The sequence below is a fragment of the Falco cherrug genome, chromosome 2 (genome assembly GCF_023634085.1).
Source record: "Falco cherrug isolate bFalChe1 chromosome 2, bFalChe1.pri, whole genome shotgun sequence".
Taxonomy (NCBI): Eukaryota; Metazoa; Chordata; class Aves; order Falconiformes; family Falconidae; genus Falco; species Falco cherrug.
In genome coordinates, this window is record NC_073698.1 from 90,115,252 (window position 1) to 90,238,538 (window position 123,287).

General features: G+C 40.5%; 1 protein-coding gene across 1 annotated transcript; it reads right to left on the bottom strand.

Annotated features, from left to right (window-relative positions):
* Positions 1–3,135: 3,135 nt before the first annotated feature.
* Positions 3,136–118,350, bottom strand: PHEX (phosphate regulating endopeptidase X-linked). The gene is made up of 22 exons (XM_005443058.3): positions 117,554–118,350; positions 113,324–113,392; positions 110,649–110,810; positions 92,369–92,455; positions 91,148–91,374; positions 87,881–87,949; positions 83,353–83,469; positions 77,547–77,630; positions 77,064–77,209; positions 70,420–70,513; positions 64,925–65,053; positions 61,300–61,401; positions 42,420–42,497; positions 40,699–40,802; positions 33,161–33,219; positions 21,612–21,666; positions 18,349–18,416; positions 16,372–16,502; positions 13,310–13,375; positions 13,086–13,190; positions 11,170–11,246; positions 3,136–7,543 (listed from the first exon to the last, which is right to left on the bottom strand). Exons 1-22 carry the CDS (start codon positions 117,663–117,665, stop codon positions 7,441–7,443), a joined length of 2,244 nt encoding a protein of 747 aa, XP_005443115.1. The 5' UTR covers positions 117,666–118,350; the 3' UTR covers positions 3,136–7,440.
* Between the last annotated feature and the right edge of the window lie 4,937 nt (positions 118,351–123,287).

The following is a 123,287-nucleotide window of genomic DNA, read 5'->3' on the forward strand; positions in this document are numbered from 1 at the left end:
AGCGCTCGCTGCCTTCTTGCCGAGCAGCTTTTCCTGCCTGTGGTGGATCATCCACCTCCTCCCTGGCCACCCCGCATCTGGGCAGCACTGTCCCTGCCATGGGCACTGCCAGGTGTCCCTGTCACTCTAGTAGTATGAAATTTTTCTTTCTCATCATGGAGACAAAAATGCCTCAGTGGTATAAATAAGCCTACACTTCGTTTGACAGGACATTTCATGTTTACTTTAATAGTTAATAGAGCCTTATCTGGGAAAGTCAAGTTGAAAAAAACACTTCTCAATTCTGAAATAAAGTAACTCTTAGTGTTTAAAAAGATGATAATGCAGTACCTGCTAGATAACGAGTAAACATTATCAGCCCTATGCAAATGACAGAGGACAGGGCAGCTTTTGAAAATCCCAAAGGCTAGACATTTTTTCTGGCTAGAAGAAAACATGTGCCTAAAATAGTTTTAAAACAGTAAAGTCTATGTGTAGTTATCCAGATGCAGTGAAATGCTGACCCCACAGATGTTAATCACCCAATGAAGTCAGTGAGGTCAGAGTTTTACCCTGAGACTCTATTTTTTAAAAATAATTCATATTTCTGACATTTTTATATACACTTACATAGCACAGACTTACAGACTTCCTGTGTTGTGGCCATGTGCGTGTGTGTGTGTATATAGCAGTACTTGTCCTAATGCTTTGTAAAATCTTTAATGATTTACAATACTCAAGATTTTCTAATTTCTCTTTATCGCCCTATTCAGAGGCCACTACATATGTTCATATGTTTGCGCTCCTCTCCCCAGTGCAAACCACTGAAGTCCCGGTCTAGCAGAATGCCATAAAAGCATATGCATTAAGAGTGTGATAAAGAGCAGCCCAATTCCACAAAACATGTGGGTGCTTTTAAGACGCAGTGGTGCTGCATTGTTTTGCAGCACGGACCTAGAAAGGCAACAGTTTTTTCCTTCAAAATGCCATGATATGGAGATTGGTAGATTCGTATAGCTGTTATGTGTACTTGGGCAAAAAGAATAAAACAGATGCATAAAACTAGAAGTCAGTGGCAGAATTGCAGATGCATCCTTCTTGGGAGTTCTGGACACCCTAGAATAGGCAGATAGCCCTCCAGCCCCCTGGCCGATGGGGTGAGCTCCTAGCAGGCACAGTGCTGGGACCCCCACAGAGGGCTGAGCTATAACACCCACACACTTTCCAGAGAGTTACAGAGGCAGATGGGTCTCATGCACTCAGGTTTTTCTTCTAGCAGAAATGCTTTAGCAAGTTTGTAAACCATTCTCCTGGCCCAGTTTGGCAACTGCATCTTCTACAAGACCATTTTTAAAAATGTATATCATGGCATATATTCATATATTTGTGTTTTCCTAATTGTTGTATTTAAGAAGCTAATTTTTTTCCTGATTTTACCCAAATACTTTCATAGTGTTGAAGTAAGAATACGTAACATCATTTTATTTTTCAGATTCCTGTCCTGAAATCTCTGCTACTCACATTTCAGAAGGGGAGTATGTAATGTCCATATAAAACAACCAACGCTGCCATTGCTCACAGCAGCACTGGCATGTTAAACAAACTTTGTGGTAGAAGAAGTTTTAAAATCCCTTTTGAAGCCTTTCCCCAAGCTTTGTTAAACAAGTCACTTTTTCACCAGTTTGATATGGATGTTGTAAAATTTCCAGAGACATTTTTAAAAATCTGTATCTAAGTTGACACCTGCAGTTAATGTATGCATCTGTGTACGTGTCTAACCTCGTACATTAAGCTGTTTCAGCTGTGGTGCTTATGGATGATTAAAATTATATCATTATATCTCTTTCTTTGATCACAAATTAGTGTAACACATTATCTTGATTCTCAGTAACGTCCAACTTTGATGTTATATTTAATAAAACATAATGCTGTGTTGGAGAATCCCTTGGGAATCTTTAATTTCTTTTCTTTTTTTAATATATATTACATTTTAAATGGGATTAAATCTCCTGATTAGCGAAGCAGGCTCTTGCTGTAGCAGATAAACCCTGAATTCCTCAGGGCGATCTATAGCCATTGTTAAAGTAGCTTTCCAATATGTGGGCAAGCTCAGCAAACCCCATGAGAGTTAAGCAAAGTATTTCCCTTGTGCTGAGGCTGGTTTCATGCTCCAGCCCCAACCTTTGCTTTGTTCATTCATCTTCCTCCACACAAACATTTGCTTTTACCCATAGAACTGTTGGTAAGGCTGTACTGTAAAGTAGGTGACAGAACTGGTGCAGGCTTTCAGAGACAAGCTCTCCCTGCCACCCCAAACCCAAAAGCTGTGTGGAGAGTTGCCTGCACAAAGCTATGGGCTTGGAGAGGCTGTGTCACTGCAGAGCATCATTCAAAAGGTGCAGCGAGGCCAGCTTCAGCCATCATCCCTACCAGGTACAGTTGCTTCTTGCTGCTCATGGGCTTTGTGCTGCCCTGAGCTGGGCCAGCACCACTGCTTATGGACACCCAAGCAGTGCCGGGAAACTGGTCAGAGCCCAAGAAATAGGGCACTTTGCCCAGAATTGCCAAGCTGCTAATGTATAAGGCTTTGGCATGGTCCCTGTGCTTGAGCAGCCCTTGAGCAAATGCTTGGTCAGGCTTGTGCAGTACGTGGTGAGGAACAGCAGCAAGCTAAGCTACCTGCAGTCACAGCACAGCTGGGAAGGCAGCAAAACTGCTCCTTGGTGCTGGCTGGGAAAAGATGTCACTGAGTTGCAGTTCAAACCTGGGCGTGGGGCTAGGGTTATCCTGTTAAAAATACTTCTGAAAAATGCTTGGAAGGAATTGAAAAGCAGGTGAGGCTACGAAGGCTGGGCAGAGACAGGAACGGACTGGGGCAAGAGGAGAAGAGCAAGGCTGATGGGCAGGTGGATCTTATCTCACCCCTGATGTGCTCCAGCAGCTTCTGGCTGGGACAGATCTGCTGCCTCCCCTCCTGCAATTTCTCCAGCATACAGTCTCATCCACAGCAGCTCATCCTATCTTCATTTTAATTGCCTCCAGCAGGTTAGTGGGGGCAAGTGAAGCTTAATAAACTCTGGCTGAGAGAGGAGGTCCTTCTTAGCCTGCCTAGCAATGAAAGTAGCCTTGAGAACGTGGGGCCATGTCATTATGCTCTTTATTACATTGGATAAAAACTATATATTACAGAAGTAACATAGTACAGTTGGGCAGTGACAGGCCAAGCAGCTTTTGCCATATTGCAAGCATAGGAAAATTCTTTATCACTTTGGCTTTTATTGGCTAACACAATTGTCTTTAAAAGTGTCATTCACATATGATGCAGGAAGAAAAATTAAAAAGTACAATAAACTGACTTGCAAAATAAAAATCCAGATTAAAAAGACATAAACATAAAAGACCTTTTAACTCACTATAGTTCTGCCTCTTGAGTTGTCAGGCTTTTAATGTTTCTTTGGAGACAGATAGATAGATAGATATAAAAAATAAAACATTGCTGTGAGATACACTTCTAAGCCTGTAATTAGCTGAATAATACTCAATGAAAAGTTATACATAAACCCACCTGATTTTTTTATAAATAATCCAAACATTTAGTGTCATGGTAACATTCCTACCTAAAGAGCGCTGAAGTCTCCCTGCACAGGCACAAGCAGAGCTTTATAATACAGCTGGGGTTTTTGGTCCTTCAGCATCCAGACCCAGCTTGGGTATCGTTTATGTACCTAAGCAGTTTACAGAAGTGAATAGCACAGCTGCCTTTTCAGAGAGCTACTCGTGTGTAAAGCTAACTCTTTCACAATGCAATCAGCAGAAATACTCACAGTGTATAAGGTGGTGTTTTAGTGTTTGCAGGGTTAGTCCAGAAAAAGAAGGAATAGAACAGAACAGAATGGAATAGAAATAGGAACAGGAACAGAAATAGGAATAGGAACAGGAATAGGAGTAGGAACAGGAATAGGAATAGGAAAAGGAACAGGAACAAGAATAGGAACAGTCACAGGAATAGGAACAGGAATAGGAATAGGAATAGGAATAGGAATAGGAATAGGAATAGGAATAGGAATAGGAATAGGAATAGGAATAGGAATAGGAATAGGAATAGGATAGAAAGTTTGCATATTTTCAGAACCCAAAGAAGGGGACATGGGACAGGAGTAGAGGTTGTTTCTTTATGTCTACACAGTAGAAAAATATCTCTTCAAATTTACACAGCTAAAAATGTTTCCTTCATACGTGATCCTTCCACTCTAGATCACTGGAAGAGAAGATTACTGAGCCAACAAGAAGAAACGTTTCACAATATTACTGGCAATTAAAAAAAACCAAAAAACAACAAAATGAAAAAAATCTGAAAGCTCTGAGAGAAGAATATATATGATGAAGAATCTGTTTGCATAGATGTAATAAGTGAGCTTGATAGCAACACAGCAAGGCATTGCTAGCACAGTCCCAGATAGCACAAGGTGAAAACAAAGCAAGGCCAGGGAGTCTGGCAAAACACAGGCAATGGGGAAAGCCCTCACAAACCATCATTAGCTTATGGCTATCTTTGGTGACCAAGATTTAATAATGAATTTAAGTACCTTCTGCTTTGGTTTCCAACTGGTACCTAAATAGCTGGCTCCAAAGTGAACTGTAAATTGCATTACCAACTGTTTGGTTTGACGTAAAAAGTGAGCAAGTGAGGCAGGCTGGGATCCTCACATGGGCATATGCAAGCCCTAAGCCCTACACTGAAAACCTGAGTCAGCAGCAAGGATTCTCCAAACTGTGATACTATCGATGAATGTGCCAGTCAGCAGCAAGGGCTTCTGGCTTTCCTGGCAGTGTATAGGTCCCCTCTCAACTGCTAAAATCAAGGTACAAAATCTGGTCATACAGTCTCTTCCTCCCTCCTGGTGCACTGCCCCCAAGCCCTCCAGCTTCCTACTATCCTCCCAGACCAGGACCTGGCCCCCTGACTGCTGCAGGATATGTCCTAGAAAAGACGAAACAGATTTGCAGCAGTTCCTCTGCTGTTTGGAATATGCACACCACAGTTCAAAAATCCCTGGTATTAAACTTGAAAGACCTGAGCCTAGCAAGGAGCAGTAAGAGTGACATTTAAGGCAGCAAGCACCAGGCATTTTAGAAGAAATTGCTATCCAGTACAAAGAAACAACCCCATAAACCACAGAATGACAGAATCTGTCCCACTGGAAAACAGCCATGAGAGACGAGCCCTTGCAAATGCATCTCTGATCTCAGAGAAAAAATTAGAAAACTTAAAGCTGACTCTTGAGAAACCAGCTTTGCATTGTCCAGTAATTTATAAAGTTTAGTTTAGATAAGTGTTTGAGTTGATGACCTGACTTTTCTGAGGACAACGACCATACTGGTACTACCTTTAACAGGCCCTGAACTTTGTGCTGTTGATCCAAAGCAGCCAACATCATCATGTCAGTGGTCGTATGAGCACAGGAATTAATTCAGCTCAGTACTCAATGTACTAGGGAACTTTCCGCTTAGTAGGCAAACGGTATCACTTTGCTCAAGACCCACACCTATTTGTTTGAGGAAAGTGTCTATGAAAATACTGCCATCACAGTTTATGTGAAAAGTATCTCCATGAAAAAAATGTAGTAGTTGCAATCCAAATGACAAACTGCAATCCACAGAACTCAGGAATAGAGCTGGCTTGAAGGAAGCAAAAATGCTTTTCCTCTTAAGAAAACTTTTACTTTTTCAGGGAAAATTTGACGAAAGAATGTCCTGGTCCCAAAAAATAGTATTTTCTTTCTAAGAAGTGGAACAGTGCCTTGAATTCAGGAGGGTCTGCTTCCTTCCCTCTGGAAGGTAGCTTGAGGGCCTGTCTCCTTCCATAAATTATGTTTCCATGATGTTCCCCTTCTTTACAAAGAAACATAAGATACTAACCCCATTTGCAAAAACTTGGCTTCAGTTGAACCTTCCTCCACCTTGACTGTTGGACAATATTTCACCAATCCTTGTAAAAAAAGTTTATCTTACTTACATTTCTATACTGGTAAAATAAAATTTAAGCAAATAGAAGAATTTATATATTTGTGTGTGTGTGTATATATATATGAAAGTATTATACACACAGAGACATATATAGATTTGCAGTAATTAAATCAGTGTAAAGAAACTCTCCACTTGAAACAAATGAATGCACAAGGTATAAATAAATACCAGTTAAATACATATCTTTCTTTTTGGGAAGAAAGGGTTGTTTTGTTCCCCCTGCCCCCAGTAATAGTTATGTGTTAAAGTTTTTCTGCTGCAATAAAATGTGGGGGTTTATGAATATTGTCAGAAATAAAATTAAAAAACTCAACTGTCCTGCATGTATACTGTATTTAAACGTACTCTACTCCTGCATTACTCTTTTTATCCAGACAAGTCAAATGGTACCGGAACTCTGTTTTTCAGTCCCACATTCTTCTTTCCTTAAAATCACAAATCACTCTGCCCTGTCCAGAACATGAGGGCCAACATGCACACTACTTACATTCCTCTGTTAATCCCAGACACTAAGAAATCTCTAAATTAAAAAATGGTATAGTATTTGAGGCTTTAAAATAAATGTAGATGAAGCAAAAGGCAAAGATCAACTCTTAGGAAAATAAACTGCCCACACTGTGAACAGGAATAAGTACTGTAATATTTCTGAGTTTCATGGTGCTGGGAATTCCCTCTGCAAGCCTCTGCTTTCACCATACATTGATTTTTATCATAAGCTGTTCTAAAATTAGAAGAGGCCACGATCTGACAAGTATCCTTTCTGTTCAGTCGTAGCAGATGGAAACCATGAGGTGCTTTCTCAGCTTGAAACTGTTCCAAAATTTAAGGCACTAATCTGACATATTAAACCGAATTTTTATAAAGTCTTGTGTCTTTACATCATGCAACATCATTTATAGCATGCTGGGCAGTGATAGTTTAAGTTATGAAATGCTGTATCACAAAGCAGATCAGGCCTGGTTTTGTAGCAGGTCTCATGAATTTCTTCATCCAGAAAGGATAAATTTTGTGTGGGAGAATTCTGCGTAGCACCCCTGCAGAGCAATAGATTAAAACCAGATTTTAGCTTTTACCTCTTACTCAACTATAAATCAGGAACTAGGATTGATAATGGCAGCTGTCCATCAACAGCAATGCAACTGCAGATGAGCATTAGTAGTTTTATGACTAAAAGGAGTTCCTTTTTTCAATTATTATTATTATTATTATTATTATTAAAGAATACCTATCCTCTTCTATTTTAAGTGTTTCTAGGCTCTGAATAGAGAGTGATTAGATCCATGTAGGTCATCAGCATGGATAAGGAAGATGCATTTGAAGTAACAGCTCTCTAGATTGCAGAACTTTATTCTGAAACTCTATCCCGTGGGCTTGAGCTCAGGTGCAGCATTTCACCTTGCAGATCCCTCTTGACAGAAGACCTGGAAGGGATGTCTACCACAGTCGGCAGGATTCTGCCCCTCGGTTCATCGTTGTATTTGCTGGGCAATTGAAAGCTTTACGGAACTCTTCAAAGTTGCTCATGGCACCGATAACTCTGCAAAGAGAAAAGTGACTGACATGCACATTGTCTTCTGTTAAACACTACAGACCCATAAGTGTTTCAGTGTGTTCACCTCAGGTTGAATTTTCAGGCTTTCCATGTCATTTTTCCACAAATAAAACCAAAAAGCTCAGGAGAAGCACTTCCAGTTAAAGTTAATGTGAAGACAATCTTGTTTCATTTGGTGCTTTAAGAAGCATTTAACTTTGCTAGAAACTCAACAGAAAACGATTGCATTTTGTGGATACCATGTGATTTAGAATGATTCTCTAATCTGACCCTTGGCAGCAAAGGTGGAAGATCAGCCGTAGCCTTGCACAGTGGAATCCTCCCAGCACCTGCCAAACAGCTGCAGGCCAGCAGGCAGGCAGAGGTAAGCACACACTGTGGTTGTGCTGGAAATGGTTTGATTTGGCTCATGCCAGCCAAATACTTGCAACAGCACCCTCTGCCCACCCCCCACCCTCACCCCCACCCCATCCCACCCCCCACAAATGCTGGCTCCCTGGGACTTTCCAGCCTGAAGCCCTGGGGGACAAGCACAGACACTCTTCTTGGCCAGCTCAGCCTTACACCTGTGAGCATCTCAACTCCTCTGATATTTTGGAAATACATTTTCTGAGGCTTCTGCCCTGACCAGTTCCCAAGCTCTCTCTTGCTTCCATCACAGGTGGTGTGATACTGACAGAATAGCACATCCCTGCCTCACACGAGCTAGGCAATGTGTCTGCATCGCCGACTGGCACTTTCAGGCATAGTGGAAGAGCTTACTCTTTGTTTGCAGCCATCCTTGGCTCTTGCTTCCATGTCTGTATTATTTCATGCTGTTAGAAATTATTATTTTACCATTGCTAGATTGGGGTTGTGGTGTTTGCAGATTTTTTCTATGCTTTTAAGCATCTTGGAATTTACTAACCTGAAATTTGCAATGGTATTAAAGTAAACAGCATCCTGAGTTAAAAGCAGAAAAGTATCTACTGAGATATTAATTGTATGCCTTTTCACCCTCTTTGTTATGCAGTGGGAAGTCATTTTTCTCCACTGCAGACAATCAGCTTCTCAGCATAGCTCAGCATGGTAGAAAAGATTCTTATTACATTGATTAGACTTTCTGTGAGTAAGAAAATTTGCAGTCAGCTGCTGCAAAAATGTATAAAGGTCAGTTTTGTAGGGAGAATTACAAAATTAGGTTAGCTTTCAAATAAGATATACAGCTTTACTGTAAAAACGTTGCAAATACGTATTCAGGGACTGGAACAGTAACAGCTGGTCATGCAGAACTGCTGCTGAAGGTGGTGGGAGTTCTGCCTGCCATGTGAGGGATTTCACTCGGAAACCAGCATTCAAAAATAGCACTGACAATTAAGATCTGGAAATCTGTCAATTAAAAATAAATAAAACTGGAATCTAGCCAGTGAAATATCTTTATGTGTCTATGCATGTGACTTTTCTACCCATGGTTTGATATCACCACACGTTAACTGTGGAATCAGAGTGGGCTGTCTGGATTTCAACCCATTGAACTACAGTAGAGATGTCTTCCCCTGAACGGGTCACCCTGGGCTCCACTGGCAGTCAATAGAAAGATGCACTTGCAGAGTCTAAGTAATGTAAATGTATTACTTGCAGAAGGATGGGGTTTATATATATATATATAGACACAAACACTTTAAAAATGCCTATTCTTTTTTTGACTGTGAAAAGAAACTGGGGTGACTAGCTTAGATGCACACACCTATGCTCAGGATATGTGTTGCTCATTTCTACCATCTTTTAAGTTACTTTTTGTAATTACTTTTAAAAGGGCTGTTTGGGCTTTTTGGATAGCAAGAGCTGTCAATGTTGAAACTAGCTGTACTGCTGTTATAATGGTCTTGGGACATAAATGAAGCAAAGCTGGGGGAAATAGATAATTTAATTTGTTAGCCCAGTCAATAGAATTTGCAGGAAAAGATAAGCACCACAGTTTCTCTTCAGATCTGAAACAGAAGCGTGTTTTGGGTATCTCACATAAAAACTATGAAAAAGTGTTGTCTGTATTTTTCAGGCCCCAAATTCATCTAATCTTCTCTGGAATTTTCTTTCTTAGCCCTATTCCTTCATGACTTATCCTCTATCCCCAGGCTTTCCTGTATATTTTGCAATTTGCATCACCTCATGGGAATGTAGCTACTTAATGATTCTGAACATATAAATATACATATAGGTAAATAAATCTGAGGACTTTAAAAGACAAGAGATGGTTATTTTACCAAAATCTTAACAAGGTTAAGGAATTATAAAAGAATATCACACTGTAGGGCGAAGATCAGTCTGATACTCCTGTCCTCATTGTCATGATCTATTTTCAATGGTTAAAAGGCATGCAGATTTGCATACTGCACTACTTTTACCATGGCTAGCTGGCGTAACAGGTATTGCAAAGGTCTGGGAGTACAGGTTTCAATGCAGAGTACAGAGGTCTACCAAGACCAAGCATACACACCTGCAATGCTAGCTTATACTAAATTTATGTCATCCCGTTTCCAGTTCCATTATTTCTTAACCTGTTCTGATTATAAGTAGGCCAGGGTGTGTTATGCATGCCATGTTTGTATCTTCAGCTTTGGCATGGCTGAATATGTCAGAGTACCTGGAAGCAACCTCAGAGATCCCCTGTGAAGACAGTGTTGCTATTTTTACTTTACCAAGAGACAAGTGAGGCAAAGTGGGCTCATATCACCTAAACTTAGCCGCAGATAAGATGGGATCCCAACTCCCTCTTTAGTCAACAGAAAGTGGTAGGAATCTCCAGAAGGCAACTAATCCAGTGAATCAGCTTGTGGAGTCAACATCCTTCCGCAAATACTGAGGTAATGTAGCACTTGACTGAGGACAAACACAATTCTTAACATGAATCTCAACAGAAACAACCGCTCTTGGTCACAAAACCTCTGTGGAGAAGCAGAGAAAAAATCTCTGGCTTCCTTGTTCAAATGTAGTCCTTAAACCTTCCCCCTCTTCCAGCCTCTCCTTCTTGGGGCTCATGGGTGCCTGTGGACAGGGGAGCCTGGGGGAGGCCTTTTGAGCAAAGACACAGACACCCTGTTATGGCTGGACTCCCCCAGCTGCTTCAAGGAAAGTGTCTCTTGAAGTTCAGCTGAAGAGTTTAATCTTGAACTGAACTTACAGGGCATGTTTTGCTTTGCATTATCAATATAATTCAAGATATTAACGTTAAAGACTTTAATGAACTCAGGCAAATTAAATCAAGGACTCTCCTAATATTCACTGGTTTCTAAACTAGAATTGCATAGGGGGAAAAAAAAAAAAAAAGTGATAGATGAGACATTTTAGATACCCAGGCCATGATTACAGGACATCACAGGTATCAGAATATGTTCTGGGTCAACTGCTTTTGGAGATAAATGCAAGCCTTTCATTTTTACAGAAGAGTATTTGTAATAGCAAAAGATCAGCTGAAAAAAACCCCCACCACATTTCAATTTCAGTCTAAAGCAAGAGCATAGTCCAATTTTGTGTTCATTCTTAAACGCCTCTTAACATGCTAAATTTCTGCACTTGTATGCTGCAGTGATTGATTCCATATGTGTGCTGAGTAAATACACTATTTGCACTACCTGAATTGAGGAGGGCTGTGAGCTCCAACATATATTTGTTCTCTCGCAGATTCTGGTCTAAAGGAGTTGCATCTTACCTGATAAAAGACAAAAAGCAGAAACAGGCATGTTATCTGGGATCTCTTTGTAAGTAAAGCAGAATGTAATGTCACTGTTAAGATGCCTATTACTTACTATATGCACAAAATGGCAAGACACAAACTCCTGTTCTGTTTCACCTTTGCTAACTTGCAGTTTTCTGTTGGTATATTCCCTTGGTTTTCAAATCCCTTTTTGAAAAGGTATATTCCCTTGGTATATTCCCTTGGTTTTCAAATTAGTGGATACAGCCTCCACCCATCGTTACTCTCCACCCACTCATTCCCATCATCTAATCATAACCACTTTACTAGTTCTTTTTTTTGAAGTTCTCTATAATGTTAACTTGCTTTTCAGCTTGTGCTGCAGCACCTCATGCCTTAATAGTTACCAAGCATATTTCTTGGTCTCAAAGCTATGTAATGTGTGTAAAAAGTACCCGTAATGATGTTTATTATCTCTAGAATTGCAGCTGTATTACCTGATGTATTTGTTCCATGATGGAATGTCAGTTTATTTTAAAATTATACATTTTTCAAGTTTCCATCAGTGGTCCCCAATTCATTATTCCTGATATGATAACCTGACCCAATTGTAACTGACCACAAAACAGGGTAGAGAGAATATTTGCATAGCTAAATAGTCCCTCTTTTGTTGTACTCATTGCATGAAAAATCCCCTTTAAGCAGCCCCTACCTTACTTACACAGCCCTGTGCTGAATGTTTCCTATCAACAAAATCCTTTAAGTCAGACTGCCTATAGGATATGTGGACTTCAGTGCAATTTTGTCTGGCTGAAGACAGCCCCGGCAGTTTGGATGGGTCTGTTGAGTGTCTTGAGCTCTGTGAAAGCAGGCTGAGCTCAAGGGTACCTGGGATACACTGCTCTCACTGTGAATGTGCCTCCCCTCAGAGGAGGAGACACTGGACATAAGATTTCTGCAGTGGTCCTGTAAGATCCTCAGATATTCCCTATGGCTTCAAAGTTTTCTTGGAGAAAAACTGACACGGTGTGAAACTCAACTCAGCATAAACAACCAAAGCTGAGTCTTGTCATTGGTCAATATTGTCAAACTGAAATGGTCACAGGCCCATATACTGCTACACTGACTCTCAGCAGAGAAATTATTTTCAGCCAGTGTTGGTTGCATTGATTGCACTGGATATGCTGTTTCTTCAGTTTTAGATGATTCATTCCTTCAACTGCTGGGCAAACTTTTATAGCCCAGTTTTTATCTTTCATATACAGTGACTTTGTCCCAACTCTCTTAACCAAATAATTTCTGATTCTCTCCCTTATTCTACATGTTTTTCTAAAAAACTCACATCCCCTATCAAAGTTTTGCTACAGCATATTTAGTGTACAGCAAAGAAAGATGGCAAAAAATAAACTAAGTTTTTCTTCACTGCTGCTTAGTTTCCTCGAACAACATGCTCAGTAATGAATGCTGGTACATTTGCAATAGGAGTCTGTGGTGGAAACAGTCAGAAATTGCTGTGTATTGCAAGCGCCAGAAATCTGGGAAGCTAAAATGGAAGAGGCTAAGGAGTCATTATGTGCAAGAAGACTCCTGTAGTGGAGGGAAGCAGGAAGAGGAAAGAAAGCTGCTGACAACACTGTGCAAAACCAGGAATAACTTCAGCAGTTCTGGCACCATGAATAGATGAGGACAAAGAGAAAAAGAGAAAAGAAATAATGGTCCTGGGAGAAGTCTGCTTATACCCTGAAAAGTCTGGGTTTGGCTGGTGTGGACTGTTGAAACAAAGCAGTCTCATCTCTGCACTGTACGTTGTACTGGTTAATAGATGGGGACTTGAAACACATTTGTACTACTCACATGGGCATAACTCAGAAAGAAAAGCTGGTTGTGTGTGAACTTGAGCCCTGGCAGTAAAGGCTCCTCTTCTCCTCCTCTCTTTTCTGTAATCCATCTCCTGTATGCCTGATAAGAAAGAGATACAAAGTGCCTTGCAGCAACATGAAGCCTAACCACAGCCTTTTCTTTTTTCTTTTTTTTTTTTTTTAATAATACTATGTTTCAGATATTTTTCATTTACTTACCCTGAAAGCCTCTCGCAAACCTCCATTATCTGCAATGTTTTCTGCCAAAGTCCGCTTGCCTTTCACCTGGCAGAATGAAAGAACATCAGTCATTTGACCTGTTCCTGAACTGCCTTCTTGATCAACTTCAAGAAACAGGGGAAAAAAATAAAACAAGATGAGAACAACCTCAGCCAATTTCAACCATCATACCTCTGGTTAAGAAAACTGGGTTTCAATGTGAAAACTGTCAGTAAACAATTTTCCATGATGAGTTATCCTGGTTCTGGTCCTAGATCTCTGTAGCACAAAATGTAGTAGATAAAATGCACCCAAGAATCCAGTTCCTGATCTTTGATCTGAGCATCAATAATTTTCCCCTGAAGACTTTTTTATCTGGTTACATGTGAGATCCAGTAGCACCTTCTTAGACTTTCATCTAAGAGGTTATATTTGTTTCTCTGCTTAATATACTACTGGGATGCTGCAATAACCTTTAAGTCATAATATAAACCAGTGCAATTAAAAATAACTGTCAGAGACAGAATTGAAATTGATAGTATATTCAGTGCTCTAAAAATATCTGCAAAGGAGATTCACACTGCTTTTCCCCTGTATTGATTACAAGAGCAAGAGCAACGAGAATATATTGTGAGAAGCAGTGCTATCTAAACTTTGCAAAAAAGCCAGTCTCCTGGTATTACCAAGTGCAGTATCATTGTGAAGAAATCCTCATTTCTGCAAGGGGAGCATTATCTCTGATCACTCAGCCTACTAAGGTCTTAGTGTTACCAAACTGTATTTGTATTAAGCAGTTTTACTCTCTACTATGCCTCGAATAAGCAAGGTAATGGAGCACAGTTTTGGTCAGAGCTCTGAAGGTCAGTGTTGGCCTGCAGATCTTCTGACAATGGGCTCTCCCATGCCACAGGGATGAGTACAGGGGCGCTGGCGTCAGGACTCACCTTAGTTTCAGGATGGTAAAAGAAGGCAAAATGGGGGAAAAGAGGTAAAAGGACCTAGGGGATACTCAGGTATGTGTGCACAGCCCCACCACTCAGTGCAGATGAGTACCCAGACTGGACTCCAGGCATCTTCCTTGATGCCTGGAGTCCAATGTTACACTCAAGGGTGTAATAAAGGGGAAATAGGAGCAGCAGAGGAAAGAGCATCCCTTTCCTCAGAGGGCTGGAGAGGGAGATGGGAGACAGGCTTTTAGCAGAAAAGGTACTGGGACACCAGGGAACATGCATACAAACCAGCTGCCTTTTTTCTGGCCTGCCTACTCATACATTTTACTTGCAGTGGGCTTGTGAAGAGGTCTGATTTAGAGCATAAATGAGAGTAACCTAGCAGTGGCACTTGGATCATAGGTCATTTTAATAAGTGGCAGAAGTCTTTCCGCTGATCTTGGGCAGCTCTGGGTCAGGTAGCTGAGACTGCTCTACGCAGACAGTTTGTGACAGGTCTCAGGGGACTGTGATAAGCCCTTTATTTGATCAGATGACTTATGTGATTGCTGCACTCTGAAGCCATTTCTATATCCACTTTTTCTTTCATTACACTTCTTTTCTGGAGACATTTTTATTGTAAACTGGATGAGAAAGAAGAAGAGCAAATAGGTTTCTCGATCCATGAAAAATATTCATACAGACATAAAAAATCTGCAGAATATTGATGTAAATGACAGGCAAAAAAAAAAAAAAAGGTCTTTGCATGCATAGCTCTTCACACATAAGCTATAAAATATGGCAGAAAATGCGAATATTCTCCTTCTATCATCTAAAAAGTGCTTTAGGCTATCCCACAGAAATAGGAGGGAAAAGCCATGTGGATAAGGCTGTGGGTAACAGGATCTGTCTAGTAAATCCATTCACGGACTTCAAAGGCAGTAGCTACACTGGAGGGGAAATTCAGATCTACCCATGTCAAGAGACACCATAGAAGGTAAAGCAGGTGGCCAAGCCAATGGCAGGAGCATGGGAAGGGCTCAGTCACATCCTTGGGGAAGGTTTTAATGACCTTCTTTATGTGGCATTTTTGTATTGACATTTTATGTCCTAGAGATATTCAGGAATGAGCCTGAGCATTTTTATTTGTAAATTACCTTATATGAAGTACTTCATGCGTTGTTGGACTTCAGACTGGACTACAATATGGCTTTGTTATCTCTGAGACTAACACAAACAGCCTGGGGAAAGTGTTAAAATTATTCCTAAGCATTCAGTGTGACCTCTTTATTCTTAAAAAGCAAGAATGTAATTGTATTTTTTATTCTAAAATTTAAGTAGAGGTGGTAGAATTGAGTAGGAGGTAAGGTATGTGTTTTATCCTGAAAATTAAGATTAAATTCACGTCCCAGCCAGCATTACTGGAATTTTAGCTACTGATTTCTGAAGATATGGTATTTGCCCTATATTTCCTTCATTTTGGACACTTATATAATGTGCACATTTTCAGGGAAGCCCATAACTGATAGACAATGAAAGAGAAATCACTCACTTGCACTTTTTTCTCAATCCTTTTCTATGAGCTACTGCTATCATACTCCCTTCATTTGAGATAAAATTGGGTCTGCATGCACACATGGAAGAAATAGCAAGAGTTGAATCTGAAATGAAGTAGGGTTTATGCATCCATTTTATAGTTGTAATAAATGGCAGGCGGAATTGCTAAAGGAATCTATAAAACATGCTATTATAGTCTTCTTTTTAAAACGAGTGACTGCTCAGTTTTCATTACGGACCTCATCTTCAGAAGACATTTAACACGCTGCTCGCAGTAATTAGACCAGCCCTGCTGAGTGGCTTCATCCTCTTCCTCTGATTCCAAAACAATGTGATGGGGAGAAGTGGTTTAACCCTGTCACCAGGGTGTGGGTATTTGGCATTTGACTGGACTGATCAAACCTGACAGACAATTTTAATCACAATTATTCACTTCAGAAAATGTTTTTTTTTTTTGTAAGAAATGAAGCTGGTAGCCTAATATCCCAACATGATGGGATTTATGAAAAGAAAACTTAAAAAAACCCCTGGAACTCCTAATGCACCACTGTTTTCAGTCACTGGTGTTTCACATACATGTAAGCCAGCTCTTTTCCAGTAGTAATTGCTGTATTGATTAATCATGCATTTTGTTTTCTCTTTAAATTTTTCTTCAGAGTCAGTAGTCCACCAAGGGTCTAAATTTCCATTTTTGTCATATTTCCGACCTTAAAAAAGAAAGAAAACAAACATTTTTTTAGGAGAAAACCCCATATTTTCCCAGTTTTGTTATCACCTGCACAGAAATGAGAAGTGAATTTACTCATGCAAATGTTGTACAAAATGGATAAGATCAGTGAGCAAAATCTTGACCCCATTCATGTCAGTGGTGAAAAGCTGGCATTCCGTTTATTGTCATAATTTCCATTTTCAGAAAAAAATAGTCATGTCTTATGAGTTCTAAAATACATTTTACTATTCCATAGTGTAAGAGACATATGTGCTTTCTTCTAAGTACAATTGCAAGTATTTTTCATCCTCAGAACATATGTCTTTGATTCTGCAAATCTGATGGTAACTAATTTATTATTAATTAATTATACACTTGACCAGGAAAAAAAATCCATTTCCTGGAAACTTCTGAGTTTACTTTGGAGTAAAACCAGAACATTGAATGTTATTCATGGAAACAAGGAGAATACATACATCCCATACCTCAAGCTGACAGCGACAGCAATGGCTCATAGAAGATTCTGCCTCAGGTCCTTGCTCCATCTCATTTGTAGGAGAGTACCTAATCTCCATCATGCCTCCAGCCAGTCAGACACAAGACATGTTAGGACACTTTTTGGGAGCAGGTTTATCTGCCTATGTGGATGCAGCCTTGCTCTGTGATTTGATTCTTCATTATGACTGCAGGAAAGACAAGTAAGAAGCAACCAGCGGACATGATACCAAGTACCAAAAATATTTTCTTTCATCTTTTTATTTCTTTTTTTTTTTCCTGTGTGTCATCCTCTTCAAGATGAAAAATTACCTAGAGACTTATTTATTTCTATATTTGGAAGGTAAGAGCCTGGGCAAGAGGTAGTGGTCTCCCAAGGGAATCAAATCTTATGTTCCTGTCTGACTGGCTGGAGACATGATAGAGATATGACATTCTCCTACAAATGAGTTGGGAGATACTGAAGAACCATTCCATTCTGGAGTGTTTGCTGACACAAAATGTTGCAGAGCACTGCCAACAGGATTTTCCTTTATTTTTTAAAAGGAACTCAAAGTAATGCAACATTAAGCAACCTAACCTTTGTTAGGCAGTGAGCTAGAAGTTTGCTTTTCCTTAAACTCCCTGTATTTTCAGTGGAAAGAGGTTTCTCTAGACAGTGAGTCAGAGCAGGATGTCAGTCAGACACTCAGAATTGCTCCCTGGAGAAGGAGGTTTGTGTTCCTCTCTCTCTTCACCCCCCTCCCTCTCTTAGAAGCCCAATTTTAAAAAAAACATTTTCCTGAGATACTGAAGTTAGATGGTGGTAATGCTCCACTCCACCCAGTTTTTTAGGACAGTTGGTTTGACATATCCACACCATTTCTTCTGTTTTTTTCTCTCTCTCTCTTTCTTTTTCTTTTTTAAATATTTTGCAATACATTTTCTGTTCCACTTTTGTTCCAGTGCTGTATTTTAACATCTAGAAGTAATTGTCTTTTGAAAAAAGTCAAAACCGAAATGAAAAGTTTTCTTGGAAATCATTTTTATCAATGAGAACTTATCCCTCTGCCCTTCTCACTCCCCCAGCCAGGGCTTTCTGAAGCTATTGCTGATTTAGTTTCCATTCAAAATAAACAGAAAATGTCAAACTTGCGGCATTCCTTACCAAAGAAACTCTTGTTCAGACAAGCAACATTATATGTAGATAAATTCATAAAAACAAATGTATAATTTGTTATTTATTTATTTAGCAATTCTGCATTGCTAAAACCCCCCAAATTAAAAATGCTACAGCATATACAAGTCAGCTTTCTAATCTGTCTGCTCTGTAAAAAAGGCCCTCACCTTATCAACATACAGACACTCACCATTGCTATCAAATCCATGAGTAAACTCGTGGCCAACAATTACCCCTATGGCACCATAGCTTAATGACCTGTAACACAACAAAGCAGTTTCCTCAGAAAGTGTCCACATGCATGAATGTGAAAGAATAGAAGACTTCAGGAAAGATCATTATTTACTTAAGCTGGGGGAGAATGGATGTAAAAATCATACCTGCACAATTTTGACTTAAAGTTTTTGAAAGCCTGAATGTTCACCTCTTACTTGTTTAAAAGCAACCTTTCATAAAAGAACTTTAAAAAGCATTGTGATGATTCACTCTTCTAACCAAATCCCTTACTAGCATCATATGAGGTCCAAAACATCTCCTTCAGCTGCCTGCACTGTGTATAGTCTAACTGAGAATGAGACAAAGTTATAGGTGAAATGATTCTCTTAGCATCGTCATGAAAAAAGGATAGATGAAAGGCTGCAATGGGCTTCTGTAATGCCATCTCCAGTCATTCTTTGCTGGCATGCAAGAAACAGACTTGCAAATGACTGACTTATATTAAAGAGATTTCCCTTCAGTTTTAAAAAGAGAGGTTATACAATTTCCATGCACCTGCCCAGGAACAGGACACGATCTGCAGTCAGATCTAATGCACTGGAGAAACAGAATAGAAAGAAATATTTTGTATTCCTACTGACAATTATGTTTTCCTGGTTCTATCCAAATAAACATGCATCTGGGAGAAATAGGGATGAAAGAAGGAAAGGTTCAGGGCTTTTTTATATCAAATGCAGTGGATATTGCAGGGGAAGTGATCTACTGAATGCATCTTTCATTTGTTAAGTTGTACTTTGTGATTTTAATTATTTCAGTTATTGAGATGCTATACTTCAAAGTGGCTTATATTATTTCCAACACATTCTATTGATACAGGAGAAAGGCAGAGAGTTTTGCAGTTAACATGTTATTACTGGACATAATGATCCATAGCACACTAATTGCTCATCTCAGTCATGCCCAAAAAGTATTTATATCGTTTAATTCCCCCTGCTCCCATGACAATTCTTCACTTTGTTTTTTTTCTTTCCTGAAAGGTAATTTGCATGTGATAAAATCTTCCCTACTGTTTTTTTTCCCACAAGTACTATTACAAACCTTCACTAAAAATGCTAGTTAAAATTATACATTTCAGAAATGGAAATATCACCCTTTTGTGTGACAAATTTGTAATCTTGTGTAGCACACTGATAATTACCCATACTAAATGTACTATATTAGACTTGTTTTCCATATCTGAAGTAAAGAAGTTACACAGGATTTTTTTTTGCAGCTGGAGAAGTATAAAAATAATGACACAAAACATGTAAGGAGGTCAAGAAGAACCAATAAGCCCTATTACTAAATACATCTTTTTTTTCCTCTAAGCTTCTCAGTTACCACAAGTGTCAGGGACAAAGAACAGGCTGGTGCCTGGGCACTCCTAGGGCATTTCCCAGCTCCAAAAGATGGGATGAAGTTTGGCATGAATGTTGGCCTTTGTTTCTGTGAACCCCCTCAAGCATTTTGCCCAGCTCAACAACATTTTTGCCAGAAATGCTCCCAGCTCTGTTCATGCTCTTCACTTCTGGGGCACAGCTGGACAGAGATGCAGGGGATTAGATACAGCCCAAGAGGTACTAACTATATTAAAGTGGAACTTTCTGGGACTGGAGACACTCAAAGCACTGTAGGGAAGCTACCAACTCAAGAAGTTTGAAGTCTCCATTTCAATATATCTGGCAACTGAAGACTCATAACTATGAATAATGGCATTTGAATGGTATTTTATTTCATGTACTGAGATGTAATGTGGTAACTTAGCTTCCCTTTATGCAAATACATGCAACTGTTTTATAGTGGTTATGCTGGAACTGGACACTAAAATGCCTCTAAATGTTAAAAATTTGCTAAATCGGTTTTCTAGCAAATGCTGATGACTTTTTGATGATTCTCCTGTTCAGCTGCCATGTACTGCTTCTTTTAAGCAGACAGAAAACAGATCCAGAATATTTCAAGGACAAAAGCAATCTATTGTCTGACATAAACCAGCTACATTTGTTTACTAAATTTCATTTTGATATGTACTGAAGCAAAACCAATTTAAGCTAAGGTAACCTTTAAAGAAGAGAAACGAGCAAAGTATAATTCTTTGAAAGAACCACAATTCTATTGCTACGGCAGAAGGTCAGGGTACAAAGAAATCTCTTCAGAAAGGAAAGCTGGAAGCAGGTCTGCAATAACCACAGCAGAAAGTTCCTTCACCTTAACAAGAAAGGACTTTCTTCTATCTCCAATTACCACTTAGAAAGTCACCTGGCTCATAAGAATTCTCTCTGAATGCAGATTCATTTGTTCCTAAATTGAATGTGTCTCTCTACATATATTGCCAAATTTTCTGTTTACAAGGACATGTCTAGATTGGAAGATGGCAAACCTAAAATGTTTGAAAACTTTGCTTCTTTTTAATAAAGATTTATTACAGATATGTTTCACCAGTAACTAGATTTACATAACTACAAAAGAACTTTCAGAAACTTCCATCAGAAACTTTTCACGATCTTATCCTGCCCTAAAATAGAAAGTTATTGAACTGCACAAAAGCAGCGATTTTTCAAAATTAAATATATGTGACCTATAATTACCCTTCCCCAACTACAGAAGCACATAGGCCTGCTCAGGCAATCACTTGCGCACATGGAGATATTCTCACGCACCTCAACAGGCACAGATGAAGGCCCACTGTTAATCTTAAATATTAGCAGAGAGTGAACAATAAACTGATAATAAATGGCTTCTCAGGGTATTCACTTCTGTTCAGGAGGTGTTAGCTACCTGATTTACAATTCCTTTTAATACCTGCCATGTGCACACTGCTGCATCTGCATGCTGTAGCATTGAAACACTTCCACTCAGGTGCACTTAATTAGCAAATCCTGTGAGAAATCAGTCACCAGTTTAAGACAACAGCAACACATACAGCTCCCAAGGGTAAGAAAAGTAGTTGCACAAAGCAGCAGTTTTCAAAGTGTTTTTTTCAGCAGTGAAAGCAGGACACAGTGGGGAAGAACATACAACCCAAGAGACAAGCTTTCCCTACAGAAGGACAACACAGTATTCCTGTGCACTACCTGTTGGTCATCTTCAGCAGCGTAGCCGCCTTCTCCATGTCCTATTCTTCATTTATATGTATTTCCAGTACCTTTCCCTGCTATTCCTCATTTCCAGGTGTATGAGATTCTGTACTGCAGTACTTACCTAGGATACTCTGTTCCCCAAAAGAAAGGCTTCTGCAGTTCTCCTGCTGGGAATCCTGCAACAGCAAAACCAGTAATAGTGAGGTCCCTAGTTCACTACAGCTGTATAACAGTCACAAGGCCCAAGGTTTTGGATTTTATGACCTTTTTTGTTTTGTTACAGAAGGTTTTGCTAGAGGAGCTTTCCCTCAGATGGCAGTTTCAGAATGCAGTAGAGAGGATCTTTGAGAAGAGGCAGAGATCCTCCCTCCTTCCGGACCACAATGGCAACAAGATGCTGCACTGCAAGAACTTTATTTTCTTCCATGGCTACGCACATGTCTGTGTGTGTAAGTGCACACGTTCCTGTGAAAAAAACACCTAGTGTTTCCTGTGAAGAAAACTATTGGATTGCCCTCAGATGTGTTGGCAGACCAACAGACAATATATATGTAAAATGAAACAAGAATTCAGAAAGTGTTAGCTTCATGATGCTTCAGTGCAGCAAGAGACATATGAAAGTGATAAAATGTAAACCTAATTCTATATAGTCTATGAAAATCAAAGGCAAATGAACATACTTAGGCACTTTGGTAATGGAGAGCTATAGACCATTAAGGGTGTAGAGTCAGTCGCTACAGGAATTACCTGGCTGCTTCTGGTAGTTGCCAAAAACCTGTCCATGGAGACACTCTAAGTGAGTGATGATCTACTGATGTTACATACAGGAATCAAAATTGTTGCATAAACTGAATGTCACAGGTCTGTTTCTAATGCCTGGGAGACGTTTCAGTGCCACCATTCTGAAGACAGTGTAGCTGAACATGGTAGCAGTTTAACAGCCAAAAAAACTGCTAAACAAAACAGACATCTGCAGTCAACGTTTTTGTATTCTGGTGAAAAGTGTCATCCTTACAAACCCAAATGTGGAATTTTCAGTCTTGTGTCAGGAACTCCCATCCATAAAGCATAGGCATACACCCACTTCGAAGGTCACCCCACATGGACATCACCTCGTCAAAGAAGAACCAGTTTCCTCAGGTGATTCGCTTGCTTTCCCAGGAACCTCTGCTTCAGCTTATGGGTCTCTTTTCAAGAAATCACCTGGCCACTCAGGTCAAAACTAAAATCACATTTGCTTGATTCGAACCCTATTCAGTTTTTGTTGATAAACAGGACATGGATTTCTTCCTATCTGAGGTAAACTGTCAGGCAAGATTTTTGTCCTTTCCTTACAAAGTATATAAAGACAGTATGCTGTGTGTCATTCATGTCAAATGATGTGACAAGTGGCATGTCTTCCTGGCCTACCCATGTGGTTTTTTTCTTCTGCTCCTCCCTGGCCGCCTGGAATACCTATTTGCAATTACCTTACAAAAAATGTGGTTTTCAAATTTATTTTCAAAGTGTTTTTTTCTTACTCCTCCAGATGCTGTTTTGTTTTGAGCATATTATCATTTGCTTTTCCAATGCTACAAAACACAATTGTAGCAATGTCAAGGACAAAGTCTTCCTGATCTAACTCTCTTTGCCTCCCAGCCCACACAGAAGAGAATTTACCATGTATGCTTTTAAACATCTCACAGCAATGGTACACTCACGCAACCTGACGAAAATTGCTTGTTAGTGCACTAAGTTAAGAGCTGGTGTTAAGAGCTGAAAATCTAATCTGAACTACATAGCCTGGTTCCTTCCAAATACTGAACCTCAGTAAAGATCTTTGGACATGCCAAAGAAACCATTTATTGAAGGAATCATTAGGGTCTGCTAACCCCAAATGATCCTCTCCCTCCAACAGCAGATGAGTGGAACTATGGCCAAAATGAATAAATGAGCCCAAACTGAAGATGGTATGGACAAGGTAGCACAGTCATCCCAAAAATCATGTTTAGGGTCACACAATCCTGTGTGCCTTTCACCTGTCACTGCTATCAAGCTGCAATTATTTTGCCCAGTGTAGACTTGCGTAGTGAATTTGCACTTGTCTGTGTGCCAGGTGGAGGTAATATACATTATTTACAGTAAACTAGGTGCAAAACTTTACTCAGGCTCATCCATCTAAGAAACACAATCTAAAGATGTCTTCATAGGACATTGCTGAAACACAGTTGTGAGTTAAGCCACGAGATAAAGTTTTCACATAACAAGTCAAGTGAATGAACAGGGAGAAGGCCCAATCCTGAGTCCATACAACAGGTTAATAATCACTTTACTCAAAGTCAGGATCCATTTTAGGTAAGACATGCCTAAGCATAGAGCTTGTTTGTAGGAGTTGTTTCTGCTTCTGGGCAGCTGTGTGAAAAATCTTTGTAGTCTGATTGCACTAAAGGAAGCTTAAGAAGCATTTTCAGGCCAAAGCAGAGTCAGAAGCCACTAGAATGTAGTACACATTTAAGAAAAACTCAGGGTACTTTGGGTAATGTATTACCCCAAATAGGATTTTTTTTTTCTTTTTTTAAGAAAAAAAGTTATATAGTTTTGAAAGTGGTTCTTGGGCAGCTAGTAAAGCAAAGGTGTTTTGTTCTCCAGAGTCTGGTAGCACTAAATGAGGGAGGGTGCTTGTTCACTATTGCAGTGCTACAAGGAACAGATTCAGAGTTGGCAACACAGGGCATCCTCTCCCGTATGCAATGTCTCCCTCAGGCAAGCATCAACCAGATCATTCTTGGAGGGAACAAGGATAAGAGTGTCCTAGACCTAGAATCTCCTTGGAGTTATAACAGAAGATAGAAACCTGACAGTTTCTTATTTTGTGCTGTTTTGAATCCCTCAATTTAGGCAAATCCCTTGTGAAGTCTGTTTCTTTCTTGCTTGGCATATTGCACCTAGAAGAATTAATGACAAAACTCAGAGAGCTTATAGGCTGTAGAAGCAATAAATACTAATGGGATTATTTATATGCCACTGGAGTTCAAGCAAGCAAAGGACTGATCTGGAGAAGTAAGTCAGCCAGACTTCAGAGAATTTCACATCTTAAGGAATGGATACAGGCACTGGGAAGGTACTTTAAGCTAACACCTCACCATAAATTTAGGCTTTAGCGCATCTTTTCATGCTTTCTCCCTCTACACAGGCCCAGAAGAGGGATACAGGCTGAAAGCCTCTCTTCATACACTTCGTTGCTAGTGCAGGCTTGGAGCCTACGCTCAAGGCCATTACAAACAGCACACAGAAAGAAAACCGTGTTGTCTTATTACAGACCCCACACAAACCTATCTGCCAATATGTAGGACCTGGACTTTCAGACTCTTCCTGGACTACCTTCTCACAACCTACGTACTTTTGCAGCAGTGTCATAGGACTGAAGCATTATTCTGGGATAGGCACTGGTGTCACATGCCACAAGAGCACTGGAAGTCTGTAGACAGCTGAGTTCAAGTTGTCTCATAACAGCACTGATACTCTACATCCATGCATTTTACAGGTGGCAAGGTGGGACAGCCAGACTAGATCATCCTCCAGATGGACTTTGTACCACTGATTACAACACTTTAAAGCCCAGAATTTCTCATCACAGCCCTTTAAGCCCAGTAGTTCAATCAGTTTTCAGTCCACCCAACTATCCACTTGCCTAGCCCATTCTTCAGCAGTTTGCATTTAAGAATATTAGGGGAGAAAGTGCTGAAAGTCTTACTAAAGTCAAGATGAATTGCGTTCATGGCTCTCCCCTCATCCACCAAGTTAGTCATCTCATCCTAGAAGGCTGGTCAAGGAAACTGTTTGCAGGACCTACTCCATCATGTACACACAGACTGACTTGAGGCTGGCCAGTTTGTAGTTCCCTGGATCTTCCTTCTTGAAGACAGGAGTGACATTTGCTTTCTTCCAGTTCTCAGGAACCTCCAATGATCACCACAACCTTTTAAAGATAATCAAGAGTGGCCTCACAAGGACATCAATCAGCTCCTTCAGCACTTGTAGGTGCACCCTCTCAGAGTCTGTCTGTTTAAATATTCCTTAAATTTCTCCTCCACTGAGGGTAAGTCTCCTTGCTTCAGACTTCCCCTCTGGTCTCAAGGGCCTGCAATTCCTGAAAGCCAGTCTTACCATTAAAGACTACGGCAATGAAGGCATTGAGTACGGCCTTTTCCATGTCATTTGTCACCAGGTCCCCTTCCCCCATTCAGCAGTAAGACCATAATTTTCCTAGACTTTCTGCTGCTGCTGCTACACTTGCAGAAATGTTTCTTGTTGCCCTCCACATCCCTCACCAGATTCACCTCCAGGTAGGTTGGTGTTCCTAAGTCCGGTGTCTGGACCCTTGGGCAGTGACTGCTGAACTTTCCTCTTACTCACCTTACTGCTCTGGAATGCAGGGGAATTGCAAGCACTGGAGTACATCTGTCTTACTTCAAATATTTCACTCTGAATTTACATGGATCTTGAAGATCTCACAGTATTTTACCTGCACATGAGTACTTTTTTTGCTTAATTGAAGGTTTCTAGCTTTATTTTATCCATTATATCATTTTATCCATTATATCATTTTATCTATTATATCATTTTCAGCCTCTCTCTGCAGCAAGGTGCTCTAAAGCTTGTTAGAATGTATTTCAAATTTGAAACTTTTTTTTTCTAATTTTACAGGAGCTTTACTGCCATTAATGAATCCATTTACCAGCTAATACCTTAATGGTATTATTAATACACATTTTGCAGATGAACGCCCTGAGACTCAGTGTGATATTGTCACTTGACTGAGGAGACACAAGCAACCACATTTCACCTGATAGTTCACTGAAACAATGCAGACTAATAATGGATGAAGTAAACTAAAAACACATGAGATGGCTCACCAGATCATGAGGAAATTTGGAGTTCAAATCTAAATATGAATTCAAATTCTATAGTTCAATTAGACTAATCAGTCATATTACATGGTATTTTTAACTGAGTAGACAAGATCTTCCAAAGCCTTATTTCAAGTTAGTGCATTTACAGTTTCACATAATTAGTTGGTTTCTTTAAAGCAACTTCTGACAGGCTAGTGAATACAGTATGTAAATAATAGGTATTGGAGACAGCTGTGTTAAATTGTTTGATATACAGGGTACCCTGCTGACTGTTGTACTGGCAATTCTCAGATGCGTTTAAAAGCTGTAACTTGTTTTTAAGTGTCATTACATGAATTCAGATGGAGGGTTTTAAAGGGATAGGATACAAGCAGAAGACTAACTGCTGGTCAGTAAACAAAGGATACTGAATTCACATAAGGCATTAAACATGAAGATGACTAGGGTGTTGGTTAGTTATCTAAAAACAGCATGAAGTGCAGGATGCATTTGTTTAGAATGGTTCCACAGACTTCTGTTTAGACAACTGAATCTCTTCCCAGTAACTTTTAAGATGACTTTGTATGTCCTGCTTGAGCTCTAGCTGCCAGTCTTGATGGGCAAGGGTCTCCTGCAAGTTCTCTCTCAGATATGCCATATATGAGGAAATATATCAGATGCTGCAGAGCATCCCAGACAGATTTCAGCACCTATATGTAAGTGATCAAGATCAAAATCTCTGTCATAACATGGACCTGAATCCTACACTTAATTTCAGGTTTTATCCTGTGGAAAGGATAGAAAACATAAATTGTGTAAGGATAGAAAATATAAATTCTCTAAAGCACAGTGACTGTTCCACACCATGCATGAATACAAACCTTAACTTTCCGAGTAGTAGTGAATAAATTCATTAACAGATAAAGATAAGTGATATTCTTAAAGCAGAGGACTCCACAGCCTCTGGTTTAATTCTTAGCTCAGTTTTTGCTTCACCTCACAAAAGGATTTTTGCTGCTCATGAAAAAGAGAGAACCCGGCATTTCCCAACCTCAGCCGGGCAATGTGAGAAGAAACATGAGATGGTTTGTGAAGGGCCAAGGAATACTGTGTACTAAGGGACTAGAAAACCTGTGAAAATGTTTTTACAAGAAATTTTAATCTTTATTTTCTAAAGGAAAAAGATCACTAGATTACCCACAAAAAAATCAAAAAAGAAGGAAAAAAAATAAAGAGAAGAACAAAGAAAAAGCTCTCCTATTTTATACATTTATAGATAAGAATTGTAGGAAGAAATAAAAAAATTATGTAAGGATCATGCATCATCTCACCTGTGACCATAATTAAATAAAAGAGAATACTGGTCATTAGTAAATAGGGAGAACTGAAAATGAAGGCTCACTTAAGAACGCTTCAAGCTCACTTAAGAACACTTCAAGCTCACTTAATAACAAGGCTCAGAAAGTGTTCAGTCCAAATCTGTTACCTTCATTAACCTCCTGGAAACTAATGGTGCATTTGAAACTACTTCATCAATAACTTCCCAATTAGTCAAGTTCTTAAGGTAAGAGAAAGTGCCCCTGTGCACAGTCCCCTTGTCCTTCCCTGACCACAGCACTGTGTGCTGTTTGCCAGCACTTCCCTGCCTCCAAGCAAGATAAGACTTCTTCCTTGCAACTCACAACATTAGCAAGCTTCCAGCATCAATATCTGCATGCACTTTCTATGAAGATGGCACTTATTGGCTAATACGAGCTCTCATCTGTGGGGTTCTCTATGGATGCTAATTCAAACATAATTTTGAAATTCTGTTTTAGATTATATCTTCTTCCTGTAACATGTAATGAAGCTGCTCTCTAAAGAGGCCTCTTGACTTTCACTAGAGAACTGCAGCACAAGCACAAATGACTTAGAAGCAGCATGGGTATAAACTTACAGAGATAGTAACAGTAGTTAATTATCCAATACATCTATTCAAGCTTACACCTCATGAGTGTGTTGCTTATATTTGCCTCAGTTCACTGTAAATCTCCCTTTCATTACTTTTCATAACCCATAAATGTTACTTTTTTTATGTATTCTAGAGGCATACATATTTACACTGGAAAGAAAATTAAATACACCAAATGTCTAATGAGAAGTTCCCTTCTATCTTTAACATATTCAAGGACCAATATTTTAGTGCTGTAATGAAATAAAACCTTTTCTGTGACAGAAGTATGCTAGCACACTTTGATCATCACTTCTATCTACTTTCAGCACATATTTACTGAATGCTCTAGAGCTTATTGAAATAAACAGTGCCTTTTGGAAAGTGTTTTCGTGTTCCAATTATGATAATTAAAAAAATAGTATTCATGCTGCTTAGATTATATGAAGTGCACTTAGATAGCTTTTTGGAATCTAAAGGAAATGCCATGTACCTGTTGTCCTTGTTAAGTACCTATAATTGAGGGGAAATTGATGAGGAAAAGCAAAGAAAATTGAAAAATGATCCAAACTAGGATTGAAAAATTATTAACAAACATTATAAACATGTGTGGTTGTTAATGTAAGACACTCTGAATTATGCAAGAAGCAGAAATAAATCAATGGGACTCGTGTAAAAAGAACAACAGGAGTAAACATGTTTAACATTAAGATCAATTATATGTACCACATTCTTTAACTCTGCTCTTTGCAGCGCATCTTACCTTGATATATCTACTTATTTCTCCTTTGAAGACATTAACAGAATTGTTGGCCATTCAAGTTCTCAATAGTTTAGTAATGAAAATGAAATGAAGCAATAGCAAACAGAAGGTTGTTTGCACTGAAGTGCAGCAAAATTTGTTACAATCTACTGTATATGCAAGATTTGCTGTATGCCCCCAAATCTATTAATTTTCTAAATATTCTAGTTTCTGCTCTCTATTAATTTTCACTTTTAGTGAAGAAAGACCTTTTCTTTCAAGTAGCTGAGCAGTCAAGTAGTCAAGTTAAAAACGCTTGACAGCTTGCCTGTGTATGAAGATCGCATGGATTTGTATGGAGATGGAAGTGATTTCTTGTTTAATGCTTATGTCAGCAATACAGACTACAGAGACAGAAGAATTTGTAATCCTTCCATCAGGAATGTGTCAAAAACCACTCTGTGACCTGAGTGCAGAAAGCAAAAATACCTTACTGAAGTTCACAAGTGATCAGGACCTCCATGTTCTCCTCCATTTCTGCAGGTAACTTATGATAGCTCCTGTCCAGAATCCATGGTTCAAGGCACTGATGTTGCTTTTTCTCCAAACACTCTCAAGAAGACTTCAGTGACTAATCAAGTCTGGAGTTGCTGTGGTTATGCTGATAACATCACCCCATACATTTCCATTTCCAAACTGAATGGTCTTAATTTTTAGAATCAACTTTGGAACCAAGTATTTTCCAGTTAATGTAGAAGCTGCTTTCCAGAAACAATTTCTGTAATCCATTTTAAAATTCTCATTTCTCAAATTCTCCTTCTTAGTAAACTCATTTACCAGGAGCAGAAAAACATGGGCCTTGAACACACTAAAAAGCAGTTTGCTCACTGAAGAGCAGGTGCACTTAAGCAGATAAAGACCCTAGCTGGTTCATTCTTTTATTTTTAGCAGTGACCAGTAATAGATGTGTAGGCAAAGAGCATCAGGCACCTATCTGTGAGGTAATCTTCTACTAGTATACCTTTCTATCTTCCAGCAACCAGCAGCAGAGGGACCTGTCCTCCTGGACTGAGCTTATGTGTCTGTCCTTTTGTTCAGAACAGAATGCCCCCTTTTCCAGATCATCTGCTAACACAGATCCTCATAACATGCCCCTCCAATTATTTTGAAAACAAGTAATTTGTTCCTGTCTCCTTTTCTTATCTCTAATCAGTCATTACTTTTTGAAAGGACTTTCTTTCTTTTTCCATACAATTTCCAGTTAATAGCATTGGAAAAGAACCTCATTAAAAGTGTTCTATGGTAATTAATACAGTATATCAAGCATATTTACTGGCTTTCTGAATTTCAAAAAGCACTAATAGACTAAAAAAGCATGATTTATTTTCTAAAAGAAAAAGCAAAAACCAAGTCACATTGACTCTACCCCATTACAGTTATCATATGCTTATTCATTCTCTCTTATTCATTGTATTGTGGTCACAACGAGTTTCCTTCACATAGGGGCCAGAATGGCTTTTAATGTGGATCTCTGGATTCTCTTTTGAAAAAAAGGATTTAACACATGCCACACCTATTCTTCCTGTGCTAAGGCCAATACAAGTGATAAGCAATACATCAAAGCTGGTGGTTCTTTGGCAATTTTTTGTCTAAGTTCCTTTGAAATAACTGAGATAATATTATCTGGTCCTTATATTTGCACAGTTCACTTTATGAATTTCTTCTAAAGTACCTTCTATTGGCATTAAACTTGAAATACTTTCGGGGGCTTACCTCTCACAAGAAAAATTTCCAGGATAAGAACTTCCTAAATGCTTTCAACGCAAAAAAATATTTTATTTTTATATCTTAGAGAGTCTCCTCTTTCAGTGTATTTGAAAAAAGGTTTTATTAGTAGTACTTATGCTCTTAAAAATTGGTACTCAAAATCCTTGTGAGCTTGCACTATCACAACTTTACATTTAAGTTGTTAGAGTTCATTCTTAATTCTTATTCTCAAATGACTCTCATTTGTAGAATTTTTTTTCTGTTGTTTAACTAGGTCTTTAAAAAGGCCACAGTTTTTGTAGCATATCACCAGTCTCTGCAGAACTTTGGGTTGGTTACTACTGAAAATATAGCTGCAAAGCAGTAAGGTAATAACCACTGGGTGCAAGATTTGCCCGGTGGATACTTCACACAATATGAGTATGCATAGGCTCACAAACTTCAGTCTCCTGCAGCGCAGTTCTTTCTTAGTAGCATTAATGGGAACTCAGTAGTGATGTGTCAAATATTTATCAGCATCTTCAGATCTCAGCATGTTCCTCCTACATCTCATAGGGCCTCTTCCCCTGCAAAAGGCACCAGCCAGCAGTGGAAGACTGTTTGCGTTGTGCCCTTCTTTGAGTATTCCCTTGTATTGCACATCATTTTCAGGGTATGATTACATTTGTACTTCTCTCTCAGGCAGAAGAGGGTTTTGTTCAGAAAGAGCCACCTAAATCCTTCTCCTCTTAGGAACAGTCCTAAAAGGACAGTGAGCAGCACTATCAAAACTTCAAGGTCAGATGCCAGCAGTATAAGAAGGTCAGCAGTTATGATATAAAACACAATTGCCTCTACACCCATGACTGATTGGTTACGTTTGACAGCTCTCTGCTTTGTGACACCATTAGATACAGCAAGTGTGAAATTTAGCTTCAGCGACTCCAGCCTCTCATTAAAGCTTTCTCTAATGTGCCATGGCAAAGAGGCTGAGAGAGCTGAACACTGTTGAAACTAAAAGGACCCAATATTAAAGAAGACATAACAGCAATGGTTCTCACTGGGCACTGACCAGGCTTCCTCTCCATTCACACAATACGTTTGAAGCAGCAGTGGTGGCCAGTGCTCAGTTCATCAGGATCAGCTCAGGGAAGTCTGCCTCTAGTGCTCCCTCAGACCATCAACATAAACGGGCTACTTAATGACGGCAGCCCTCTAATTAAGGTAGAGCGGTCTAGGTCTAGAACTAATTTTAATCAAAAGAACTGCCTAATTATCACACACACTTTACAAATGAGCTCACTTAAACACCAAAGAATTTGAGTGGTTTGAAGGGAAAAATTGTTTACAGAAATTGGTAGGAGCAGATGCCAGCAGACTCGGATTGCCAGCCCTCTGCTACAACCTCTTCAGTGTGATACATTAATTTTGTACCTTTCAAAAACTACTTTCTGTGACCAAACAAGATGCAGGAGAAAAAGGAGTCACTCAACGATTTTTGACATGCCTGTCCTTGGGGACTGAGACCACAGAAGTTATGGCAGCTGCCTTCCAGACCCTGACAGCACACAACAAGAAGGCTGACTTAACTTCCAAAGCTAATAGGAGCAAAGAGGCATCAGGGTAAAGATAACAGTGCTTTACACAAAAACACTGGTATAGATTTTTAAAGCCAATAAGATTTTCTACACATTAAAATAAATGGGAATGAATATCCAAATCCATACACATCTTTGAAAAACTCTGCTCTTGTACCTCATATGCTTCCAAATCAGGACTTATGCACTCTAAAAACCACCAAGAACTAGAATTTGCATCAGACAGTTTGTACTGTACATACAAGATATCATCAAACCATACAGGTAAGAATTTTAAATTAACTATAGATACCATTCCTTGTCCTTGAAGGTATTGAACAAATCCACTGGACACCACTTCTTAGGTTTTCTGGTCTATATCACAGTCTCCTCTAGTCACGATTATTGCTACGTATTTGTTAACAGTAGGGGACTGAGTTGCTATCACTGTATATGGAGGCATGTGTACACGTGTTTTTGCTACAGAAAACAGAAGACAGAAACATCAAGCTTCAATAAAAGTGATTTAAGCTAACACTTGCAATGGACAGCATACACACACAAGCAGTCACTGCAATTCAGCTGACACAGGGTAACTCATTAAGGAACGGTAATTCAAATTTGTGGGCTCCCTGGTTTTCCAGAACTATCCTTTCACTTAAGATGTCTCTCAGCTGAATTACCAGGTTTGAGCTTTTGATTTTCACTCACAAACACAGAAACTGTACAGATATTATCTGAAGCTTGATACATAAATTTCCCAAACAGACACTTTATAAGGAGGCTCAGAAGTCAGATACTCACTGATCTGGTTGGTAGATGCACTATAAAAAGCATTTACAGTAGTTGGGCTTGTAAACCACCTGCAGTAAGAGCAAAAGAAATTGGCTGTCAGTACACTTACACATCTTTTTGAATAGAATGAGCAAAGATAAAAAGTGAACTCAGTGGAAGGAAGCAAAAATGTCTAAGACCTAAGATACATTAAAGTTTTTCTCCATTTCAACACATGCTACCTACACTTTATTGAACACTGAAATCTATTGTTTAATGGCTTCATTTGAAGTGCATACAGTCAATGAATGTTCGAGAGGAGCGATTGTTAAGCTTCCTATTACCTAATCTGTTTTATTTCTAAGTGACCATTGTGCTTGGGAGGTCTGCCATGCTATGAACTGAAGTTCACCCAACTTCACAGCTGCAATGCTGACAGCAGCTGTGAAAACTCTCTTAGGTGTCTTTCAACCATGTATGGAGAAACTCCCTCTTGAATTTAGAGGAGAGCATTTTGAAATGAGTGAAGTGGCTTCAGGCGCTTTGCTGAACAGCTACTTGAACAATTAGGATGATACCAGCAACATGCACAGGTGCTTTCCAGGAACCTAAATTCAAAACAGCTTCACATTCTGTACCCTACACAATGAACATGTCCATCAGTGTGCTTATAAACAAATGTAGGCAAAACAAATTTGAAAAGGAATATTAGCATTTCTTCTCATAGTTAAATTTCTCATACATACTGGAGGGAAACCTAGATTTGAATAGCAAATAGGATTTACAAATCTGCTTAGCCTAAGCTCAACTATATTGACAGTGGTTTCACCCATATGAGTGAAAAATCTCAACTGGCTTCAGCAAGATGCAAATCCTCTCAGATGGAACTCTGAGTTCAATGAGTCCAAGATTTCACTTTATGATTTTATAAGGAAGAACTGAGATATAAGAAAAGTAATGAAGATTATGAGAATTAGTGGTTAATTCACAATAAATTAGAAGCAACTCCAGCAAATGTCCAAGCAGGAACATCCTGACATCTTTAGCAATACATGGTTTGGAAGTTTTGTAAAGCCAAATGAATGCAATGCAATTGCTTTGGATTTTTTTTTTTTTCAAAGAGAAGAGATGGGAGCTGCAAAACACAGAGTAAGACAAAGGAAGATCTTCCAGAACATGGAAAATGTGCAATGTCAGTGACATTCACATACACAATCCGTGCTTTAAAAAGCACCACCAAATGAATCAGTTATCCTGACTGTTTTTCTGGCAACTGATGTCCTCACATAAACCATATAACAAAGGGGAGAGCTTTAGAGTGGCAGCATTTTGTCTGTTATCAATAAATTCATCTGCTTCTCTCATCTTCGAAGTTGAGCAGCTTATATTACAATGCAGCAACTAGAGAAACTAACCAATGAAAGCAAAGGGTGATAACATGTAAATATCTTAACCATCCATCACACTATAGGCTCCAACTGCCACAGATAACTCTCCTTGTTTTGTTTACTAGGAGATTCTGAAGGGGAGGAGCAGGAGGAGGTTGTTTTCCAGCGTGTTTTCCATTTCCTCTATAATAAAGAGATTAAATGTTAGAGGTAATGTAGTGAGATAATGGAAAACTGAAGAAAGAATGCTTATGGTGGGCGTATAAAGGAAAATTAAGGGGGTTAATTAATAACATTACAACTTCATGTTTGTTCACAGCACCAATCAGCTGAAATGTTTTGAAGGACGAAAGCCAGTCACTTGTGCCATGGGACCTGCTCTCCAGGCTTAGAAGTAGCGCTGGAGGACTCTGTCCCTTTTTTGACACGGAGAGAACCTATCTGAAAGGGACCATCTGAAACACTCAGTACTTTAATTTAGATTTTACTGTAAGTTTGAACAAAGACACAAAGCATTGTGGCTTCTACCTCACCCTATTGACTTGTTCTACTTACAGTGGCCTTTCTGTTCTCCCAAACAGCAACTTTTAAGCATGAAAAAGGCTTCTGGAACAACAAACCCTCCCTTTCTGCAAATCTTAGAGCAAGTGTCTTACAGGGCCTCTCATTTCCAGTCACAGGATCAAGGGCCCGAGACAGATAACAGGTACTTCAACACAGACTAATGTGCTTTGCTCTTCTCCCCATCCTCTTTGCTGCTTCAGCCCCAGGGGCTCACTGCCAGCTAGTTCAAGATAGGAACCACCACAAGCAGTGGTTAAAGATCTCTTCACTGACGAGAGACATCTGTCTAATAGCATAAGATTACACCTGGTTTTATCGGGTGAGGAGCTAACCAGCCATGCATGTACTTGTCACCACAGGAGCACCTCACTCTGCTGGAGAGCAACTGCAAGTGCTGTTGCCATTTTGCCCACAGCTACCAAGTACCAAGGGACAGCTTGCTTTCATGCCTATGAACTCATAGACTCTCAGCTTGTAGACTAGCTGCTAAGGCTCATCACAACATCTCCATCCTGAGACCGCTTCTTTCTTCATGATCTACCACTGCAACAACAGAGCCCATCCTGTTTCCTGAACTTAGTAGGAGCCCAAGAAGGACAGCAGCCTTGATTTTCTCACTGTAAAACTGAATTAAGTTCTTTCCAAGTCACTCTTTCATAAAAAGGTCTCAAGAATGACCCTATATGAAGTTTTTTGTGTTTTTAAACAGCTAGGAAGAGGAGACTTAGCAGCTGTACCGAGGAATCAGGAAGAACAAGAGCTCTCTAGTGACAAGCAGAGTATACTCCTGAATTTCATTCATATTTGACGTTTAGACACTCAGGAAGGAGCATTTTTACACTCCAGCATTTTTTTTTTTGTACCATTCTGAGCCACTCTCAAAAAGATTTAGGAAGCATTTTTCCACAACAGAGCAGAAATAACTGAGACTGCTTCCACTCAGACTAGCAGAACAACTTCACCTCTTATCTGTCATCCTCTTTCAGCGAGCTCCTTGAAATGACTGAACTTTCAGTGACAGACCTTAACTAATAATACACCAAATTACTATATGAAGGTCCGTAATAAATAGTTATTGCTGTTAAATTTTAAGGTAAAGCAAATTTAGAAAGAGCACTGTCATTCCTGTTTGAAGTCAGGTTGCCTGGGCAGCCTGGGCATTTGCTTTAAGTCCAGTTACAATTTCAGTGCATTTGATGTATTAACAGAAGGATATAAAAAAAGGACAGGCAAAACAAACTCTAAGCTTTTCTTAATTAGAAAGTAAATTTTTAAAAAAATAAGAATTGTTTACACTGTTCCCATTTGTTATTAGCATGTGAACAAGGGACAGCTTTGAACCATGACCTATAGCACTACCTATCAACTACTGCAGCAGTCAAAACCTAATGCAGCAGACCTGACACTTGTAAAGTTTGAGATTTCTCTTGTAGACATAAAATCTGAAATCTGCACTGAGGTAGCAAGTGGGACAGATACTCTCTTACATTTGTGTTTCTTTAAGCTACAATTTTTTCCATGATACCTTCCTTTCTGAGTTAAAAGTATAGTGTGCTACATTGCCAGTCATGAAGAGGGGTAACTGGGAACACTTACAATACAGGGAAAAGCTTGTAATTTATTTAATTCTCTGTAACACACAAACTGGATTTGCAGCTTGTACTCTCATCTTTTTGAGTTACAAGAAATCACTCAGTTGAGCAGAATTTGGTGGCCAATATCCCAAGTAGAAATTTTTTTAAAAAAAATCACGTAAGTAAAGAAAATGAAATTATGAATGTGTAACATACTTAAGCTGGTTAGAAGCAAAAGGCTGTACAAAGTTGCTAATGAAGTTGCAATACAGCAAATCTCTTCTCAAGGAAGGACTATAAAGAAAAACTTCTAAAGGGAAGGCAACCTTCAAGATGACTTTCAAAAAAGTATTTCCTCTTCTCATTGTTAGTCTGTTTTATACATTTTCCCCCACTTAGAAACAGAAGATTAGCCTCCCAGGCCAGGCTGCCATCTGTCTCCCCTGGGGCTTGGCAAGAAACTGGGATGATAAGGCAGGGCCCAGCCACCAGTGCCACATCACTGCTTCGGATAAGGTTCAAAGACCAGGAAAAGGCTCCAGGATGCTCCTTTCCAGCCTCTCCTTTCCAGTGCAGGTCCACCCACAGGATTTCTGAACTCTCCAGCAGCATCTCTTCAACAGACAACAGCCTGCCTGGTGTCTTTCATGGCTGCTTTCCCCTTTTTGCAGGAGGAGCTTTTACGCTGTCCTTAATGGCATCCAGCCCAGCACCTCTCAGAGCTGCCCTCCCCTGCTGCAAACCAAGATCCAGGGCTTATAAACAATAGTGTGTGGTCAAGAAACTGGAATAGGTCCTGGAGGACACCCAAGAATCTTCTCATAGTACACTTCCTCTGTGTCCTCTTATAGGGATACTAGATGCTTCCATCTCCAGCACTGGAAGTTGAGTGAAAAGGAAGAAAGATTTGGCCAGGTCTAAAAATCTTAGAGATGTCCTGACTTCAAAAGAGAAAGATCAATAATAATGAAGCAGTATGCCCAAGAAGTCCTCTGATGCCTTGCTCTTTAGAAGTACGATATCAGTATTAAGAAGGATAGATCCAATTGCTGTTAAAAAGGTACGGACGTGAGTTTATATATGCATACAGATGTGCATGTATATTTCTATGTATGAATGTATATGGCACCACAGATGAATAAACAAACACCACTAAAACCCTGATTCTCCTTTATCTCTCCCTTCCACACGGCCATCACCTCCCCACGCACTGCCTTTCACCTCCCTCTGCTCTAGTTGTGTCTCACCTGGCTTATTATAATTGCCTCCACACCTCGTCCCCTTCCTCCCACACTTCCCCCTTCCAGTCTTGCCTCCTCCACCCAGCCCTCTTGATCCAACCTGTGCTGTTTCATGCAACATTTTCCTCAGCTCCCATCACAAACTGCTTTTGTATGTCTCTTTCCTGATACCCAAGCACTTTTTCTCTTGCTTGATAGAGTCAGCTGTGAAGATGACAGCCATGTCCCCAGCCAGCTGTTAGATTGCAGCTGGCACCCAAAGCAGGTGTTGAGGACAGCAAGCTGCACCTCCTGCTGCTGTGGTGCCCGTGGCAGGGTCCTAGCCCTCAGGATTGGCAGAGCAGATGGCTCTGGTACCCCATTGCCTTGTCACAGCTTCTTGGTACCAGGTGGGCCAGGTGTGTGTCCCCATCGATGCCCTGAGCAGTGCCCTGCCTGACTTCCTCCATGCTCCTTTTTCCTGTAAGGCAGGTAACTGCTAGAGAGTGAGGGAGCAGAACAGAGGACAAAGAATTTTTATAATTACTTCTGCTTTAGGGGACATTTCCCCCCTCTTTTTTGATTACAAAACTTAAATTTACAGAATAACTGATTTTCACTTTGATATCCACATTCCCCCTTGCTTTACCAAACTCTTTTGTGTTTTATCTCCCAACTCCTCTGTGGTGTTTCCCTGGTGCTTTGAGTGAACCATCATTTTGATTTTCCATTTAGTTGACTATGCTGATGAGTCCAGTTTAGAATGATAGCGCTGAGAAATCTGAACTGTCTGCTAAATGAATATAATGTTTTACCCTTTGGGGGTAATATTACTTTACTTTCTGGTAACTCATTTCCTTAAACACTTGTTTTCTTATTTATCCTTTTTAGTCCATATCTTGGAAGACCTTATAATATGAATTCCTAAATATAAATGCTATGCTAAAAGCTACTGAACTAGGCAAAAGAAGAAATGAAGCAGACCAAAATAAAACCCCAAGGGTAATTTTGTATTAGCACCAAGCTTCAGTGTAAATGAAAGATCTGTGGAGTTCTATGAAATATAAAAGCTTAAAAAAAAACCAACAGAAAAACAAAGGAAGACTAAAGAGAAGTGAAAGCATCAGAAAGCAGTAGAGTGTGATAGTTAAAATGTGGCAAGTGCTGATATTTTTAAGGCCAGATTCAACACACCTCAGACTGGTGGGTGGAAGTTATTGGTTTATTATAATAAATTAAAAAACCCCTGAAGGTGGCAATGACTTTCTGTGCCTTGGTATCCCTCAGCCAACAGCAAAAGCAGACAGTGACACCACTTTCAGAGCCTTTTTCTATCACCAAGCAGGTGCAAAGGCAGAACAATCTCCCAGCAAGAATAATTACAACCGAGGGCTCGGGCAGGGGTTACCTCCAGCCCTGCTGAAGGCAGAGCGTAGAGCTGTGCTGACAAAGGAAAGAGACCAAAAATCAAATCGGGATCCCCCAGGTCAGAACGTGCACCATGAAATAACAAGAAAAGCAAGACAAAGGTGATGAGGGGGCTGCTGTTAAGTAGTCATTGAAATAAGAGGGTAAAGAAGCATGAGTAAGTGTTCAATCTTGTAGTGGGCAATCAGCTAAAACCTTCATTTCTTAAGCATACTCATGTGATCGTTCTCAGATTGCAGCCCAATGCGTACAGTCAGGGATTACGCACCACCCTGTTTCCTTACAGGGGCGATTCCCCATCGTGCCAAGGATCCAGGGGCTCTGCTGCCTCAATGCTGTTCCTGAGGAGCAGGCTGCTGATCACTGTTGCTAGAGAGGCAAGTGTTATTTCACTGCTTTCATGGAAACTGTTGGTCTGAAGAGAATATATTGGTTGTGATCTAGCCCTGGCATCCAGGGCTGCAGGAAAGCTCACAAAATCATCTCCTGGGATTAACCATTGCAATATCAGAGTAAGGTTTGACAAGAAGGTAAAATCTACAATTAAAATGAAGCTATAAACAACCCCTTGAAAATATGGGGCCAAATCACAACATTCTAACCAGGAATAGCCTGTGCCTGTCCTGCTAGCAACCTCTACCTGCCTCACACGCAACACTGAGCTACCCCTGAAACAGGGCATGATTCAGTTTGAGTAGGAATTTCTGAAGCCCTAAGAAAATACCACCACAGGAACTAAGCAGCAGCATCGATTGCAAAGACTGTGTGTAGAAGGAGTAATTTTTAAGTAGCATGATTAGACTAATTAAGTTCTGTTTAGGTTTTAATTTGCATTTTAAGGATTTGATTACCCACCAGTAAGAAAAAAGACTGATTCTCTCATGGATTTTATGACAGTATATGACATAATCTGCACTCTCATGTTTACAAATAAATAAAAACAACATATGTAAATTAAATTATGTTTTATTCTATATCTTTGCTATCAACAGCAGATAACTAACAATGCTGATTGCTATTACCAATAACATTATCTCTTACTAATGGCTCCATTCGTAGAAAATTTATTTCATAAATCCCTGCTGTTCCATTCCGGATTCTAACTGTGACCAAGACACATAATCCATTTTTAATTGAGATTCAATTACCCCTTTTCTCATTAAATTAAGTTTAAGCTGCAAGCATATGATTACTGTGCATCAGAAGAGGGATACCTAGAACTTAGCAAAAAAGTATCCACAGGAGTTTCTGAATAACTGGGGGTCTGCCCATAGGCTTTTTGTATCATATGTGGCTGTGTATATAATTATATTAAAACATTAATTATATAAATTAAATAATATAATTTAAAATATTCTTAGACGATTATGTAAATTTGCCTTTTCTCTACTCACTCTGTTTTTGGAACTTCTTTTCTAAGCCAGTAGAAATCAGACTGGGCTGCGTATTTGCGAGTTTGCAACACATTGCCAAAATAGTCACTTTCTGTAAACTTCAGCTGTATAGATAAAGCACAGGCATTTTTAAAGTATGTCCAAGGAAACAAAAGCTGACATAAAACAATCACAACTTTTATTTTAAACATGATAGCCACCTAATTTTTTAGCCATTACTAAAGTAAGTAAAATTGTCACACTTGATAGGAAGGATAAGTATTTTGTGAACTTAGTTAAAAAACAGTGGCTGAATGGATCTACGGAAGGGACTGGAACATCATAGAAGCTTTTCCCTGTGCTGAGAGGAGCTGAGGAAAATCAGAAGTAGCCAACTATGAATTGCAGACTGCACATTTCTATGGCTATTATTAAGACAGCCTCTTTTCCAGAAGGAAATAAGTTTACTTTTATTTTTAATAGTACATCTTAAAACCACTTTCAAAAATACAACAAAGTCCCCTTTTTCAGTTTTTAATAAAATCTACATTTTATTACAGATACTTCATAGTCTGTGCCCTCCAAGGGTTCTGCCACTGCTTTCTTACTGTTTCACACATTAAATATTTACAGGCATAGGGCTCCATCCTTCCATAAGCCTCCAAATCTAATAGCACACACATGCACACACACAACTAATCATGCAAGAAAAAGGGATGTTAATCGTTTATAAATCCAGACTATATCCTAGTCATCAGTTTCAAGCACGCTTGGGACTTGTGAAGAAGTTGCACTTCAAATGTAAACTACAGCTTTGCAGCCACGATTAACAAGTGTTTTTCACTAGACATTACCACTTATCTGGGCAAATAATTCCATCCACTGAGTGATAAAGTTGGTCACATCCCCAATTTCATTACACTGCCTTCACAGCACCATCCCACCGTACTGTTTCCAAGAACAAGGACTGGGCAGGTAGAGTTGGTTCTTCAAAGTTTCCTCAATAAATTTTGCCTCTGATTAGTGTTTATTCATGTTCTCTGGCAAAGATGACCATCACGCTTGTATTTTACCAGTTCAGGATTGAATTTGTGATTCTACTTTGCCTGTGACTATCAGTAACACAATTCATCACATGCATGCCACAATTACCCCTTTGAAAAATGGTAAAATAAATTATTCTTCATCATCTGCCTTCCTGTCTGGGGCTGAACTGGGTCAGGAAGGACTCCCCCACAGTATCCGTGTCCTGTAGCCAGAACAGTAGGCCTATACATTGGTTGCGACCTCTAGGCATAATTATAAGCAACAATCATAAATAAAATTCATAGGCTGGAGAGATAAGGAGAGCCTATATAGGGCATCATAAATTGTGATATTCTGAGGAAAAATGCATTAGTATTTTTGAAGACCATTACTTTGAGGAGAAATGTGGGGGGGTTGTTTCTTTTTTATAAATAAATGCAAAATTTATGGCAGTGTATGTTTAACCTTTAAGATGCTTAAGAGTAGGAAGGCATATTTTATTCCCAGCAGGCCTCATGGTCATCTCACTTAGACACACTGGCATTGACTGTTCAAACATGACAGCTAGCACACTTAATTCAACATTTAAAAATTATCAGGCAAGAATTCCAGATGCATGCCAAACAAAAGAAGAGCTTTGATTTTAGATAGCAGTGAAACAGAGCAAAGAAAATTTGCAATACATAAAAGAAGAAAGCTGCAAGTCTAACACTTACTGTTTTGATGTCTTCATTAAGATATGTGTCATTCATTATAAATTGAGGGTAACCAACTTTTGCCATAACTGCCTTTGCCTTTGAAAAAGAAAAAAAGAAAAAAAGTGTTGGTAGATATAACCATTTCTCAGAATATGGCACATTTTTTTCTCCCATTCTATTTCCACTTTGTATTATTATGCCTCCCTGAAGGCATCTTAATTTTTACTTCAAACCAACTTGCCTACAAGATAAACTTGGTGCCATAAATAAGCTTCACATCACAACGTGGAGGGTCCAGGTTCTGTTGTCAGATTATCACAGTAGGTCTGTTGCTGCCTGCAGAGCTTTTGCAGACTTACAGCAACGTGTTTGAGTGCAAAATCTTAACAGCTGATTTTCCTTACTGTTTTTTGTGTTAATCAGACGGTCAAATGCCCATCTCCACAATGTTTTCCAAAAGACAACAGGCAATAGACTGTTCTGCTATGGCGCAGTAGCAGGTACACATCCCTGTTAAAATGGATTTGATACACAGATATGGATGAATGTGGGTCCCAGCAAGTGCAGATTAGCGTATTTCCACTGAAGGTCACTTTCATTTACACCTGAGGATGGGTGCACACTTTTCTGAAGGACAGTGTACTTTCCTAAAACCACAGGGCTAATCTTGGTTTTGTTCTCCACTTTCATCCCTCTGCTTTGCAGTCTTTTCACTTTCCCTAATGTCAGTAAAGGTGTTAAAATAAGACACTTCAATTTCATTAACCACTTTTTTTCTACTTTCAGTCATGACTTGGTCCCAGTGTTTACACACAATCTGTGTAAACACTCTGGTGTGAAGTGATAGTAGCTGTAGATGAGTTTTCCCACTTTGTAAATCATGGCATAAGCATATAAACAGCCTTAGTAATGTCCTCACAAAAACACAAGCAGGCCACCCAGCCACCCACAATCTCTGGGGAAACAACACATTTCCAGAACTGAAGAGCAGAAGGATACAAAAGGCTAAGGAGACATACCAAGAAGTCAAATATGACAAGTCCATAGAATAAATTAAAGCCATGGTGGACTAGGGTAGCACAAAGCTTCCACTTTCCACAATGTTTTCAGGATGCTAAATGTAAACTCTCCTTGGAATTCCCGCTACCCCTCAAAAAACGCTCTTCTAGAAACTTCTTCTTCAAACTCAGATGTCTAAACTCACACGAATATTGCAGATATGAAGTGCAATAAATGGAATGGCCTTTAAACCAACTGCAGCCATACCAACCCTTCATTCACCTCTCTGTGAGCAGAGCCTGGACTTCTCTGGGGTCCGCCAACTTCTATTTCCTTCTTGCTGTAGGAGGTGAGTGTTCAAGGGAAGATTCCCCTTCCTCCATAATGAAATCCTTGCCCCCTTCTCCCCTTTCACAGCGTCTCAATACAACTGGGCCTCCAATGACAGCAAGAATTAGAAATGTCTGTTTCACAATTGTAAGAAGGAAGATGATGGAGGACTTCCTCCATTTAACCAAAACTGTTTTGTCTCCTATTTTTCAAGAAGAAAGGTGTCTTTGTTTATTCAAACTCCTTAAGTGTCTCAATCTTATTTCCAACCCAAAGTCATAATACTCCATTTGTGACATCACAATCAATCATGTTTGAGATAATTAAGATGTCACAAACAGAAGATTACAACTTCAGGTAGGAAATTAGCAGCAGGAGCAGATGATCTCTTAAGCAAGAAAGATCCCATTGTCATGCAAATATCCCCAGAGATAAAAAGGTAGTGGAAGACAAACGCTGAACAGAAAATACAAAATGTGCCAAATTAACTCTCAACAGAATGTTTTCTGTTTTCCAGAAGGTAGAGCAGCCTTTCTTTCTTAAATTTTTCTTTCTTAAAATTTGAATTTCTTTCTTAAAATTTGAAGCCTACCTAGAGCAGATATTTTAAATGCCTGGGGGCAGGGTAAAAAGCAAGATGGGGAGGGGAGAGCAATTCATATGCAAGTTTGTATATAATCAAGAGTGTCTAATTTTTTTCCTGGTGTTGGTGTCAGGTCCAGCTGACTGAACTTTGCAAAGAACTGGAAAATTTCCTTTCCCATTTCCAGTGTTTTAATCCTAGTTGAAACTCATCTTGAGAAAGCAAAGAACAAAACTCATCAGTTTTAGTTTCCATTAAGCCAGCTGCTTGAACAAGTTTGGTGAATCTCGAATGTTCTGCATGTACTCCAGGGTACCCACCTGAATCACTTAAAGCAGTCTCTGAGTTGAATCTATATAGTGGAGCCCCTTAGCATTTTGATTAAACAGATATAATTTAAAAACTAATTTATACGATGAAGACTAAACCATTTAAAAACAATTTATACTGCAACTGGCAAAAAAAATCAACAGTGGTTTTTAACAAAAAAGTAAGGAATAATTGTGTCAGTACAATGTCATTTCACTAATGACTTAGCCAGTACAGTGTTGATCAAAAGCTGTTGATCTTGTTTTGGCACATAGAAGAACATTTTTAGTTTTGAGCTATATTATATCCTTTTAAAATGCTCTTTATTTCTAGACTGTCTTCTAAATAAAAGCAAATAAATTCATGCCTTACTGGCTGTAAACACAGAGGACTATGGAACCAGCCTAGATCTGGCAGCGCATCTTTACTGAAAGAAGCAGTGATGGGCCCTGCCCTCCAACCCATGGTGCTAGTACTTAGTTGTGACATAATATCTCCACTCCACCACAGGGACATTTTGGGGTTTTTGTGGAATATCTGCCACATCCATCTCAGTCTTGTCTTCCACAGCAGCCCACTAAACAGCAGCTTGGAACTGCCAGCTTTTGTCCCTTTTAGACCTTATTCCTTAACCAAACATCTCTAAGGGTAAGGATGAATCCTCCAGGTTCCTTAATGGCAGGTCTGACATAGGTTGACCTCAATATATATAATCACATAATATCATAAATACTCATATAATAAATATTTCACTTTTAAAATTATTATTTTAGTGACACTTAAATTCTTTACTCCTCTCAAGGTCCTGCTGCATTAGGAAAGGAAGAGACGGGAAAATGTTCTTCCAAACAGACTACCTCAGGTGAGCTTGACCTCAGGTCACACATACTTTTGCTTTGCAGCTTTCACAATTGATGTTGTGAGATTAAAATTTTCAAGCAGGAGGAAAAAATAGCTGGACTCTACTGAGGTTATTTTTCTTTTTATATAAAGGCTATATAAAACCCGAGTAAATAACAGAGTTTGTCTCAAAGAGACTTTTGAAAGTAAACTCAAAAGATAATGCTGTTCCTCGTACTTTGATGTTTTATCAATGGCTAAAGCTGCCTGTATCTTGTGATATGTGTGTGTGTGTGTATGAGGAAAATGTTATTTTATTGAATTTGTTACTTATAAGTTCTTACCACGATATATGTGGTTTAGAAGTCTGAGCAAACAAGACAGATGATAGACTCTGTAATGACTAAACTCTAAGGCACTTTACTAGCACTGTAATTCTGATGCCTTCTTAAATGTTCCACCAGACATGCAGGATAGCAAAAATTTAGAAAACTACATATGTTGTTACTACATTACCAAGTTAATTTTCTATTAGAAAACATAAGTACATGTTTAAACACCATTACAAAGCTTCTAGACCAACTAAATTCACAAATAACATCGTTCAGGAGCCTTTTTGAGAAGATCTAGAGCAAGAGCTGATGGAGGGCACACTGGTACAAGGTTGTCACATGCAATCCATGTCTCGCTCCACAGGTTCTCCCAGAAAAGGAGTGTGTCTCAGATTGGTCCTAATGGTATCTACAATGCAGCCAAAAATGTAGAGGTATGCCATGCTCTCCTGAGATCCTACTGAGGTAGTGACCCAGGGCCACCTTATCTCCACAGTGTAGAACATACCGGTGTGGGAGTAACAGAGGAATAAGCTTGCTTGATCTGAAGGACCAAGAGCATCTCTTTTTGAAGAGCTGCTCCCAGCACCCTGGCTCCAGCCTGGGATGAGGTCCAGGCCCATACAGCCGCCCAGGCAAGCACTTAGGGCAGGAAGTGTGGGTGGCAGGCCAGAAGGCTGTGGCACACCATGGTGTTCCCTGATGCCAACAGTGCAGGACATGGGGCTCCTGGTGGATGGGACTGTTTCCTACAGCCAAAGCAAAACCCGTGAGAGGACACAAGAAGCCCTCTGAAGTCCTTGGGAATCCCTCCATCTGGGATTCCTCCCAAGGGCTTTGCATAAGATCCAAGCCCATTCAGCTGAGCCCAGCACACAGCCTGATTTATTGGCACAATAGAAAAGTTAGAAAGAGCAGGTTTCTAAACTTGTGCGTTGGAAGTTTCTTGCTTCCTTGGCTATGTTTTCTGTTCACTTGAGTAACATTTAACATCCATTCAAAGACTCCTTATTCATACAGCACAAGAAAGTGGAAAACACTTCTATGACTGGCTTGCTTTTTGATAATGAAGTCAGTATTTTCCCCTTGACAAGATTAAAAGTATGTTTAAAAGACCAGCCTTCCAGGAGGCATGCACACACATGGTGGGAAGCAAATGAAATGTGACAAATGTACAGGAACCCAGCCATGTGGTAATTGCACACGAATCTGCCGCAAACGCACCGTGCACAACTTGCTATGGTCTAAAGGCTCACTTAATTCCTTTCTCTAATTTGCATATTAAATAACTACATGTACGGGAAGAAAAGAGGGGATGGGGTATTTCCCCCAGCTATTGTTAAATACTGAGCCTACCTTAGACTGTTGAGTAAATTAAGAAACCTTGTCACCTCAGGCTTCCTTTCCTGCCACTGAAAGCAAGAGGGGGTGATGCAGAGAAGCAGCATGCTTTCAGGTAAGTCACGATAACTGTTTTCTATCCCAGCAGCCAGAGAGAGCAGGCTCCAAGGCAGAAGACCCAGAGTGGGACTACTCCCTCTGCCATTGATTATGCATGGAAGTTTCCCCACTGACTTCAACACAGTTGGGATTTTACCATCAGTATTTCTTTCTGGCACAACGAGAGCACTCTAATCAGTTTACTACAGAGACAAAATAATAAACGATCTTTCACTCTTGACTTAACAACTTGCCAACGTGAGAACACACACACGTGTTTCAATGCTACAAAGCATCCCAGTTTCCAGTCTAGTCAAATTCTCACTTGACAACCAAACTCGGGATGTGAGCCTTCTGAGAGTCTTCTTTGCCCATCAGAGTATGATTTGGATATTTTGTAGGCCTGCCAGCAACACCAAGTACTGACATGTTGTACCTACTGTAAAAAATCAAACCCAAAACATAGCTCACCCCTGACAAAGTTTTATGAGTCTGAGATGGATCTTCAGTAGATCAACTTGACTCACAATAACTTTGTGAAGATAATTTTCAAGCTTCTAAAAATATAAAAAATTAATACAATTACAATTCACTGAAAAATTAGCATGAAATACATTCTGAAAGCTAAAATCATTCACAGCAGAGTAATGTTCCATTTAATTACAAGGATTAACTCAGCCTTTATGTACATGTCTGGTCTTTTCATTTTTCATTGAAAACAGACAATTCAAGAGCCATCTGGTAAAACTGCTGCATAGATATCACTGCGTCTATCTAGGTTTTACATATAGAAAAAGAAGGAAAATAGAGTGATGGATCTTGGTAAAACACTAAAAAGTTCCATCACGGGGCTAAAGCCCAGTCCTACAGATGTCAGTAGGAAGTGACCCACTGACTTGAGTAGGAGATGGACTGGGCCCACCTTAATAACATATATTATTTCCTACGCAAGGGCCACATGAAATATCAGGGATTTTCACACCATCAGCTGCAGTCAACAGTGAAGTGGTAACTCAAAAATGAACACTTGGCCTGAAATGATAATCTCCAAGAGTACTTGATCTGCAGTGAACTGGCTGTAATTCATACTCCAGAATATAGCTATATTATCAAACTATTTATTTTTAAACTTTGGCTTTAACTTTTATATTTGCACATCCCAACAATACAAACTATGTGGTCTTTTCAAGATTTTCAGAGCTAGTGTTTCATTTAATAACAATTCACAAACCACGACCTCACACAGCACCATAACTCTCCCCTCTCTATTTCAATAATTGTTTTGATTGCTTAAAATTAATTGATTGTGGAGATGGAAAATACAGCTATCACTCCATTCTTGTAATAGCTTAATGCCAGGGGTAAAGAAAAAAATAAATTAAAAAACCCCAAGTGACTTCTTATGTGAATAGACATATCCATCACATACACATAAAATTGCTTTCAGTTAAATACACACTGTGGTTTCAAAAGTAGCTGAGTCCATTTAAGAACTTTGTGCTGACAAAGGAAAAAAATGTCCTAGTCCTCACTCTTCTCCCCTGCTCCTCCCATCTCTGTCCGTACTTCTGCTCATGCTGCCTGTGCTCAGTCTCCAAAGGCTGCCTCAGCTTCTTGCCACCATATTTCTGGGAGACCACTTAGCTCACTAACATAGCAGAAATCTATCCAAGTTTTTCCCCAGCTAATTTTCCACCAGATCAGTGAGCTGAATCACTCACTACATGGAGAGACCCAGAAAGTGCTGGAACTAGCACAAGACAAATGCTGGGAACACATCATGTGGGAAGGTGGAGAAGGAACAGTAAACAGGTTATTTGCTGTTACCTCTTTCTCTGAATCATCTTTTGAAACCAAAGCCTCACTTGAAGAAAACTTCCTGACAAGAAAATATTAGCTAGTACACTTAAAAACATCATACCCTACATTATCATCATAGGAAACAGAATGGAAAAGGGACACAAAATTTTCTAAGTAAACTGTTGGTTGGGATTGTATGTTCAGTCTTAATATCCACCATCTAGCAAGACAATATTATTATTACTAACCGTAATGTTAAAGCACATAAAGGTTTAGTAGGACTGTTAGGCACGGAAGAGTCAGAAAAAGCAACAATGTGCATCAGTGTCACTCTTTCCTGTCCTAAATCCCTTTTGCTTCTTGGGTCTCTGGAAGACAAAGACTCAATCATTGGTTCAAGCATTGTGACAATAATTTCACAGGAATTAAATTTTCAGTTGAAACTAATCTCGCTTTTAAAATAATTTTTTAGCAATATAACTGAATTAAATCACAGAAAATGTGAAACAGTTTTACATACATAAATATACAAATCCACTGTGATACTTTCACAAATGTAACTCTTTAGTTCAATGCAGCAGTATAATTAATAGACTTACTCATATTTTCTCCTGCCAGCTTCATTCCAAACTCGTTCTGCTGCCAGCTTTGCTTTAATTTTGCTAAGAAAAAGAGTTCCTTTGTCCATTTTATTTTAATTTCTTTTTTCCATTTGTAACCTCTGTATGACAATTACTATGATTCCATTATTTTATATATAGAATATTATGAATGACAGACATAAATGCTGTCTTTCATGAACGGAACCACAGCTCTGTAAATTAAATGTATTTCTTCATGACACACAGTAATTGCCTTCCTCTGTCATTATACAATACATAAATGCACTTATACAACAGACCAGCGCAAATGGCAAAAGGTATATTTAACACCTAACCATTACTGTCTAAAGTTCCTTGATCAGTTTTAAGGGTCTCTAGGTTCCCAATGGAGCTGGGATCATGCTTGTGGACCAGAAGGAAGGATGGTGCATGGATATGCAAACTGTCTCGGTCTGCACTACGTCCAGCTGTGGCATCGCAGCTCCACACCAGCAGTAATAGGTCCACTCTAGCATGGGGATTTCTGCACTAGATTTACCTCTACACATCTGTAGATCACTTAGAGAATGACTACACCCCACGGGGTGTGCGCAGACAGCTAGGAGCTCCTCACACTGCTCTTCAAACAAGCTAGAAGCAAGTGTTGTTCTGAAGACACAGACCATCATTAGTGTCATGCTGGTATATATATGTCACATGGTATATGCTGCTAAGCTGCCTTTGACAGAGCTGTAATAGTTCATGCACCTGAATTAAGCCTGGACACATCTTTAGCACTACAGAAAACTATCTCCTCATGCTTTTATATTCAGGCAATGTTTTATGTTCTCTGATACAATTGTCTCTTAAAATAAAAAACAAAACAAAAAACCCCACCCCACCCAACCAAGTATGCACCCAACTCAAAATTCTCTTTATCTGCCTTTTGAAATTACATCAGATATCTTTACCAAAGAAATTTTGCACCAGAATCCTAAGGATTTCGAATGTCACAAAGAAAAAGTCACCTTTGAATGGGCTTTGGAATGTTAGTGAGCTGCAGAAATCATGATGTTGCATTTTTTGTAGGAACTCCTTCCTCAGCTCCTTCCTCACTGCTCCCCCCTAGAGCTCCTCATCAGTTGACCTGTAGTCCCACTTTCAAGCCACCTCTTGCTAGAAGCACACCCACCTTGCTGTGAAATTTTTCCTGTTGTTTTTATTTTAGCTCTGGGAAAACATCAGGTTTAACAAGAAACACTGTGCTGATAAAAAGAAGAAGTCCCATGGCCCCAAAAAGCCCAGTATGCTGAAGAGATCTCTGGTGCCGAACACTGAGAGACGGGCAGCCCCACAGCCTAGGAAAGGGCAAGGAAACTCTCCCTGTCACAGCAGTATGAGTTACCACAGCATTTCTTTTGGCAGTTTTATGCAAAACACTGAATAACCCGTTCCAGAAAGGGACAACTTCTGACCTTAGCCTCTGCGTGCATCAGTTTATATTCATCTAACATTTTCAAGGTTATCTTTGCTTAAGCAAAGGTTGCAGAGCAACTTTTTTTTCTTTTTAATGAACAGAATGTGAAAAAATCTCTTTTCATTTCTAGCCACAAGTGAGCATCAGACCCAGTCTAGCTACAGCTGAGACCAGGCATGGCAGAGACTCGTTCTTACACCACTCTAGAACTGAAATAGGGACTGAGGACCTGAACACAAGCATTACTCGTCTCAGGACTTCAGGTTTTCTCTCCAGGGAGAAATTGCTTTTGCTTGAACAGGGAGCCCAACCAGCACTGTATCAGCAAGCAGGTCACCATCTTATATGCCTATGCTCTATAGTATATGGGGGAAAGAGATGCAGACATAGGCAGAAATGTAGGCTGCAGAATACAGAAAAAACATAAGCAGAAAACACTCTACTTTCTACTCAAGACCAAATCCCTCTCTATTCCAAATCTTTACATATTTCTATTTTTAAAGAAATTATAGATGTGTATTTATTTTCACAGTGATGGAACTCACCACCCACCCAGAAAATTGAGCACAAGACGCCTCACAGCTACCTCATGAAGCTGAGCCTCATAAAGGCAGCTGAGGAAGCCTTGGTTCTTAGGCACAGTGTCCTGGCTTCTGAAAGGTCACTAAAGGAACAAATTCCTGAGTCTGATGAGCTCCTTGTGGCAAAGCTCCTCTAAAAGTAAACTCCAGCCATACCAGTACCAGAAGCCATTTCACATTTCACCACTTTGATTCAGACCTCCATGACTAGTACAATCCCTGAGCAAGTGAAAGTGTTGCTAAGGCTCCTGCTCCTGGAGAGCTTGGTGCCTGGGGCTGAGGGCCCATGCCAGAGCCCCAGCCCATGGCCCTGACTTGCTGAGCTTCCTGCCTGCTCGCAGCAAGCAGGCAGCTTTCCTCTTGGTGGCTCAGGCAGACAGATATAAGACATGGAGATCACCACAGCCAGAAAATGCACATTCATTGAAAATAGAGAGGGAAGGCCAAGTGGATACCTGAGCATGCCCTCGTAGACTCCTCCATACAGAGAATGGGTCTCCCACACCTCAATATCTGTTACTGTGGAGCTGGGGGACTACAATGTCTTTATAACTGTTCCTCTACAGAAGGCAGTTTTACTTGGTAAAACAACATAGATAAAGAAAGTTAAAGCTGAAACTGAACGAAGCTTCCAAGGCTGGCAGAGGACTTCCTGCCCTTTGGAAGACCTAATCTGTTTTTTAGCATACCGATACTTTCATGTTGCAGTTCTGCCACAAAAGCTTCAGATTCACCCTGGTCCCTGAACATCTGCAGGTGTGTCCGTCCATCTGTCTCCCTCCTATTTCAAGCAGGAGATTTGTCACAAGTGTTTTGATGTCACGCCCCCATTCTGGCCTTACAGAGTTGTGCCGTAGTCTGAAAAATGACAGCTGTGAGATCAGGGTTAAATACAATTTCCTCTCCCTTCACCTGTTTTCCACTATCTGTTTGCACGGTGCTGAGGTTATTAATGGAACTGACATCCCTGCACAACTGAGTGAGCAGTAGCAGCAGCCAGATAACAAGGGAGAAGCTGACAGGAGCAATCTAACCCCAGAGATAAGAGATAAGCAAACATGCCATGGCTATTAGTTTCCACTCTGGCCAACGGTGAAGAACATCTCCTGTGGTTACTGAACAGGAAAGCCCCATCTTCCTGAGAAGGTTAAATTAAATTCAGGATATGAGAGATATGATTCTTTGAGTTCAAAATCTAAAGTTTGTGATGAGAAATAAACATTTGACTTTAAAAAAGATAAGTGTTGTTAATCTGATGGAAACTGAAGACCTATTTTTACTCAGAGGAAAGTGTGGAACGCTACTCTAGTAGGAAAGTACCTTGCATTCTCTGTATCTTCCAGGTGAAAAATTTTACTCTAAACATTGGCATTTTCCAAACAGCTATCTCAGGGATGATGTGGGAGTGGTAGCCTCAATGTCCTGACTAAATTCCAAACTAGATAAGTAGAGCAAACTTTTCAATTCCCCTACATAATTTCTGAGCTGGGCAGCAGCTACTTCACTTCCTGCTTCCTATGGAGTTGTCCTCACATGTCCATGCACATGGTAGGATAAAGATGAGTTACACTATGAAGATAAGCTCCTGGTGATATATTTAATGTCCAAGGGAATTGTAGACCTGTAGGAAAAGAGTTAAAACGTGACTGCCTTTTCTGAACTCCAACCCATGTTTCAAATTTATCAGGAGACTTGCTTATTCTCCTTGCAATGCAACTGCTACAATACTGGAAGGACCTTCAGTTTTTTCATTCAGACAGAGACTACCCTAATTTCAGAAAGCTCACTTCCACAAAGGAAGAATGTGGCCAAGGTTCAATTGGCAGTAAGCAGAAGTACGCTCTCCCGTTTAGAAATGACAAGGTTGTTTCAAGATCTGAATCAAACTTTCTAGTAAAACCAGTAAATTTGGAAGTCAGAAGTCACCACTATTGATTTCTGAACAGGAATGAAGTGCAGAAATGCAATTAGAGCCTTTGGAAATTTCTCCTTTTCCTAGTTCTTCTGAAGTGAGTCTGGCAGCTTCTGTTAGTGTTCTGAAGCAGCCTTACACTTTGTGAAGTTCTCTGAGATCCTAGAACCAAAGATATAAAGTCATCTTAAAAGAACTTGTAAAAGGGGTATTGGGATCTTCACTTTTGAAACTCCATCCCGCTCTTTTACCAAACGTTATTCTGTCAGCCTTGTGCTGGCCTTCATTCCAGAAAAAGCCCACTTGAGATATGGGAGGCACTGAGACTCAGGTCTGGTTCCTCTGTCGTATTTTTGCATTATTTTATATAGGATGGATCCACAGACCCCACAAGGCACAAAAGACATGTTTTCTTTTTGCAGAGCACCCAGTGACCGCTCTCAAGATTGTATGATTTGTCATCTTTGTGCAAAATTAGCATGGCATTAAGCAAGATCAATTTCAGCTCCTGAAGCTGTGGTGTCTGGCCTTTTTGTCTGGGTATGCCTCAGATCTTAATGAAAAGTTATTTTTCAGTACCATATCTAGTGCATGCTCCAGCCAGTCTGTATGAACAAATGCAGGAGGCTCCATACTCCCTGGATATAGCTGTGCCAGGGTTATACAGAAGCAAGAGTGGGCACAAGAAAAGAACAGGAGATTATGATTCTCTGGTTTCCCCACTACAAGAACACAGCGGGAAAAGCTAACATTTTCCAGACGAGCAAAAGGAGATGCTTTTTCACACAGAGAGCAGTGAGGCAGTGGAGCTCATTGCCTTGGGGAGCTGCAGATGATAAAAATTGTCTTGGGTTCAAAAAGTCATTAGGCAAACTCACAGCAGAAAAATATGAATAAATACAAAGACACGACTTCTGATTCAGGAAGCAACTGAGCTGCAAATGTCAGAGTCCAGGAGAGGATAGTGGGAATGTATCCCTTTATGCTTGCCCTGTCCTTATGTTCATCTCTAAACATCTGCTGCTCTTTGGCCACTGTCCGAACCAGACATTGGACCTCTGGTGTGAGCAGTATGGCTGTCATGTTCATAGTGAAATCACCCAAATGTGAAGAGAGAGAGACCATGGAGAACTGGGAAAGATGGTGGGGGCTCAGTTAATTGACTGGAGGGCTGGATACGGCCAATAAGTTCCAGCTGAGAAGTAAATGGCTTCAGTGGGATAACCCATGAACACCTACCTCATTTAAAGTTTCTATACTTTGTTAAATTAGGGTTTGTACAGATGGCTCTTGATTTCCTAAGGGCTATTGGCCTAAATTACACTGTGTTATCTAGGGAGGTTTGCTGTAGCTCTCTGAAGCAGCCGAACAAACCCTGTAGGCTAAACAAAGGTACCTTACACTGTCTGAGACACCCATAGCTAGGCTATGCGTACATATATAGCTATGAGACACCCCGTGTCCTTGTATTTCCCTGTGGTCCTCTTGCCTCAGTCTTCAGACTCAGAGAGATGTGAAGAAAACAAATGTTGCCTATACAGCTTCCTTAGAGAGAAGTAAAGTAAAGCCAAGCAGCAGGCAAGTTCAGTAGGCAAAAAATGATTGCACAGTGACCTTGGGATTTGTGCTTCATGACCTAAAGAGGTTAATAATGTTAGAGAAAAATCTTATTAGAGGAAAAACAAGCTTTTTTTGGCTTATCATCCATGCTTTAAAAATAGTATTGCAAAGCAAAAAAACCCAACTTCCTACAATGCAGGCTATTTTATAGGAGCCTTGCAAACTTTCAGAAAACAGGCTTTTGTGTAAAGGGCTGTTTTTCAAGCCTCCAATTAAACCCAAGCAGAAAAGGCATTTCAGGAAGGAAAAACAATCACTAATAAAATAATGGCTCCTGCCTAGAAAAGGGAATAATTTTACATCTCAGTGATAATCTTCCACTGAATTATCCTTTGAAAAGCAGAAGCAATATATTATCATTTTAAAGATGAGAGCCCTGATCACACACGACACGTCAATGGAGTTTCACTTGCAGGTTCTCCCTTTTTGCTGTTGCCCACCATTACAAGACAGAGCCGTCAATACCATTTGGCTGATATCCTGGGCTGAAATCTGCACCTTCATTGTAAGGGAAACAAAAGGCTCTCCTCTCTCCCCTCACTCTTCATCTTCCACCCTTCTCAGAGGCTGCAAGGTGGCCCAGAGCTCACCAGGTGCCTGGGCCACCAACGAGGGATCTTTCTGCACGGCTTCTGTAACGCGCAGACCATGTACTTGAAGACTGTTGCCAGACACACCCTTGGAGCTGTACTCATTTGGATAATTTCTCTGTTCTTCAAATGAAGGCAAAATTTAATGACCCTTAGAGAGAGGCTAAAAGGGCAAGAGAAGGAACCTTTTTCTCTTTTTTTTTTTTTTTTTTATTAAATCAGAGTTCTCTATTGAAAATTCGGGAGGTTAACAGGCATAGGTTAAGCACGTTTCAGATGACAGTCAAATACAGAGCAATAAAGCAAGGCTTGCACACAGCAGAGGAGGGACAGGGCAGCAAACAGCGTTACAGCACAGAGCTGAACGCTTCTCTCCTACTCGGAGCTCCTTTGGAAGCAGCATGAGCTCCATCCAGAGAGCTAGGTGAGAACTGCACGTGAGGACAGACCGAGTCACCTTACTCTGATAAAAACTTTCTTTGTAAGATTGGCCTTCAGATGGTCTGATTTAAATCCGTGTTTCGATCACAGAAAGAGAGGAATGGAGGGAGGATAGAAGGAAATTATTAGATGTTATCTCGTTTATATTGCTTTGTTACACAGGGAAAGTCAAACCCTAACTCCAAAGTATACAAGGGCTAAACGCATGATTCTCAGAACTCAAGGCTGCAAGACAATTGTTCCCTGTCACAAGGACCAGTCGATTTGATCCTTTCAATATGGTTTGGGCTCATCAAATTAGTAGTGTTCACTCTGAGTAACTTAAAACAACAGAACAGACACAAAGAGAGTCACAGACGGATAAATATTTCAGTGATTAGATGGAGCTGACAGGCTGCCTAAAGCAAAATTCAAGCATCGATTCTACCAGAGGGTCTTTTGTAAGTCCTGCGAGGTCGATGGTCCCTTTGATTGCAAAGCATCAGGCTGACAGCAAGGTATACAAGTCTGGCCTCAGCCAAGTACAAAAGAAAGGTGGGCATCAGTCAGAAAGCAGGCAGCAGAAAACATGCAAAATAGTGAGTATCCAAATCACAGAGAGGATTTACAACTAATTCTCTTTAAAGCCTGCCAGATCATTTGCATTACAGTGTTGTTATCTAAAGATACAGACACCATAAAGAACAGAAAAGTAGTCTAAGATGAGGTGTTTTCCTAGGAAGGCTCTCCATGCTTACAGTCCAGACATGCAGATCATGCATCAACTGTTTTTTCCTTTCAGAAAATGAGTAAAAATTTTGTTAATGACACAAATATGTCTGAAGTTAAAGGCTAATGGCAAACTAAATGGATCACATGGAGCAGGCCCAGCAAACAAAAACCCGGTTTCTACAGTTGCTTTCTTTCCAGAGCATTCAAAGAATTCAAGAATATGAGATTAAAAATACAGAGGAAAAGAAAGATGTGTGAATCACAGTTATTTCCATGCTGTATACGGTCTGCCATAGGACTTCAGGCAGGACCTTTATTCTGCTTTGCTATAAAGGACAATGTGAACAGCTACTGATGAAAACATAAAAGACCAAGACATTATTTACCTAACTTCCTTTCTTTACTTAATAGGCAATAATAATAGGATATAACAATATAGAATATTTCAGCTGTAAGGGACCTACAACAATCACCTAGTTCAACTTCATGACCGCTTCAGGGCTGACCAAAAGTTAAAGCACTGTCCAAAATGCCTCTTAATCACTGACAGGCACGGGGCATTGACCACTTCTCTAGGAAGCCTGTTCCAGAGTTTGACCACGCTATCTGAAAAGAAATGTTTCCTAGTGTCAAGTCTGAACCTCCACTCATGCAACTTTGAACCATTCCCACAAATCTTGTCACTGGATACCAGGCAGAAGAGGTCAGTGCTTCCCTCTCCATTTCTCCTCCTCAGGAAGCTGTAGAGAGCAATGAGGTCACCCCTCAGCCTCCTTTTCTCCAAACTAGCCAAGACCGAAGTCCTTAGCTGCTTTTCATAAAACATGTCTTCCAGCCCTCTGACCAGCTTTGTTGACCTCCTCTGGACGCATTCAAGGACCTCAGCATCCTTCTTAAATGGTCCCAGAAGTGCGCACAGTACTCAAGGTGAGGCCGCGCCAAGGCTGAATACAGTGGGACAGTCACCTGTGTTGACGGGCTGGTTGTGCTGTGTTTGATGCCCCTCAGGATGCGGTTTGCCCTCCTGTCTGCCAGGACACATTGCTCACTCCTGCCGAGCCTGCTGCCGACCAGCATCCCCAGATCCCTTCTGCAGGACTGCTCTCCAGCCGCTCCTCTCCCAGTTTATATCTGTGCCCAGCATTACTCTGTCCCAGGTGCAGAATCTGGCATTTTGACTTGTTAAATTTCATCCCATTAATCATTGCCCAGTGCTCCAAGCTATCTAGATCCCTCTGCAAGGCATCTTGTCCCCTAAGATTGTCAAAAGCACCTCCCAGTGTGGTATCATCAACCAACTTGCTAATAGTGCATTCAACTCCTGCATCCACATCTTTGGCAGAAATATTGAACAGAACTGGCCAAGGACTGAGCCCTGAGGAACACCACTGGTGACTAACTGCCAGCCAGATGTAGCCCCATTCACTACAACCCTTTAAGCCCTACTGTTCAGCCAGTTTTTCACCCAGCACACTCTGCACCTGCTCTTCTCACAGTTGGACAACTTGTCCAGAAGGATGCTGTGAGTGACAGTATCAAAAGCCTCAGTAAAATCCAGAAAAGCTACACCCACCATCTTCCCTCAGTCCGCTAAGCAGGTGACCTTATTGTAGAAGGATATCAGATTAATGATGAAGAAGGTGCCATATTTTGTTCTGGAAGTAGAAACAAGCAGAAGATGCTCACACAGGCCTCAAATTTAATTACAGAGTATCCTACCCTAACAAAAAAAAAAAAATTCACTGAGATGTGAGTAATCACCGAGAACTAGAACAGTTGTTTTATGTTATTTGGCTCAGCCCAGAAATAACTGGTTAAAATACTACAGTTTACCTATGCAGAAGATCAAAGCAGAGAGTCCTTTCTGGCCTTTGCCTTGAAGAAGGTTACCTTGTGCATCCCACTGTGCTCTGTCATAACACTAGTCTCTATTTTGATAGTGGTCCAAAATGAAAAGTAAACCTGAGACAGACCCAGGACAATACAATTTGCTCTTCAAGAACAAACCAAGATCCTTCCTAAATTGTGAACTCCATGGCACTTGCACTGTCCTCACAGATGCAGGTGACATTTACTGACAAAGAAATGTCAATTTTACAGAGCTATAGAATAAAGTAATAAAGTAATACTGGTGTTTAAAAAACAAAACAAAACACAAACAATCCCCACTCCAAAATTCCTGTTGTCTGTGCTGCTTTATTAAAGTGTAAGTATTAAAAAAGTGACAGCATTATGTGCTGGGCTCAGGAGATCTAATTGAAACAGAGAAACAGATTTTGAAGGTTCTGTTGTATTATAAATCCTAGATTTCCCCAGTGAATTATCTGACCATACATGTAATGAATCTTTTTCTTGAATTAAAAACACGTCCATCCAAATATCCCAGGACAAATCCAATATCTATCATTAGCAACAAATAGTAGTTAATAAACATACACAATATCCATGTCTGGAAATCTACCAAAATACTCCTCTAGACTCTTTCCTTTTAAGCCAAGTAGCTGTTTCTGTGCATCTAAACTGAAACTTACAGTTATAAGTCCTACCTCATAATTGTTGCTGCAATTTCTAAGTCAGTACATAACACTTGTGTCTTGCAAGCTTGACCTTGTTCCTATGTCAGTAAACTATAAAATTTTTGTTCAAGTCAGTGAGAATGGATTAAACCATCTGCTATTCATAGTACTATGGCTTGCAGTATTATTTTTATCGTACTGCTTGAATATCATGCACTGTTTGGCCCAGACTTACCCCACTAACTCCAGAAACCTAAACGAGATGCCTGAATTGGGAGCAAAGTGCCATAAGCTGCCTAAATGTGTCAACAATGGGAAACAGGCATCTCTGTCTACAAAGGACCTAACCTACCTTCTGAACAAAACTGTCCCTAAATTGTGAAAGGGAGAACTTTTTAGGGAGTTTATTAGTTTGTGGCAATAGTTCTATTGTTTCTCTGCTGAAAGGCAGGTAGGAATTTTGAACAGAATGGTTATGCAGATTGTTTGCTAGAAAAATCAGCATCAGACTTATGTATGCCTGTAAAGGTATATAAGCATATCTCTATTAAGGAAATAATTAGAAAATCTTCCTGTGCTTATTTTGCACCAAATTTGTCAAATGTCTAAATTACAGAACATTCTATTTCTAAGAGTATTTCTAGTAAAAAACCAAGTGTAACAGCCAGTAAGAAGTAGTAACTGCAGTCCATTTACCTTCAGGTTAGCAGCAAATAAATGCCAACTTACTATTGTTATCTTGCTATAGCATTTATTGGTGTGTTTATGCAGCTATTTCATTTGCACATCTGTGAAGAGAATTGCTGTATAAAATGTAAATGGGCTGTATATGGCATTTAAAACTTTCCAATGATAAAATGTCTCAACAGCCTTTTCATCAGAATTATAAAAAACCTTTGAAGTCCATGTTTGTTTTTAAATCAAAATGCTATTTTTATTCAAGCACAGTGAGCTGGAACAGTTCAGCTGTACTTGCATGTCATTTATTCAAAGAGGGTATTCACTAATTCACTGATACCCACTGCCTCAACAAATAAAGAGACAGTCCTACACATTTCATTTCATTTCATACGCTCTTCCTTGTTTATACTTCTTCCAACTGCTGCTCTAGGGGCAGAGCTCTGCCTTTGGAAAAGCTCCCTTTCCATTTATCGCATGTTGCAAACATGAAAAAAGAGTGAAAAGGGAGCTTTGACTACCTCCTCCTGCCATCACCTTTACACCCTGCATTTTACTGCCACTCCATCGAAAAGTAATCAGGACCAGTAATGTCATCCTTGACCATAACACTTCATAACTGGCATTACTCTACTGGGAGATGGGTGTTCAGCTGGGATGGCCATTGCACTCCTGGAAGATGGCTTTCAAGGTAGGCATGACAGAAGGTACAAGACCTGGAGTACTCTCATAACCCCTTCTAGGGTGAATCCTCCATCTTCACACCAAACACCTTCAGCTGCCCCAGTTGTTTTAGATACCATTTTCTGTTTGTAGGCTGTTGTGCCCCTGACATCCCAATCAAGATGATGACCTTGTCAAGAAAAGCCACTGCACAGGAAAATCTGAAATAAACTCACAGTCTACATCAACCAGAGCCAGATGGGGAAAGCTGGAGACAAGGGAGGAAGAACAAGGTAGCAAAAATAACATTAGTGGAGAAGCAGGAGCTCAGACAGCTCAAACTTCTAGCAAAACAAATGTGGCACATGCCCCTTCACAAACAAAACAATAGGTAAATAACTGGAACTGCAAGTACAGTCCATGACATTCTATTCTCATTCAAGTCAAATCTTCAATGTAACAGGATTTTATCCATTCAACATTTATATCTGTTACCTTCTCATAAGCTTTTCTTTTTGTTTCAGAGTCCATCCAGTCATTTTCCTTTTCCAACATGTCAATAAAAGCCCAGCGAACTCCTTCAGTCAACTCTTCCATCTGCAAAACATTTAGCAAACCCTGCCCCAGTGAAATATGTCATGGGAGAATCATTATAAGAAAAGGTTTGGTGCACATAGAGGCAACGGATTTGGTTAGACCTTAAATGATTCCATCTCAGACAGTGTCTGCTATTCTTTCTGGAAGGCAAATTTCTTCCTTCTCCAGTCCTCAAACACTTCAGAAAATAAGTTTCTTTCCATTTTCTTTTCTTCAGGTGAACCACACAACCTGTTCATTGCCGATTCTTCCATGTCACAATTGTGGATACTTCGGTTCTAGATCACTACCCATGCAGAAGGAGCCAGCTCTGAGACATTTGCACAGATAAAACCTTTTCTGCAGAGAGAGGAGCATCTGTAGCCTTGTTTGGTTTATGTCAAACTGAGACACGCCTTATTAACACTGCCAGAGGACTGAATTTGGGCTGGCAGGATCATGATCCAAATATAAAGCAGCATCCAAATATTTAGCCTGCATTAATCTGTATTTGTGAAGTACTCATACTCTATTTACTCCAAGGATAGAGGCCACAGCTCACAACACTGAGCAGCCTTAACTGCTCCTGTGGTCTTGACCCACGAGTGACAGCTTGCATCTGTGCAAAGCTAGGAAAACTCACAACCATTTTAGCTTGGCTGCTTCTTCAGACATCTATACAAAGCCACAAGCATACCACAAACAAGTAAAAAAAATGTGTGTGTATATATATATATATATATATATATATATATAGGAGTGGTTAGTGAGTATGCACACTAAGAAAACCCTAAAATGACACAAATCAAGAAATCTAATGGCTTAGAAATGCATTATATTAGTCTAAAGAGTAGAAATGTCCTCATGCCTATGCATCTGTCTGGCAGCACAGCCCAGAAAAGTGTATGTTATCTGTTGCTTCTGTTTATTCCAGTAGATGAACCTCATGACTGATAGCCACTGAGAATATTGTGAGAGAATTCAGTAGAGGCAATTCAGGGGATCCAGCTGTTGCTTGAATCCTTTAGCACAGACCAAACCAGAGCTGAGATAGCAAAAGACATGACAGATAATCATTACATTAAGCTTTGTGTTATCAATTATGTTACATTTAAAAATAATAAAAATGTCAAGTTTCGGCGTTTTATATAATTTTATTCTATAGATCTAGTAGCTCTGAAATGTCATAAAAAACAGGGACGAAACCCTGGCAAGTAACATTACCTTCAGCTAAATTGTCATTTATGTATCAGATGTATATTTTAATCTGGAACTGTTCTTTATTTGTGGTAGAGCCAGGCAAAACATAGCAAAGCTCCTTTGATTATTCATTTTTTCCTACCCTTTTCAAAAAACACTTTTTTTTTACTTTTAGAGACAATATGGAATTACTAGAACAGGTCTAGCATTAAATATGACTCAACAGGCAAACATTCACAGTAAACTGCATCCCAGGGAATAGGGTAACTTAAAGATATTGATGACAGAGCACTGACTCAATTAACTTAGTGCACTAATGAGGTGAACTCCCTGTATTTGGAGGTTACAAGTTCAAACTCAAGCTCTGCAGCTGGGCCCTGGTGTATACTTAGGCTTTATGCACCAGCTGTAGCTGCAGGGGGCAGGGGGAGAAACCTATTCCTGCAACCAAAGTTATTACTGAAACTGCTCAGGCATAGCTGTAAGAAACACTGCAGGCGCTCTGGGTTAGAAACAGTGCTATATTTAGACACAAATAATGTCTTTCTTGATAAAAGGGGAGAAGTATCTAAGGTATGAAACATCAATCACCAAACAGAGGAAAAAGAATCCATATTATCCATAACTCAGGATTTGCTTATCTTAGACAGATATTTGTCATGAGCCAGGGGGGGAATCTGTACAATTAAGAATGCTTTTCTCAAGTGCTTTCTTACTGCTCAAGAAAGAGAAATAGAACTGAAAGCCAGTGAAATTAAAATAATAACACTGCAAATGGTTAACCTGAAAAGCACACTTCCAAATGGATTGCAACAAATTTCACCTGTATCTAATTTTATCTCTATGAGCAGTTCATTATAAGTCTGAATCTTGTGATCTACTCTATAAATTTTATATGCATTTCTTATTATGGATACTACTGTGAATTCAGACTTGATAATTTTTCAAAGACTTGGCCTGAGAGGAATGTACATTCCAAAAAATATTTTAATTAGGTCACCTTTCAAGAGAAACCCATTTTCTACTCTATCAGCTCCTCATAATTTTCCCTTGCATATACAAACATGAAAAAGTGTCTGCCCCTTCATAAAGTGTACATTTCTTATAGTCTTTCTCTTCCCACTTATCTTGCACAGAGGTGACACTGTGAGTCCCTGAAATATTTTTGCCACTATATATATATATTTTCGCCAAATAGCACAGCACAAGCTCAGTCAATAAGCAGGTGACTGAAAAGCTGGATCTCAAAACGGAAACTCTAGCTGAAGGCAAGTAGCAAAAGAAATGCAGAACCTGAGAGGGAAACACACGTCATAAAGATCTGGATGAGCCAAATCAGAGTGTTGATCTGTCTAAAATGAAGTCCTTCCTTGAGAAAACAGTCAAACTAGATAAAGTCAAACAGACACACACTCAGGCTACTGAGCAAGGGCAGTGCAGGACTATCACAGAGCTGTCATTCTCAGCGCAGGATGCTATTTGATGTTTCCTAAATGGTTGTGCCTCTCCTGCACTAACAACTAAGTTCAATGACTAAATTATCTAATTTTAAGCTGATTATTGTTGGAAAATCAATCGCTGGGAAGTAGATACTGGAAAACCTTATGAGAAAAATATGAACTGAAAATAAGACATAATTTATTGTGACGGGTAATTAATCATTTGAATATGTTATTAAGAGAAGTGATAACATAGCTATGCTTTAAGTTTTAGAATGAGGATGAACATCCAGCTAAAAGCTGTTCTCTGGACTCAGCAGTGTGGAAGAACACTTCCCTTCACCGTTGAGCAAAAAAGCTTTGAATCACAAATATAAACTCTCCGTATGTGGCTCTAAGCTTCCCTTAATTCGGGCCAAACATCAGTTGCACTTTTCTTAGACTACAGGTGTAGCACAGACAGCTTCAAAAGGGTAACCCTGAAGCAGAGAGCTCTTGACCAGTCTTAACTAGTCAGTGAAAAGTTTACTATAATGAGTTACACTAGCTATACTAAACTGTTTCTCACCAATACCTCTCACTCTGTTCCTGCACAGCCTGGCTGTCATTATTTATGCAAATCAGTGGTGTTCAACCTGGTTTTGGTCTCACTACGTATTTGTCTGAAGGACTGAAGATGGAAAGAACATGCAGGGCTCGGATGGACAAAAAGGTGACATTTCTTCAAATTTGTTCCATTTTCTCCTTGTCTTTCCCACCCCCCACCCCCACCCCCTCCCCCAGCCCCAATTATAGCATTTTCAATAATCTTGTCTCTTTTTAAACTTTGGTCTAACATCAGGGGTAATCTGTGAGGAGGGAGACACTAATTAAAAGTTTATAGACAGAGATCTCAGAGGACTCACCATCTCTTTCTTGTCTTCTTGAAAATGGGCATTCACAAACATCTTACCCACAACATAAGGGAGCGCGCTTTCAACAAGGTCCACACATTTATCCCACTGAGGCAGCAGAGTTGTGGTTCCATGGATCACCTGTTGGCAGGTGCATGTAGTAGGTCTTAACATCATACTGTTTAAGAAGAACAAGTCTGCATCCACATACAGTATACTCTAAAGCGTATTTGTCAAATAGCTACCAAAAGGAAACAATAATGATACTTTACAGTTATTTCCATTGTCATCAAGTGGTATGACAAATCTTTTGAATGGCACAAAACAGCTGTAAGATTTTAAACTTAGAAAGAGTACAATGCTAATGACTTAGAGAGGCTAGGCTTGGAGAGTTAGTTACAGGATGACATTCCCAAGCGCCAGCTTTGGGCTAACCTTGGTAGTCTTTCTGTGTTAAGTGGAGAGACACTTCCCTCTAGAAAATCCCTGCTCTGAGCTATCTTGTGAAAAAATTTCTCTCTCTCCACTGACTAGATGAGAAGCCTAGGGAGATCATCCTCATGAAAATGAGGTCTGTCCTTATGAAACACCACCTACAGAGCCTTCCACTGCCATGAACTTATCTGTGCTAAGGATGTCTACCATTGGTAAGTACACTTCCACACCTTTTTGCCATTTACCTGTCTAGCTACTCTTACCACAGCCTGTGTAAAATAAATAGTTCCCTTCAGTTCCTTTCTCAAACAGTATTTTCAGGAGGAAACAGGTTTGAATCATCAAGAACACTGAACACATGTTTGTACCCCAAAAATCTCACTCCATGTTGTGGTAGAAAGGTGCTGGCAGAACACTTTGTGTATTTTACTAAATTAATGGTGGTTAAATACACACTTCCAGGCTCTGATGATGTCCCTGCACAACCATACATGAGCTTAAAAAAAGACATAGTCAAGAATGGCCAACACACCAATGAACAAGGCAAAACAGAGCTCAATCACACTGCTACCTTGGTTTCTGTTTCTCATGGGAAACATGTTACTGTGGGTGCTTACCCAGCTAATGCTACATTTTCTTATCAATGTAGATGTTGATTTTTTTAAAGAAGTGCACACAACAAAATATGAGACAGGTCCATGTAAGCAATGGCAATGCTGATTTAAGAATTTTTTGCTGTTTACAAGGTTCAAAGAGTTCCCTTTCCACTTAAGGAACTTCTTAGGCTTTTCGACAGGGAATAAGAAAAATCCCAGTCCAGTAGCTAACACCTGTCAGATGTGTAAAGGCACAGCACCGCCGATACTGGACCAGATCAGGCAGCATAGGGATTTTGGCCTCTCACATACTATACAGACGTCTTAAGCACTGATCTAGCAGTTTCTAAGCCTCTTCTTTTCCCCGTTCTTCTCTTTTGAGCCCAAGATTCGTTTCTAGCAAAACTAAAGGGTCTGGATTTGTTACTTTCCAACAGGAAACAATCTCATTGGAAAATTCCAGAGTAGCTCAACCCTCAGCTATTGAAGGTCAGATATTTTGCTAGTTCTAAGATTGATTTTCTCCATCATATTGCCTGTAATTAAGCTTAATCAATGATTCATACTTAAATACCCCAGTGAATTGCATTTTCAAATGCTTTTTATTAAATACTATGTGCACTAATAGATTTTCAATGACAGAGAGAACACTGCTTCTGTAAAAAAACCACATTAACCAACCACTACATAATAAGGTAATAGTTTCCTAAACAAAGCCAAAATTGAAAATAAACTCCTTTTCCAAATTCTGCAACCTTCATATATAACACAGCACTCAAAAAAAAAAAAAAAGAAGAGAAATAAAGAGAGAAGAAAATTTCTCTCCAGGGTCCAAGCAAGACCACAACGGAGATTTTCCTGATGCAGGGGAAGAAGGGGAGTCATGGCATTAGTCATCAGAGCTTGAAATTCCTTCTGAAAGCTCTGACTATACATCAGCCACAGAAGGAGTCAGGAGACAGATCTGGCTTTTAGACTGTGGCATATTATTATTATAACATAATAATTACCATTATTTTGAGGGAGGCTTGACTGTAAGGAGGACAGAAAGGCAGCACAGGCTGTGAGACCCATACAAACAGAACTGAGAGGAACAGATTATCTCTCACAGCTGGTTTATTGATATTTATATTACAACAGCCAACCAGAACTCCCTCAAAATGTTCCTTCTAATGTTAATGTAGCACTCTAAAACACAGTACTCCAGGTAGTAATAGGGACTATAAATAGCAGGTTTCAAGCCCTCCCAGTCAATTCAGAGCTCCACAACACAGTGAACTGATCCGTCCCACAGGTGCCACTGCACATTTGCTAGGACTCAAAGCACCACTGCAGAGAAGCTGCTGATTGTTGCTGATGTGGTAATCAAAGCACTTTCTCTAGAGTCAGCAGGTTTGCCCAATTTCTCAACCTGAAGTTTTCTGAAGTTTCATCATGTCTTTTCCCCCTCTTTTTGCAAAATGTTTAAGTATCTTGATGCTAAGATTTCTATGTGTAAGATGTAAAAGCCACCAATAGAAAATGAGAACCTGATAGGAAAAAAAAAAATACTATGCTTATGATGGGTGAGGCTGACTAAATTGAAGAATGAATAAAAGATATGGTCATGCCTTTTTAGTAGTTGTGGGAAAATCACTTTGAGGGGGGAAATTACAGAATACTGGGACATAACAGTATTTGTAGTATTATAACAACAAGGGTAAAATACAGTTGCCACTTTCAGGACAGTTGGCATGCATGGAATCTACTCCACCATGGTTCCCTGGGCAACGCAACATGCTACCCTAGAGGAGCAGTGGAGGGTGATGTGGAGACCCCACAGCCAGGCTCTGCTGTACTCCCTGCAGGGCTGGGAACTTGATGGTAACATGCTGCTGATAAGCTGCATAGCGGCTGTCAGATGAGAAATATGAGAAGATGCCTGTTGCTGAGCCAACAACTGTGGCGAAATTATTTTCCTTAGATGAAACTTGCTCATTATAATCTTGTTATAATACTAATCCACACCTCCATCCCAAAGTTACCCACCTCCAAGGCACGATCACCTCCCACTGAGCATCACTATAGATTTCTTATCAACTATGTTTTTAAATGAAAGCGAAGGAATTTTACACCAATCAATAACGAATGTATGACTAGAGTCACTCAAGCTCCACCTGAGAGTAAAGAAAAGTATTAAAAGTTAATGAATGAGGGGAGAAGTTAGGGGAGACTCCATTATAACTTCTGGGATCAGTTGACGGGCTGAACCTGTCTTCTCCCCCGTAGGGACATCTACTGGGTAAGAACTTTGTCTTATGCATGCTAAACAACTAACTCATGCTACCTGTTATTAGTGATTAAGGTTTTGGTTGTATACAGCTTGGTTGTATATAATTTCAAGTTGTTTTTGCAGACAGTCCCTATCACCGGCAATCACGATTAACTTGTTATGATTTTATAATAAAGTGTGTTATTCCGCAAACTGCTAGTGTGAGTCCTTTGCAGACACGAGCAGTTGCCGGCAGTGGGTAGCACATTCAAATAAAGTGGGAAGACCTGCTGACGGGTCCCCCTAATTTTGTTGGCATGTTTCCCTGAACAAGTCAGTCAAGTGGCCCTCTGGTCCAGTGGCACTGTTCAGTGAAGGGTCCCTGTAAAGGACGCTGACAGACTGATCGGGCAAAAGGATCTCAACTTTCCTGGGGTGCTGATAGAAAAATCAAACACCCAGGGTTGAGAAAATCTCCCCTGCCTCTTTTCACATGACAGTAGTCATTCAATGTTTTCTTCACCTACCTAGCAAGAGGTTGCTGGGTCCTCTCTATGAACCCAAAGGACCTGTGTGCCCTTGGTCCTCCAGCCTCTGACTGCACAAATCTGTTCACCAAAGCTTTTACCTCAAACTTCATTTCTCATGTCCTTTCTGCTGACTTGTGAAGTCTGTTCCCCTGAGCTATTTACAGCACTTAACTTTAGCTATTAACTATTAGCTAGTGCTGTTTACTGCGCCTAACTAAGTCCATTTCCAGGTCCCAGGGGCAGATAATGGGAATGAGCTGCTGACTCACTGCCCTTACTGTGCTGTTCTTAAGTTTTCATAACCAATTACACGAAACCCTTGATGACATTGTTAATATGCATTGAATCAACTTGAATTAGATTTCTCCCTAAGCTTCTGCAGAAAGTACCCAGAGAACTGACAGCAGCTAGTCACCATATCAACATGCACAGTATACAAAACCTGAAGTTTCCTTCCAGGAATTTTTCTGGTCACAATATAACTCAATATAACTCAGCATTATGCTGCAGACTGACTGATGGCTAGCAATAGTCTTATTTTGTTTGCCTAGGAAGGAATGTCCCAGGAGGGGACACACTTACAAACTTGTCACTGTGGTTCTCACAGCCAGTTTCTCATTTTTGCACAAAGAAAATGCTGTCTTTAACAAGACTGATTTGAATATGATTTCAGAAGTTTAAGAGACTGTGTTTCCCGTGTAGCTTCCATCAGGCTGTTGGGATGTTATTTTTAGGTATGTGATTAACTCAGAACTATTCCAGTGCTACTCAAGGAAAGACATTATGGATGCTTCAATTAGCTACCTTCATGCCTCACCAGGGAGGACAGAGCACCCACACCTCCTGTACCACATCACTGGTAGCATCATGCGAGCCTCTTGTTGTCATGACGCCACCAAACAGCTAACTTTCATAATGACAAACAAAAAGTTCACCATCTAAAGTGGTTTGGAAAAAAGAATATAAAGCACCTTTCAGTTTCAGTTTCATCCTTGGTTTGCTTGAAGAGCCCACAGGATTATCAGGGTGACATTCTATTCAGGGTTCACTTAATCAAATGTGTTTCACATAAATGACTATATTACTTAATAGATAATTAGGTCTGCTCTCGTAGCTTGGGGCAGTGACTAACCTCTTCTGGGGCTTCCACAGCCCCAAGCTGGAAGGCACCTGATCTGCTTCTCTGTGGAAATTGCGGGTATATAGATGTGCTAGAGCTCAGGCTGGCACTAGAGCATGAAAGAGGTTTGAGCAAGCTTAGAAAAGCTGAAATCTTAGGCTTTTGTTTTACCAGAGCTATACTCACACATGTGTAAACATTAGGTTTTTTCAAAAGCTTAGATATTGGCCAAACAGGTGTGGCCTCCGGGAATAGCACAGGCCTCAGCCTCGGCATGTAACTCAAAAACTTTCCAGCTTTCAAGTTTCTGCATAAGAAGACTAAGATTTTTTAAAGGGGAGTGGGGTGTCTCAAAACCTCCTTAACATAATCTAAAAGACATTTTGCCTTAGTGTCATATACAAGAATATATATGTCTTAATTTTTTTAGAGGAAGACTCCAACACAAAAAGTTTATTCCAGAAATTTATCCAGCACAGAAAACATTTCTTATTTCAAAGGTGTAAGCAACTATAAGGAAAACCAATAGTGTCAATATTAGTACTATTGTAAGTCTTATAATAACGCTAACTTACCCGAGAAAATTCCAGCCATCGATACTGAAAACGTCTACTGAGGTTAAACAACCTTGAATAAACCATCCTCCACACCAGATAGTTGGCAAGAGTCCTGTTAAATCAGACATTTTTTTTTTTTATCAGACATCTAAATGCATATGATGTACCACAAAGCACTCATAGAATTATCTCTACAAACATTTCAACCGAATGGTGAATTTTCACCTTGAAAATTTATGGGTGATGAGCAAATTGATAAATCCCTATTACACAGAAGATTCTGTATGATTGAAGCCAGTTAATATGTAATTGCACCATGATAACCATCTGCTAAGGAATATTTATAACGAGTTCGTCTCCTAGTATGTCATTTTTAGGTAATGCTTTTTTTTAAAAGGCAGTTTTCATTTTCCATAGAAGTGGCAAGAACTGTGTCATAATAATAGTTGCATGAAAGTTCTATCCAGAGATAAGAAAAAACCTAATTTTTCTTTTGTAAATCAAAGTGAATATTCTCTTTCCTCATTAGTAGGGCACATAAACTGTAACTATGAAACAGAATAGGTAACAGTCTATCCCTTATAAACTATCATTATCTCATATTTGTATCTTTCATTAGAAGTTATCAATATGCTTTTAAAAGCTCTTTCTACCCACAGAGTTATTAAAGTAGTACCACTCTTGTTTTGTCAGATGGATAATTGAAATGCCAAAAAAGAGAAGTCTCAGTAACAAGAACCTCGTAAGAACTGAGGCTGAGAGATCCAGGAATAACTTGTTTAAAGTTCTTGGGAGACCTGACATCCATGCCCCTTTTCTAAAACTTCAAGCACTTGACTGGAGGATTTATTTAGTCTAGATTGAGCTATCCCCATGCTCAGCAGTAGCTGTATGAGGTAAAGGTGCATTGTGAAATATGTGATTCAACTTCAAACAGCCTCAAAACAAGTCCAAAAAATGGCCTACATGTATTATTCTCATCTTGTCCTGAACATGACATCTTTTTCAGGTACAGTCATTGCTCTGAAGCTATGGATATCCACATGTTTGCTCTCCACTGGGATATACATAACATTTTTTGGCAGGCCATAGACTTCTCCATAGGGAGGAAAACTGCTACTTTGCAACCAAACTTACTGTTATGGACTGTCTGAACAACTCCCCCATCTCTAAAAATCCCATTTCAGCAATCTGTCATTGCCACAGATGCGGAGCTGCGTAGCTGCTCTACAGTGTCACTCTATTAACTTAAATCACAGACACATTCCATACTGTTCCCTCCTCTGAATCATAACAGGTTATAAACACACTTTGTGAGTGTGTTGTCTTCACAGCAGCATTTGCCTGAGCCATAACTTGAGTTTTGCCTCTAACCAAGGGTCAGTCCATCCAGACAAGATCTCCAGCTTAAGATACCTTGTTGCTGGAAGCTTACACTCTGGGCCACTCAGATGGGAAGGTGATAAAGAGGTGAGAACGGAGGGGTTTAAGGCAAGCTATAACTACATATTGGCTATTCATGACTGAGCACGTGATAACCCCATAACTCCAGCAGCACGTGCACATCCTGGTGGGACACTACACCAAAAGCAGATGGGTGGCTGTTCACTCTCCGAGGGCTGGCTGAGATGTGCACTGGGAACCACCAGCTGGTGGCCCGGGAAGGCAGGCACTGCGCAGGGCCGCTGGATCTGGCTGTCCCTGCAGGCTGCTCCAGCCGCACTGGAGCTAGCACAAGTGTGCACACCCACATGAACCTGCATGGCAGTTGTGACACACTGGGCAAAGCCTGCTTTACTCAGTTAAATCTGCATATCTGTATAGGTCAGAAATATGGTCAACTCAGTTCACACAGGAAAACTTGAGGGTGCAATCTCAAGCTAACTGTCACCTCAAAGGCCTGACACTCACTAGTCTGCTGCCAGTGGTGGCTTGTAAGGGAAGCAGAGAATTGCTGTGATTTATAAGTCCTGCCTTTTATCCTCATAATCTCTCACACCGGGCATAATTCCTCTTTTTGTACACAGATATATCATATAGTACACGCAATACCCACAGTACTCATAAAACATATCGAAAAAGCTTTTTAGCATGAATAATGTACATTTATAACATAGTAACATGTTGCAAAAGCCAAAACAGCTAGCTCTGCTTAGATGATCAAACCATTCTGACAGAATGCTTAAGGTCATTAAAAATTCATTCCAACCCATGATATACCAGCAAGTACAGATTTTCCCCTTAACACATTTCTGACAATGTGGAATTTCCTCATTCAATGACAACTGAAGCACCCTAAAAATGCTCAGCTCTCATTGGTTTTGTAAATGACTTGAACTCCACAAGCCTCACAGCCATCCACCTCAGGTATTTCAGCAGAGCTGAATACCATACATGTTCCTACAGTAACTACTCTGTGGATCTAAAACAGTATGCAAGTCCTACAGATTAAAAGGTTGAAAGATTTAATTTCAATCAAAAGTCTTTGGTAAAAAACCTCAGCTAAATAGACTGCTATCATAAACCAATTATATGTTACAATTCAGTACTTAATTGACACAAAAAAATTCTCCCTTCTGTGTTCTTATTCTTATCTAGTAGTATTTGCCCTTATGTTTGAGTTGGGGAACCTTGTCAAATTGGTTAGTGAATGAAAGATCAAAAATTTCTAAAGAATGAGCCTCAAAAAGGTGATTTATTCAAAGACATGAGTATCAATGGGAGTTCAAAAACTTTTGTATCGGGCGTAAGTAATGAAGGCAGCTGTCACTTTCAGGGAATATCCCACAATTAATGGGGTATGTTTTAAGTTGGGAAGGAAAAGAAGCTGACACATCCTAAAACCAAATTGTCTCATGAGATTGTAATAATTTGTGACTGTAATCAGACTAGAATCCACTGATGAATACGATGCTGTAAAACAACAGGAAGGTTTCACTTCAAAGTCCAGAGGTGTGTTTATTTGCTGAGGGGGGCAACAGGGGAAAAGGTTGAGAGGTTTTGTTGTTTGTTTGAAGGGCAGTGTTCTTTATTTTGTTTTTCAAAACAAAACAAAATCATATTCACTGTTTACCTATTTGGGGGATGATCATTTTACCTTTTTGGCTAACTACACAAACTTAAAGCCAATTGGTCATCCTCATTTGGTTTAAAAACTGAGACTTTTTGGTTATTAAATGCCTCTGCTGCATATCTTGAGGTGATTTGCATTCCAATTTCACAAATAATTTCACTGAGGCTCAGAGGAGTTAACCTCTTCACATGGAGCAAAATCCAACACACAAACCATACAAATCCTCTCCGCTCTTTTGAAGAGACCAGAGCATTTGTTGTTGTAACCTTTCAGAAGAGTACAGTACATAGTTCCCTATTTAAACTTCAGAATGACTGTTACAGAAAGAAGTGTAGGCTCATTCTTAACCAATATGACCATTACTGTGATACACACTCCCAGAGGAAGTGGTAGAGTTTGTTTGCTGGAACAGTTAAAATTATAACAGTGCTTATGAATATCTACCAAGGAACTCTCTACCCTGTCTGGGAATAAAGTTGCTGCTCATGTAAAATTCTGTGAGTTTGTGATAGTCCAATCAGCAGACATAGTGGCAATTAAAGAGGATAGATTTAATATGAGATAGATTAACAAATTAGTTGACATTTTAGGAAAAAGATCACTTTCACAGATTTTGAGATCTGCTTGAAATCTTTGTATTCAGAACTGAGAAATGAATCAAATCATGAGTAGTGAAAACCTGCCTGTATTGCTAGAGGCACTAGTTCAAGTCAAATTATTGTAACTTCTCTAATTTTTCTGAGGCAGGCTAAAATCAGGAAGAAGAGTGTCCCCATCCCTCTCTATAAAGAAAATTCCTCTTAGGCTTCAGTAATTACAGAGTACTTCTCTATTAATTGTCCCATACTGCAAAGATCTGGTAAGGTAAGGCAAAGCAAACTAGTTATTCATTCTGACATCCATGAGAACGATAAAGCTGCTTCCTTCAACATCTCCAACAAGGACACAATTTGCTGTATCCTATTTATGGCTCACACATAAAGCCCAGACCACAGGTAACAGAGAAGGGATACAAGGGGCTCCTAACTGGTGCCAGCACCATCCTATCTCCCCTCTCACAGGGCACAGATGTATTGGAGCTCTCATTTATACCACATTTAAATCTCATTTACACCACAGCTACATTTATGTTTTCAACATACACCTCTTCTTCCTGTAATAGATACAAACTCCATTAAAAATTAGTCAGTACACTAAAAACCTGAAGGAATCCCTGAAGACCTCTTATGAAGGTGTGACTTACTTCAGTACCGAACATCTGATGTGACAGGCTAGCTAGCCCACGGCTGATGGAAACTCCTGCGGGCTAGTTACTCAGCTGCTTGGGCAGCTTACTGTGGAGAACCATGCTCATGGGCTGGACTCACAGCAGTGCCCTGGCTTGGGAATTCCAGATAGACCTCCAGATCACACCACTGCACATATTTCAAGCTCCACAAAGTAACCTGATTATATGGAGCAGGGTTGTCAGGTAAGTAACAGCCTTATTCTACTAAATTCACTCTACAACCTGCCAACGTGCTATTTTCTGGTAACATTGCTATGTGAATGATTTCACAATTCAAGATTGTTCAGCAGGTTCTCCAAGGGAGCAATTTTTAATAACATGACTGTGAGTCCATATGACTTGCCACCTCCATCACAGGGAACTGCTCTGTAGCTAGACTTAATTTTTGCTCCATTCTTCCCTCTGCCTGACACAAACTTCATGGAGTACTTGCCAAATCACTGGGGCATGAACCATCTTTTTGTGCCATTTTGAACAGTACCTATGCCAGCAGGGAGCTCACCTGGGAAGGGGACACACAAGGCATTGGAATAAAAGTATAATTTAGGGATAAGAAGGTTTGTAACTGGAAAGTATATGAACCCAGTGAAAGTAACTGCTTCTCCAAATGACGAGAAGTTAATTCACATTCTAATCACTGTAGCAAATCCAAAATATGTGAATGCTTTACTAGGAATTTGATTGGTCTAGATATTTACCCAAATTCATCATATTTGATTTAATTTAACCTTTAAAATATCATATGGAGAATGTCAAATGAGATTACCTGAAAGAAAATAGCCTTGTTAAACTTTCAGAGTTCACCCTACAGGGAAATGCTAAGACCTCATTGTTAGGAGTTCGTATTAAGATATTTCCTAATTTTCTTAGGCCAGATAACAAAGTTACTTCTGGAGCAGACTATGACATTTTAAGTAATGAACATTATCATTTAAGAGATAAACATGATCTTTGTTATCATGCAGTTTGGATGGATTTTATGTACAAGAATTTGAAGCCTGCCTAGGTGGAGTTTAGCACTATTTGCCATTTCTAACAGTTTATGATGCAAATTTCTTAGGGTAAGACTGAACAGAAAACGCTTAAGCCATCATGAACTCTAAGATATGCAGTGTGAATATACTGGAAATCAGACACTGCTTTTGCCCACCTACCCCAGCCTGTGGGGTCAGGAAGCTGGTCTCAAGCTTTGCTGAAGACCAGCATTGCCATTCTTTCTGGTCATTACTCCAGCATCACTCTGCCATGACACCAGGCTGGCTTAACTCTTCTTCAATACTCAGATTTTCCCTGAATAAGACTCTAATGGAAAAATACTTCAGGCATTTACTATGTCATTACACAATACATCTGTGTATAAGTGTATTTGTACACAGGGAATAACTAATTCTCTGTGGTCTTGCTACATGTGGATCCTCTAAATCACTGCTTTATCCCCACTGATGTAACTAACTTTGAGATACAAAGCATCGACAGTTCAAACTGTCCAGAAGAATTTCTTCAGGAAATTAAGATTGGCGGCACACTAATGACAATTGTCTGAATTTTATAAAGAAAGGAAGTTTGATGATCTGTAGGCAGATCAATCATTTTTATTTTTCTTATTGTCTTATCTATGTGTTATCTTTACAGGTATTATGAATTAATGTAAGCATTCTGTCACTGGCAAGATAGAGCAACAATATAAGACTAATGCTTCTGAATCAATCTTTTTTTCTGAAATATAAATTCAGTTGTGGCTGTATTGTACAATCAGTAAAGAATGATTTTTGGAGACAACAGCCTAACAATATTTTTTAAAAAGTTCAGCAACACACCTCAGCAGAGAGCAAATTACCAGAGAAATCACTTAGATGTCAACAATGACGTTTCAAAATGGGATGTCATCTTCACATACACTTTTTCATCACACTGCCCAAAGCTATCTGGCTTCCCTATGTGCAAAGCACATCTACTATGTTTAACCTAAGCTACCTGCATTTTACCACTATGGTTTACAGATGTAAATGATTTCACAAGATACAAGACCCCATACAAGTAAGAGATAATGAATGTATCTGGAAAGAGCAGCTTTACTGCAACCTGTGTTTTCCATAAAAAAAGAAGTGTTGAAACTGCAAATTCTCCTAGTACACACAAGCTAATATGATATCCTCATTCAGACAAAACCAAACAGACCTTTTGCCTAGAGACTAGAGAGACCTGATTCCAAGAATATCTGAAACACCTGGAAAACCCAGGAAAAGCCCAGCATTTGATGTCCCCTCGTAAGTGTGGATGAAACCGTCATAGGATCCTTACTTTTTCCTTTCATTTTCTAGTATCCTGAATAAATCTTTGAAGTACTGGGGAACACGGACAATCACATTTTCTGAAGGACCTATATCTTTGAGCTCAGGATAGAGTCTGGTGTCAATCACCTTCTTGATGTATCCCAGCCAGTCAAACTGCAATGACAAAAAGAAGGGTGGTTAAAGCATATTATGAAGCAAGATGGTTTATTAACTAAGTTGCACCTTTGAGACTAATGGTTTCAAAGCTTTATTTAAAAGCTTATTAAAAATTTAAAAACTATTGCACTTTGTCATTACACATAATTTCAAACCTCAGTAAAATATATATATATATAAATATAAGTAACTATATTTAAAAGAAAATATATTGTAATTGAGTACACACATTCCTAATGATATTACTTTAACATGCTGCTCTGTGCACTGAAGGCAATTTTAATTATATAGGTCAGAAGTTAAAAGAATAATTTTGCAATTACCCCCAACCAACCTGTGGAATCATGGCACTAAGCTCCGATATGTTCATTTTATTGTACATCACCTCACTCGTTCTATTTTCATATGGAATCATGATCTGGGGGGAAAACAAACAAACAAAAAAATCAAAACAAGGATTATCTTGCAGGGACCTCCTCTTATATCATTGCTGTCCATCATAATCCCAGTGAAGAAATATCTTACCATCTATTTTCCAAGCATTCATAGCATTAACTTCCTTTTTTGAAGATGGCATTTAACTAGTAGAAATGGAACACAGTTCATCATCATCTTAACTCATTACTGGGGAATTTAATGAGCTGCATGTCTTCTTTGAAGATATTAGACCAATTTTAGCTCTGATTATACTAAGGAAATGCATGTTGATTCATAAGAGATACAAGCACACCTAGACCATTAATACTTACTCATCCTGTCATGTCAGGTAGAAGCCAGTTCCAAACTGTATGGTTTAAAAGGTCAAATCTGAGATAAGTATGCTGAAGTGCATCTTGTCTCTTGGATTTAAACATGTTCTTGCTATGGCCTGACTAAATTTGAGGGAAGAGCCAGATACACACAAGTTTCTCCTCATTTTATCCCACCATCCTGATTTCCATAGCAGGAAACCTGGGTATATAAACCAGACATGAACTGAAGTATTCTCTAATCAGGCCTCTCATCTGGATGACCAAAGGAGCCAGACATCAGGATCCTCTGTAGTGTCAAAGTCCAAGGACACAGAAAAAGAAATCCTAAATATAAAGCAAGTTCTTTTATAACTGATAGGGGACATTCAGATTCTAAGGTGGCAGTACAGTTCATAATAGAAAAACAAACCAAGTACAAGATATAGCTCAAAATTTTCTCAGTGTTCAAGAGGAACAAGAATTGCCGATGGCAATTCCAGCTCTGCTCTAAGGTAATTCCTACATAACAGGCTGTATGCTGTGCAGTTTAAAGAGGACAGAGATTGACGCCAGACTAACCAGACAGCTGGCAGTTGTCCAACCAAAATTCTCCAGTAAGTGTCTGCGGTTTTACTATTGCTCAAACCACACAGGAAAAAAAAAAACCAACTTTCTTCTCCCTTTCTGCAAATTTTATTTTATCTGACAAATCTTTAAACTCTTCTTGAACCCGTTTGCTCCCTTGGTCTCAAAATTTTCCCTCTTCCTCCAGTAATTCAAATTTAACTGAAATCTTCCTTGTACACAACAAGCTCTCTTGCAGCATGCTGCTCCCTCCAATATCCAAAGTATCCTCCCTTTATTCTTGCTGTCTCTGCCTGAGCACACAAGTTCTCCATTGCATACATTCTCTTACAACAAAAACAGAGGAACACAGGATACAGTAAAAACCTAAGTAGCAAACAGGACTATCTCCTTTGAAATCACAGTAAAATGTTTATATAAATCATTGTGCTCATTAGGGATTATGCAACAATCCATGTCCCTGCACTCATGTCTAATATCTGAATAAATTTTAGGAGGATTATTCATACTAAGAGGAAATTAGGGAACCATAAGCAAGTATGGCTTGTTGCATAACAGTACACATTACTGACCCTGAAGGCTCTTACATGATCCAAGTCATCTTATATGCCCACTTCACCTATATACTTTATAGATTTAAACTCTGTAAGGCATTCTTTAAGTAAAGTATTAGAGCTACCAGAAGTAGCGATGCATCTTCTTACCACATAACTAATAACCAGAAGAAACGTTTTCTGTTTTTCAAGTCTGCTGGGTCACAATGAAGTATCTGCTCATTAGTTCATCCACATTGGGTAACTGAAGCTGAATATTGGGCTTTATTTAGAGGTTTGACAAAATTTCATCTTTCAGCAGGGAGATGGAAACACCGAGTTACTACCGTCGTGAATGGCTTTCAGTTTTGCACACACACACCATTGGGAAGCATCACTGCCTTTCCTCCTGTAGACTGCAGCAGCAGAACTCAGAGAAAACTCCTCTGCTGCATCACTTGTCCTGTACACAGGCTTCTGTGTTAGCAGGAGACCCAGCATTTCACAAGGGACAACGTCTTTCTGCAGTGATATGCAAAAATCCTCATGTCAGCTGGCAGTTCTGCAAATCAGTGTCAAGGTTATAGCTCTAACTTTTGCTGGTTTCCCAAGACTGAAGCTAACTTTTCTCTCTGGCTTTAGAAGAAATGGAAACAATAGTGGACTTGCAGCTCCCAGGAGTGGGATTCCTGCAGCAGCCCCACTGAAACAGGGATACAGGGAAACAGAAACATTCCTTCAGCCCGCAACAGTCCTAAAGCATAAATTAAACTCCACAAGGGGGAAAAGATGTCATCAAGTAAATCAGTCAGAACTGAGCACCAAATTTAAATCTGTTTAGCTTTACTAAATTCAATTGGACCTCTAAATTAAAACTCATGGAGTTTCTCATCCCCTCTCCCAAGGTGCCCCATGAAAGCAGCTCAGGAGCTAACTGTGGTGCTGTTGTAACAACTGCCCTCTCACTACCAAGCATCAATATCCCATCTAGGTCTTGCACTGCTTTTAGACTGTTCCTCAGAGAACCAGCCGATCTGCTTCTTGAATACATGGTAATGTATTCTCAACATAGCTGCCCAGCAGGGACTCAGATTGTGCCCAGTCTCAAAATTACAGTATAATAATTTAAGTTTGAAAATACCTTTAAGATCATTCAGCCCAACCATTAACCTAACACTGACAAGTCCACCACTAAACCATGTCCCTAAGTGCCACATCTGCATGTCTTCTAAATATCTCCAGGGATGGGGACTCAACCACTACCCTGGGCAGCCTGTTCCAATGCTCAACAACCCTTTCTATGGATTAATTTCTCCTAATATTCAATTTAAAAATCCCCTGGTGCAACTTGAGGCCATTTCCTCTTGTTCTATTGTTTGTTTCTTAGGAGAAAAGACTGAAAACACCCACCTGCCTACAGCCTCCTTTTCACGTAGTTGTAGAAAGCTAGAAGGTCTCCCCTCAGCCTCCTTTTCTCCAGGCTAAACAGCCCCAGGTCCCTCAGCTGCTCCTGCTCCAGACACTTCACCGCCTCATTGCCCTTCCCTGGACACACTCCAGCACCTCAATGTCTTTCTTGCAGTGAAGGGCCCAAACCTCAACATAGTGTTCAAGATGCGGCCTCACCAGTGCCACATACAGGGGGACGATCACTGCCCTGGTCCTGCTGGCCACACTATCTTTGATACAAGCCAGGATGCTGCTGGCCACCTTGGCCACCTGCCGGTTCATGTTCAGCTGGCCGTCGACCAACACCCCCAGGTCCGTTCCACCAGGCAGCTTTCCAGCTGCTGTTCCCCAAGCCTGTACCATTGTGTGGGGCTGTTGTGACCCAAATGCAGGACCCAGCACTGAGTCTTGTTGAAACTCATACCACTGGCCTCAGCCCATCTGTCCAGCCTGCCCAGATCCCTCTGCAGAGCCTTCAAGCCCTCCAGCAGATCAACACTCCTGCCCAGCTTGGTGTTATTTGCAAACTTACTGAGGGTTCACTCAATCTCCTCATCCAGATCATTGATAAAGGTATCAAACAGAACTGGCCCCACTACTGAGCCCTGGGGAACACCACGTGTGACCAGCCACCAACTGGATGTAACTCTGTTCACCACCACTCTTTGGGCCTTGTCATTCAGCCAGTTTTTTATCCAGCAAAGAGTACAGCTATCCAAGCCATGAGCAGGCAGTTTCTCCAGAAGAATGCTGTGGGAAGTGGCGTCAAAGGCTTTACTAAAGGCCAGGCAGACAACATCCACAGCCTTTCCCTCACCCACTAAGCAGGTCACCTTGTCACAGAAGGAGATCAGGACAGTCAGGAAGGACCTGCCTTTCACAAACCCCTGGTGGCTGGGCCTGATCACCTGGTTTCCCTGTACATGACATGTGATGGCACTCAAGGTGATCTGCTCTATAACCTTCCCTGGTATTGAGGTCAGGCTGACAGCTCTGTAGTTCCCTGGATCCCTCTTCTGGCCCTGCTTGTAGATGGGCATTATATTTGCCAACTTCCAGTCACCTGGGACTTCCCTGGTTATCCAGGACTGCTGATAAATGATGGGAAGTGGCTTGACAAGCTCTGGCACCATAAACATGTGTACATCTAAGTGGGCAGCAGATCACTGACCATTGCCCCTTGGATTGTGGGGGCTTCATTCCACTCCTCGTCCCTGTCTTCCAGCCCAGAGGGATGGGTATCTGGAGAATAACTGGTCCTACTGTTAAAGACTGAGGCAAAGAAGGCATGAAGTACCTCAGCCTTTTCCTCATCCTTTCTCACTATGTTTCCCCCCACATTCAGTAAAAGATGGAGATTCTCCTTAGCCCTCCTTTTGTTGCTAATATATTTCTAGAAACACTTTTTATTGACTCTTGGGCTTTGGCCCTTCTAATTTTCTCCATGTATAACCTCATTATATCCTTGTAGTCCTCCTGAGTGGCCTCCTCCTTCTTCCAAAGGTCATAAACTCCTCTCTTCTGAATTCCAGCCAAAGCTCTCTGTTCAGCCAGGGCAGTCTTCTTCACTGCTAGCTCATTTTTCAGCACATCAGGACAGCCTACTGCTGTGCCTTTAAGATTTCCTTCTTGAAGAATGTTCAGCCTTCATGGACTCCTTTGCTCTTCAGGACTGTGTCCCAGGGGACTCTGTCAACTGGCCAAAGTCTACCATGCAGAAGTCCAAGGTAGCAGTTCTGCTGACTCTCCTCCTTACTTCTCCAAGAATCAAACCCCCTATTATTTTGTGATGACTATGCCCAAAAAGGCCTCCAATCACCCCAAAGTCCTTCTCTGTTTGTGAACAAGAGGTCCAGCAGGGTACCTTCCCTAGTTGGGTCACTCACCAGCTGTATCTGGAAGTTCTCTTACACACACTCCAGGAACTTTTTAGAGTTTCATCTCTGCTGTGTTGTTTTTCCAGCAGACATCTGATAAGTTGAAGTCCCCCACAAGAAGGGCTAGTGATTTTAAGACTTCTCCCAGCTACTTATAGAGTATTTAATTTGCTTCTTCATCCTGGTTGGGCAGTCTAACAACAGACTCTTACCATGATATCTGCCTTCTTGGCCTTCTGCCTGATTCTTACCCATAAATACTCAGCCCTATCATCACTGTCATCAAGCTCTAGACAGTCAAAACACTCCCTAACATGCAGGGCTACTCCACTGCCTCACCTTCCTTCCCTATCCCTTCTGAAGAGTTTATAGCCATCCGTTGCAGCACTCCAGTTGCATGAGTCATCCCACCATGCTTCCGTGACTGCAACTGTACCATAGTTTTCCAGCTGTATTATGGCTTCTGGTGTATTGGTGCAGATAAACTTCAGTTGGGCTATCAATACTGTCACCTTTTTGGCAGGACAAGCCCTAATTACTACATGACCATTCTCAGGCACTTCTGTGGTTATTAACATATCGATAACCCCTGCATCTTTGCAGCCACACAAATCTCCATCCTCTGCCTCCACTGAGATTGCAGACCAAAGGGCCTAACTAGCACACCATCCCTCAAACATTCATATGCCACCCCCAGGCTTATCTCTAGCGAGCCTCTTTGACATCCTAACAATTTAAAGGACCAAGAATATTTGGTTAAGGGTTTTTCCCCCTGAGAATAAAATAATCAGTTTAACAATTAATTAAGGGAGAAATACTGTTCATCCTTTCTTCATCAGAATCTGTTCCTTCTGCTTCTAAAAAACACTATTGCTAAGGCTGTTAGTACAATGGTTTTCCATTTTGAAAAAGGATTGCACTTTTTAAAATAAAAGCTAGCTTGAATGCCATGTTAGATTACTAACCTCAGCTATTTTAACTTCCAGTCTTAGAACTGACTTCATATCAGATTCAGCTCGTGAGGCGTTTGCACCCAGAAGCACTGCTGTATCAACCATGAACTGCAAAAAGGCATCTCGGTACTGTAAAGAAACAAAGAGTGAAATTACCACTGGATTTGCTCTTGAGCACAGCTGCAGCAGTAGATCAGAAATGGCCAGCTATAGCAAGGAATATAATACTTTTTACTTTCATGCCCTAGCAATCAAAGTTGTGCTTTCCTTACCTTGAATGACTGCTGTCACCAAAGAAAAAGGAGAAATAACACCATAAACATACTGTGCATGACAGAGATACCTGCTGTGGTTCACAGAGTATAAATCTCGGGAAACGCAAATGACACTTCTGGATTAGACTGGCAACACTTCTAGCTCTTACAATGGGATTTAGACAACACGTATGAGTGTACACCAGCACCAGCTCATACAGTAATCAGTGTAGGACTGAAGAAGTACTTGTATACAAGTGCAAGCTTAGTGGCTGAGAAGATAGGGAGATAAAGGGATGCTCCGCTTAGCTCTCTTCTCCGTTCCTGACATGGCACTGTAACACATGTACCTGCTACAGTGCTCTGCTCTGCTCTCCATGGGCTATCCTAATAAAGCACATCTTAGTCTCAGTGTGTATACGCCAATTTTAGAAAAATACACTGTATGTAATGATACTGTAGTGATTTATGTGCTACCTCCCCCCTAGCATAATCTTTCAGAGATTTTGGAGGGATCAGATTACTCCTCATCAACTCCTACCAGCTCACAGTCCAACAAAAGCAAAAATATATCCCAACACATTTCCACCTTTAATCTTTTAGTAGATAACAATTACTTGTATCCTGGCATCATCTAGTCTGATAGATGCAGCTAAAAAAAACTTACTAACCTCTCAGGGAACTCAAAAGGGAAGCAAAACTGTAAAAACTTTGTCAGTAACAATGACCTGTCCCCCATGACAACCGAAGGGGTTGTTTCCTTTGAGCCTTGGACTGTATGTGCTGGATACTGCCCGCAGGCCTTCATCGAGGGAGGGGGGAAAAGGTGCTGCCATTGCCAAATATTGATACATCAAAGTCTTTGATAAACATTAATGGCTTCACAACTGCTGCCCTTAGAAAAGCAGCAAGAAACTGTGCTGTAGCAGAGAAACCATAAAGCAGGGAGAGGGTACGTGGGGACAGGATGACACGATAGGAAATGAATACTTAATACTTGAAATCTGTTGAGGAACTCTTGTTCTGATCATTAAATGAATTCAAGTTAATTTGATGATAATGACCTGTGGTGGCTCTTGAAATGTACTGGGCTTTCTGGTCTAATTGAGCCCAAGAGGCAGGCCTGGATGGCAGCTCACCAAGGCAGCCCGAGGACATGGCAGCTTCTGGGCTCTACTTTGTTGAGATGTTCTTGAGCTTCTGGGCACTTTGTCCATGATCTGGGAACTCCTGGATCCCCGCAAGAGACATGAGGGCTCCCATTGCCACCAGGTCAGGTAAAAGCTAAGGGGAGGGTAGCTCTAGCAGCTGCTAACTCTGCCAACTGTGCTAGACCAAAGGGTGCCCACAGCCTTTCTTCCACCTGACTCCTGATCTGGGGGGGTCCAGCACCCTTTAAGCCCATGCCAGAGAGCCAGGCCCAGAGCACAGCTCCCACAGGCTGTCAAGAGATGCAGCAGTTCACAAAGAAAAGGACGGCAAACTTCGCCTGGCATACCCATCCTTAGATATGGTAGTCACATGCCACAGGCCATGATCCCCAGACACCAGTAATGTACCTTTCTCTTTGTTATGAGACTGTTGGGCCCAGATGGTCCTTCATAAGGAAGGACGCAGCTCTGCAAGTCTCAGGCTGCAGGGAGTGCCTGAGGCCCCCCACCGAGGCTGGGGCACATGGTCTCCTAGTGTGCAGGAGGTGTGCAGTTACTGTGGAGGTGTGCTGCCAAGTGAAAGAGCTGTGAGAGATCAGCAGATCACACAGCCTCAGAGGAGATGAGAAAGATCAGCCAGACATCCCTGGAGACCCTGGAGCTTCAAAAGCCTGGACCTTCAGCTGCAGCACAAGAAGCAGGAGGAGCCTGTGCTTATGAGGCTGGAAAGTGTCAACTCCCATCACAACAAAGGCCCTCAGCCCACTGCTCTTGTAGCTGACGACAACTCAGGAGCACTATCAACTGGGGTGTTGTGGCTGAGCCTGAGCCACTCAGGACCAGCAGAAGGAAGACGCAAGCAACAGCAGTAACAGACTCACTGCTGCAGGGGATGGATGGCCCCACCTGCCAACCTGATTTGTCACCTAGGGAGGTTTCCCGTTTACTGGGGGTCTCACATTCAGGATGTTGTGAAGAGCCTAGCAAGCTTATCCAGCCCTCTGACTACAATTCCCTGATGTTCTTCCCGCTAGGCACCAATGTTATTGCCAGGGGTGACCTGGGAAGTATCAGGCATGACTACAAAGCTATGGGGACAGAGGTTAAGGGCCTGAGGCCAAGATGGTGTTCTCCTTGATCCTGCTGGTGAGGGGTAAGGCCCTGAGCAGGACATGACAGATCTTGCGGGTTAACAACTGGTTGCACAGCTGGCATCAGAAGCAGAAATTTGGTTTCTATGTTCATGGGACCCTCTCTGAGAATTCACAGCTGCTTGGAAGGGATGGGATCCGTTTGACTAAACGAGGCAAGAGTATCTTCACTAACAGGCTGGCCAATGTGGTAAGGACTCTAAACTAGAAACAATGGGCAAGGGACTGATTCTTGAAGAAAGAGCTAAGGAAGGTACAGATAGGGTAGGCAAGCCAAGGGCCCAGGGTAATGGGAAAAGAGGAGACATAATCAACAAAACAGAGCTGTAATGGAGCCCCTTTGAGGGTAGGTATGCAAAGAAGGAAGTGCCTACAGGACAGCCTTACAAGGAAAACTCTCAAGGGCACATTGAAGAATCAGCATGATTGGGTGTCCGTGGGAAACCCCTTTGCACTAATGCAAACAGCATGTGGAATGAACAGGAGGAGTTAGAAGTTTGTGTGGAGTTACAGGGCTATGACCTCACTGGGATCACAGAAACATAGTGGGATAACTTGCACAGCTGGAGTTATACGTGGATGGATAAGGATTTTTAGGAAGGGCAGGCTGAGAAGGTGAGGAGATGGGAGTTGTCCTTTATGTGAGAGAGCAGTGCAAATGCATGAAACTCTACCTGAGCTCCTCCAAGCTCAAGAAAAGCCCATTCTGACAAGTAGGAAAACTAGTAACAGTGGTAGGAGGCCTGGACAGGTGCAGAAGTTGCTCCTAGCTAAACTCAAGCATAAGAAGGAAGGGTATAAGAGGTAGAAGCACAGAGAGATGACCTAGGAGTATAGAGTTGCTGACAAATATTGCAGGGATATGGTTAGAAAAGCCAAGGCCAACTTGAAGCTGAATCTGGTAAGGCATATGAATACCAATGAGAAAACACCCTACAAGTACATAACAGCAGAAGAAAGACTAGGGAGAACACAGATCTGCTGCTAAATGGAGGAGGGTAGTAAATGACACTGAAAAGGCCAAGATGCTCAATGCCAACCTTGCTCCAGCCTTTACTGGTAAGACTGACCTTCAGGAATCCCAAGCCCCTGAGACCAGAGGGGAATTCTGAAGCAAGGAGGGCCTATCCTCAGTCAAAGAGGACCAAATTAGGCAGAAAAGTGGACACAAGTAAATCCAGAGGGTCTGATAAATTGCACTTATGAGTGCTGAGGGAGCTGGCTGAATCATTGCAAGTCTACTCTGGATAATACTTGGAAGGTCACAGATATTGGGAGAGGTCCCTAAAGGCTGGAAGAGACAAAGTATCACCCCTCTCTTAATTCAAGAAGCAAGATCCAAGGAATTACAGGCTGCTCAGCTTCCTATCAATCCCTAGGAAGGTGATGGAGAAAATCCGCCCTGAAACTATTTCAAAACACATGAAGGACAAGGTGATCAGGAGCAAGGAGCATGGATTTATGAAGGGGAAATCATACTTAACCAGCCTGAAAACCTTCTATTAATACTTTAATATCGTGACAGATGAGGGGCAAGCAGTTGTGATTGTTCACCAAGTTGAAAAAGTAAATGTTAGAGAAGTGCACAGTGAAGTGGAGTGAAAACAAGCTGAGTGGCCAGGTCCAGAGGGCTGTGATCAACAGCAAAGAGTCCCGTTGGAGGCCAGTGACTAGCAGTACGTTCCAGAGGTCAACCCTGCTTGAACAGAGGGGTTGGACAAGATGAACTCCAGATGACCTTCCAAGGGGGAGAAAAAGCAGGGGGGACCTCAAAATCTTACAAAAATCTTCATTTGAAAATCTTTGCAAGAGTGTGGTAGTGGTGCTTGTAGTGGTGATATTTTCTGATATAAGATGTCTTGAAAAATCCAAATCCAAACAAACCACAACCCCTTCTCAGTCTGGGGCTCAACAAAACAAAAGTAACAATGGAAAAAAATGAGGGGGAATATGGCCACATTGATTTCCAGCTAATAATACTTACAGATTTGGCTTCTGTGGTGTTTTCCAGGTAATCCTCTCGAGATGCAAGAGAGAGGCTTGCTTGGTCAAGCTGTTAAAAATAACAAGAAGCAGCATTTAATAGGTAAATTCGTCAGAATTCAAAGGTAGCCCTATAAGCAACCTTGGAAGACTTCACATTTTTCTGGCAATTATGTTAGATGTGTGTAATTATCTAACACATAATATGCTACACCAGCCTGCGTTCCACAGGATTTCAAAACAACAGAAAAAAGCTATACTGTGATCTGGGGAGCCTCAGATGCCCCCTCCAATATCTGAGCCACCTACTACAGCAAAGAATCACCTACATGATTTGTGTGTTTATGGCTCCATTAGCAAGTAGGTAATGCAATAGGAATGGGTCTACAGGATCAAGCAGTTGGTGCTGACAACCACTCATCCTACACATATTTCAGGGGCACCAGAATCAGCTTGAGACAAACACTAGTCTAGTGTATGGACCAAATGCCCATTAGACGCTGGAGCATGTTAGCTGCTGTCTATCTGGAAAGCATCGTTAGCCTTCTTTGACTGAAATTGAAGTTACACTTTTGAGCTTCACCCTAGACTGGCAGTGAGTGCTGTATTTGGCTTTTTGAACAGATGTACTGGAACAGCTGGATACCAGCCACAAAAATGATTGCATGCATGCACAGGAAATTATTATGCCTCCAGTACATTAGCTAAAGATGTCTGGTAGGCATCCAGGTGGATCTTTGACTTTCACTTATCCTTTTGATGTAAACATGGATCAAATGTGTTGGTCTACAGTCACCCTAATACTGGAATAAAGTCCTCCAGGTAATTTCTAAACCAGTCCTGAAAGTTCATTGAGATCTGCACTTAGACTTTGAGTGAAATGACTACATGGGAGTATTTGCATACTTTTTCAAGTTCCTAACCAGAAAAACTCACAGCACAGCATATATCTTAAAAATACTAGAAACTGAGATTTCCCCAAATACTTCAATACGATCAGGTTACATTAAGGTATGGAAGCCAAAGCTGAAAACATAATTCAATCAGCTTCTAAACTCTGAATAAGATACTGACTGGAGAAGAAACAGCAGGTTTTATGTTTTAAAATATTATTTTGATGCTGTATTTGTTTTTAAAAGTTATGTCTAATGAAGAGAGATTTGTATTTATTCATACAATTTCACATCTTTTTAATCTAAATCCTACACAATTTATGTTTCACTTTTTCTACATTTATAACAATGACCTAAATACACATGGCCTAGAATCTAAAATGAATGAACTAATTTCATTCATTTCCTCTACTGGTTGCTGTTCTCAACCTTTAAAATAATCCATAAACAAATAAAACAAATCATCCACCAAAAGGACAGTAGCTGTGATGCTCAGTGCAACTCTGATTCTTTGAAAAACTCTATCACCTTCTTTTTTCAGCATATTGAAGCAAAAAGAATATACCCTTATGCCTTGTGTATGTGTGTCCCAGTAATAGTTAACTTTAGATGATTTGGTCTGTTTCAATTATGTGACTGTTGCATGAAATGCTCATCCAGATTTTCCTGGCTTAAGAGATTTGACAACCCACCAAAACCAAGCAAACAGAAATATGAGAAATAAACAAAAAAGTTAACCAATTTCTTCAGCCCCCAAGAAAAAAAAGATCATGTTCCGTGCTGAATAAAGTTTTATTTGGAGTTTCTACTTTTTTTCTGATCCATTCATGATTTTGCAATGCCGAACAAAGAATTTTGCAACAGAGCCATTTTCATAAGCAGATTGAAATATTCCATGGTACATCTGCACCCCTGGGAATTCATTAAAACATGGAGAAAGTAGAATACTGTCTGATGTATTCTGCAGATCAAGTTCTTAAGCAAATTAACAACAACAGAATACTCTACAGAATAATATGTATTCATAGCGTATAGTGGTACAGTTGTTTAGGTGCCATTAACCATACTGAGTGAAAATACTGCTAGGTATAATTCATTTCCAAGAGACCAGCAATAAGGATTTAAATAACCAGCCCTTCACTGACAGGTGACTTGGACTAAAATATTATGCCAGGAGATACCTAAGTATCTCTCCTGATTCTGCTGTTTCAGTTCTTTTAAAGAAATCTCCAGCTGAGGCAACCCTGACAGGATCTGAAGAGCATATTAGCAGAGTGACATCTTTAATACAGCGAGCGGTTGGTCTGCTGTTGACTTGACTGTTCAGGAAAATGTCCTAGAGATGAGGAAAACTTACCTTTCAATTTTATACCTGTAAAATGCCTCAGTCAAAGACATTTTAAAGAATTGACTCAGAATCGACATCCACTCCAGTACCTCCACAGTTAACTGTTATTTGATCCCCAAATAAAATGTACTCATGTCTACATTCCCAACAGCTAGCCAAGATGCTAGCAACTTCAGAATCATAGACCCTATTTTGCTACAATGAATGGCATCATAAATTTCTTCTTTGACCCTTCTCTTCTGCCTTCATAAACTATTTTCCTGTAGCAGCGGAGGGCTGGTCTACTCTAGTTACTCATCTCTACTTCCTAAAAAGCAATGCATTTGGCCCAGGCACTCAGTCTTGTCCTGGTGACATCTCATAGTAATACAATTCTCTGGAGTTTTGTCAGACTACAAGCAACATTTCTGGGGTCTTTTTCTAACTAATCTAAACTGTTGTATAATGTCATGCACTGTTAATAGTCATGCTTTGGTCCAAAAGCAATAGCATTTCAATAAAAAGGTAAATTCTGTATTTCAGATTTAGAAGTGTTTGGGATACATCTGTGTTGTGAGCTGCTGTATAACCAAAGATAATGCATTTCCATCTCAAGAAAAATAGCCTAAGTTCAAAATATCTGCTACTGATGCACCATTCTTCACCTTCACAGACAAAAACTATTCTTCATGCAACTGATGAGTCATACGCAGCACAGAGAACACCCCCAGGACTAGATATCCACCTCTCCCATTTTCATGCACATAGACCCTTGACACTGGGCCACTGGGAACATATTTTACCTTTGGGGGTTTGGGGTTTTTTTTCCTATTTGAAAGGAGAAAATATCCTGCACAGAAATGTTTTTCAGTAACGTGTGGTTGCTGGTGGCTTCTACATTCCCATGAATTTTCACCTATGCACCTGTAAGTCAGTAGGTAATAGCGACAATAATCAAGTGTAAACATTTGGCATGTAAGCATGTTTTTTAAAAAATGAGACCACAAAATACTATGCGAAGTAACCTATTAGATATGCCACGTTTTACCTTCAGGATATACTGATCGGAGATTTTGTCATCAGCAGCCACATATAAGCGTATGAAGACAGAGTTACTGTACTGACCACGAAGAGTTGCCAAGGCCTGCACTAAGCTAAACCTCCTCTCTGACCACAGCCCTTCAGGTCCAATGTTGGATTCCAGCACAGGCCAGCGGAAAGGTGAGTGCCTCAGTATACTTAACAGGGGTTTCATGTCAGCTTTTTCAATTTTATCTGAAATGTAAAAGTGTGACAACGATTACATTCCAGAAAATTAAAATCCAGCAACAGTCACATAAGACAAAAAGATTTATCACCCTTGATCAATTTCTAGGCAAGACAAAACACAACAGCTAAACCCCAAAGCCTCTGCTCTGCCTGTGAGCACAGAAGCACAGGAGTCCAACCCAGTTTATCTGCATCAAGAGGCAAATCAGTGCCTTTCAAAAAAGGCAAGGGCTGGAATTAAGTCACTTAAAAAACCATTCCTGACTTCGGAACTAGCATAGAAACCACTGTTTCTGAGAGAGGGTTATTGTACATAATCAAAGCTAGAAGGGTCAGCATCTTGGCACTGAGGCTGCAGGGCAGGCTTTCTCAATTGCCGACAGTCAGTCTCAGGCTGTGCTGGAAGAAAGCTGCATGGGAAATAGAGTCTGAAAGAGTCAGAAGGACAAAGGGCACTCCCAACTCTTCCTTCACCCATGCAGCTACATAAAGGTAGGGATCTGTCCCAACCTAGTGTATAGCACCTCACAGTGACATTTACAAGCTCAGGAAAAGCACTTGGCAAGTGTGGCCATAGGGCTTCCTACCCAAAACTTACTTGACATGCAGATAACTCTAAGCTAAAGAATCCAGGGTTGTCTATACTCAGCCCTGTGGAAACGTTTTGATTAAATGGATTTAGAGAGAGGTGGAAGATGCTGAGCAACAACAGTCTTTTGAAAGTGTCAGTATGAGAGTTTCATCCCAGGGCTCCTCTGATGTACCAGGCACTGCTCCCACCCCCAGGGCACAGTTTTGGCATCCTTTTGCACAGATTCCCTGACAAGCAGAGATCTCGTTAAAACTGACTTCTTGTGCCTTGGTGTACCTCAGTTGAATCCCACCTTTGAAATCTTTGTGTTGCCACAAATTTTCACAGAACTCAGCAGACAGAAAAAAAAACCCTGCCTTTATAAACACAGGTAACTTATATGTGTGTCTCTCAAATGAGGCCACTTACTCTCATTCATGCAGGATGCATAAAGGATCTTAGCCTTCTGTACAGCTTCACTGTCTCGTCTTTTGCTGATGGGTTTCTCAAGCAATGCTGAAAAAACAAATGAAAGGGTTTTTTCAACACATCACAAAATGTCAGAATTGTCTGTTTGCCTGTCTCAGCATTTGCTTTAATCATAGCATTTGTTTAATTAAGGATGAGGTTCCACGTGTATTTTCTTACGCAGTAACACAGACATTATTGTACTTTTTTCAATCCCCAACAGAGAAAGATTGATTTATTTATTTATTATTAAGAGTACTGATTTAAAGCCAGTTGACAGATACTGCTTATTTCTTCTCATCCTTACAAAGAGCTACCCTCAGCAAACTGAGGGGACGGGGAATAGTGGGGCAGGGGTGGGAACCAGTGCATAGGGCACGGAGTCGGGAATTCTTTCAAGTGGCTCAGCCTCTGGTGCTGGTATGTTATGAAATCAGGGTCTAATGGGGTAGGTGATGATCCCAGGAGCAAGACTGCTGGAGTTCACATTTTCCAGCTCTGCTGCTGCTGAAGGAAAAGGGCAGAGAACTGCCCCATTGTCTGTCAAACACATACAACCTCTCTCTTGTAAATGGCACAGAAGGGCAAGTGTCCCACTGTTTGAAAAGCTGCATGATATAGCTCCCTCACACTATCGTCAACCTCCTTGGTGCCTTAAACCCAAACCAGCTTTTCTAAACCATCTTCTCTACATTCCTTGCATTCCTCACATTATGTTATGGAAATGAAATAGTATGAAAAGTGCATCTGAATCTCAGCAGTCCACTCTCGGCTGCCTCGAGCTATTTTATTCAAGTTGTAAATCAGTCATGATGCAGCTGCAACTACACATAATATGGCTAAATGCTGTGTCCTAGTTTCAGCTGGAATACAGTTAATTTTCTTCTTAGTAGCTGGTGCAGTGCCGTGTTTTGAATTTGGTGTGAGAATAATGTTGATAATATACTGACATTTTTAGCTGTTGCTAAGTAATTTACACACTAAGTGAAAGACTTTTCAGTTTCTCAGGCCCTGCCAGCAGGAGGGCTGGAGAAGCACAAGAAATTGGGAGAGGACACAGCTGGGACAGCTGACCTGAACTAGCCAAAGGGATATTCCATACCATGTGATGACATGCTGGCTATATAAACTGGGGGAAGATGAAGGAAGGGTGGGACATTCAGCATTATGGCGTTTGTCTTTCCAAGTAACCATTACGCGTGATGGAGCCCGGCTTCCCTGGGGATGGCTGAACACCTGCCCGCCCATGGGAAGTGGTGAATGGATTCCTTGTTTTGCTTTGCTTGCATGCACAGCTTTTGCTTTACCTATTAAACTCTCTTTGCCACAACCCTTGAGTTTTATCACTTACTCTTATGATTCTCTCCCCCATCGCAATGCAGCAGAAATGAGGAGGGGCTGTGTGAGAACTGGTTGCTGGCTGGGGTTAAACCATGACACAGAGGCAGCTTAGCTACAGCAAAGTCTATCAGCTCAGGTGCAGCACAGCATGAGCACTTCCATGGCCAAGAGAAGCAGGGTAATGCTTAAGCACAGCATGGAAACAGGGCTAGCAAACCCTGTTGGACCTCTTCTGGCTTTGAAAGAACCAGACAGGTCCTGCAGAGCATTACCTTATTGTTACTGGGACGACTGAAGAGAGCAGCTCTGCTGAAACCATTGCAAGTCCCTCCTGTTCTATGCTCAGCCAGAGCTAAAAAGCCTCAAAAAATTCACGAGTGCCTTCTCTATACCATAATCACCAGTGCTCTGGGTTTCAAATGTGCAAAGGTACAGTGCAGACTGTCCCTGTGTGGTGCTGTGCCTGAGTTAAGAAGCACGGCTCACACAAAAGGCAGAACAAAGTGCAATGCAGGAGTCCCAGTGGCCTGCCAAAGCAGAGGGCCACTGGGACTTCATACCACCACCCATGGCAAAACAAAACAGCTTCCACATGGAGCTTAATCAGGTGTCAATTCAATGTTATTCACAGAATCATAGCATTGTTTGGGTTGGAAGGGGCCTTAAAGATCATCTAGCTCCAACCCCCACGGGCAGGGACACCTTCCACTAGACCAGGTTGCTCCAAGCCTCATCCAAGCTGGCCTTGAACACTTCCAGGGCTGGGGCATCCACAGCTTCACAGGGCAACTGTTCCAGTGCCTCACCACCCTCACAGAAAAGAATTCCTTCCTAATATGATCTAATATAAATCTACCCTCTTTCAGTTGAAAGCCATTACCCCTTGTCCTGGCATGTCCTGGCAAAAAGTCCCTCTCCAGCTTTTGTGCAGGCCCCCTTTAGGCACTGGAAGGCTGCTAGAAGGTCTCTCTGGAGCCTTCTCTTCTCCAGCCTGAACAACCCTATCTATCAGCCTGTCTTCATAGCAGAGGTGCTCCAGCCCTCTGATCATCTTTGTGGCCTCCTCTGGACTCACTCCAACATGTCCATGTCCTTCTTATGTTGGGGGCCCCAGAGCTGAACGCAGCACTCCAGGTGGGGTCTCATGAGAGTGGAGCAAAGGGGTAGAATCACCTCCATCAACCTGCTGGCCACGCTTCTTTTGATGCAGCCCGGGATAGAGTTGGCTTTCTGGGCTACCAGCACACATTGCCAGGTCATGTTGAGCTCCACATCCACCAGCACTTCCAAGTCCTTCCCCTCAGGACTGCTCTCAATCCATTCTCTGCCCGGACTGTATTTGTGCTTGGGATTGCCCTGATCCAGGTGCAGGACCTTGCAGCTGGCCTTGTTGGACATCATGAGATTTGCAGGGGCCCACCTCTCAAGCCTATCCAGGTCCCTCTGGATGGCATCCCTTCCCTCCAGCGTGTGGACTGCACCACACAGCTCGGTGTTGCCAGAAAACTCTGCCAATACTGGCTGGGGTGACTCACAGTACTGAAGAGGTGGTGGTGCTGCCATCAAAAAGCAGCACCCTCCTGCGAGCAGGTGGCAGCTGCTTACTGTCCAGCCCCTGCCCTTCCCAGCACCTCACCAGAGTCCTCTCTCCAATGTTGCCTCTCACAGGAGGCAGAAGGCCAGCTGGGTGGTACCAGTAGATGCTGTAGCTGAGAACGGTCTGGGTTTGCACTGCTCCGCTCAGTGTTAGGAGCTCACTGCTGGAGGCAGCATTTGAAGATGCTTATTTCCCAGGATTTCCCTAGCACTTTGAAGAACCTGCCATGCTGCACCTCTCAGATATTCCCCACCTGTGCTCATGTGAGCACTCGGGACCTTACTGCTGACCTTTATTAGTCAAAGAATACCTTAGCAATGAGCAAATGCCACCTGTTCTTTCCCTCCAATCCCTTTTCTACTTAAAAAAAAAAAAAACCAAACAAAACAAGAACTCATTTGCTTGGATCCATGAGAGATGTAATGACATCACATCCTTTTAATTATGGATGAGATTTTCCCTACAAATACTGCTGGACAAGTTTCCCAACAGCTTTGGTTTCAAATCCTGAAATTGTTAATATTTCTTACCTTGTTAAATATAATATAACGTCAGTCACTGCCACATATCTTCAGTGTGCACAGTCCTTAGCAGAATAATCAGACCTGCTCATGGTTTAAGAATGGCATTTTAAAAGAAACTATAAATGAAACCTCCATAAAACTAAGGATGAAAAAATACACTCCTATTAAAGCTATTGCAATAACTTCTGTTCCTGGCCAGTGAGCTGCACAGCCATGAAATTTTGAAGCTAATAAAATTCAATGGTGAAAGCCCAGCTAGAGCTCAGGAGAGATACAGAGGATGAGATCCAATAAAATCAAATCAACTCTCTAAGAATACACCTGCATAAAATCCTGTTAAAGTCAGACCTGGTGTTTTCCCATCAAACCATCTAATTATGCGCCAGAACAAAGCTGTAACACTCCCTGCACTACTGTAAAGAATGAAGTGGGGTAGATGCTGCCAATTTGCTCAGAATTAATTTATGAAGAAAATTCTTGGTTCCGATAATGTAAAATCCAGTGACCAAACATGAAAGTCTTAACAAGACAGTTAAATCCTGTTGACATTGAAATAGGGGATGTGACCCATGAGTGCTCTTTAGGCTACAGAGGTTCCTCAGCCTTAGCCTCAAGCTTTCAGAAAGATTTAGAAGCTCAAACCTAGAGCACTGGTCATATCCAGTCAAATTCTGTATTAGCTAGTATAAAATCCAAATACAAGGTTTAGAAATTTGTGTCTTATTTAACTCACAAATACACATGGCTTTTACACATCCTTGAATATTTAAATTCTTCTTAAAGAAGAAGAGCAAGGAAAGCAGGTGATGCATACTAATAAAAAATATGGGTGATCAATTAGTCTACCTACAGGTTGCTGTATCCATGGAAAGAAAGTCACTACTGTGATTGAAATCAATGTAGACATATCAAGCCACATTTAAATTAGCAGCGTCAGGTACTGTGAGTAGCCTGGCCATAGCAGCAAGCTGCGACAGCCCCCCTCCTGCACCAAGCGTATCTAATTGTGTGGGTTGGTACATGCTGAGCTCTGCAGTGCAGCGTTTTGAAGGAAGGGCTGCAGCTCAGAGTCTCTGCTCTCTGAGGACCTCTGCAAGTTGAACAGACCTACCTCAGGGCTACCCTTCTCTCTCACCAGTATGCAAATGCATTCTCTGAATAGTGCTCCATCTCTTGAGATGCAAGATGGCATTTCAGGCTCTCATCTACACTAAGGGAAATGCCAGCCGGTGACCTACAGAGAAGAAATCCAGCCCCTCTGAAAAAATCCAACTCTTAAATACAACTGGCTGGGAGGACTGTCTTTCCACTTTGAAAGGTTTTAATGGTTTCAGATATTTTCTGTATGGACAGCAGAACAAAAGCAAAACCTGTAAGGTCTTCAGGGAATAGGGAGAGGAAGACCACCACAAGTCAGTTAATGTTCAGCCTCATGAGATAGTTTAGTATGCTTAAGTCCAGTAGCTGGTATTAAAAATTGTGGCCAAGTTAACGAGATCAGGGTTATCAGCATTTTGACTAAAGCATCTCACTCAGCACTAAGAAGGACATTAAGTTTGTTCTTGCAGCTTTCTTCTTTGTTGGGTTTTTTGTTTGTTTGTTTTTTTAAACTCAGTTTCCTTGCTTCAAAATGAAAAGCTCCAATTTCCTTCCATTTCAGGACTCCAAACATTAACTGAATTCAACTTGAATCTATAGACAGTTTCAATAGACCAAAAAATTAATCCTTCACCAGATTCACTGACTGTGAAAGAAATTTTATCCAGTTTTGATTGGCATCTTTTAGCTTCATCTTTAAATAAGAATTTTTAGGGAAAAATGGCCTTGACCAGACTAGGAAACACACAGCACTCCAACGATACTTAAAAAAAAGCCACCTTATAATAATAGTTCATTTGTTAGCTCCCAGTTAAATGTTACAGTTCTGGACATTGAATCGCAATCTGGCTGCCGAGATTAAAACAAACCCACAATCTAAGCTGATTTACACCAGAGCACAGATTTGTTATTAACATCAACCACAATTTAACAACTTGTTGCTGCTACAGACTTATAACACTAGCCTGCTGCCAATGCAAAGCAGAATATCATAACCAGGACAAGCAAAGCAAACTAGCATAGTTTAAGCCACATTGAACATAAAGCCTGCAATAATGTTTCCCTAACCAAATATGAAGTACACGTTTGAACGGCCGTTCTAGCAAAGCAGCTTTTCTTCAGTTATGTGTTTTACTTTCAAATTAATTCCGAAGTCATTCTCTTTGGGATAAAATGGATCTTAGGCTGTGCTAGTGATCTCAGCACCTCATTGTCCATGTTTCCATATGCACAGGATGCCCAGATGCAAGATTTATGTTTCCCATCACATAAAACTTAGTTATGGTAAGCGTCAAACACTCTTGGTAATTCTGCTCCACAGTGCTGAAATAACATATCTCATTAAGCAACTACCACTTGCACAGTCAGAAACTGGCTAAAGGTGTTCATGATATCCTAAACTTTCTGAGGCTGCAAACTGCTTCATCATTCATTTTCTTCTACCAAGGGGCTGAGGGTGAGGAGGTTCTCACTGCAAATCAAAGTTCTTGTTCCTCTAGCAGCCCAGGTCAGGCACATTTGCATCATTGCTCTCCCTGGCTCTTGTACAAAACAAGACGACTCAGCATTGCCAGCAAAATACACTCCATAGCTAGGAAAGATCCTCAGCTCTCTGAAGTGTAGATACTCCCAAAGATAGTCAAGGAAGAAAAGACACAGCTGGGGGTGTAGGAAGCTGGGTTTGGGAAGGGAAGGAAGTTAAGTTTATATTGAGTTGTCTTCAGACAGTTCTTTTCCAGGGTAAGAGGGCTAAAAAAGGCCAGCTTCCTGTGGTTCCCTACCCTACAGTAAATAGCAATCATCTGCTGTTAAAAGTGAGAGCAAGGCACTTTACAAAGTAAACTTTGCTAGTGTGTGTGTGTGTTTAACTGCATGCTATTCTGAAGCTGCTAAAGATAGTGTTGTGGCTATGTGTTACCTTTAATCTTACTTTCCATTTCTAGCCCTTGTTGATTTTCCAGCCTACTGCCTATGCAGCTTCACTTTGGTTTTCAACCACTGCGTTTTATTCAGGGCACTGAGAATTCCTGTACCTTTCCCTTTTCTGACTAGGGAGTGCATGAAAAAGGGATTGTACAGCCAGATTTACAGGGAAAATATCATGCATACCATTTATTTAGATTATAAATATTGATTCAATTTATCAGTGTCCTGATCTGCAGATTGTATATATTCTGTATGCTATCAGTTTTCTGCATATACAGTTTAGTTGGATTCCTGAGAGACACTATGTGATTTGCTAAGCTTATTATTCTAGAGAGAAAAAAATATGTTTTCTCTGCACTTTCCAACCCTAGATATGGAGAATAATAGACTTTGCTAGTAAAATAGTAGCATTTGTTTTCCATTCATTTTTGTCCTTATCCTTTTCCAAACATTTGCTGTATGTGGAAAATGCAAACTGAAGTGTTTGCACAGTGATATCTGGTGATGATCTCAAATATATTATAAAGTTTTGTATCTTGAAGAAAAAACAACTGCATGCGCAAATATCCCAGTGGGAACATGTTTGGACTTTAAACCAAAAAAAAGCTATACAAGAACCCCAAGGAGACATCCTGTTTCCTGGAAAGTTGTAACCCTGCAGGAGTGAAAAGCTAGAAGCAGACAAGTAATTCAGCATGAACTCCCAGGGCAAACAGTGGCTTTGGACTGCAAAAACAGAGAACTGTCGAAGTAAGGAGATGATCCTATTGTTGTACACAGGCTGGTGAGCCAGACTGGAACACTACCTGCCCTTTGGCTGTCCATATTGTAAAAACAATGTTGGACAGCTTGGCAGGGTGCAAAAAACCAACACAAGCATTTGGGTTATCCTTTGGGTAGAATGGCTTGAGATGCGTGAGGGTTGGGGGGAGCCATGCAGTAAGAAAGCATGATTTGTCTCACAAAAGATGGTGGAAGGGTAACAGGATTACAGTATGGAAGTACTTCACCATTAGAAAATGCTTGGTGCCAAACGGGTCTTTAGTCTATTGAAAAAAGGCACAAAGAAAGCCAACAATTGGAAGATGACAAATTCAGCAGTGACAGTGATTAACCACTGGAGCCAAGCAACCAGACAAGATAGTGGCTTCTCTGCCCCTTAACATCTTCGAGACTTGATGCCTTTCCGGAAGATAAGCTTTAGCCCAATGTGAATTATGTTTTATCCCTGTCCGAGCTATTGAGCTGCATTACATGGGTAATGTAATTGTCTATGATACAAGAAAGGTCATAGGAAATAATCTAATGGTTACTCCTGGCATTGCACTCTAGGCATTTAAGATAAGGATCTCAAAGCACTCTCAGACATGTGAGACCAAGGAGATACAGCCATTATCCGTTGTTGTAGATAAAGAAAGTGAGCCACAGAGGATTAATTCCTCCTTATCTAATTCATGTCACAGTCCTACTGATTGGAACAGTGCTCCTTTACGAGCATAAAGCTTGCTGACCTTGATCCAAACACTCAGAGAGCTTGACCCTTTGGAGATGGTGACTGTCCCTCAGTCCCTTTAATGTCAGTGACAGTGGGAGTTGCTCAGGATTGCCCAGATGATGCTGAGTACTACAGCTGAAAGCAATTTGTAATGCACTGTTTTCAGAAGCAGATCTAGAAAGCAGCCCAAGGGCTTCTCAGAAACCCATGCCTATTCATTCACTGGGCCAAAGATGGAAGATGTTCTCTCATCAACTATGTCCACAGTAAGGCCCTATGAAAGCCTCACACGACAGCATGCTCTCTGTTTGGTTTGGGTAGCAGTAGCTAGCAACCAATATTTGCTCCATATTGCATGTTTATGAACTTCAGTTTCTTAGACCAAAATGCAGGATCTGTACTTGTGGAAAGGGAATTTCTTTGCAAATACTTGATGACAGGGAAGGTGGATTTCTCTTTCAGTTCTTGAGCAATAAAGTCTCTGTTCTTCACCCTCCCCTCTATGCTGCTCTACAGCTATAGGGGTCAGGTTTCTAAACTGATGAGAAGAATAATTTAAAAAGCTCTTCACCCATCTTCAGCTATCAGTCACAAGCTTTGTTTTTTTCCCAGGTTAGCACTACTACGTGCTACCTCTGTGAAGAAGCAAAACCCAAGTTATCTTTTGGAAACTTACAGGTGATCCTCTGATGCCAGCAGCAGGACATTTTAAAGATGTCCTATAAGGAATTTCAGCTTAAAAGTAAAGAAAAACCTACTCAAACCTTGGTTTGGGTTTGGCAGTCAAACCAAACACACAATACTTGTGTGCAGAATGTCATTCCCTGAGGTCCCTGAGCCATGAGAGAATTATGATTAATCTCGTCCTCATTAAGAACGTCTAACCCTTAAATCCCATATTTTCTTCACACTAAAGAGCTATAGCAAAAGCATTTCTGAAAAGCAGCCACAACTCCTAAAATACAAGTAGCCAACTGCACTTGTGCCATTAATGGTATCTAAGGACTCCAACTGTGCCATGAAGGCACTGCTCTTTCTTCAAACGCCCAGTGCTCTGGATTTAAGAAGTCAATTTCTGTACAGTTCATGGAGCAATGATTTGTCCAGGATGCCAAAGCACCCAAAAAGCCCCTTCTGAACCACACTGTTGTTACGGAAATCACAGCTAGACAAATGTACAGTCTTAATTACAGTAATGCAAGCTTAGATGTTCCAAGAGGGACTATTTCAGAATGGTTTGGGGTCAGCTGACACTTATTTAGAGTATCTGGTTTCTAATTCCTTTTCTCAAGCCCAAAGTTAAGCGAAGGAGACCTGGCAGTGGTACATTTTATGGATGAAGGCCTATAAGGGGCACAATGTTCTACCTCAAAATAAAAACTGGCTGCAGTATTTGAAATTATACACAAGACTGTTATGATCACTTCACCAGTGGTAACTTCCCTGTCTTGCTACATGGAAATATGAGTTTAATAGACTGCAACGTAAAAGGTCCAGATTACAAGACCATCAAAAGAGAAAATCTGATACGTGTATTTTTATTCTCATCAGTTTGGAAACTTGACTCCTATAGCTGGAAAAGGGTACAGAGGGGAGACAGAGGGGAGAGTGAAGAATATATATATATATATATATATGTATGTATGTGTGTGTGTTCTACAAGGAAGTGATAGACTTAACTGACATATTTCAAAGTTCTACATATTTATTGGGAACAAGACTAGTCAAGCCAAAATTATTCTTTGAGTTAAATCTGTTCTCTCACGGTAGTCTCCTGAAAAAGACAAGGACATCTCCTGCTGTAGGATGTGTTTAACGTTTCAGTACCACTTTATCCCTCTTAGCAGGTTCGTTAGCACAGGTCAAACTCCCACACTAATGCACCTGCTCAACTTCCATTTCAGAGCTGCTTTGCATCTGGAAGCCTTGGGAGAAGAGCAGAGCAAGTTCTCACCTGCTTGGAAAACACCACAGAGACAAACCTCAGTGGAGGGGGCAGAAACCTACTTACAGCTCTTTTACAACACCAGTGTAACCCAACTTCAAACACATCATTTCAAGACCTGATTAAATTCCTTTATGCCTTTAAAACACACGTTTTTCTGAGAATTTCTCCTGCTATGTAACTTTAGAGTACAGTACAACCCATTTCCTCTATTAAAAACTGTTAATAATATTTGGTTTTTGAAGCCTTCCTAGAACATGAACAAACATAAATTTAGTTATTTTTGTAAACTACCAGTCCTGCTAATTGTTCTGCAGTGCCTCTTGCTAGTTTGGGTGTCTGGTGCACAGTCTGACATGTGCAGTCTGGAGTCCTCATTCCCACCAGACTCTTTACAAGAAGCAAGCTGCAAATGACTTTTTTTTTAAAATAAAAGTTTGTTTCCAGGATGCCAAAATCAGAAAATACAGTGTTTAAAGTTGTAATTTTCACTCCTTCACAACTAAAAAGACAAACAATGAAAATTTTTCTCACCATTGTAGTTATGTAATTTTTAAAAATACCAGCACAATACTGACATTAAGACTCTTCTTCCTTTTTTTTCTTGGTGGCTATACACATTGCTCAGTACCAGAAAACTGAAAGCAAGCAGTCAGAGCCTAATGCACTACAAAAATTATTTAAATGCACATTATAAATACCTACTTAGAATTCCTAATGCATTATGGCCCAGATATCTCTACTGTTTGCTAAATATATATATATAGATAGATATAGATATATATATATATGGAAAAACAAACTAGCTTGCAAAAATCTTTCTCCATACGCTTCAAACTATATTTGCCTGAATAGTTTTTCCCTTTTGAGTCTAAAATAATATAAAATAGCAAGTCAATACACTTTTCAGTGCTTATAACATAGCTTTTACATTTTACCAAAGCATATATTATTTCCACTGTCACATATTTTGCGTTCCCTCCTTAATCAGCCTTCTCCTATTGTCTTACATTTTTTCTCTCAGTTCTCCATTATAAATAATCAGGTCACCAGAATCATCTTACTGGAGTGCATAAGGTCTCAAAATAATCACTTCAATTTCATAAAGGCAAACTCCTTGTTCACACAGGAATATGAAATATTGTGGAGTACTAGACACAACTCAGATTGTCCTACCACCTGCCTGGAGAGGAGAAGGCTCAGGGAGGACCTTATTGCTCTCTACAGCTACCTGAAAGGAGGTTGTAGGTAGGTGGGGGTAGGTCTCTTCTCCCAAGTAAAAAGCAATAGGACAAGAGAAAATGGCCTCGAGTTGCACCAAGGGGAGGTTTAGATTGGATACTAAGAAAAATTTCTTCACCAAAAGGGTGGTCAAGCGTTGGAACGAGCTGCCCAGGGAATTGGTGGAATCACCATCCCTGGAGGTGTTTAAAAAATACGTAGATGCAGTGCCTGGGAACATGGTTTAGTAGTAGACTTGACAGTCCTGGGTTAATGATTGGTCTTTTCCGACCTAAATGATTCTATGGTTCTATACGGTATATTCCCACCTCTATGGAAGGCAGAAGCATCCAAGATGCCAATGAATGGGGCTACTGGTCCCTTGTGGAAGGCCTTGTGTTAGCTTACATAGTCTCAGGTATGCCTTAAATAGGAGTTTCTTATTTGTAACTTCTATAAGTTGTTCTTATCTTAAATAATTTTCAAAACATTAACTTTTGCTTTTTTAAAACAAAAACTACCAGTGTATTCTGCAGCTCCAGGAGCTCATTCCTCAGAACTGCCTTTGTGGAGCTGATGCCTTAATCTAGGCCTGCCTTGTTTTGATAAACTGCATCTCCCCCTCCCCTTGTTTTATCTTGTGGGTCAGGGGAGAGGGTCGTTTGTTTTGTCATTTTTTAAAAAAACACATTTATTGATGATTAACACACCACTAATCAATCTAGGCAAACATGTTTTGTATTTGATACAATTAATGTCAATCAGCCTATTTCTTGGTGGCAGGGTCCATCTCACCATGGATAGACCAGTAACTCCTGAAAATAACCAGCCTATCATTATTAATTCCTCCGACATTCTGACAGAACATTTCGCTATTATGAATTAATGAGGATGTAATTAATATGCACATCCATAGGAATTCATGAAGATTAAGTAATCAGTTTACAGTGGTTCTACTTTCCAAGGAACACAAATCAAGTAAATCAAACAAATGTTTCCAAACACTAATTTCATGAAAGGATGCTGCATTTACACAAATAAACCCAGCTAATATACTGATATTGTAGGGTTCCCCCTGACCCCTTGAGAAGAAATTCCCCAATCTTTTTCTTGAATATCCATTTTGGCAATATGGACATACTCATGGAAATGGCATTCAAACAGCTGTGCTTACATAAATTCTTCCTCTAGCTATTCAGTGTCCTAATATACAGCACATTTCCTAAATGACAATGCTGTTTGTTTCCAGTTTCAGCATTTTGTAAATTCTCTGAGTTTGTATATGAAAAGATAAGCACATCATATGAGTTCCTCCAAAAGCCAACTGACATAACTGTACACAAACTGCAACAGAATCAAAAATGATCTTATAGGGATGTGAAAGCCTCTGTTCATAAATCTAATTTCAATAATAAATCTTAATCTTTTTAGCAATATTCCCCCCTCCCCTACCGTGGCCCTCTAGCCTCCCAGTATTATGCTGTAGGGGATAACACATGTCATTATAATATTAGGCATAAGAGTTTAAGCTGCATTTAAACCAGAAGATTGCAAGATCCCCAACTGTTACAATATAGATGGAGCTCCATACTAAATGGCAGCATTAAGTTTACTTCATTATATTAATACTTTCAACATGTACTTGCATAATTTTTTTTGTTAGTCAGAAAATGGGAAATCAGATGTTATGGATTGTTATGCCTTCCAAGGCATTAATCCCTTTTCTGCAAAATTAACAGTCCAAAGTACAGACATATAGTAATTTTGAAATTCCGTATCTGTGGATATGATCATATCATCTTTCTGCAGGCAACAGCCAAAACAGAGGTTCACCGTAAATCCAGGGGGAATATCATGCCACACATGCAACAGCAGCATGCCATAAGCCCCACTCCCATTCCAGCGCAGAATGCCACTCTGGTATCCTGACCAGGGAGATGCTGTGGGAATCCTGTGGCTCAGCTACTGTGCTGCTTTCAAACCTCATTTAGGAACCAAAATTACCTCCTTACTGTACTCATGGTTTCCAAAAATCACCCATTAAAAATACAAGCTTCATTACGAGCCACCACAAAGCCTGGAAAAAGTCTTTGCTTCTCAACCTTTAACTCAGGTACTTCATTTTACCAAAAAGCTATTAACTTGTTGCCCAGAGAGACTGACCTGACTTGTGCCACCTACATTGCTTCTTACCTTTAGATGAATAACACATTATAGGAAAGATCTAGACCACTGAAAAAAAATGTCTGGACCACTGAAAACAGATCTGTTTGAAGTAGAAAAGACAAGCAAAATAGCATTAAGCACTGTTGCTGTTTGCTGCTATCTTGTTATCCAGGAGCAGCTATCCAACAAGAAGATACTGGAGGCAGTAACAAATACCCTCTGACGTTGGGGGGTTTTTTAATTACTGATGGTATTCTCCCTCTTACTTGGGACAGCTCTCAACAAGCTACTTCCGAAGGAAAAAAAAAATCAAAAAATACAGGTCAGCTAATACAGAAACCTAGGGAAGTCAGCAGCTACATGATGGATTTCACTGGCCACGTCCAAGCCATTCCAATGGTCCCAACTGAGCACCTGTTGAAAGGTGGGAGAAGAGAGACCAGCCCTGAAAAGCCCTGTGGCACAGGGTCTTCTGTGCAGGGCAGCAGCCACTCAACAGCAACTTCTGGCAATTGTCTGAAAAGACTACCCTATGGTCAAATAGTATAAATTCCCATACTGAGATATTTTTCCCTTACTGATTTTACTTAGAGAAGAATTTATTTCCTAAAGAAAATCATTGCAGATTATCTTGGGGAAAAATGCCTACACTGCTAAGTTATTTTGTTTGCTGTCTGCCTCATGTTCTTTAAAAACCCACACACCATATCCTCCAAAAAAGCCTCCATTTCTTTCTCTTTGCCACATTGGAAATTCCTCACTTTAAATTGACTGGCATTCAGAAACAGCCATGCTAGAAAGCTCAGCACAGCAAATTAGTCTGAAGTGGGTGTCTCACTGGGCTAGGATCAGTACGGAGACTTAATCTGTAAACTGGTTTCCACAGACATAAATTAAATTTAAAAGGCCTGGAAGACATGTTCACAAATGATTCACATAATTTAACTCAGCTCCTTTGCAGTGTTGAGATTTAGGAATGTTTGCATACTTTTAGTTGTGGTTGGTGTTTTTTTTTTAATTTATTGCTTCCTGCTTGGTCACTAACAAAAAACAACAAACATCAAACCCAGCTGTACATCATTGTTCTGCAGACTTCACAGAAAGGAAAAGAAACTGCTTGGTTCACAATCAACATTCACGACAGGTAACAGGCACTGATTTACTCGCCTCAGTCTTCCAGTTCTGAATTATTCACAAAAAGCCACTTGCATTTCAATGGTAAGACAATAGGGTTCCTAAACTCTTAATTAAGGTCACCAATCAAAATGGAAAAATTCAGCAGGAGCACAAAGAGCTTTGCAGAAAATTTTATGGTAAGTGAAAAACATTTATTAACTCACAGAAACATTGCAATCTTGACGTGACATAAGGCTGAAAAACAGTTGCAGTTTGAGATTGCTTTTGTTCATACAACAGGTGTCACAGGCAAACCATTTTTTCTTTCCATTTTGAAGGAGTCCAAGAGCTTCCACAGAGGCCCATCAGCACTAAAAGTGCTTGTTCTTAACCAAGAGGCACTTTTTAACACACCTGCAGTCTATCTGCAAATGAAAGCTGCCTTCAAGTCAGGGACAGTCTGGTCCAGCCAGGAATGGTTAAGTGGAAGTAGTGGTATTTTGGTTCTCCCCAGAACAGTTCTATAAGGAGCCAAGAAATTTTAACCTAAATATTAGATGTTCATTACCTGGATCTGGGTCATAACCAAAACCACAAGTCTCTGTTTTTGACACATCTTTGGCTATCTACAGTTGTCTTCTATACATTCCTCCGCAATGCACGAAATCCTGTTGTCGCTGATATTCCAAGGAAAGACTTACCACTGCTTTCACCAGGACAGGATTTTATACACTTCGAATAGCCAGGAGATCAAAGTGAGTTACACATGTGGTTTGTGTATTCCTCTGAGAGCAAAGAAAGAAATCCAAGTGACCCTCAAACAAAGGATGGAAAGGAAATTAAAGGGGAAACAATGATACCATTTTAGTTTGAATCAATCCTAAAGACAGCTAGAGAAATCCATGGGAGCATTATATATATTTTTTTTTCCTTACCCCATTATAAACCCAAATCCTACAAAAAAATGGGATTTTTAACTATCACTTTATGTTTTGCAAATCCAGAAGAACCCTGAAATAAACATTTCTTGTCCTGTTCCTTCAACCAACCAGAGATAGGCAGGCAAAAGATCTACCACCCAGTAATTCTCAGCTATTTTCCATTGACACATTGTCATTCCTTTCCTTGGAATTCCCTATGAAAGCACCAAAAACCTTCGCTGATACAGAAAAAGTTCTACCCTTTCTTGGAGCTGACACCTGCAAAGTCATATGCTCTTGTTTGTCTGCAACCTCAAAAAAAAAAAAAAGAAAAAGGAAGAAAAAAACCCCCAACTCTCAAACCTGGTAGTACTTTATACTATACAGCTACACCTACCACTTTTTGGTAAGGCAAAACTAATTCTTACACTTGCTACCCATTATCAACTGGAAGATCTTCTTCCGTATCAATTGCCCCTGAACAAAAATTCTGTATCAATTGCCCCTGAAGCCTCCAGAAGACTTAAGATACCCTTGTGTAAGCAAGGCCATGCACAGGTCTTTGCACAAATACCTAAAACTCCCTCTCTGCCTAAGGCTCAGGAACATTCAGGGACCAGAAAACAGATTAGATGATCAAATAAATTATTTTAAGCAACAGCATTTTTTAATATATTGCTGAATAAATACTTCCATCTATATCACACCATCAAAGAATATCAAATATGAAAAATGCGGCTTCCTGGCCAAGCCATGTTATCACTTTCAGATTAATAGTTTTCTTTAATATGATAAATATTTCAGAACATAGAACTTGCATAATAATCAGCTCTTTAAAGACTGGGGCTTTTTTAATCTGAGTGTCAAACAGGGACATTTACAATGAAGTACAAAGTTCCACTAAGAGTTGTTTAGGAAGGAGAGAGCTTCCAAGGTCTGGTCAGTCATATATATATTTCTCTGGGCAAGACTTCTCAGTCTGTCTAAAACTGGATAGCAAAGTTGTGGATATTCACAAATGAATAACTCACTGTCAAGACAATTTATTGAAGTAACTCAAATTAAAACACAAACGTAAAGGTTGAAGTTACGCCTTGTTATTTCAGCCATTAACGCTGACATCCAACAATTTTTTTTCCTTTTCCTCTTTTAATTACCAAGTATATATTACAGAAAATTTATTAAGTAAAACATTAAGGAGGAGATGATGAAAGTTATATTAACTCCTCTACACCACTGACGGCTTCACATCTTTGTCCCTGTACCATGCCAAGGAGCAGTTTAGGTCTCCTATTAAAATAGTTATCAGGCACTTCATTACACCCTTTTTCTGATATGGAGTTTCCATTAAGCAAATACAAGACAAAGAAAGAAACATCTAAGTAAGAAGTATTTTCCTAGCTATGGATTAGCAACTTCTAAAGGGACTGCAGTAAGAAAACCATATAAAAATGTGGCTTAGCATGATGTCCTTGATTAGACTCTGTAAAAAGAGGAAATTAAGGATAAGAGTCACAGCTTGCTACTCTATATTCAATTAGGACTGGTTTCTTTGTGGCTGCGGTTCATGCAGGATGTGCAGTTATCTAATACAGCCCAATTCTGGCAGTAGAACAATTAGAATGCAAACATAACTTAAAACAGGCTCTGGTAATATTTTTGCCTTTGGTGTGACATCTTCAGCTGACTTAAAACAGCAGTCATCGATCATATCCTATGCTGAAATTCCAAAATCATATTCTGAAATTGAATGCAGCTTTTAAAATACGTAACGATGTGAAAATTGGATATGACATGACTGAAGAAAGCAAGCAGAGAAGGGCTTTGACGTCTACACACACACATGTACAAAATGTATATGAGAAATGTATATAAGAGAAATGTATACAAAAGAAATGTATACAAGAGAAAAATAAATGCTATGTTTAAGCACAACATCCTAAAACTGACCTCTGCTCTGTGGTGGCTGAAAGCAGGCTCTTATGTCAACCAAGAGGTCAATGACACACTCAAGGTACGCCATGGTCAAGCACACCAACAACAATAACAAATCTTGCACACCTCCGATCTTTCACATGATTTGTTTTAGTGAAGATCGTAAGAATCTTCCAGGGTTTTCCTACCCAACAATAATCATCACCGTTTCTCCCCAACTGGTCTGCACAGCTTCCTGATGAGGTGGCCTTGCTGCTGAGTATAGCACAAAGTCAAGTCACACAAATTAAAATACCTCTCTTCCTACACATTTCCACCCTGGGGCTATTTTTCCCTCCAGACACACATTCTTCAGCAGCCTCCTGTTTCACTGATGATAGCTCAGGCACTTCTATGGCAGCTTGAATGGCAACGCGGAGGAAACACAACACCCCAACAACCCCCGTCTCCGGAAGCCTGAAAATTGCCTCCTGACAAAAGCTAGGTAGGTATACTGGAAAATATCACTCTGGTTTTGCCTTATTATATACTTTTCCCACTATTGGCCACTGTTAGCGGCAGAGTGCTGTCCTAGACTGATGTTTGTCTGGATCTGGTACATTCTTAAACGTGTATGCTGTGCTCCTGCACCCTGGTCTACCTGTCTACTGCGAGAGGGAAAGAGTTCAAATCTCCTCACCTTTTCCTTTCATATAAGGAATATCCTTTCATCCCTCCATTCCTAACTGGTAGAATTTTCAGCAGCTGTACTCTTCCTCCCAAATTCTGTTATAATTCACTTACAGTGTTATTTCAATAAAAAACCAACAAAAATAAACTTAAAAGAGAATTTCAGGTTGGGCTGTTGAATATTATCCAAGGATCAGAAAGAAAAGCAGAGTCTTTATTCATTTCAAAACGCAACCAACAAGCTACGGTGACGAGCCAACCAAACACTTTCAGAAATTACATACTTACCCTTTAGTTTGAGGTCCACATTGTGTCGCAGCCAAGGATAAACACCATAGTTTGACATGTCTTCAGGAATAGGGTGATTATATACCCAGCCGTCACATGCAAATCGATAAAAATTCTCACATGGGTCTACAGATTGATTTATCTTGCTTAGGATGCCAGCAGCTGTAAAAAAGATACCACATAAATTCTGTGGAACACTTTTTTGTAGATAGAGAATTAGACAAGGCCACAGTCCAGAAATGATGAGTAACATTTACCAGTATCTGCAGCGTGATGCTGACCTCACTTGCAAGTTAAGCCTTGATGTTCTAGGACAGATGTGCGCCCTGACCTCTGCCATTTTTTAAAGACCAGCAAGAATACCACCTAGTTTCTCTAGCATCTAACAGTACCTACACGAGAAGCAAAAAAGACAAAATTTCTCCAATGAATGTTCTTGAGTGCCACACAGCAAAGACCATTGAACCTAGCACTACAGGAATGTAAACCGCTGGAGCCAGACACCTGAAGACAGGCACTCCCACTGTTGCCATGATAGAATTAATTGCCTGAGGAATTTCGTAGCAATACATATTGAGCTGATTGTAATTTATATTCCAGAAATTATGCGCTGTTTACCTTTAGTTGAATAGCTGCACAAGAAAACAAATCAAGTTCTGACCTACCATTCAGTGGAAAAGTGTATTTTCATCTTCATTTTGTGACTGCATTCCTGCCAGTTGCTATTGCAGATGAGACTGGTAAGAGTGTGATCAATCTGACAAGCCAGAGACTTAAGAGCTTTTGAGTATCTAATCATAGAATCAGAGTTGGGTTTGGGTTGAAAAGGATCTTTGTAGGCCATCTAGCCCAATCCCAATGAGCAGGGACATCTTCAACTAGACCAGGTTGCTCAGAGCCCCATGCAGCCTGGCCTTGAATGTTTCCAGGGACCGGGCATCTACCACCTCTCTGGGCAGCCTGCTCCGGTGTTTCACCAGCATCATGGTAAAAAATTTCTGCCTTTTATCTAGTCTAAATCTACTCTCTTAGTTTAAAACCATTACCCCTTTCATGCATTATAGTGATTGTGGCATAAATCTACGTAGGTCGAGTAAAGCAGAATATGTGGATACTGGACATATTTTGGCTAAATGACCATGTGTTTGAGGCTTATCCAAATAACTAATTAAAAATCCTAGCAGGAAATCTGGTAACCTTTACAGACTTCATGGTACTATTTCTAGCATCTGGTAACTCTTATTCATCCACTTAGAGTAATTCTTCCTACGATATTTCTATGCCTCAGCTGTAATTCTCTCTCTCACATTGGAAACTCTCAAACTGACCACATTGAAGACATTTTGGTCCTTGGCAATTTTCTTTCTCTCCTGAAAAGCTGTTCAGCAAGTCAGGGCTCAGGTCTTGAGACACTACGTAGTCACTACAGAGAGCACTCTGAGCTAAAACAGGCAGGTCGTGTGGGTGTCCAAGTCTGCCCTGGTGCAAAATCCCAACTTCTGCTGAGCTTACAAAAAAATCCATGTTAGTTTTGTGTGCACGTGAGAAGAAGAAAGCCAATTCAGGTTCAAACACCTTAAATGACTCTTTTTTGTTGTTCTGAAGCTAAAGATGAAGGCCCCACACTTTTTATTTGGGGGTGGTGGGTGGGGTGAGGTTTAAGGGTGGTGGTATTCTGATTAGTCATCCCACTTTACTTAGATATTTGCACTCATTCAGCAATCAGCTCCGGAGGGTGGTGCCCAAGGCGGCCAAGAGCACTGTCAGCGCAGCACAGGGTGGAAGCGGAATGGCAAGAAACGGCCTTGTAATGCTGAAATCTGCAAATTTTTCATTTTATGGTGCCCCACAGAATTTGTCAGGATTTCAAACACAAGCCAAACACCTCCCAGCATCAGCTTAATATGGTTCAGAATGGAAACAAACACTCTCATCAAGTTCACACAATGTCCACTTTGTTTCCAATAAAACAAATTTAAAAAATCAGCTCTAGGGGTAGCTTTCCAGAGGTGGTAACTATCGTTTGATCTTTGTTCTCTTTACACTTCATGATAAAACTCTCATTGATTTAGTGTAAGCAAAACTCTGTCAAAAATGATGAGTGTGAAATGGGTGTGTCTCAGGTCCTACCAAGCCTGGTCCCTTCAGCTGGCATTTAATACTAACAGATGTCCCAGCTCTGTAAGGGTTACCACATGTATCTCTGTGTGGGGAAAAGAGCCTGCCAATATGGATGTAGTTGCATATTTTGAGTCGTAGTCACCACACTACAATTGTGCAAATCTGTGCAAGATCTGGCCCTAAAGAACCTCTGTGATTAACAATTCACTTGCTGGTTTTCTGACTACTGGGCAGGAAACAACAAAATACACGTGAACGTCAAGTCACTCAATGTTTTTTTTCCTATTTAAAAAATAAATAAGCCCTATGGGAAACTGAGATAACGTGAGCAGGACAGAGTTAAAGCAAATTAAACCATTAATGTTAATTATAGAAAATAAACAGATCTGCAGCAGCTCAAACAGTGACTTTTTAAAAAGTTTAGGTCCCCTTCCCCCTCATTATTTATGAAACTGTCTGAATAAAATACATCATAGAAAAAATTTAAACAGTATAAATATCGCATTAACATACTATAATCATGATATAATAGAGAGAATAAAATTGTTGCTTACCAGCTTCAATGCATTCTGAGGTCAAACAGTACTGTTGCTTTGGATGAAACTTTATAAGACCTTGGCTAACTGCAAAATGGAAAAACATAATGAAATAATTCGCAATGAATTTTGACCAATGCAGCCAAATGTTGTGTACTCATTGTTCAAATGTCTGTGCAAGCTCTGGCCCTAATGCATCTCTGAGTACATGGATTTAAAACAGTTAGAACATATATTAAGTAAATACTACAGCTCACAACAAATAGTTTCCCCCTCCTGTGCCTACTTTCTCCTTCCTCTGTCTTTGCTCATTGGCAGCATGGAGCTGCCTCTCAGTGTACGTTTGCACAGCACCTGGAGCAATGACACTTCAGGCTTACTCACTGTCAGCGAGTGCCACCACGATACTAACAATTACTCCTTGTTGTTATCATCTCCCAGAGGTGCACCTTTCACAGCTGGCAATGCAACACGGAGCTATCTAGCCACCTTCTGCGGGGTTTCCATGGCTGCTCCACAGCTGCAGGCCTCACACTGCCCTGCTGCACCTCCTCCTGCTGCCCAGCACCACCTGGCTTTCAGGGTCCCCTTATTCCAGCCTGGAATAAACCAGATAGCCATGGGCACAGGCATAGCTGTGGTTTGTAAGGCACAGTCTGTCTGAACTGTCTCCCAAAAGCACAGTAATTGTATTTCTTCCAAAAAACCTTGCTGACAAGAACTATGAAATTGTCAGTTAATTTTGTTCATCCTTTAAAAATGTGTATTACAGCTGCCACTGAAACTTAAGCATAGGAATTGCTAATTTCAGACACTGCTGCCAGGCAGCAAATACGCAGATAATTGATACTTGGGATGAGGATGGGAGAGTCCCAAGGGCTAGATGAAATAAGACTCAGTAGGTGTGCTCAGTAGACATGAAGCAATGTAGAAATGTCTCATTATATTCACTATTTTACTAACTCAGTCTATGGCAAAAATAAAATAAAAAACAGAACAACAACAAACAAACAAAACAAAAACCCAAACCCCAACAGTGGAATATATTAAGGTTTCATAGCTTTACCAATGCTAACAGTTACAAAGCAGTTGCTCCTGTAGTTATATATTATTCAAAAGGGATAGGAAAATGTGAAATCGTATTTCAGCACAACAAAATTTTACTATAAAAAACATTAAAGCTAGAATTGAATATAAAGCTGTTTCACCTCTTCCAACCTCATATCTTTAATGGCAATTAGTGACAGATATAGATTTCAATGAAATTTTCTTAGAAACTGAGAATGTAAAACTATTTCTGGAGAACTTTACTGAGGCTTGCATTGAGTCAGTGAAACACACCACCTCCACAACCTTTGGAAATTAGCTAATAAATACACGAGATTTTGAGGCATACAAAGATTGTCATTGCAATATTGATGAACAGTAGAAAATAGAGAAGTAGAGGTCTCCAGAATAAATTCTGAACCACATGAAATACAAGTAAGTGCCTATTAGTTAAGTGTTGTACTCCTCCTGAATCAACTTTTCCCCGCTTTAAACTTAGCCTTTTAGAACCTGTCCCGGTTTTGAAAGGTTGCTAGACTTTTTTTCTTAACAAAGCAGAGAAAGGAGAGGAAATCCCAGATGCTATTGAATTCTTTTGCACTTGATGGAAAATGAGGGAGAACAAAAAAGAATCTGAAATAGCCCTTTCAGTAAAGAATCTGAAGTAGCCCTTGCAGTTTTCATACTCATAAATAAAAGCAAAATAGAATTTCAGCTGGCTTTGTTCCATTTACAACTTCATCATTAGAGCAAATGAAAAAATTCTTTGGCAGTAATGTTTGCTTTTTAATTAACAGCTACATTTGATTGAAAAACTTTGGTTGGTTTTGTTCCCTTGCCTTTTTCTTTTCTTTTCTTTTTTTTTTTCTGTTGTTAAGAGAACTATTCAGTACATTATCGCCTACAGTTGTGGTTATGACGTCCAGTGTCCTGGCTTCTTCCCTTATAAGCCTGCTTCCAGATTCTTAGGCAAATATACACTGTAATTAAGTTCCTTCAAAAAATCTGAAAGGGGAAAAGGCATAAAACATGAAGGTGCAAATAATGTGGATGTTCCTATAACCTGAGAGGTCCAAAGGGCTATCAAGTCAGGAGGAGAGGCTACCAAACTGGGGTTCAAAGGAAGCCCAAGGGAACTGGAGAGGAATCTGCTTCCTTTTGCTCTGGCCCCAGCTCCCAAGAAAGAGATGACCCCTGTCCTGCCAGAGTCCACAGCACTCTCTGGAGTTCCGAAGGCCGCGGATGTTTGCCATGTGATGCCAAGGGACTCCCCTAGCAGCTCTCTGCTGGAGTCATGGTATCGCTACAGCTGGTACGAGCAAGTAACAGTAAATAAAAATATGTGATTCTCCCAGATTCCTCTTAGAGTTGCAGGAAGTCTGAGAAGAAAGAAGAGAAGCAGGAGGGGGCTATGTTTCACTCCTCAGGCTGGAAAATTGAAGGGAAATTGTTTCACGTCTACCAGAAACAGCAATTTTTGCAGATTGAAGAAAAGTCACCTTGAGGTGCCTGAAATATTTCACATGACCAGAAATACTGGTCGTCTTTTCTGCAATTTAACAAAACTAAGGAAGAGTTAAACTCAAATGTACAAACAACACAGAGTGTCACAACGGAATATGGAAACATTGCATTGAGAGAATGTTAAACCAAAACAATTTAACTTTTTTCCTTTATTCTTTTATTTGGAGACCTCAGACGATTTCCAAACAAATCATAAAAACATTTTGGTTGACCCAAGACCAGCATTTTTATTTTCTTAGCAGTTATGCCAATGAAAATTTTGACACTGAACCCCTGGCTATGGAATAGGCCTCAGCACACTTAGGAAACTATCTCTAAGAATTAATATATTTGCTTGAATTTTCATGTCTGGTCTATGCATACTTTTACCTCTGACAAGCTATGTGGTAAATACCTTTTGCTTTTTACAAGGAATAAACGAAACAGTGCTAAAAAGAAGAAATAAAGTCTCTTCATTACTCCTTGGTGTTTGCTATTGTATTCTTCAACTGAAAACATTATTTTTCATCTAGAAAAAATATTTTGGACTAACAAGTCGAAGACTGAATCCTACTCACATTTATAAAGAGTTTCGTTGAATTGAGAGGGATTACTCACATACACAAATGTTACTTGCCTGCACATGTTTGCAGAATTTGCTCTAGAGCAGAGAACCACTGAGTGCAAGCCTGGTGCTTTAAATATTCTACAGAAAACCTGGCATAATTGTCTCTGTTGTGATATAAATGAAGCAGACTTTTCAAACAAGATCAAAAGATCATAAAGGATCAGAGGGAAGCAAAAGGTACACTTAGAGGCTAAGTTCCCTCCAGTCCAGGGAAATCTGTCTCGGTCTAAAGAAATGAAAAGTTGGGCTGAATTATTCCAAAAGAGGGTCTGTCTCTGCAAGTTCCTAGAGGACACAACACTGCTTTCTCTTCTCTGCTTGGTGGTCCTGGGTACAGGACACATCATTTCGTAGGTGTAGGCATATGCTTCCACGTGATAGTCCCACAAAACTGGTCTACAGATGATTCCAAATCCCAGAGAGGAAAAATTAATTCCTTCCCTGTTGTGTCCAGTTACAGCTTATAAATCTGATCAAAACCTTTTAATTTTATCCCAGATGCACCCTTCATGATTTTTGCAAAGACAACTTTGCAATTCATCGCAGAAGAAGAGAAAGATCTAAAAAATGTGCAAACATATGCATTATTCAAGCCTTCTGCAGGAATTTTAGTCAAGCCCTAAATGAAAACCAAATGAAGGAAACCCCAAAAGTTTCCATAAAACGTGTGCGCTACAGATTCATTTTCAGGAAACAGAGACTGTTAGTCCACGTCGGTCACATTATGTGAGTTTGTAATCAGCATTACTGATACATGGTATCTCACCCATCACTCCCCGTTCTGCCAAAGCACCCAATCCTGGCTAGAACACATTCCACTGAGTATGCAAATTTAAATTCAGCATTCAAAAATTTACGTGAGCTCACACTGCATCTTCCAGCTCTAGTGTTCCCACAACAAATCCCTTTCCTGATGCATTTGCATTTCAAGATAAAGATAAAACGGGCGGGGGGTGTGTGGAGAAAAGATCGAGATTTTCACCAATACAAGCTGTGGAGCACAAACATTGGCACCAAGCAGACAGGCTGGGGAGGGTAGCGTTCAGGTTAGCCTCGACCTTTTCACTTACCCAGGAAAAGCATGGTGCCAAGCACAACGGTGCCACTCACAAAGATACCGAGGGCGATCCATGTGGCTTTGCTGGCTTTTCTTTTGGCCTCGGGTCCCGTCTCTCCTTCCATCAGGACAGCTGGGGATGTGCTCGCTCCCGCAGAAGCCCAGTTTTCCTCTGCTGCTGTGGTATCAGTATTTCAGCTGTTCACAGACTGCATCCATAGGCTCTCCTCCTCCTCTCTCCTACTTATAACTCCAGGTTTCTGTTGTGAACCATTTCCTAGGCACTTCCTGCTCTCTCCCTTGCAAAGGAAAATCACATGTAAGTAATAGCTGTCTCCTACGTTTTCCTCTGACCAGGAGGAGGAAAGGCAAGCAGTGACCACTGCATGTACAGCCCTTGCTGCCTCTAGAGCCTCTATGAGCCAATTGCTCAGCAGTCCCCCTTATCAGGGGTTCCGAACACAAGGATTTCACAACGTTGCTGAACAGATGTTTTAGCTATTCAAACGTATAGCTGTAAACCCTTTACAATCAAAGCAGGATTACTGACAACTTTTACAAACATGAGACTGATGGAAGGTTTTCTTTTTTTCTCCTTGCACTTATTTAAAAAGACTAATTATCTGCTGACTAGTTTCCTCGTCTTAAACCATTCCTGCTGCATCACTTGGCTTCACCAGAAGAGATACCGACTCAGTGGACAAATCCCTTTTTAAAGCTTCCTAAAAGCTCTTAGAATATCATGTAGCATTTTATTTTGGGAATTTGGTATGTGACACTGCGTGCCAAAAATCACAGTCATGCAGCACAAAGCAATAATCAACACAACCTACAGAATAGTGCTGCTTTAAAAGCTAGATTATTTTTTTTCCAGGCAAGATATTTTAGTCCTTGCTGAGACACAAGGAATCCTAGGAGATGATCCTATGCTTCCAAGTCAAGTACTACTGTGAGCTTAGTGGAAAGTATCTATTCAGCACTTCACGTTGGTGGGGAATAAAAATAAAATAAAATAAAAAGCCTTATTCACATGGATTTCTCAGTTTCTGGTTTAGGCTTGATAATCCGCTCTCCAAGTAGCAAGGTTTCCCCATTCATCAAGTAACAAAATTAATCATTTCAAGGTGAATTTTCTGAGCTAACTATGGCATTCAGCCCTCCGAGGAGCTCTCGCTTCTCCAGAGCTGGACTCTCATGCAAAACACAAGGATGCAGGGAGAGACAGCACCATGCTCATGCTCCCAACAACAGGTTATGTGTCTGAGTCACTTCTATGTGGATTTATGATTTCTTATCTCAAGCCCCCACCCATCCTGATAAAAAAATGCAAGTAGAGACAAGAAAGGCATATGTCACAAGGTGTGTATGACAGCAAAGGTATTAGTTTGGAGACTGAATGTTTTTTCACTGTGAACACGTGCACACAAGTTGTGCTGCATGCCAGATGGGCATAAAGGGAAAACCCACTCCATGCAGAAGAAGACAGAGTATGAAAGTCCTGAAACCCTCACTCCTCGACCCTCTCTACAGCCTGGCTGGGGTCCTGCAAACAAAATGCTCTCATTTCTTACTCCTGTCCCTCTTTGCCAGCAAACTCCAGGAGGGCATTCTCATGGCTCCTTGGCACAGAACAGGAAAAGAAAGCATTTGTTTCTTTTTACCTGCCTACTTGTCCCACATTTAACCCATTATTTTTGACATCCGTCAGCTGAGGAAGAAGAGGGACATGACGCCACAGAACCAGGATCACACACCTCCCAGTACCAGAGTTCCCATTCATGCATGAATGACTCCATGGGTGTGAGCAGATCCCTGGTTATAAACAATCTCCAACACAAGTCTGTTACCAGCATTTAAGAAGGTATTTAAGTGACATCGGTGCTATTGAGTCTTCATGTTAGAAATTACTAGGAGCCTCAAAGGGCCTGCCGAAAGGGCAGAGTGTTGACACAGAAAATGCATGGACGTGCTGTGATCTCAACACTTACATGATCAGAACACTGAGTAAATCTCAAAAGGACCTTTTGACAAGCATTTGCTATTGCTTGCCTAATGGTTTTCCTTCTGTGTCAGTATTGAACCACTGACAGTAAAAATGCTGAACAGTTATTTCTGAATATTACGAATTAGGAGCGATCCAAGGAGGAGTAAAAAAAAAACAACCCATCATCATCATCATAACCATAATAAAAGGAGAGCCGGCATGTTAGTGAGCCTTTTTAATAATACACCTATGCATACTGTCCATCAGCTTTATATCCCCCCAACCAACATGAAATGGTCACATCCCTACTCAAACTCCCACATACTTCATAACTTTAAATTTTTACTCCCTAGAGAAATACTAGCATGTACTGAATATCATGCTCTATCAGTGTTTCACTAACAGCATTTTGCTTTCAAGGTATGATCTCTTTCTAGGACAACATGAGTCCAGAAACCAAGAACAGCTTTCAACAGTGCAAAGCACCAAGCAGTTATTTCCCTCAGGAAAACTGTGGGGGCAAGAGGGAAAAGGGAGATAGGGAAGCAGATAAGAGGGAGAAGCTGGACAATTCAGTCTCCTCCCAAACAGCCAGAGAAGATGAGGGCTATGGGAATGTGGAGATATCCCAACAAGAGCCAGCAAGCTCCAGCTACAGGACACCTCTGCAGAGCCAGCCCCAAGCAGCACATGATCCTTCTGGCAAGAAAATCACGAATTAGCTGCCAGCAACAGAATGACCTCTTAAGTTTAAGTGTGCGGGCTTATTTACAGTGTGACATAGTGTAAGTGCCCTTCCCTCTTCCTATAGAGGCTGGCTGTAGCCAGTAACTCAGCTTGGTTTCTCTAGTATGTACAGAAGTATGAAATCAGGGCTAACACAAACAGCTGCAGAGGTCCATTTCTGACAGTGTTTGAAACGGTGCAAGGAGTAGATGTGAATCAGCTTCCGACACCGCTGATCAGTAACAGAAGTTTGTAGACTCTGATACGTGTTTCTGATGAGTATGCTAGGATCTCGTTGCCTTGTTCATCATAACTCCAGCAGCTGTTTGGCAGGTACACAATATACACGGCCATGCTTACTGCTGGAACTGCTAACAGCACTCCTGGCTATTATAGCTCAATAAGGCACTTAACGAGGCTGTGAAAAGACCCTGTTAAACATTCATAAAGCACTGAATAGACATTGGGGGAAAAAAAGTAATAATTAAATGCACCATGGTCTAAATCACTCTTCATTTGCTCAGAATTGCCTCTGACCAAGATCCCACTCAATGGGATCACTCTGGCATTTACAGCAATGCTGGGACAACACACAAATGTTTCTTGCAAACCCTCTTGGAACACGCTCTAGGCTGAACCCCAGCAAGAGTGTCCCAGCTTCTAACAAGTCCGTCACAGCAAGAGTGTCCCAGCTTCTTGAAAAAGTCTGTCTAGCTACGTAATTGTGTGTGCATGCACGTGAGTGTACACTCGCAAATACAAGCACGTGTGTGTTACCTTGCTCCCTCACAAGCAGACACAATTCTCACTTCCATCCATTATGCCAGAGTCAGAGCTAAAATCAATAGCACTGTGTCAACTTCTCCCAACATAGCGTGGTTCAAGGAAGTTCCTGTTTCTTGAGGTTTGATTATTCAATAGACACACAACCACCCACATTTTGCCTAGTTTTCACTGGCAACAGTCAAAGCCAGGGTTACACAGGTGTTGCTGAATGTCTGGAACAACAAAACAGCCTGAGGTCAGCACACATTCAGCCCAAGCTTGTTGAAAGACCTGCTTGCAATGAGTCTGAGCACTGTAGAATGTTACTTGTCTTTCTTGCATTTAGGTAACCTCAAAATGTATTAAAACAATTACTGTCACTTTCAATACATACCGAAAAAAAGAGTTTAAAGTGTAAAAATGAAAATAACACATGTAAAACATATAAGGTTACACCAATACATTAGTTACAGAAGACATTTCCACAGAAGACACTGTCCTCATCGTGCACGTTAAAGACTTGCCCTATCTGGGAGGCAACTGACAGGTTACCTTAGAGGAATTAGGTAAAAGCTTGACAGAAGCAGTTCACAATCAAAGATTCACAGCTTTGATGATGTCCTATCAAGCATTTTTAGTTCGTGGTAAAAGTAAGAATATAGCTGCTACCATACTGTTGGAGGCAGAGCCACCAGGTACAGTTTGAGTGGCTTCAGCAGGAAAGCAGAGCTATATGCTGGCTTCATTGAAAGATTAATTAGCACATGCCAGAGTAAAGGCTGTATTCCATTTCATTTCAAGTGTTCCACTATGGGGCCTTGAACTGTTTTTTCAAACTATGCAGCCGTTGTAGCCAGAACTGGCCACCTGGGCTTTCTGTACACACAATGTGTTTGAGACAAACCCAACACGCTGCATTTGAAGACAGCTTGGCCATTTGTTCTCAGATCTCCAAGTCTTACAAATGACACTGTCTTGGCTAACAAACCCCACCCCCGCCCTAACCCAAAAGTTCCATACTACAGCCAACAGCGACCGTACTCTGGCACAAATTCACGTCCTTTATTCATGTGACAGATACAGCTGGAAATAAGTAACTCCATTGTTTTCCCCTGGTACAGCCACATCACAGAAGGTCTCAGTGCAGCTGTGAGAATGTGGGTCATTAATTAAGAGCCAATACAGAGCCAACAGGCCTTGCACAGCTCTGAACATTGCTGGTGGCAAGTTTTTCCAGTAAATGCAACCGCAGCTTTGGAGAGACCACCCTGCAAACCAGAAAACATTGTCCTCCAACACTTAATTCCCCAAATCAATAATTTTTAATTCCAAGTAGGCTAAGCTATTCTCATTACTCCAAGAAAAACTTGTCCTTGCTGCAGGAAACATTGCATTCTCTGACCAAAAGGTGCTTGTATCTAACCCAAACAGCAACTCACTATGAAAGCCAACATCTGGGATGATTAAAGTTAAACTGCTCAAGTTTGCAAGCTTTTGTAGAGCTGCTTTTGAAAAAGTACTTTAGTGAAACAATGCATATGTTCCTGAGCAGAAAGAACTGTTTTAGGTCTTCTAGCAATTTTTCTTCAAGAAGCAGATTAAATTATAGCCAAACAAAACACCATTTCTCCTAAAGACACATTCACACTATAACAAGAGTGTGTTTACATGTAGCCATTACATGTGCATATGCCTCGTCTGTCACCCCACTGTATAAATTTAAATCTGGAGTCTGTGTCCAGTGTACATGCTAACATAGACTGCAGAAAGACATGTTAGCTGTGGATTAAGAAATATACAACATACTCTGGAGTATCTGAGAGCAAATTTTTTTTGGCTTTTTTCATATGGTCTGACTATGAACATAAGCTGAAAAGGCACTGAAAAAGACACTGCTGGACAATGTGGCATTTCCAATGGCCACAGCAGTAGCTGCAGGGGTGTAGACAGGATGCAGCAATCTGCTGTTTCTTTAAAATATTGCATCAGGGCTGTCAGAGTTTTACCCACTTACTTTGCTCTGTCCAGATGTTCGCTCACAGCTGCCAAAGACTATTTACTTGAACAGTGGAAGCAAGGAAGCTTGCTTTTCAGTAAGTTTGTGCCTCATGGATGAATTTTCAGGTGTGTAATGAGACCCATATTCACCATTTGAAATCAAAAGAGGAGGAGAACCACCAGACCCACACGTGGCTGCTGCCAGTATCTATCAAGCAGATCCCCCTGCTGTGCCCTCCTGCCCCTCAGAGAAGCACGTGCCTCCTTCTGCAAA

Bases quoted from the DNA above. Each gene is read 5' to 3' on its own strand.
- PHEX (XM_005443058.3), bottom strand. From the start codon at position 117,665: ATGGAAGGAGAGACGGGACCCGAGGCCAAAAGAAAAGCCAGCAAAGCC. The intron at 92,456-110,648 runs GTAAGTATGTAA...TTGTTTTTTCAG, and splicing joins TGTGGACCTCAAACTAAAGG to CATTGCTTGAGAAACCCATC. The intron at 91,375-92,368 runs GTAAGTGGCCTC...TTTACATTTCAG, and splicing joins TGCATCCTGCATGAATGAGA to ATAAAATTGAAAAAGCTGAC.